Source organism: Lampetra planeri, chromosome 25, assembly GCF_965212315.1.
Source record: "Lampetra planeri chromosome 25, kcLamPlan1.2.h2, whole genome shotgun sequence".
NCBI lineage: Eukaryota > Metazoa > Chordata > Hyperoartia > Petromyzontiformes > Petromyzontidae > Lampetra > Lampetra planeri.
In genome coordinates this window covers 6327774-6436428 of record NC_136131.1, presented here as the reverse complement: position 1 = coordinate 6436428, position 108655 = coordinate 6327774, and the positions used below count along the sequence as shown (strand labels likewise).

Genomic DNA, 108655 nt, shown 5'->3' with positions numbered 1-108655 from the left:
CCAAGCCATGAGCTGTTCTATCCACCGAGGGATTGAAGGCTTTTCCAATGAGGTCCCTTGTCTCATGATGCCACAGTGTATCCTTGGGTTCGAGGAGCTTGGTGGCCTTCACACCATGGGGTTCATGGACGTGGCTCATGCGAAGGTAGTGGTGGTCGATTTACACACGTGCTCTAGGACCTGAGGTGGAATGTTCCCGGTTAACTTTTGGGGGCCCATTTGGCGATACCGCTGTGGCCCTTGACCAGACCCTGTGTGTAACGGCTGGCTGCATTAGTTGGTGCACACCCTACACGTGCCGGGAACGTGTCGTGAGCAACGTGACCAAAGAACCATAATAAGAGCCGACTAATATTTGTCGAAAACGTATCCCGTAGAGACACCTGGAGCTATTGACTCCCAGGAATGTGTAATGGGCTCGAAATAGACGCACCTAGGGAGACCACACTATTAACTCAACGTAGACTTAACATAGGGTGGTGACCACCGACCTATTGTAACAAACATACCTCATCCCTTGCTAACATGGACTCTCGGAAACCACTAGCGTGACCCAGCCAGGAGGGCTACTGGCTGGAGGCTTGACTCTTCTGCACGATGCATTTTCTTTTTTTCACACGAGCAGCCTCGAACACTGAGGAGGCCGCTTCTATCTGCATTTGTGGGTCTGGGCCCCACCCTGGTCACACATTTGAGAACTCTCTGGAAACTCCACCTAGCCCCCCCCAAGGCGCCCCCGGCCCCCACCTTGATCAGGTCACGTGTCCAGCGGGGTGCAGAGTGCCACGGCCTTACACAACCCCCGTGGCCCTTGCCCACAGCCTCCAGATCCCTGAACCGGCCCTGATGTCATTCCTGCCTCCAGACGGGATGACGTCATGCGTTTGTTGACCCGGGTGGTAGTGATGCTCCCCCGTATAGTGACGTCGCACGGTGCGTGTGTGTACACAGCAGTGACGCTACAAGTCACTACATCACCTCCCTCCCCACGTAATATTTCAGCCGACCCGGCTGTGACAATACCAAAAACCCGTGTGCCCCCAACAACGTCCGTAAATAACCAAGGGTAATAAAACACGTTCCTTCGGAGTGGGCAGGTAGGAACTTGGTTGGACAGCGCATTCGTGCACGACAGACAAATAACCCCTGGTGGGCAGTGTGGAAGCAGCTGTTCCTACCTGTATGTGTCGTGTGTAGGTTAAACGTTGAGTTTTATAAGGGCACCACGGGGTGACGAGCCCCACCCCGCTCCAGCCCCACCCAGCCCCTCCCCACCCAGCCTTTCCCTACCCTCCCCTCCCCACCCTCCCAGCCCCTCCCCACACTCCTCTTTCCACCCAGCCCCACCCCACCCACCCCCAACTGAATCACCTTAAGGCTGGGAATGTTGAAATAAACACGAGGCAAAAAGAGAGCTTTTTTCTTTTCAAGGCTTCCATTTTATGAATGGAGCCACCCTCTCCCAGTTCCATTTTGTGAATGAAACATCGCCCGTCTCCTGATTGCCCCGAGTCGCGGCGGTGTCCCCCCCCTCCCCACTTACCCCCCCCCTCTACCAACCCCAACCCACTGCTCCCATTGGTCGGCGCCCCCGAGCCAATGGGAGGGCTCTGGTGGGGCAGGGCCATGCACGACAGACAGACAGACAAATAATCCCTGGTGGGCAGTGTGGAACTGTTGTTCCTACCTGTATAACGCAAGAACATATGTATAACAGAACACACAACGAACCATGAACTCGGCAACATGAAATTACCAACCACCCCTAAACGCCAACCCTGCGGGTGAACACACAACAAGGATGACACGTGCTCGCAATAATAAAAAACAGCGGAACACCCCGCACGTGTGAAAGTGTTATTTGAAGTGAGTGGTGCGGGAACGAGTCCGCGTGGCCGGACCCCCAGGCGAGGCGGACTGAAGCACGCCGGAGGGCAAGGGGGTAATGTCATCCCAGGTGGGCAGCCGTGGCCCCTCCGACGGGGGTGGCGCGGTTGGTGGAAGTCCATCGCTTGACCGCCGCACCACTTGAAGGGGGGCGTCTGGACGAGCAGCTCCCGACGGCGTGGAGGGGATCATGAGCTTCGATCCTGAGGGCGGGACCACAGAGCCACCCTGAGAGAGCACCCCAACTGGTGCGTCCCCCAGCTCGCCCGGCGCACCAGACACTCGGCCCTCAAGGATTGGGGATGAATGAACGCGCCGGGGCGGAACGAACGGTTTAAGTCGCGACGAGTGAACAAACCAAGTCCGACGACTGAACCTTATTTTGAAACACTGGGGGCGGTCGGCTTCCACAACCTCGACCGGCCCACGCCAGGGTTTGTATAACTTTGGGGACGTGCCGACAGGCACCTGTGGGCAGTGCAGCCAAGCCCTGTCTCCAGGCACTGCTTACCCGACGGCCCCGCAAGCGTTCGTTGGCCCGCTGCCTGGCGGCTGAATGTTCCCTGGAGGGCTCGCACGCCTTCGAGACACGCTGAAGGGTGAACCGCATCAGATCAGAAATGGCCACTTTGGCCTTAGAAGGGCCCACCTTAAGCTGAATGTCAATCGGGGGGTTAGGTTCCCGGACGTACATCAGGAAGAAGGGCGAGTAGCCCGTAGACACATGGGGGGCCATCTTGTAGGCCGCAAGCATCCACGGGTCCCAATCTTTTTGTGAGTTGTCAACCTGGTGACTCAACATTGAAACCAGGGTCCTATTAAGCCTTTCCACCATTCCATCTGTTTGGATGTGGAAGGGCGAGGTGCAAACCTTCTTGGTGCCCAGAAGGTTGCACACCTCCTTGAGCAGGCTGGCCGAAAAATATCTCCCTTGGTCAGTAAGGAGGCGCTCCGGGGCCCCCTTATCCAGCACGTACCCATGCAGGAACGCCTCAGAAATACTGCCAGCCGTCTGATTGGGAAGCGGCCCAGTAACAGGCCACCGCGAGAAATATTCAACCCCTACAAGCAAATATTTGTTCTCCCAGGCCGTAGTGGGGAAAGGACACAATATATCAAGAGCCACAAGCTCATTAATGCGGGACACTGTAATTGACTGCAAGGGTGGGCAGCATTTAACAGGTGGCGACTTCCGGCGTGCACACTACACACAACCCATGATAATATTCGTAACGTCCGCCGCCATGGCAGGCCAAAAATAATCCAGTTTCAGGCCGGCGACCTCTGCAACAAATGGCACTTTTGTGGCTTGAATTTTAGATTAGCCTGTCTCATTTTGAGAAAAACAGCACGCAACCGACCGAGGTGTTCCTCAAACGTTCGTCCGAACACAATTACATCGTCCAAATAAATCAAGCAGGAGTCCTACTGGAGTCCTGCCAAGACCAACTCCATTAACCTCTGGAAGGTAGCTGGGGTGGAGTATAAGCCCATCGGAAGTCTGTTGAATTCAAACAGGCCTTGCGGCGTTCGAAAAGCCGTCTTAGGCCTGGAGGAGTCATCAAGATGCAACTTCCAGAACCCCGAAAGGAGGTCAAGCGTAGAAAAGAATTGGGCCGCTCCCAACGCATCCAACGAGTCATCTATACAGGGCAGGGGGGAGGCGTCTGCCACCGAAACTTTATTGAGTTTTCGGAAGTCAACGCAGAAGCGACGACACGGCACCGCCAGGGAATCGGAAACCAGGACAGGCCCCCGCAATGAAATGCCACCGATGGAAACCTCCGTGACAATCTGTCCCAAAATTCCCAGCGAACTCCCGTTAGCCGCAAAATATGGAATGTGGATGGGAAGTAACAGACGGCAATGGGCCGGCAATATAGAAAAATCACTTCTAAAATAATGGTGGCAGAGGCGCCGGTGTCAATGAGGATGCTCACATCAATTCCCTGAATGGTACCAACGACCGTAGATGACCCGATGGCCGCAGCTATGACTCGACGGGCCAACTGCGACCACTGTGCGCGCCCGAAGGCCCAAATCTCACCCGACGCGGCGGAACCCCCGCGCGGCAAGACTAGACGCGAAGGAGTGACGACCGTACACGGATCAACACGATCGAAAGATGGGTGAGGTGGGAACGAGGGCCGAATGTGTGGTGCACCGCGACTCGCCTGGGGACCCCTGGAAGCTGAAAGCGGGTGAGGAGACGAGGACAGCGGCCCAGGACATCTTCGATGTGACGACCGGCACTCCACAACGACGTGTACCGGCCGCCCGCAGTTGAAGCAGATGCCACGAGTGGAGCCTGATCGGGGAGGTAAACGTGGAGGATAATCGCGCCTCCCTTGGCGCTCGGCAGCACGGAGGCACAAACAGGGGCGGACTCGTCCTCCTCGGACGTCTCGCCCTCTGGTGTAGCACAGGCCACGAGGCCCAAGCGTTTCTTCAACCCGAGGTGGGACTGGATACACCGCGCGATCACGAGGGATGTCGGATCGTCATCCTCGGACGCGGGCAGGGAGACGTTCAGCACCTTAGCCAGCCCCAATAACCGGTCCATCACCAGGGAGTCGACACCCGTCGGCCCAAGTTTCGGGAATGCCGTCTGAGCCAGCGACAAGAAAGTGCTTCTGAAGACAAGGTGCGACTCGGTTTCCCCCGCTGTCGTTCCACGAATCTGTTTCAGAGAGTGGACGGCGGGTCGTAAATGGTGGACATTTCCTTGAAGGCCAACGCCAGTGTGGAGAGCCGTGCAGGCAGAATGCGCAAAATGCCCCCAACGCGTCGTCATCCAGTGTCGTGGGGAGCGCCTTCAATGCTTCGTCGTCAGTCCACCCTGCCAAGGTGCAGCTCGTGGAGAACCGGCGTTTGAACACCTCCCAATCCCCGCCAGCTGCTGTAAATTCTCGCAGGAAGGGGAGTCGGCGATGCAGCGCAGGGACGTCCCTCTGCACGGCTTGCGGGTGAGGGAAAATAGCGGCCTCCTCCCTGCACGTTCCTTTCAAAATGGCTGCCGCGTGGCCCGCCGGCGTGGCAGGAGATTCACGCGGCCGGATCGCAGCCGCGGCATCGGCGTCGCCACGTGGTCCCGGCCCCGGCTCCTCTGTCGACGGCTGGCCAGCGTCGAGCTTGGCGACCAGCTCCGCCACGGCTCCCAGCAACTCTGCGAGGCGGACGCTCGTCGGTCGGCAATCGTCGGCCGCCGGTTGGACCGCACCACGTTGCTCCACCGCCGGTGTCTCATCGGCGGGGCTCTCCGGGGCTTCCATCCTCGGAGCTGTCGGCGATACGAGAACTCTGTCGTCGTCCTCCTCTCCAGGAGTGCCTCGCAGGTTGCCTACGGCGTGTGATCATTGTGCCTCAAGGTATGTCTAACATTAATTTTTGCCACTTCTGGCACCAAATGTAATGGGCTCGAAATAGGCGCACACAACTTCTTGGGAGGCAACACTATTTATTAACTCAACGTAGACTTAACATAGGGTAGTGAACACTGACCTATTCTAACTAACACACCCCATCCCTCACTAACACAGACTCTCGGATACAACTAGTGTGACCCAGCCAGGAGGGATACTGGCTGGTCCGCTGACTGGAGGCTTGACTCTTCTTCACAAGGCGTCTTCACGATGCATCTTCTTTCTTAACACGAGCAGCCTCGAACCCGGTGAGGAGGCCGCTTATATCTGCCTTGGCGTGTCCTGTCCCCACCCCGGTCACGCCTTCCTTCGAGAACTCTCTCGAAGCTGCCCGGCTGTTCACCTGCTTCCACCCCCCACCCCCCCCCAAGGTGCTCCCGGGCCCCCAGTCTCCCACCTTGATCCGGTCACGTGTCCAGCCGGGTTCACTCAGAGTGCCACAGCCTTACTCAACCCCCATGACCCTCACCCACGGCCTCCAGATCCCTGAACCGGTCCTGACGTCATTCCCACCTCCAGACAGGATGACGTCATGTGTGTGTGTGTAGACATGCGTACACCATAGTGACGCTACAAGTCGCTACAAATGTGTAGGGGTGTTACGGAGGGGCTGTATACATAGGATCACACGGGAAACAAACACAGTGGGCGGGGCTTCGTGAGTGCACGGGGAGGTGCTCTCAACGACGTCCGCACAGGGCAGCCTGGGGGGGGCTGGCCCCACCCCTCAGCGGGGGGTTTTGGTATAAAAGGGGATGAGCCGGAGAGCTCGGGGTACAATGTTAAAGCTAAACCAGTGAAGACCGAAGATCGTCTAGCTAGAGCCCTGGACTCCCCTGGGTCGCCGCCCTTGTCAGGGCCGCGCAGGACCGAGCCAGCGGCGTGGTCCCGAGAACCAGAGCTAGTGCTCTGGGACTCCGGGTACCGTAGCCCGACTTACCAGTGTCGGGCCCGACAGCCTCCCCTAGCCCGTTAGTGGAGGACTAAGAGGTAGGTCAGAGATAGCTAGCAGTGTATTCCCAGCTAGCCGGGTGAGGGGGCCGATACCCCCTCCAGTGTTGTATGTCCGCGGTTGTGACAACTGTTGCGGAATAAATACGTGTGCCTCAACCCCGGCGTCCAAGAGTCCTCAACGATATTACAAATGTATAGAGCCCCCACTACAGGCGGTCCTCGACTTACGAACCAGCTTCGTTGAAATGTAAAATAACTTGGTATTGACTTAACGTGAACTCCCACGTACAAACTGAACCGCAGAACTATTTTGTTCAGAGGTGCGATCCTCAGCGAGATGTAATGAATCTGCCTCGCGCAGGCAGTGAGTGCCCTCGTGCACAGTGCATGGGGAGCGGTCGTGTAGAAGTTATCACGCTGCGCTATGGCAGTGATGACCCGATCTATAATAGAGGATTTTTTTCGGTTGGATCTCGTAAATGTATAAACGCGTCGTTAAACCCGCCACCACCCGACAGCCAACTAGTAAGGGTTGTCGCGTAAATAGAACATGCCAATTCGTCACTAGTACAGCACACCGGTGTGATGGATAGCCAAGCGGTCACCACGTCTATGCCGTTCAGGACCGAAACAGGTGCACTTCTCCACAAATCTGGCTATCGCCTGATGAAACTATTTCTAATTACTGGCGAAACGTCGTACTCGGATTGTAAATGTTATGGCTTGGCTCTCTAACACACCAGTGAGCTTTACTAATGACGATTTGGCATGTTCTGATTACGTGACAACCCTTACTAGTTGGCTGTGTCGGGTGGTGGTGGAATTAACGACATATTTACGCGATCAAACCTAAAAAAACTATACCTACTAAAATCACCAAGGAATGTCTGTCAACGCTCGTGACGTCACTTTACATCGACCAACCCCCCTCATTAATATAAATGAGCAGGTTACGTGCTCCACATGGACCCCCCTCCCTCATTAATAATCATGAGCAGGTGACGTCCTCCAAATAGACACCCCCCCCCCTTATTATTACCTACTATGATAAGCCAAAAATGTCTGCGTTCAACGCTCGTGACGTCACTCCACGTCGACCAGCACCCCTCAATAATCATCATGAGCAGGTGACGTCACTCAACATCGAACAGCCCCCTCAATAATCATTATAAGGTGACCTCCTCCAAATGGAGACCCCCCATTCATAATAATTAGCAGCTGACGTCACTCCACATGGGGGGCCGAGGCGCCTCCTCCCCCCTCCTCAGCGTCAACTTACAAGCCTCACTACAAAGTCAAAACCCTCACGTCACGCGATCTCCGTAACGCTCTTGAGACATAGAAGCAAACAGAGGGTGCAATGAGATCAGCTCCCGTGTAAGGCGCTAGCTGCATGCATCGTGAGAGGCGACGAGGCTGGGAGACGTTCAAACAGCAGTGGATTGATCAATATCCGATGATGATTATGACGACACCAACACACGCCGTCACCCCCACCCACCAATGCGAGATTCCCATCGAGAAGTCACTTCGCCGCTTCCTCTCTGGAGGGGGTGGGGGAGGGGGGCGGAGGTGGAGATGGGTGGTTGGTGGAGGTGGGCATGGGTAGGGGGGTGGTGGAGGTGGGGATGATTTCTGACCCATCAGCGTTGCCGAGTGAATGAACCCCACCTGAGCACGTGCCTCCCGCGCCACTCATTGAGGCGCTCGACTCGTTGGTCGCGCCATTAGGCACCACGACGCACGCACCGGGATGGTCGCGCGCCCCAATGCGCCACTCACTCCTTGCGCTCATTGGCCGCGAGTTTATTGGGCACGTGGCTCCAATCATCACCCCCCCCCCCCCCAAAAGCCCGCACCTCGCTGGGTATAAAGCAGAGATATGGCGAGGAGGTGGGAAGGACGCAGGTTCACTTTTTACAAGCCTCATCGCTAGCAACACTACGAAAAGATGCCGTCATCGGCGAGTTTCATGCTGGTGGTCGCGGTGCTGATGGCGCTGGGAGGCTGTGAGTTCTCGCGCCGCTGCCAGGCACCCAGGGATCGATTTGGGTCGATGGGGGCTCGAAGCTACGATGGCGTTAGGGACCCATTTTGGTTATTTTCCTTCCTCCTCTTTTGCTGTTTAACACCAACCGACTCCATTACCGTTCTACAGTGGCAACTTGGGTTCATTTTTGTGCCATTCCTCCTACCAACAACGAATGCGGTAGTGCTGGTTCGCGATTCCATATGCTTCCATATACCCCCACCCTCGCCCACCCCACTCCGATCCCAGGGACCACAAGGGGCTGCGTGGACGCCGCGACGATTCGTGGTGACCCAGGAGCGTGGCGGCAGGCGGCCGATTCCGGAGAGATCTCTAAACTGAACCTGGCTGTGAGTAACGCATCGTGTGACAAACGATTCGGAAACCTCGGTGTGGAATTCTGTGGTGCATCTGCCGGTCGCCTTGGTCTGTTAAACAAGTAAACCCGTAAAAACAAAGTTTTTCACTATAAATCCTTTATATGCGTGGCAGCGAACTTAATATAAAGGATTTAAAAATATATTCGCCTGTGGAGGACGCGGGGATCGATCCCGCGACCTTTGGTATGGGAAGCAAGGGCGCTACCAACTGCGCTACTCCGCCACGGCCTGTGGAGTGGTTACGCTCTGGGATCTTACACTCTGACGTTCAGCCAAAGCCATTAATGCGTTCTATTTGAATATGTAAAATAATTTTCTTGCCTAAAAAGTGTAAAATTTTGGGAATTTTTTTCACGAAAATTAATTGTCACACACGAGTCTGTGTGGAAAATGTCAGCTCGATTGGATCACGGGAAGTGGGTTAAAAAACGAGCGAAAGCTTTGCACGGTCCCAAGCAAGCGAACTTAATATAAAGGATTTAAAAATATATTCGCCTGTGGAGGACGCGGGGATCGATCCCGCGAACTTTGGCATGGGAAGCGAGGGCGCTACCAACTGCGCTACTCCGCCACGGCCTGTGGAGGGGTTACGCTCTGGGCTCCTACACTGACGTTCAGTCAAAGCCATGAATGAGTTCTATTTGAATAAATTTGTTTTGCCTAAAAAGTGTAAAACATTTTTAATTTTTTTTCACGAACATTAATTGTCTCGCACAACGAGTCTGTGCAAAATGTCAGCTCGATTGGATCACGGGAAGTGGGTTAAAAAACGACCGAAAGATTGGCATGGTCGCAAGCACGCAAGCGAACTTAATATAAAGGATTTAAAAACAGTCTTGTTGTGAGTGCAAACGAAGCTCTCCGCCACGACCGGTGGCCTCCATGTGCATCTGGTATGGCACGGGTGGGTGCAGCTAAATTATTAGGGAATGGCAGTGTTGTGGGAAGCTGCGTCTTGACTCCTGATGACCCGCGTCCTGTCCCCTGACCCTATGCCAGGTCCGGCACCACGTTCAAAACGAAGCTGCCGACTTGCTAACTGGAGACGAAACTGTGACATCCACGGCGCCAGCCACGGAGGAGCCCAAGACGCTGGAGCCGGCCACGGAGGAGCCCAAGACGCTGGAGCCGGCCACGGAGGAGCCCAAGACGCTGGAGCCGGCCACGGAGGAGCCCAAGACGCTGGAGCCGGCCACGGAGGAGCCCAAGACGCTGGAGCCGGCCACGGAGGAGCCCAAGACGCTGGAGCCGGCCACGGAGGAGCCCAAGACGCTGGAGCCGGCCACGGAGGAGCCCAAGACGCTGGAGCCGGCCACGGAGGAGCCCAAGACGCTGGAGCCGGCCACGGAGGAGCCCAAGACGCTGGAGCCGGCCACGGAGGAGCCCAAGACGCTGGAGCCGGCCACGGAGGAGCCCAAGACGCTGGAGCCGGCCACGGAGGAGCCCAAGACGCTGGAGCCGGCCACGGAGGAGCCCAAGACGCTGGAGCCGGCCACGGAGGAGCCCAAGACGCTGGAGCCGGCCACGGAGGAGCCCAAGACGCTGGAGCCGGCCACGGAGGAGCCCAAGACGCTGGAGCCGGCCACGGAGGAGCCCAAGACGCTGGAGCCGGCCACGGAGGAGCCCAAGACGCTGGAGCCGGCCACGGAGGAGCCCAAGACGCTGGAGCCGGCCACGGAGGAGCCCAAGACGCTGGAGCCGGCCACGGAGGAGCCCAAGACGCTGGAGCCGGCCACGGAGGAGCCCAAGACGCTGGAGCCGGCCACGGAGGAGCCCAAGACGCTGGAGCCGGCCACGGAGGAGCCCAAGACGCTGGAGCCGGCCACGGAGGAGCCCAAGACGCTGGAGCCGGCCACGGAGGAGCCCAAGTAACGCCATTGCAGCTTTTCTGACGCCGGCGGCTGTTGGAGGCTCCTTCTCCGGGTCGCACGTGGGGCCAAATATCCCTTTTGGAGCCGCTTTAGCCGGTCGTTAATTCTGACGCTCTGGGCATCCCTAATCCCGCTCCTTTGTCCCAATTGCTCAATAAAGATGATCTTGACTTGATGCTGCGTCCCGGTTCGTGGTTTAACTTGCGTGAGTTGCACCACCCCCGCCCTCCAACGTGAAAGGTTATTTTGTGAACCGCAAAGCGGTTGCCAAGCCATGAGCTGTTTTATCCACCGAGGGATTGGAGGCTTTTTCAATGAGGTCCTTTGTCTCATGATGCCACAGTATCCTTGGGTTCGAGGAGCTTGGTGGCCTTCACACCATGGGGTTCATGGACGTTGCTCATGCGAAGGTGGACGATTGACGCACGTGCTCTAGGAGCATGGGTGGAATCTTCCCGTTTGACTTGTGGGGGGAGGCAATTGGCGATACCGCTGTGGCTCTTGACCAGACACTGCGCGTGTAACGGCCTGAGCGCGAGCACGGCTGGCTGCATCAGTCGGTGCAGAGCCTCCACGTGTGGGGGACGTCCATTGCGCAACGTGACTAATGAACCCCAGCAAGAGCCGACTGAAATTCGTTGCAAACTTAACCCCTGTATAGACACCTGGAGCTATTCATGACTCCTAGCAATGTATAGAGGCCCCCTCTACAGGCGATCCTCTACTTACTAACCAGCTTCGTTGAAATGTTAAACAAATTGGTATTGACTCAACGCAAAAACTCGCACTTGCCACGTAAAAATTTGCTTTAAAGGCGCGATCCTCTGCGAGATGTAATCCGTCTGCCTCGCGCAGGGAGTGAGTGCCATCGTGCTGAGTAGCGGTCGTGTCGAGGTTTTTCACGCTGCGGTATGGAAGCGATGACTATAAGAGGTTTTCGTTTGGATCTCGTAAATATAGACCTGTCGTTAAACCCGACACAGCCAACTTTTAAGGGTTGTCTAAATACAACCTGCCATTTCGTCACAAGTACAGCACACCGGTGTGATGGATAGCCAAGTGGTCACCACGTCTACGCCGTTCAGGACCGAAACAGGTGGACTTCTCCACAAATCGGGCTATCACCTGATGAAGCTATTTCTAATTACTGGCAAAACGTCATACTTTGATTGTAAATGTTGCGGCTTGGCTCTCCAACACACCGGTGTGCTGTACTAGTGAAGTATCGGAAATGACGGCAGGAAACTTCGTGACGGGTAACACACTTTTTATTAAATCTTGACTTGTCACAATACAACGTGTGGGGTCTCTATTCTTCCGACGGCACACTTTACTTAACTCGTGTAGACTCTCTGCCTCTGGCTACACTCTTCACTTATCTCGTGTAGACTCTAGGCCTCTGGCTACACACTCCACTCGTCTCGTGTAGACTCTGGCTACACACATCACTCGTCTCGTGTAGACCCTATGCCTCTGGCTACACACTCCACTCGTCTCGTGTAGACTCTAGCTCTCTGGCTACACACTCCGCATGCTGACACTGCATGCTCACCCTACACTCCGCCTCTGGGTTACACAGAGTCCGGGTCCTCACAGGACAGCGGGACTGGGTACCGCAGGGCCCTGTCTCTTCCTCTCCGTCTTCAGTCTTTGCTGGTTACACTCTCCCCGTGCGCCTGTGCGCATCACCTTATATAGTCCCTCCTCCCGGGAGACGGAGCGGATGCGGACCTCGATGTGAGCATCGCTCCTTAGTGAACCAATCACGACGCGCTATCTCTACGATCCGCTTTCCCCCAACGCGTGTTTCCACTCATCACCCAATCACGCCGCGCTGCCACCCGATCACTCCCACACCAGCGCGTCACCGGCACCCAGCCAATCAGCACCACACAACCCACGATCCCGCGCTGACCCCTGATCCCTCACCGTCAGCACGCGTCACCACACACACACATCCAATCCCGACGCGCTGGCACCTGATCGCTACCCCAGCGCGTATCGCCACTACATCACCCCCCCCCCCACATAGCTCGCAGCCGTCCCGGCTGCTAACCAACAACCTCACATAACGTTAACACAACAAAACCCCCACCCCCCCCCCCCAGTGTGCCCCGTAACACAACAACAACACAACAGCAACCTATGTACAATTTGACAATTAACACAAGAAAAGTCAACAATAACACACAACACCTTATAAAAAGCTATATACAGCCCGACGAACAACATAATAAAAGTGATTTCCAGAAAATGAACGCGCCCGGCGTCCCCGTGACTACCGCAGCGACGAGGTGCTCCAACTTCCTCGACTCCTCACATGGTAGGTCATAAAAGTAGCGCGACTTGGCGCGAGTCCATGTGGCCGGTCCGTCATATGGGACGGGACGCTGACGACCGTCCGGCGGTTCCGGTTGCTCTAGACGGCGCGGGTCGGGCCTGAAAGGACCGGCCCCGCCGCGAAGATCCGGCCGCCGGTGGTCGGCAGCTGTCAGTTCCGAGAGACCTGGGAGGAGATCAGGCGGAAGCATGTGAGGATCAGGCAAGGACATTTTCCCCTTTGGGTCGTCGGTCACGTCACATGCTCGGCCCTCACGACACAAGGGGAGGCCATATGGAGGCGAGAACGGTTTCAGTCGGGAGGGGTGGACGTACCACCGTCGCTTTCCCCATTTTATCTGAACGCACTGGGGGCGTGCAACACGCACGACCTCCACGGGTCCCCGCCATGGCTTCAACAATTTAGGCGACGTAGCCAAAGGCGCCTGAGGGCAATGCAGCCAGGCCCTGTCACCCGGTCTCCAGTCGTGCACGGACACCTTTCGTGCACGCAACCGCTCGTTAGCAATTTGGCGAGCCCGCGAATTAAGCCGTGCGGCCTCCCTTGCCTCTGTCAGCTTATGAATATTAAATTTAATATGTTCTGCCAATTTAGAATTAGGTCGTGGTGCGGACAGGCCAAGCTGCGTTTCCATTGGCGGGTCGGCTTCCCGACCGTACATCAGATAGAATGGGGAAAACCCCGTGGCTGCATGGGGGGCCATTCTATACGCGGCGAGGACCCCCGGGACCTGCAGGTCCCAATCAACATGTGCCTCACACACCGGCTGGCACAGCATACAAGTCAAGGTCTTGTGGAGTCTCTCCACCATCCCGTCCGTCTGCGGGTGGTACGGGGAAGTACGCACCTTCTTAGTGCCCAACAGATCGCACACCTCTTGCAGCAATTTACTTGAAAAAATTTTCCCTTGGTCGGTCAGCAGGCGTTCGGGAGCCCCCTTGTCCAGGACGTAGCCCTGGACAAAGGCGTCCGTCACAGCCGCCGCCGACCGGTTGGCGAGTGGCCACGCCATAGGCCACCGGGTAAAATATTCGACCCCCACCAACAGGTACTTATTACCCCTAGGCGTGACTGGAAAGGGCCCCAGAATATCGAGCGCAACAAGCTCGTTAGTGCGCGAGACTTGAATGGATTGCAGCGGTGGATTAGCTGCCACGGGCGGTGGTTTCCGCCTGGCGCACTCAACGCATCCCTTCAGAATATTTACCACGTCGCCCCCCATTCCCGGCCAATAATAATCACGCTGAAGCAGGGCAAGCGTTTTGTTTACCCCCAAATGCAAGAGGCGTTCGTGTGCGGCCAAAACAACTTTCCCCCTTACAGCAGAAGGCACCACCAGTGCATGCCGCCGGGACAAACTGTCCCATCTCATCAACATGCCCTGTTTAAGTACATAGGAGCCAGTTCGCTCCTGGTCCTCGTTAGGACCTCCCACCCTGCGGCGCAACGCTAGCAGGGAGCTGTCCGCCATTTGGAGGCGGCCCCACTCACTCAGCGACAGTGAGAGCAGCGAGTCCCGATCCTGAGAGGTAGCGGGAACATCCCCGATTGGTGTGTCCGCGGTCGCAACCAATGCCCCAACCGGCGGTTTACAGCGCGCCGATCCCGATAGACACGCACATTTCTGACAAGGCAACAATCGCGACAGGGCATCGGCATTTGTGTGTCGCAACCCCTTACGGTATGTGGTCGTGAACTGATAGTCTTGGAGGACTTCCAACCACCGTGACAATTGGCCCGAGGGCTGGGCGACCCTCAATGAATACTGTAGCGCCGCGTGATCCGTCCGGACCGTAAAGTGACGACCATAGAGATACGGTCTGAACTGTTGTACGAAAAATACAATGGCGAGCAGTTCACGACGGGTGACGCAGTAGCGCTGCTCTGCCGGAGACAACACCCTGCTACCATAAGCGACCACCCTTTCGACTCCCCCAACGACCTGGGATAGTACCCCCCCAATGCCCGTGTTGCTAGCATCCGTATCTAGCAAGAAGGGACTCGCAAAATCCGGATAACGCAAGGGTGGGGCACCCACCAAGGCGTCCCGGAGGGAGCAGAACGCGGCCTCCTCCTCCGGTCCCCATCGGAACTTCACACCTTTCGCCGTTAGAGCGTGCAAGAGTTTTGCAATAGTGGCGAAGTGCTCAACGAATCGGCGGTAATACGAAGCAAAACCGATGAAACTGCGCACGTCTGCAACTGACGTGGGTGTCGCCATGAACTGACACAGTCCGTCTTCGCGGGATCGGTAGAGATCCCCGAAGAGTCGACAATGTGACCCAAGTATCTAACGGACTTACGAAAAAGGTGGCATTTGGCCGGTTTAAATTTCAATTTAGCCGATCGCATTCGCAAGAACACCCCTCTCAATCGCTGGAGGTGTTCCTCAAATGTTCTACTGAAAACAATGACATCGTCAAGGTAAATCAAGCACGTCTCCCATTGCAAGCCCGACAAAACCAACTCCATAAGACGCTGAAACGTCGCTGGAGAGGAGTGAAGTCCCATGGGTAACCGGTTAAACTGGAACAGGCCCCCTGGAGTCCGAAATGCTGTCTTAGGTTTAGACTCTTCGTCGAGTGGCAACTGCCAGAATCCCGATAATAAATCAAGAGTCGAAAAATATCGCGCACCAGACAATGCATCGAGGGACTCGTCCATCCTGGGGAGCAGATACGCGTCAGCCACAGAGATCTTATTCAGGCGACAAAAATCTACGCAAAATCGCAAGGACCCGTCTTGCTTCTTAACCAGCACAATAGGTGCTCCCCAAGGACTGGAGGAAGGCGAAATAATGTCGGCTTCAAGCATATCGTTAACGGCCGACTGAACATGTACCTTCTCAGCAGGACTCAGTCGGAAGGGATTTAGCCTGACCGGCGCCGCATCGCCCGTGTCAATGTGGTGGCGCAACAAATCCGTACACCCAATGTCATATTTATGTTTACTGAACACATCAGAGAATTCCATTAGTAACTCGCGCAGCGCACCCAACTGCACACCTGACAAATCGTCCGAGCCCGCGCACAGCGAATGGACCCATTCAAGGTCCTCCCTTGGTTCAATGTTTTGCGTGGGGCTCGGATCAACGTGCGCAACCAGCCGCTCCTCCGCAGGAACCCGCGCCGCGTGAGCCAGCACGGTACCCTGCTGAATGACGGCTGGCCGCGACCCAGCGTTTAAAACCATCACAAACGGATCCTTGTCCGCCCGAACCAAAGTGTGAGCCACCGACAAATCGACCCCCCCGACAGCCCTGTTAGAAGGACCCAAAAGCATGCCTTGTTCCAAAGTCCCCTCCACCCATGGTTTCCGCAACCGGAGGGGAATTAGCATCTGTGAACCCGGGGGCACGTGCACGGTCCGCGTCGCCAACGCTTGTATCGTGGCGCACGCCGTCCGAATCTCAGTAGGGTTCGTCAAAAATGAAATACGGCGACCCGATGGTAGTTCAATGCAACGCTGATCGATTAGAATTTTAATGGGCATCTTAGCCAAAAAATCAGTGCCCAATAGACAAGGAACCGCCAAAGAAGACGAAACGAAAACGGGTCCCGACAATTTGATATCTCCAATGCAAATGGATGCCCTAATCTGACCGATAATGCCCAACGATCCCCCATTTGCGGCGAAAAATGGCACATCCACTGGGAGCAGCGGACGGCATTGGACGGGGAGAATGTTATAAATGAGGTCCGATATAATAGTCGCCGACGCCCCCGTGTCCACCAATACCCTGACCTCGACCCCATCAATAGAACCCGCGACGACGGATGAACCCGCTGAAGCAGCCACAATTCTGTGCCCCAACTCCGACCATTTAATGTCTCCCCGGTCCCGGCCGAAACCCCCTCGCCGAACCGAATCCCCGAACCTTAACCGGTCCTCCTCCGTCGCCCCGCGACGGCCCATGCATGTCGAGTGTGTGGGCCGAGCGTGTGAGGTGCCGCGACTTGCCGGGGTTTGTAGAGATGCCTTGGGGCCTTGGTCGTCGTCCAGCCGAGATCCCATGGCGCGCTGACGGGGAGCGCGGCAACCGGACGCCACGTGGCCCCGGAGGCCGCAGTTATAGCACGTGATGAGGGTCGTCGGTGATCTCGGTTGCTCCAGCTTGCGGGCCGATCGCAGAGGCGACCGACCCCCCGACCTCCAGTCCCCTGGTCGTTCCGCGGCGAACGCCTCCTCTCGCGGACTGACGACTTGGGGTTCGGTGATCACCGGACCCGGAGCTGAGGCCACGGCAGCGTTGCAGATGATCCCCTGTTTGCGTTGAAGGACCTCGTGCGCTTGTATACTCGTAGCGACCCGTAAGGAAGAAATGTCAATCTCGTCGGCCGTGTTGATGGGGACCCCCAGGTCCTGCGCCAACTTAAGCAGCTGCTCCAAAACCATCGCATCCTGGCCCTCCTCGTCCATCCGAGGGAATGCAGCATCGGCGAGAGCCAGCAACGCCGTGCGATAGGCGAGCGCGGTCTCCGTGTCCGCCTTCCGCCTCGCATAAAAATGATGGCGGCACGCCGAGGGAGGTCCGTAGACCTTGGCCATGAGACCCAGCGCTGCCTTCAGCGTGGAGCGGTCCGACCTCCGAGCAGACATGAAGGCCGCGAGCGCGTTGTCGTCCAACATGGCAGGCAGTGCCCGCAGCGCCGTAGCATCGGACCAGGCAGACATCTCCTGATGCGCCAAAAACCTGCGCTGAAATTGGCCCCAGTCCCCGCCTTCCGCCTTGAAGGCTGACAATGCGGGGAGGCGCTGTTGAAAAATGAAGTCGTCCTCCGCGTCGTGGTTCCTTCCCGCCGCTCCATCGGTGTGTAAGATGGCGGCCCCAATGGCGGATGACTGATGGCGGTCCGCAGCGCGCGTTGATGACGTAAGAGGGCGCGCTTGGAGAACCGCCGCCACGTGGCGGTCGCCGTTCCCGCCAAAAGTCGACGCCGATGAAATGGCGGGAATCGCCAAGTCATTTTGGCGGGAATCTGCGGGGCGACCCTGTAGAATGTCCGCCGCCGTCTCCGCTCCCGCTGACGAGCTGATTTCCGCCAGGATGGACGCGGCGGCGAGCAGCAGCTCCGCCAGACGAGAGTGCGCCTCACGGAGCACGGCCTCGGTCCCCTGTCGCTCCTCCGGCGCCGTCGGCGGATCTTGCAGCGTGGGCCATTCTTCGTCCTCACCCCCCGACGGCAGCTGGCCCGGGTCGTCAAGGTTGTCCTCGCGGTCAATCCCGTGGGTCCGATTGGTCTTCCTTGTATCCATGCTTGGAAGACAGTTTCACTTCTGACGCCAGTTGAAGTATCGGAAATGACGGCAGGAAACTTCTTGACGGGTAACACACTTTTTATTAAATCTTGACTTGTCACAATACAACGTGTGGTCTCTATTCTTCCGACGGCACACTTTACTTAACTCGTGTAGACTCTCTGCCTCTGGCTACACTCGTTACTTAACTCGTGTAGGCTCTCTGCCTCTGGCTACACTCTTCACTTATCTCGTGTAGACTCTAGGCCTCTGGCTACACACATCACTCGTCTCGTGTAGACCCTATGCCTCTGGCTACACACTCCACTCGTCTCGTGTAGACTCTAGCTCTCTGGCTACACACATCACTCGTCTCGTGTAGACCCTATGCCTCTGGCTACACACTCCACTCGTCTCGTGTAGACTCTAGCTCTCTGGCTACACACTCCGCATGCTGACACTGCATGCTCACCCTACACTCCGCCTCTGGGTTACACAGAGTCCGGGTCCTCACAGGACAGCGGGACTGGGTACCGCAGGGCCCTGTCTCTTCCTCTCCGTCTTCAGTCTTCGCTGGTTACACACTCCCCGTGCGCCTGTGCGCATCACCTTATATAGTCCCTCCTCCCGGGAGACGGAGCGGATGCGGACCTCGATGTGAGCATCGCTCCTTAGTGAACCAATCACGACGCGCTATCTCTACGATCCGCTTTCCCCCAGCGCGTGTTTCCACTCATCACCCAATCACGCCGCGCTGCCACCCGATCACTCCCACACCAGCGCGTCACCGGCACCCAGCCAATCAGCACCACACAACCCACGATCCCGCGCTGACCCCTGATCCCTCACCGTCAGCGCGCGTCACCACACACACATCCAATCCCGACGCGCTGGCACCTGATCGCTATCCCAGCGCGTATCGCCACTACACTAGTAACGAATTGGCATGTTCTGCTTACGTGACAACCCATACTAGTCTGTTGGGTGGTTGCGGGCTTAACAACATCTACGCGATCTAACCCAAAAACCTATTCTACCTACTATAATCACCCAGGAATGTCTGAACGCTCGTGACGTCACTCCACATCGAGCAGCCCCTGCACTATGAATGAGACATTTTGTCATCCTTGCTCTCCAAATCGCAATAAAGTTTCTTGGGTACAAATTTGACTCGACTTATGAAATTACAAGTAACATTCACAATAAGGAAAGTTGCAGGCTTCGTTAACTAGGCCTCGTAGTTATCGTAACATTTTAACAGCATTATAAAGGCATTTACATCACTATACCGGTCATTCTAACATAACAGCATTGCCAATATTATAAGAACATAAACGAACTTACAGACAACGCTTCTTAAAGTCCCACAATGGACAATTGCGGCTGGCTTTACTGGGACGCGATGTGTGCCGCCATCTTGAATTATGTGTGTAATGGCCGACGCCCGCGTGGTTGAGCGGGAATCTTAAATCGCAACTTCCTGGTCACGTGACCAAACTTAGCATCAAAAACAGGAAATTCCTGTGTACATACGCCCCACATCTGCCGTGAGGCAAGACACCTGCCGTGAGGCAGAACACTTTCGGTAAAGTCACGTAGATAGGTGTAATAAAAACTTCGACAATAGACTGTCTTATTTATTTATTTATTTATCGCCGCTAGACAGCTCCGCGTTATTCCACACTATCTCCATCGCTACGCGTTGCGCGGCGTGAGTTGGTATCCTCCGCACTCGCTCACTCTCCCGCTCCCGCTCCCACGCACCGCTGGCAGACGGCGCGCAGGGAGACCGTCTCCGGACCGCCACGTGGCCGATGGCGTCCCAGAGGCGCGAGACGTGGTCCCGCTTCCAGACTTCCCACACTGACCCAGAGTCCCTTCCGGATTCCCCTTATCACCCCCTCCCGCGTCACCAAGCCCCACTACTAGCCACGCCCCCTTACGAATCTTCTAGATGGTACCCCACTAGCACCCTCCGGCTCTGCCCTTGAACTCTAGCCCAGATACTCCCTGTCACCCGATTGGCTTAGAGGCTGAATCGACGAAGTCTATCCCACCGTTCGGCGACCGTCAGCATATGCAACACAAGCGGTCGTCTTTGAAAGGCAAACTATTGACAGTATAACGGTTTGAAATGGGCATAGCCCAAATGTCAGCAACCAATGTTAATGTTAAGGCAGCCAACCTGACGGTGGTTGGTTTTACACCAAACAAAGGGCTGCCATGTGACAATTAGCATGTTTATGAGAGATTAGCATGTTAATAGAAATCGTAAAGCACGCAACCGAGGGGTAGTTGGCGCGCGAAGTGGCTGTGTTGGTCTGAATCCTGTGAACGCGCAAGTTTGAAATGGGCGTAAAGAACAACTAACATCGAAAATTGGTGGGATGGGAACATCAAAGCCAATTACGACTTAAACTGGTTGGTAACGTTCTTTCAATGATTGATCAGTTTGTACCCATATTCTCGGTTGAAATTGTGTCTGTGTCTATATATATGTGTAATAAATGATGCTGACAACACACAGCTTGGTCTCCGTCCCTCTTTTATTCCTTGTTATGCCGCTCACACTCTGCTGGTCCCAATAGTGGACCGGCTGTTCCTCTTGCGCGCCCCGCGCGCCCTTCCCGTCAATCGCCCTCCTCCCTGCTCCCGCATACCGTTGGCTGACGGATTGCTTGGAGTCGTCTCCAGCCACATGGCTGATGGTGCAGAAGACCTCCCACGACCCAATGTGGTCCCACTCCGTGACTACGCCAACTGCCCCGAGCCTCTTACGGATCCCCCTTATATTCCCCTCACACGTCATCCTGTCTCCAACTTCCACCACGCCCTTTCCGAACCTTCCAGATTACGCCGTTCACTTAGCGCCCCCCCCCCCCTGTTCCGCCCTTACGCTCCGCCCCTGATCTTCTGGACCGGAGGTGGTCGATGGACCTTCCCATATGCCCACATTACTGGGCCCCACTCCCAATACGCCGGGCCGTCTGATTGGCCCAGAGCTGAGCGACAAAACCTCGCTTACAAATCTTTGTTGATAGCCAGTGGGCTTGCAAAGTACCTTTATCAAGGTGAAATCAATTTTGTGTGAGCCCACCGCATTAAAACAATGATCAGCCACAGCTGAGGTATTGGTCCAACCGTGTTTCTTCTTCTTCTTTAGTGCTGCCTAACGGCGTGTGCGACTTCACGATGATATTGGTCCCGGTCTAGCACGGCGTGTAGAGTTTGTGCTGTTGTTAATTGTAGCCATGTTTTGATGTTACTGAGCCATGTCGTTTTTGGCCGTCCTGGTCGTTTTTTCCCTTCGATTTTTCCTTCCAGGATTAGCTTTAATAGCTGGTATTTGTGATCGTTTCGGGCAATGTGGCCTAGGTAGTAACACTTCCTGCTAATGATGGTCTTCAGCAGTTGCCTGTCAGTGCCCATATCTTGCAGAACTTGTGTATTGGTGGTTTTGGCTGTCCATGGGATTTTCAGCATTCTTCGATACAGCCACATCTCGAAAGCTTCGAGCCTTTTTGTTGCTGTTATTGTCAGTGTCCACGTCTCAACTCCGTACAGCAAAATTGACCAGATGTAGCATTTCAGTGTGCGCAGTTTCCGTGATGTACTCAAGTTGCGGTCTGCAAGGAGTGTTTTCCATTTAATAAATGCTTGCCTTGCTTGTTCAATTCTGCTCTTGATTTCGACTTCATGGTTCAACTGATCGTCAATGATTACACCAAGGTATTTAAATCGGTGTACTTGTTCCAATTTTTCGCTACCAAGCTTGATTGTTATTTCGCTTGTAGTTCGGCTGACCTTCATAACCTTTGTTTTCTTTTTATTAATTCGTAAGCCCCATATTTGACTCTCTGTGGCAACCTCGTCCAAGATTTGTTGTAGGTCTTGTTCCGAATCGGCCAGCAGTGCAGTGTCGTCGGCATACCTGATGTTGTTGATGTATTGTCCATTGACTTTAATACCAATGTTTTTATCTGCTAGTGTTCGATCAAAAATCTGCTCCGAGTAGATGTTGAAAAGACTGGGTGAAAGTGGGCAGCCTTGTCGTACACCTTTTTGTATTGGTGTTGGGTCTGTCAATTCGTTGTCATATCGGAGTTGGGCTGTTTGCTTCCAATAAAGAGCAATGATGAAGTTGATGTCTTTTTTATCTAGTCCCAGTTGTTTTAATAGAGCTGCTAGTCGGTCGTGGTCTACTGAGTCAAAGGCTTTCTCGTAATCTATGAAGCAGATGTACACTTCTTTCTGATGTTCGTAGCATCGCTGTAGTAGTATCTGTAGACAGAAGATTGCTTCTCTTGTGCCTAGTCCTTTGCAGAAGCCAAACTGTGTGTTCTTCAATGCATTTTCGCATGTGGAGCGTATGCGCTGTTGGATCACCTTCAGGAAGACTTTCAGCACGTGGCTCATCAAGCTTATCAGTCTGTAGTCCTCGCATTTCCGGCTTGTTGCTTTCTTTGGTATGGCCACAAAGATGGATTGTAGCCAGTCGGATGGAATTTGATTGCCATTGTATATTTGATTGTACCAATTAGTCAGTTGTCGTATGTTGTTACTGTCTAATAGTTTGAGCAATTCTACATGGATTGTGTCGGGCCCGCACGCTTTGCCTGACTTAGCTGTTTTGATTGCATGTTCTACTTCTGATGTTAAAATGTGTAGAGCGTCTTTCGACATCTGTTGGTCTTTTTCTGCAGGTGTTCTCATGGCGCCATAGAGCTTGTGTATATAGTTTGTCCAGGTGTCCATTTTTTCTTGTTTATTTAGGATTGGTTGGTTGTTGTCCGCATACAAGGTAGCTGTTGGGGCTGGTCTGTAGATGTTACCAGCTTCTTTGAGCTTCTTGTGCAGAGTAAAATTGTCATGTTTTTTAATTAGTTCTTCAATCTCGGCGCATTGTTCTTCCATCCACTTTTCTTTTGCCTGTCGGATTGCTTCTCTGATCTTCTGTTGCATTTGTTTGTACTTCTCCAAGTTGTTGTTTTTGTACATTCTTCGTTGGCTCATTAGATCGAGAATACAATGTGTCATCCATCGTTGTTTCTTTTTCGGTGGCTGATGTCCCAGCATGACTTCTGTTGTTTCTGTGATGCATTGTTTGAACGAGCGCCAGTACTCCTGAACATCTGCTGTTTCTGTTGTTATTGAGCGGATGCTATCGTTGAGATGTTGCTGTACTTGTCTTTTATCGGCGCTGTTCTTCAGTTTCTCCAGGTCTGCTCGTCTCGTCTTTGTACATTGTATTGATCGCAATTTGAGTCTTATTGTAGCTGTTACTGGGTTATGATCTGACGATATATCGGCTCCAGGGTAGGTTTTTGCTGTAATCACACTGGACTTAAACCTGATGTTAATTAGGATATAATCGATTTGGTTCCTGACGATGTTGTTGTCGGAGTCTTGCGGCGAGGTCCACGTGTACAGTCGTCGAGGTGGTAATTGGAACCACGTGTTAGCAATACTGAAACGTTCTTCTTGGCAGAATTGAACCAGTCTGTCGCCTCGTTCATTCCTTGTTCCTAGTCCGTGTTCTCCGACAATGTTCTGCATTCGACCGTGGCCAACCTTGGCATTGAAATCGCCGAGGATTATAGTGATGTCTTGCTTCTTCAGCGGCTTCAGCGTGTTGGTTAGTTGCTCATAGAACGATTCGATTTCATGATCTTGTTTATCTGCTGTTGGAGCATAAACCTGTAGAATGTTCACGTTGACTTTGTTGCCTGCTAATTGTAGTAGTGCTATTCGTTCTGATACTGGGGTAAAGTTGTTGACTTTATTCGCTAATTTCTTGTGTACTATAAAGGCGACACCGTATGTTTGTTTGGTGTTTTCTTCTCCTCCGGAGCAGAAGATGTGGTGTTCGCTCGATATAAACTTTTTTGTTCCAGGCCATTTAGTTTCGCTTAGACCGATTATGTTGATTTTAAGTCGATCCATTTCTTGTATGACATTGGCTAGTTTCCCTGCTTGAAGTAAACTTCTAACGTTCCAAGTTGCTACTTTGAAAGGGTTCTTTGACACAAGCTCGGAGATTCTTAGCACCCCTGTCCTATTTAAAGGACGCCGATACTCAGGGCCTTTGTTGATTTTGCTTGTCATCATTGAAGTTTTCAAGGGAGCAATAACCGTGTTTCAGATCTGCCTTATGTTCACGAACACAGTCCGAGACATGTCGCTTAGTTTCCCCAATGTAACTCCTGCCACAGACACAACTTAGTTTGTAGATGCTGGGATATTGCATGGGATCACACCCTTCACAGATGGGATCAGATCACGAATTTTATGTACTGTGTTAAATCGAACCTGGATCTTGTGTTTGCTCATGATTTTGGAAATATTTTTAGTGACCCCTACTATGTATGGCAAGTTGATGGTTTTGATTGGGTCCTCAGATGGTTATTTCCCAACGGTTGGGGTGATAGCTTTACGGATTGTGTAGTCTGAATATCCATTCATCTTGAGAGTCTGGTGTGGATGCCTGGATGGCATCTGGCTCATAGTTTTCCATGAAAATATTAGCTACAACTGGAGATCAGGGAGAACCCATTGGGGTACCTTCAACTTATTTGGAGAAAGTTCCATTCCAGGTGAAGTAAGTGTTGGTGAGGCAGTGTTCCATCATGATCGGTACATCAGCATTCAGTCCTTGTGTAATAAAAGACTCCGTCAGGCACTGCTGGTCTCAAGTTCTTTCTCCGTACCCCACTGGTCTCATCCGCGGACCAGCGTCGTCTCGCGCGCGCCCTGCACACGCTTCCTCCTCAGCTCCTCCACTCTTCCTCACACCCCGCTGGTCCTGACAAGGGACCAGCGTCTCCTCTCGCGTGCCGCGCACGCTCCTCCGTTAGCTCCGATCAGTGTCTCCTCTCGCGTGCCGCGCACGCTCCTCTCGCATGCCGCGCACGCTCTTCCGTCAGCTCCTCCTCGCACGCGCCCCCGCACGCGCTCTCCTGTCAGTCGCTCCACTCCTCCCCGCTCTGCACACCGCTGGCCGACAGTGTGCCGAAGCCCCATCAGCCACGTGGCTGATGGCGCGGCGGCCACCCAACGTGGTCCCGCTTCTTCACTCCAACAACTGACCCCGATCTCTTCCGGGCTCCCACTTATATCTTCTTTCCCACGTGACCCTGACTCCTCCCCTTCCGGATCGTCAGATCCGGCCTTCCCATACTGCCCTGCAGACCAGGCTCCACCCCCCAATACCCCGGGCCGTGTGATTGGGCCAGAGCCGAGCAACAACCCCATTTACGCTCGCAATACATGACCACCCCCCTGATGAAAAAGCCAGCCGTCCCGGCTGCAATAGGATAAAATAATGCGAGCGACAGCATCACAATCCGGAATCACCAGACACAACGGAGAGTACAATGACAACACAATTAACGAAAGGGAAGGGATTAGGATCCGGTACGGAACACCGGCCCGTCCTCGGTGCAACAAGCAAGAAAGAATTAAGGAATGGAAGGCAATGCACAACAACGGTAACCTACATGCAAGAACGGCAGACTCGCATAAATCAGGAATGTGGTGTCTTAGAGCGTGTCCGTGTTGCTGGTCCATCCGCCTGGTTACCCCGATGGGCGCCAACACGCCAGCATTGCGCACAACACGCAATGCACGCACACAAGAGTCAAGGAATGAGATCCATAACCGCATCCCCACGGCTCGACGTGTATCCTTATAATGGCAGCGGCACACGCGAAGCGCCCCCACCGAGGTTTCCTGCGTTCAAAATGGCGGCGGTACGCACGCCCTCGCGTGCTCAAAATAGCGGCCCCATGCGCCGAGCGCATCCCCGCGATTTCCCACGCTAGCCAAAATGGCGGCCCAACGTGCGACCAATTCGGCAGTTTTTCTCGTGCGTGCACCCCAGCTGCCCCTTGCTGGGGGTCACAACACACATCCCCTGTCACGTTTAAACAACCCCCAACGATACAACGCATCGCCGCTGCTCACAGCAGTTGTATCGGGGAAATTTTTAACCCATAGTTGACCAAGACACATTGCTCATACACACCAACTCGCAATGCAACCCCTGGTCGCACGCAATCAACGGAAAGAGCGACGCCACTTGGCGGAAATTTACGGCCCCATCACCCTTGACGGCAGAGCCACCAACAACGCCCTCATCCCTCAACACTCGCAATTTCCTATGAACACACATGCAATCTCGCGTGCACGAACACCCATACAACCAAAATGTAGGGTCCCCCAACGAATTGACAAATTTCCGAACAGGTACGCACAACTAAAAACAATCCCGAACCCAATGGTCAGAACAATGCACCGCACTCCGTATCCGTACAGAAAGACAGTCTATACAGTACGTGCAGTCAGGATATCGCGATTACAAGCAGCAAAGTTCCACACAGGTCCCACATTATTCACAATCGCAAGCAGAACTGCAGGCAGACAACACATCGTTAACCCTGTCGTACCTTGCAGCAAAAAAAAATCATAAAAATAAACACGTCGCACACGGCAACCCACGGGATGTAAATGGCGACTCGACGCAACCGAATAAAAAATTAACTTCGCCATCGAGATAACATCCCCATGCCGCAACGCATAAACACTATTTGACACAGAGCAACCACAAGCAGACAGCGCGTCCATCCTCAACACACACACACAGCCCGAACTGCGCTCCGCGATCTCAAGCCATAACAACCAATCGCACCCCGGCACACGCAAGATGGGTGAGGTGTGTGCTAGGGCCATGTGCATATCGTCACGACTCGCCCGGGGCTGCAGCGAGCAGAGGACGGCAGGGTGGTGACTTGATACGCCTCGAAGAAATCGGACGGTGAGGGCGGCGTCCTCCCTTGACTGCTCTGGTGTCTCGCACACGAGCCAGGACGGGGGTGCTCCCGCCCAGGCAGCAGCAGCAACGGCGGCTTCCCCCGTGGCTACGGCCTCTCTCGTTGAAGGTGGTGAAGCAGCGTCGGCGTCCTCTCCTTGCGGCTCCTTCCCGCAAAACAGCTGCTTAGCAGCAGGATGCACACCACGTGGCGCCTCCGAAATGCCAGCGCACGGCCGCCTCTCCACCGCGATGTTCAAGATGGCGGCGTCCTGCCACGTGGTCGCTGGAGGACGTGTGCCGGTGGCTGTCTCTTCGTCGTCAGAAGATGTGACAAGTGGGTTACGCTTTTTCAAGTTCTCGGCCATCTTCCTCGAAGTTATTTTGCCTTGAAAAAGTCCACTTCTGACTCCAGTGTAATAAAAGACTCCGTCAGGCACTGCTGGTCTCCGTTGGTCTTTAATTCAAGTTCTTTCTCCGTTCCCCGCTAGTCTCCTCCACGGACCAGCGTCGTCTCGCGCGCGCCCCGCACACGCTTCCTCCTCAGCTCCTCCACTCTTCCTCACACCCCGCTGGTCCTGACAAGGGACCAGCGTCTCCTATCACGTGCCGCGCACGCTCCTCTCGCGTGCCACGCATGCTCCTCCGTTAGCTCCGACCAGCGTCTCCTCTCGCGTGCTGCGCACGCTCCTCTCGCGTGCCGTGCACGCTCTTCCGTCAGCTCCTCCTCGCGTGCGCCCCGCACACGCTCTCCCGTCAGTCGCTCCACTCCTCCCCGCTCCGCACACCGCTGGCCGACGGTGTGCCGAAGCCCCTTCAGCCAAGTGGCTGATGGCGCGGCGGCCACCCAACGTGGTCCCGCTTCTTCACTCCAACAACTGACCACGATCTCTTCCGGGCTTCCACTTATATCTTCTTTCCCACCTGACCCTGACTCCTCCCCTTCCGGATCGTCAGATCCGGCCTTCCCATACTGCCCTGCAGACCAGGCTCCGCCCCCCAATACCCCGGGCCGTGTGATTGGGCCAGAGTCCAGCAACAACCCCATTTACGCTCGTATTACACTTGTTTGACCAAATCTTCAATGACTGCAATGGTGTCAGGCACAGGAACTTTGGTTCTTTTGGTAAAGTCACATAGAATAAATAGAATAAACACGACGTTTCGATCGCAATAAAAGTGTTCGAAACGTCGTGGTAATTTTTTTATTTGCATGTATTATATTATTATTTATGCATTTTATTATTTTTATTTTACGTGACTTTACCTGCGAGCAAACCACCTGGAGATAGTGAGATGTCCTTAATTAACGATAAGTACAGCTGAAGTGGTCTTACCAGTAAATGGTTGTAAGGTCTCAGACATAAATCGGGCCAGTTTGTAGGTGGGTGAGTCAATGGCGGAGATGATAGGACGAAGGGGTGTACCCTGTTTATGGATCTTTGGTAAGCCATACAATCTGGGTGGTCGAGCATCAGAGGGTTTTAAGGAAACCCGCTTGGTTGGTTCGATTAAAAATGTCGAATCGGTGATGATGTTGTTGGTTTTCGTAGCGAGGCTGTTCGTGGGATCTCTTTTACTTTTAGTATAACTACCATCATTAAGTAGGGCCTGAATTTTGTTATTTTATGTGGTTTTGTCCATGATGACTGTGGCATTGCCCTTGTCGGCTGAGAGGATGACGATATCATCTCTTTTTTTTATTAAGAAAGCTCAAAGCGCTCATCCATACTGATGTTTATCATAGGTGACTTAGAGTTTTTTAGGATTGTAGCGATTTCCGATCTTGCCACGTCTGTAATGATGTATCCCAAACCTTTGAGGGCTATGTAAACCTGGGCAATGATGTCATCAACTGGGATGTGTTTAGGGGTGACTGCGAAATTCAATCCTTTGTTGTGGCTTGGCTCTCCAACACACCGGTGTGCTGTACTCGTGACGAATTTGCATGTTCTGTTTACGTGACAACCCTTACTGGTTGTCTGTGTCTGGTGGTGGCGGGATTAACGACATATTTATGCGATCTAACCCAAAAAAACTATACCTAGTAAAATCACCAAGGAATGTCTGTCCTTAACGCGCATGACGTCACTCCACATCGACCAGCCCCTCTCATTAATAATCATTAACAGGTTACGTCCTCCTCATGGACCCCCTCCTCATTAATAATCATGAGCAGGTGACGTCACTCCACATGGAGCATCCCCCCCTGACTAATAATCATGAGCAGGTCACGTCACTCCACATCGAACAGCCCCCTCATTAATAATCATTAACAGGTTACGTCCTCCTCATGGACCCCCTCCTCATTAATAATCATGAGCAGGTGACGTCACTCCACATGGAGCACCCCCCCCCCCTCACTAATAATCATGAGCAGGTCACGTCACTCCACATCGAACAGCCCCCTCATTAATAATCATTATAAGGTAACGTCCTCCAAATGGACACCCCCCGCCATTCATAATAATAAACGGCTGACGTCACTCCACATGGGGGGCCGAGGCGCTTCCTCCCCCCTCCTCAGCGTCAACTTACAACCCTCACTACAAAGGCAGAACCCTCACGTCACGCGATCTCCGTAACGCTGTTGAGATATAGAAGCAAACAGAGGGTCCAATGAGATCAGCTCCCGTGTAAGGCGCGAGCTGCATGCATCGTGAGAGGCGACGAGGCTGGGAGACGTTCCACCAGCAGTGGATTGATCAATATCTGATGATGATTATGACGACACCAACACACGCCGTCCCCCCCACCCACCAATGCGAGATTCCCATCGAGAAGTCACTTCGCCGCTTCCTCTCTGGAGGGGGTGGGGGAGGTGGGGCGGAGGTGGAGATGGGTGGTTGGTGGAGGTGGGCATGGGTAGGGGGGTGGTGTAGGTGGGGATGGTTTCTGATCCATCAGCGTTGCCGAGTGAATGAGCCCCACCTGAGCAAGTGCCTGCCGCGCCACTCATTGAGGCGCTCGACTCGTTGGTCGCGCCATTAAGCACCACGACGCACGCACCGGGATGGTCGCGCGCCCCAATGCGCCATTGACTCCTCGCGCTCATTGGCCGCGAGTTTATTGGGCACGTGGCTCCAATCATCACCCCCGCCCCACCAAAAGCCCGCACCTCGCTGGGTATAAAGCAGAGATGTGGCGAGGAGGTGTGAGGGACACAGATTCGCTTTTTCCAGCCTCATCGCTAGCAACACTACGAAAAGATGCAGTCATCGGCGAGTCTCATGCTGGTGGGCGCGGTGCTGATGGCGCTGGGAGGCTGTGAGTACTCGCGCTGCTGCCAGGCACCCAGGGATCGATTTGGATCGAAGGGGGCTCGAAGCTACGATGGTTTTAGAGACCCATTTTGGTTATTTTACTTCCTCCCCTTTTACTGTTCACCACCAACCGTCCCCGATGCCGACTCCATTACCATTTTTCTACAGTGGCTACTTGCGTGCATTTTTGTGCCATTTCTCCTACCAACAACGAATGCGGTCGTACTAGTTCGCGAATCCATGGGCTTTGATTTACCATCGCCAATTCCCACCCCGATCCCAGGGACCACGAGGGGCTGCGTGGACGCCGCGACGATTCGTGGTGACCCAGGAGCGTGGCGGCAGGTGGCCCAGTCCGGGGAGATCTCGAAACTGAACCTGGCTGTGAGTAACGCATCGTGTGACAAACGATTCGGAAAGCTCGGTGGAATTCTGTGGTGCGTCTGCCGGTCGCCTTGGTCTGTTAAAAACTACAATCTTGTTATGAGTGTAAGCGAATCTCTCTGCCAGGACTGGCCGAAATGTGCATCTGACATGCCACGGGTGAGTGCAGCTAAATTAGTAGGGAATGGCAGTGTTGTGGGAAGCTGCGTCTTGACTCATGATGACCCGCGTACTGTCCCCTGACCCTATGCCAGGTCCGGCACCACGTTCAAAACGAAGCTGCCCACTTGCTAACTGGAGACGAAACTGCGACATCCGCGGCGCCGGCCACGGAGGAGCCCAAGACGCTGGAGCCGGCCACGGAGGAGCCCAAGACGCTGGAGCCGGCCACGGAGGAGCCCAAGACGCTGGAGCCGGCCACGGAGGAGCCCAAGACGCTGGAGCCGGCCACGGAGGAGCCCAAGACGCTGGAGCCGGCCACGGAGGAGCCCAAGACGCTGGAGCCGGCCACGGAGGAGCCCAAGACGCTGGAGCCGGCCACGGAGGAGCCCAAGACGCTGGAGCCGGCCACGGAGGAGCCCAAGACGCTGGAGCCGGCCACGGAGGAGCCCAAGACGCTGGAGCCGGCCACGGAGGAGCCCAAGACGCTGGAGCCGGCCACGGAGGAGCCCAAGACGCTGGAGCCGGCCACGGAGGAGCCCAAGACGCTGGAGCCGGCCACGGAGGAGCCCAAGACGCTGGAGCCGGCCACGGAGGAGCCCAAGACGCTGGAGCCGGCCACGGAGGAGCCCAAGACGCTGGAGCCGGCCACGGAGGAGCCCAAGACGCTGGAGCCGGCCACGGAGGAGCCCAAGACGCTGGAGCCGGCCACGGAGGAGCCCAAGACGCTGGAGCCGGCCACGGAGGAGCCCAAGACGCTGGAGCCGGCCACGGAGGAGCCCAAGACGCTGGAGCCGGCCACGGAGGAGCCCAAGACGCTGGAGCCGGCCACGGAGGAGCCCAAGTAACGCCATTGCAGCTTTTCTGACGCCGGAGGCTGTTGGAGGCTCCTCCTCCGGGTCGCACGTGGGGCCAAATATCCCTTTTGGAGCCGCTTTAGCCGGTCGTTAATTCTGACGCTCTGGGCATCCCTAATCCCGCTCCTTTGTCCCAATTGCTCAATAAAGATGATCTTGACTTGATGCTGCGTCCCGATTCGTGGTTTAACTTGCGTGAGTTGCACCGCCCTCCAACGTGAAAGGTTATTTTGTGAACCGCAAAGCGGTTGCCAAGCCATGAGCTGTTTTATCCACTGAGGGATTGGAGGCTTTTTCAATGAGGTCCTTTGTCTCATGATGCCACAGTATCCTTGGGTTCGAGGAGCTTGGTGGCCTTCACACCATGGGGTTCATGGACGTTGCTCATGCGAAGGTGGACGATTGACGCACGTGCTCTAGGAGCATGGGTGGAATCTTCCCGTTTGACTTGTGGGGGGAGGCAATTGGCGATACCGCTGTGGCTCTTGACCAGACACTGCGCGTGTAACGGCCTGAGCGCGAGCACTGCTGGCTGCATCAGTCGGTGCAGAGCCTCCACGTGTGGGGGACGTCCATTGCGCAACGTGACTAATGAACCCCAGCAAGAGCCGACTGAAATTCGTCGCAAACTTACCCCCCGTATAGACACCTGGAGCTATTCATGACTCCTAGCAATGTATAGAGGCCCACTCTACAGGCGATCCTCTACTTACTAACCAGCTTCGTTGAAATGTTAAACAAATTGGTATTGACTCAACGCAAAAACTCGCACTTGCCACGTAAAAAAATGCTTTAAAGGCGCGATCCTCTGCGAGATGTAATGAGTCTGCCTCGCGCAGGGAGTGCGTGCCATCGTGCTGAGTAGCGGTCGTGTCGAGGTTTTTCACGCTGCGGTACGGAAGCTGACTATAAGAGGTTTTCGTTTGGATCTCGTAAATATAGACCTGTCGTTAAACCCGATACGGCCAACTTTTAAGGGTTGTCTAAATACAACCTGCGATTTCGTCACTAGTACAGCACACCGGTGTGATGGATAGCCAAGTGGTCACCACGTCTATGCCGTTCAGGACCGAAACAGGTGGACTTCTCCACAAATCGGGCTATCGCCTGATGAAGCTATTGCTAATTACTGGCGAAACGTCGTACTTTGATTGTAAATGTTGCGGCTTGGCTCTCCAACACACCGGTGTGCTGTACTAGTAACGAATTGGCATGTTCTGTTTACGTGACAACCCATACTAGTCTGTTGGGTGGTTGCGGGCTTAACAACATCTACGCGATCTAACTCAAAAACCTATTCTACCTACTATAATCACCCAGGAATGTCTGAACGCTCGTGACGTCACTCCACATCGAGCAGCCCCTGCACTATGAATGAGACATTTTGTCATCCTTGCTCTCCAGATCGCAATAAAGTTTCTTGGGTACAAGTTTGACTCGACTTATGAAATTACAAGTAACATTCACAATAAGGAAAGTTGCAGGCTTCGTTAACTAGGCCTCGTAGTTATCGTAACATTTTAACAGCATTATAAAGGCATTTACATCACTATACCGGTCATTCTAACATAACAGCATTGCCAATATTATAAGAACATAAACGAACTTACAGACAATGCTTCTTAAAGTCCCACAATGGACAATTGCGGCTGGCTTCACTGGGACGCGATGTGTGCCGCCATCTTGAATTATGTGTGTAATGGCCGACGCCCGCGTGGTTGAGCGGGAATCTTAAATCGCAACTTCCTGGTCACGTGACCAAACTTAGCATCAAAAACAGGAAATTCCTGTGTACATACGCCCCACATCTGCCGTGAGGCAAGACACCTGCCGTGAGGCAGAACACTTTCGGTAAAGTCACGTAGATAGGTGTAATAAAAACTTCGACGACAATAGACTGTCGTATTTATTTATTTATTTGCTTATTTATTTATTTATCGCCGCTAGACAGCTCCGCGTTATTCCACACTATCTCCATCGCTACGCGTTGCGCGGCGTGAGTTGGTATCCTCCGCACTCGCTCACTCTCCCGCTCCCGCTCCCACGCACCGCTGGCAGACGGCGCGCAGGGAGACCGTCTCCGGACCGCCACGTGGCCGATGGCGTCCCGGAGGCGCGAGACGTGGTCCCACTTCCAGACTTCCCACACTGACCCAGAGTCCCTTCCAGCTTCCCCTTATCACCCCCTCCTGCGTCACCAAGCCCCACTACTAGCCACGCCCCCTTACGAATCTTCTAGATGGTACCCCACTAGCACCCTCCGGCTCTGCCCTTGAACTCTAGCCCAGATACTCCCTGTCACCCGATTGGCTTAGAGGCTGAATCGACGAAGTCTATCCCACCGTTCGGCGACCGTCAGCATATGCAACACAAGCGGTCGTCTTCGAAAGGCAAACTATTGACAGTATAACGGTTTGAAATGGGCATAGCCCAAATGTCAGCAACCAATGTTAATGTTAAGGCAGCCAACCTGACGGTGGCTGCCATGTGACAATTAGCATGTTGAAACACGTAATCAGCCAGGCTATGCGTTAATTGTGTGTTAACCGACTCTCTGTGTTGTATTACATCACATTTCGATATTTTGCTAGGTTATTTAATTTTCGTGTGCCTGTCTCCTAATTCTCAATTTTGCGTGCCCGTTTTTAATTTTGCCTGCCCGTTCCACATTGTCATCTTACTTGCAACAGCAGTACGTTGCCGTACACTCATTGATATGCTAATTCTCTCTGCCCCCTCCCTCTCTCCGTCCCCGCCCCCCCCTCTCTATATTTAAGGGACCGTCACAGAAACGACCCCTCTCTTTGTGCCGATTTGTGTCCTCTCTCTGTGTGCCGTTGTGATGTCTGTCTGCTTGTATGTCTGTCTATAGTTTTCTAGTTAGATTTTTGTTGCTATTTCTTTTATACCTGATGATGATTGCTTGTGTTGCAATCGAAACGTCGTAATATGTTATTTTAATTTATTATTTTATTTTTAGACGTGACTTAACCGAAAAGAACCAAAGAATAATTCCTGCAGTCACGAAAGCTCCAAAATTAAGATTGAACCACTTCTACGGGGAAGTTTTAAGCTTATCCTTTTTCTTTCTGGCTATTTGTTCTCTCTACCTGTGTCCTCTCTTTGGAATTTTCACACTTAAAATTCTAACTTAGCAAATTTTGAAACACGTAATCAACCAGGCTATGCGTTAATTGTGTGTTAACCGACTCTCTGTGTTGTATTACATCACATTTCGATATTTTGCTAGGTTATTTAATTTTCGTGTGCCTGTCTCCTAATTTTCTATTTTGCGTGCCCGTTTTCAATTTTGCGTGCCCGTTCCACATTGTCATCTTACTTGCAACAGCAGTACGTTGCCGTACACTCATTGATATGCTAATTCTCTCTGCCCCCTCCCTCTCTCCGTCCCCGCCCCCCCCCCCCTCTCTATATTTAAGGGACCGTCACAGAAACGACCCCTCTCTTTGTGCCGATTTGTGTCCTCTCTCTGTGTGCCGTTGTGATGTCTGTCTGCTTGTATGTCTGTCTATAGTTTTCTAGTTAGATTTTTGTTGCTATTTCTTTTATACCTGATGATGATTGCTTGTGTTGCAATCGAAACGTCGTAATATGTTATTTTAATTTATTATTTTATTTTTAGACGTGACTTAACCGAAAAGAACCAAAGAATAATTCCTGCAGTCACGAAAGCTCCTAAATTAAGATTGAACCACTTCTACGGGGAAGTTTTAAGCTTATCCTTTTTCTTTCTGGCTATTTGTTCTCTCTACCTGTGTCCTCTCTTTGGAATTTTCACACTTAAAATTCTAACTTAGCAAATTTTGAAACACGTAATCAACCAGGCTATGCGTTAATTGTGTGTTAACCGACTCTCTGTGTTGTATTACATCACATTTCGATATTTTGCTAGGTTATTTAATTTTCGTGTGCCTGTCTCCTAATTTTCAATTTTGCGTGCCCGTTTTCAATTTTGCGTGCCCGTTCCACATTGTCATCTTACTTGCAACAGCAGTACGTTGCCGTACACTCATTGATATGCTAATTCTCTCTGCCCCCTCCCTCTCTCCGTCCCCGCCCCCCCTCTCTATATTTAAGGGACCGTCACAGAAACGACCCCTCTCTTTGTGCCGATTTGTGTCCTCTCTCTGTGTGCCGTTGTGATGTCTGTCTGCTTGTATGTCTGTCTATAGTTTTCTAGTTAGATTTTTGTTGCCATTTCTTTTATACCTGATGATGATTGCTTGTGTTGCAATCGAAACGTCGTAATATGTTATTTTAATTTATTATTTTATTTTTAGACGTGACTTAACAGAAAAGAACCAAAGAATAATTCCTGCAGTCACGAAAGCTCCTAAATTAAGAATTAGCATGTTTATGAGAGATTAGCATGTTAATAGAAATCGTAAAGCACGCAACCGAGGGGTAGTTGGCGCGCGAAGTGGCTGTGTTGGTCTGAAACATGTGAACGCGCAAGTTTGAAATGGGCGTAAAGAACAACTAACATCGGAAATTGGTGGGATGGGAACATCAAAGCCAATTACGACTTAAACTGGTTGGTAACGTTCTTTCAATGATTGATCAGTTTGTACCCATATTCTCGGTTGAAATTGTGTCTGTGTCTATATATATGTGTAATAAATGATGCTGACAACACACAGCTTGGTCTCCGTCCCTCTTTTATTCCTTGTTATGCCGCTCACACTCTGCTGGTCCCGATAGTGGACCGGCTGTTCCTCTTGCGCGCCCCGCGCGCCCTTCCCGTCAATCGCCCTCCTCCCTGCTCCCGCACACCGTTGGCTGACGGATTGCTTGGAGTCGTCTCCAGCCACATGGCTGATGGTGCAGAAGACCTCCCACGACCCAATGTGGTCCCACTCCGTGACTACGCCAACTGCCCCTCACACGTCATCCTGTCTCCAACTTACACCACGCCCTTTCCGAACCTTCCAGATTACGCCGTTCACTTAGCGCCCCCCCCCGGTTCCGCCCTTACGCTCCGCCCCTGATCTTCTGGACCGGAGGTGGTCGATGGACCTTCCCATATGCCCACATTACTGGGCCCCACTCCCAATACGCCGGGCCGTCTGATTGGCCCAGAGCTGAGCGACAAAACCTCGCTTACAAATCTTTGTTGATAGCCAGTGGGCTTGCAAAGTACCTTTATCAAGGTGAAATCAATTTTGTGTGAGCCGACCGCATTAAAACAATGATCAGCCACAGCTGAGGTATTGGTCCGACCGTGTTTCAGATCTGCCTTATGTTCACGAACACAGTCCGAGACATGTCGCTTAGTTTCCCCAATGTAACTCCTGCCACAGACACAACTTAGTTTGTAGATGCTGGGGTATTGCATGGGATCACACCCTTCACAGATGGGATCAGATCACGAATTTTATGTACTGTGTTAAATCGAACCTGGATCTTGTGTTTGCTCATGATTTTGGAAATATTTTTAGTGACCCCTACTATGTATGGCAACTTGATGGTTATGAACGGGTCCTCAGATGGTTATTTCCCAACGGTTGGGGTGATAGCTTTACGGATTGTGTAGTCTGAATATCCATTCATCGTGAGAGCCTGGTGTGGATGCCTGGATGGCATCTGGCTCATAGTTTTCCATGAAAATATTAGCTACAACTGGAGATCAGGGAGAACCCATTGGGGTACCTTCAACTTGTTTGGAGAAAGTTCCATTCCAGGTGAAGTAAGTGTGGTGAGGCAGTGTCCCACCATGAATGGTACATCAGCGTTCAGTCCTTGTGTAATAAAAGACTCCGTCAGGCACTGCTGGTCTCAAGTTCTTTCTCCGTACCCCACTGGTCTCCTCCGCGGACCAGCGTCGTCTCGCGCGCGCCCCGCACGCGCTTCCTCCTCAGCTCCTCCACTCTTCCTCACACCCCGCTGGTCCTGACAAGGGACCAGCGTCTCCTCTCGCGTGCCGCGCACGCTCCTCCGTTAGCTCCGACCAGTGTCTCTTCTCGCGTGCCGCGCACGCTCCTCTCGCATGCCGCGCACGCTCTTCCGTCAGCTCCTCCTAGCACGCGCCCCGCACGCGCTCTCCCGTCAGTCGCTCCACTCCTCCCCGCTCCGCACACCGCTGGCCGACAGTGTGCCGAAGCCCCATCAGCCACGTGGCTGATGGCGCGGCGGCCACCCAATGTGGTCCCGCTTCTTCACTCCAACAACTGACCCCGATCTCTTCCGGGCTCCCACTTATATCTTCTTTCCCACGTGACCCTGACTCCTCCCCTTCCGGATCGTCAGATCCGGCCTTCCCATACTGCCCTGCAAACCAGGCTCCACCCCCCAATACCCCGGGCCGTGTGATTGGGCCAGAGCCCAGCAACAACCCCATTTACGCTCGCAATACATGACCCCCACCCCTGATGAAAAAGCCAGCCGTCCCGGCTGCAATAGGATAAAATAATGCGAGCGACAGCATCACAATCAGGAATCACCAGACACAACGGAGAGTACAATGACAACACAATTAACGAAAGGGAAGGGATTAGGATCCGGTACGGAACACCGGCCCGTCCTCGGTGCAACAAGCAAGAAAGAATTAAGGAATGGAAGGCAATGCACAACAACGGTAACCGACACGCAAGAATGGCAGACTCGCATAAATCAGGAATGCGGTGTCTTAGAGCGTGTCCGTGTTGCTGGTCCATCCGCCTGGCTCAAGTCTAACTTCAGAGAACAACTGGTAGAGTAGGAGTGACGAACAGGCGCTCCACTCCCCCTTCAAGTCCACATCCGGTTAGCACAACCGGTGACACCCAGCGTGGCAGGCACCGAAGATCTGTGACGAGAAGGAGAACCCAACCCCCTGAGGCATAGCACCACGAACGTACATCCGCATGTCGTACACGAAAGCCACCCGGCCCCAGGGTAGTGGAGATGAACGTAATCCGCCCGGCGTGAGGAGAAACCCAATAAATACACAAAAATCGACGCGATGGATGCCCCAGTATCTAAATTTTAGCAAAAAAATATTATTTACACGTGACAACAAAAATTTTCCTGCATCTTGCCCATCAGCAGTCCTCCCTTGAGGACCAGCACAGACATCTCACGTACTCCTCCCCCTTAGTCAGACACGGGCCACTATGCTGCTGTTACCCCGATGGGCGCCAACACGCCAGCATTGCGCACAACACGCAATGCACGCACACAAGAGTCAAGGGATGAGATCCATAACCGCATCCCCACGGCTCGACGTGTATCCTTATAATGGCGGCGGCACACGCGAAGCGCCCCCACCGAGGTTTCCTGCGCTCAAAATGGCAGCGGTACGCACGCCCTCGCGTGCTCAAAATGGCGGCCCCATGCGCCGAGCGCATCCCCGCGATTTCCCACGCTAGCCAAAATGGCGGCCCAACGTGCGACCAATTCGGCAGTTTTTCTCGTGCGTGCACCCCAGCTGTCCCTTGCTGGGGGTCACAACACACATCCCCTGTCACGTTTAAACAACCCCCAACGATACAACGCATCGCCGCTGCTCACAGCAGTCGTATCGGGGAAATTTTTAACCCATAGTTGACCAAGACACATTGCTCATACACACCAACTCGCAGTGCAACCCCTGGTCGCACGCAATCAACGGAAAGAGCGACGCCACTTGGCGGCAATTTACGGCCCCATCACCCTTGACGGCAGAGCCACCAACAACGCCCTCATCCCTCAACACTCGCAATTTCCTATGAACGCACATGCAATCTCGTGTGCACGAACACCCATACAACCAAAATGTAGGGTCCCCCAACGAATTGACAAATTTCCGAACAGGTACGCACAACTAATAACAATCCCGAACCCAATGGTCAGAACAATGCACCGCACTCCGTATCCGTACAGAAAGACAGTCTATACAGTACGTGCAGTCAGGATATCGCGATTACAAGCAGCAAAGTTCCACACAGGTCCCACATTATACACAATCGCAAGCAGAACTGCAGGCAGACAACACACCGTTAACCCTGTCGTACCTTGCAGCAAAAAAAAATCATAAAAATAAACACGTCGCACACGGCAACCCACGGGATGTTAATGGCGACTCGACGCAACCGAATTAAAAATTAACTTCGCCATCGAGATAACATCCCCATGCCGCAACGCATAAACACTATTTGACACAGAGCAACCACAAGCAGACAGCGCGTCCATCCTCAACACACACACACAGCCCGAACTGCGCTCCGCAATCTCAAGCCATAACAACCAATCACACCCCGGCACACGCAAGATGGGTGAGGTGTGTGCTAGGGCCGTGCGCATATCGTCACGACTCGCTCGGGGCTGCAGCGAGCAGAGGACGGCAGGGTGGTGACTTGAGATGCCTCGAAGAACTCGGACGGTGAGCGCGGCGTCCTCCCTTGACTGCTCTGGTGTCTCGCACACGAGCCAGGACGGGGTGCTCCCGCCCAGGCAGCAGCAGCAACGGCGGCTTCCCCCGTGGCTACGGCCTCTCTCGTTGAAGGTGGTGAAGCGTCGGCGTCCTCTCCTTGCGGCTCCTTCCCACAAAACAGCTGCTTAGCAGCAGGATGCACACCACGTGGCGCCTCCGAAATGCCAGCGCACGGCCGCCTCTCCACCGCGATGTTCAAGATGGCGGCGTCCTGCCACGTGGTCGCTGGAGGACGTGTGCCGGTGGCTGTCTCTTCGTCGTCAGAAGATGTAACAAGTGGGTTACGCTTTTTCAAGTTCTCGGCCATCTTCCTCGAAGTTATTTTGCCTTGAAAAAGTCCACTTCTGACTCCAGTGTAATAAAAGACTCCGTCAGGCACTGCTGGTCTCCGTTGGTCTTTAATTCAAGTTCTTTCTCCGTTCCCCGCTATTCTCCTCCACGGACCAGCGTCGTCTCGCGCGCGCCCCGCACGCGCTTCCTCCTCAGCTCCTCCACTCTTCCTCACACCCCGCTGGTCCTGACAAGGGACCAGCGTCTCCTATCACGTGCCGCGCATGCTCCTCTCGCGTGCCACGCATGCTCCTCCGTTAGCTCCGACCAGCGTCTCCTCTCGCCTGCCGCGCACGCTCCTCTCGCGTGCCGTGCACGCTCTTCCGTCAGCTCCTCCTCGCGTGCGCCTCGCACACGCTCTCCCGTCAGTCGCTCCACTCCTCCCTGCTCCGCACACCGCTGGCCGACGGTGTGCCGAAGCCCCTTCAGCCAAGTGGCTGATGGCGCGGCGGCCACCCAACGTGGTCCCGCTTCTTCACTCCAACAACTGACCACGATCTCTTCCGGGCTTCCACTTATATCTTCTTTCCCACCTGACCCTGACTCCTCCCCTTCCGGATTGTCAGATCCGGCCTTCCCATACTGCCCTGCAGACCAGGCTCCGCCCCCCAATACCCTGGGCCGTGTGATTGGGCCAGAGTCCAGCAACAACCCCATTTATGCTCGTACTACACTTGTTTGACCAAATCTTCAATGACTGCAATGGTGTCAGGCACAGGAACTTTGGTTCTTTTGGTAAAGTCACGTAGAATAAATAGAATAAACACGACGTTTCGATCGCAATAAAAGTGGTCGAAACGTCGTGGTAATTTTTTTATTTGCATGTATTATTTTATTATTTATGCATTTCATTATTTTTATTTTACGTGACTTTACCTACGAGCAAACCACCTGGAGATAGTGAGATGTCCTTAATTAACGATAAGTACAGCTGAAGTGGTCTTACCAGTAAATGGTTGTAAGGTCTCAGACAGAAATCGGGCCAGTTTGTAGGTGGGTAAGTCAATGGCGGAGATGATAGGATGAAGGGGTGTACCCTGTTTATGGATCTTTGGTAAGCCATACAATCTGGGTGGTCGAGCATCAGAGGGTTTTAAGGAAACCCGCTTGGTTGGTTCGATTAAAAATGTCGAATCGGTGATGATGTTGTTGGTTTTCGTAGCGAGGCTGTTCGTGGGATCTCTTTTAATTTTAGTATAACTACCATCATTAAGTAGGGCCTGAATTTTGTTATTTTATGTGGTTTTGTCCATGATGACTGTGGCATTGCCCTTGTCGGCTGAGAGGATGACGATATCATCTCTTTTTTTTATTAAGAAAGCTCAAAGCGCTCATCAATACTGATGTTTATCATAGGTGACTTAGAGTTTTTTAGGATTGTAGCGATTTCCGATCTTGCCACGTCTGTAATGATGTATCCCAAACCTTTGAGGGCTATGTCAACCTGGGCAATGATGTCATCAACTGGGATGTGTTTAGGGGTGACTGCGAAATTCAATCCTTTGTTGTGGCTTGGCTCTCCAACACACCGGTGTGCTGTACTCGTGACGAATTTGCATGTTCTGTTTACGTGACAACCCTTACTGGTTGTCTGTGTCTGGTGGTGGCGGGATTAACGACATATTTATGCGATCTATCCCAAAAAAAACTATACCTAGTAAAATCACCAAGGAATGTCTGTCCTTAACGCGCATGACGTCACTCCACATCGACCAGCCCCTCTCATTAATAATCATGAACAGGTTACGTCCTCCTCATGGACCCCCTCCTCATTAATAATCATGAGCAGGTGACGTCACTCCACATGGAGCACCCCACCCTCACTAATAATCATGAGCAGGTCACGTCACTCCACATCGAACAGCCCCCTCATTAATAATTATTATAAGGTAACGTCCTCCAAATGGACACCCCCCGCCATTCATAATAATAAGCGGCTGACGTCACTCCACATGGGGGGCCGAGGCGCTTCCTCCCCCCTCCTCAGCGTCAACTTACAACCCTCACTACAAAGGCAGAACCCTCACGTCACGCGATCTCCGTAACGCTGTTGAGATATAGAAGCAAACAGAGGGTCCAATGAGATCAGCTCCCGTGTAAGGCGCGAGCTGCATGCATCGTGAGAGGCGACGAGGCTGGGAGACGTTCCACCAGCAGTGGATTGATCAATATCCGATGATGATTATGACGACACCAACACACGCCGTCCCCCCCACCCACCAATGCGAGATTCCCATCGAGAAGTCACTTCGCCGCTTCCTCTCTGGAGGGGGTGGGGGAGGTGGGGCGGAGGTGGAGATGGGTGGTTGGTGGAGGTGGGCATGGGTAGGGGGGTGGTGTAGGTGGGGATGGTTTCTGATCCATCAGCGTTGCCGAGTGAATGAGCCCCACCTGAGCAAGTGCCTGCCGCGCCACTCATTGAGGCGCTCGACTCGTTGGTCGCGCCATTAAGCACCACGACGCACGCACCGGGATGGTCGCGCGCCCCAATGCGCCATTCACTCCTCGCGCTCATTGGCCGCGAGTTTATTGGGCACGTGGCTCCAATCATCACCCCCCCAAAAGCCCGCACCTCGCTGGGTATAAAGCAGAGATGTGGCGAGGAGGTGTGAGGGACACAGATTCGCTTTTTCCAGCCTCATCGCTAGCAACACTACGAAAAGATGCAGTCATCGGCGAGTCTCATGCTGGTGGGCGCGGTGCTGATGGCGCTGGGAGGCTGTGAGTACTCGCGCTGCTGCCAGGCACCCAGGGATCGATTTGGATCGAAGGGGGCTCGAAGCTACGATGGTTTTAGAGACCCATTTTGGTTATTTTACTTCCTCCCCTTTTACTGTTCACCACCAACCGTCCCCGATGCCGACTCCATTACCATTGTTCTACAGTGGCTACTTGCGTGCATTTTTGTGCCATTTCTCCTACCAACAACGAATGCGGTCGTACTAGTTCGCGAATCCATGGGCTTTGATTTACCATCGCCAATTCCCACCCCGATCCCAGGGACCACGAGGGGCTGCGTGGACGCCGCGACGATTCGTGGTGACCCAGGAGCGTGGCGGCAGGTGGCCCAGTCCGGGGAGATCTCGAAACTGAACCTGGCTGTGAGTAACGCATCGTGTAACAAACGATTCGGAAAGCTCGGTGGAATTCTGTGGTGCATCTGCCGGTCGCCTTGGTCTGTTAAAAACTACAATCTTGTTATGAGTGTAAGCGAATCTCTCTGCCAGGACTGGCCGAAATGTGCATCTGACATGCCACGGGTGAGTGCAGCTAAATTAGTAGGGAATGGCAGTGTTGTGGGAAGCTGCGTCTTGACTCATGATGACCCGCGTACTGTCCCCTGACCCTATGCCAGGTCCGGCACCACGTTCAAAACGAAGCTGCCCACTTGCTAACTGGAGACGAAACTGCGACATCCGCGGCGCCGGCCACGGAGGAGCCCAAGACGCTGGAGCCGGCCACGGAGGAGCCCAAGACGCTGGAGCCGGCCACGGAGGAGCCCAAGACGCTGGAGCCGGCCACGGAGGAGCCCAAGACGCTGGAGCCGGCCACGGAGGAGCCCAAGACGCTGGAGCCGGCCACGGAGGAGCCCAAGACGCTGGAGCCGGCCACGGAGGAGCCCAAGACGCTGGAGCCGGCCACGGAGGAGCCCAAGACGCTGGAGCCGGCCACGGAGGAGCCCAAGACGCTGGAGCCGGCCACGGAGGAGCCCAAGACGCTGGAGCCGGCCACGGAGGAGCCCAAGACGCTGGAGCCGGCCACGGAGGAGCCCAAGACGCTGGAGCCGGCCACGGAGGAGCCCAAGACGCTGGAGCCGGCCACGGAGGAGCCCAAGACGCTGGAGCCGGCCACGGAGGAGCCCAAGACGCTGGAGCCGGCCACGGAGGAGCCCAAGACGCTGGAGCCGGCCACGGAGGAGCCCAAGACGCTGGAGCCGGCCACGGAGGAGCCCAAGACGCTGGAGCCGGCCACGGAGGAGCCCAAGACGCTGGAGCCGGCCACGGAGGAGCCCAAGACGCTGGAGCCGGCCACGGAGGAGCCCAAGACGCTGGAGCCGGCCACGGAGGAGCCCAAGACGCTGGAGCCGGCCACGGAGGAGCCCAAGTAACGCCATTGCAGCTTTTCTGACGCCGGAGGCTGTTGGAGGCTCCTCCTCCGGGTCGCACGTGGGGCCAAATATCCCTTTTGGAGCCGCTTTAGCCGGTCGTTAATTCTGACGCTCTGGGCATCCCTAATCCCGCTCCTTTGTCCCAATTGCTCAATAAAGATGATCTTGACTTGATGCTGCGTCCCGGTTCGTGGTTTAACTTGCGTGAGTTGCACCACCCCCGCCCTCCAACGTGAAAGGTTATTTTGTGAACCGCAAAGCGGTTGCCAAGCCATGAGCTGTTTTATCCACCGAGGGATTGGAGGCTTTTTCAATGAGGTCCTTTGTCTCATGATGCCACAGTATCCTTGGGTTCGAGGAGCTTGGTGGCCTTCACACCATGGGGTTCATGGACGTTGCTCATGCGAAGGTGGACGATTGACGCACGTGTTCTAGGAGCATGGGTGGAATCTTCCCGTTTGACTTGTGGGGGGAGGCAATTGGCGATACCGCTGTGGCTCTTGACCAGACACTGCGCGTGTAACGGCCTGAGCGCGAGCACGGCTGGCTGCATCAGTCGGTGCAGAGCCTCCACGTGTGGGGGACGTCCATTGCGCAACGTGACTAATGAACCCCAGCAAGAGCCGACTGAAATTCGTCGCAAACTTACCCCCCGTATAGACACCTGGAGCTATTCATGACTCCTAGCAATGTATAGAGGCCCCCTCTACAGGCGATCCTCTACTTACTAACCAGCTTCGTTGAAATGTTAAACAAATTGGTATTGACTCAACGCAAAAACTCGCACTTGCCACGTAAAAAATTGCTTTAAAGGCGCGATCCTCTGCGAGATGTAATGAGTCTGCCTCGCGCAGGGAGTGAGTGCCATCGTGCTGAGTAGCGGTCGTGTCGAGGTTTTTCACGCTGCGGTACGGAAGCGATGACTATTAGAGGTTTTCGTTTGGATCTCGTAAATATAGACCTGTCGTTAAACCCGACACGGCCAACTTTTAAGGGTTGTCTAAATACAACCTGCGATTTCGTCACTAGTACAGCACACCGGTGTGATGGATAGCCAAGTGGTCACCACGTCTATGCCGTTCAGGACCGAAACAGGTGGACTTCTCCACAAATCGGGCTATCGCCTGATGAAGCTATTTATAATTACTGGCAAAACGTCGTACTTTGATTGTAAATGTTGCGGCTTGGCTCTCCAACACACCGGTGTGCTGTACTAGTAACGAATTGGCATGTTCTGTTTACGTGACAACCCATACTAGTCTGTTGGGTGGTTGCGGGCTTAACAACATCTACGCGATCTAACTCAAAAACCTATTCTACCTACTATAATCACCCAGGAATGTCTGAACGCTCGTGACGTCACTCCACATCGAGCAGCCCCTGCACTATGAATGAGACATTTTGTCATCCTTGCTCTCCAGATCGCAATAAAGTTTCTTGGGTACAAGTTTGACTCGACTTATGAAATTACAAGTAACATTCACAATAAGGAAAGTTGCAGGCTTCGTTAACTAGGCCTCGTAGTTATCGTAACATTTTAACAGCATTATAAAGGCATTTACATCACTATACCGGTCATTCTAACATAACAGCATTGCCAATATTATAAGAACATAAACGAACTTACAGACAATGCTTCTTAAAGTCCCACAATGGTCAATTGCGGCTGGCTTCACTGGGACGCGATGTGTGCCGCCATCTTGAATTATGTGTGTAATGGCCGACGCCCGCGTGGTTGAGCGGGAATCTTAAATCGCAACTTCCTGGTCACGTGACCAAACTTGGCATCAAAAACAGGAAATTCCTGTGTACATACGCCCCACATCTGCCGTGAGGCAAGACACCTGCCGTGAGGCAGAACACTTTCGGTAAAGTCACGTAGATAGGTGTAATAAAAACTTCGACGACAATAGACTGTCGTATTTATTTATTTATTTATCGCCGCTAGACAGCTCCGCGTTATTCCACACTATCTCCATCGCTACGCGTTGCGCGGCGTGAGTTGGTATCCTCCACACTCGCTCACTCTCCCGCTCCCGCTCCCACGCACCGCTGGCAGACGGCGCGCAGGGAGACCGTCTCCGGACCGCCATGTGGCCGATGGCGTTCCCGAGGCGCGAGACGTGGTCCCGCTTCCAGACTTCCCACACTGACCCAGAGTCCCTTCCGGCTTCCCCTTATCACCCCCTCCCGCGTCACCAAGCCCCACTACTAGCCACGCCCCCTTACGAATCTTCTAGATGGTACCCCACTAGCACCCTCCGGCTCTGCCCTTGAACTCTAGCCCAGATACTCCCTGTCACCCGATTGGCTTAGAGGCTGAATCGACGAAGTCTATCCCACCGTTCGGCGACCGTCAGCATATGCAACACAAGCGGTCGTCTTCGAAAGGCAAACTATTGACAGTATAACGGTTTGAAATGGGCATAGCCCAAATGTCAACAACCAATGTTAATGTTAAGGCAGCCAACCTGACGGTGGTTGGTTTTACACCAAACAAAGGGCTGCCATGTGACAATTAGCATGTTTATGAGAGATTAGCATGTTAATAGAAATCGTAAAGCACGCAACCGAGGGGTAGTTGGCGCGCGAAGTGGCTGTGTTGGTCTGAATCCTGTGAACGCGCAAGTTTGAAATGGGCGTAAAGAACAACTAACATCGAAAATTGGTGGGATGGGAACATCAAAGCCAATTACGACTTAAACTGGTTGGTAACGTTCTTTCAATGATTGATCAGTTTGTACCCATATTCTCGGTTGAAATTGTGTCTGTGTCTATATATATGTGTAATAAATGATGCTGACAACACACAGCTTGGTCTCCGTCCCTCTTTTATTCCTTGTTATGCCGCTCACACTCTGCTGGTCCCGATAGTGGACCGGCTGTTCCTCTTGCGCGCCCCGCGCGCCCTTCCCGTCAATCGCCCTCCTCCCTGCTCCCGCACACCGTTGGCTGACGGATTGCTTGGAGTCGTCTCCAGCCACATGGCTGATGGTGCAGAAGACTTCCCACGACCCAATGTGGTCCCACTCCGTGACTACGCCAACTGCCCCTCACACGTCATCCTGTCTCCAACTTACACCACGCCCTTTCCGAACCTTCCAGATTACGCCGTTCACTTAGCGCCCCCCCCCGGTTCCGCCCTTACGCTCCGCCCCTGATCTTCTGGACCGGAGGTGGTCGATGGACCTTCCCATATGCCCACATTACTGGGCCCCACTCCCAATACGCCGGGCCGTCTGATTGGCCCAGAGCTGAGCGACAAAACCTCGCTTACAAATCTTTGTTGATAGCCAGTGGGCTTGCAAAGTACCTTTATCAAGGTGAAATCAATTTTGTGTGAGCCGACCGCATTAAAACAATGATCAGCCACAGCTGAGGTATTGGTCCGACCGTGTTTCAGATCTGCCTTATGTTCACGAACACAGTCCGAGACATGTCGCTTAGTTTCCCCAATGTAACTCCTGCCACAGACACAACTTAGTTTGTAGATGCTGGGGTATTGCATGGGATCACACCCTTCACAGATGGGATCAGATCACGAATTTTATGTACTGTGTTAAATCGAACCTGGATCTTGTGTTTGCTCATGATTTTGGAAATATTTTTAGTGACCCCTACTATGTATGGCAACTTGATGGTTATGAACGGGTCCTCAGATGGTTATTTCCCAACGGTTGGGGTGATAGCTTTACGGATTGTGTAGTCTGAATATCCATTCATCTTGAGAGCCTGGTGTGGATGCCTGGATGGCATCTGGCTCATAGTTTTCCATGAAAATATTAGCTACAACTGGAGATCAGGGAGAACCCATTGGGGTACCTTCAACTTGTTTGGAGAAAGTTCCATTCCAGGTGAAGTAAGTGTGGTGAGGCAGTGTCCCACCATGAATGGTACATCAGCGTTCAGTCCTTGTGTAATAAAAGACTCCGTCAGGCACTGCTGGTCTCAAGTTCTTTCTCCGTACCCCACTGGTCTCCTCCGCGGACCAGCGTCGTCTCGCGCGCGCCCCGCACGCGCTTCCTCCTCAGCTCCTCCACTCTTCCTCACACCCCGCTGGTCCTGACAAGGGACCAGCGTCTCCTCTCGCGTGCCGCGCACGCTCCTCCGTTAGCTCCGACCAGTGTCTCTTCTCGCGTGCCGCGCACGCTCCTCTCGCATGCCGCGCACGCTCTTCCGTCAGCTCCTCCTAGCACGCGCCCCGCACGCGCTCTCCCGTCAGTCGCTCCACTCCTCCCCGCTCCGCACACCGCTGGCCGACAGTGTGCCGAAGCCCCATCAGCCACGTGGCTGATGGCGCGGCGGCCACCCAACGTGGTCCCGCTTCTTCACTCCAACAACTGACCCCGATCTCTTCCGGGCTCCCACTTATATCTTCTTTCCCACGTGACCCTGACTCCTCCCCTTCCGGATCGTCAGATCCGGCCTTCCCATACTGCCCTGCAAACCAGGCTCCACCCCCCAATACCCCGGGCCGTGTGATTGGGCCAGAGCCCAGCAACAACCCCATTTACGCTCGCAATACATGACCCCCACCCCTGATGAAAAAGCCAGCCGTCCCGGCTGCAATAGGATAAAATAATGCGAGCGACAGCATCACAATCAGGAATCACCAGACACAACGGAGAGTACAATGACAACACAATTAACGAAAGGGAAGGGATTAGGATCCGGTACGGAACACCGGCCCGTCCTCGGTGCAACAAGCAAGAAAGAATTAAGGAATGGAAGGCAATGCACAACAACGGTAACCGACACGCAAGAATGGCAGACTCGCATAAATCAGGAATGCGGTGTCTTAGAGCGTGTCCGTGTTGCTGGTCCATCCGCCTGGCTCAAGTCTAACTTCAGAGAACAACTGGTAGAGTAGGAGTGACGAACAGGCGCTCCACTCCCCCTTCAAGTCCACATCCGGTTAGCACAACCGGTGACACCCAGCGTGGCAGGCACCGAAGATCTGTGACGAGAAGGAGAACCCAACCCCCTGAGGCATAGCACCACGAACGTACATCCGCATGTCGTACACGAAAGCCACCCGGCCCCAGGGTAGTGGAGATGAACGTAATCCGCCCGGCGTGAGGAGAAACCCAATAAATACACAAAAATCGACGCGATGGATGCCCCAGTATCTAAATTTTAGCAAAAAAATATTATTTACACGTGACAACAAAAATTTTCCTGCATCTTGCCCATCAGCAGTCCTCCCTTGAGGACCAGCACAGACATCTCACGTACTCCTCCCCCTTAGTCAGACACGGGCCACTATGCTGCTGTTACCCCGATGGGCGCCAACACGCCAGCATTGCGCACAACACGCAATGCACGCACACAAGAGTCAAGGGATGAGATCCATAACCGCATCCCCACGGCTCGACGTGTATCCTTATAATGGCGGCGGCACACGCGAAGCGCCCCCACCGAGGTTTCCTGCGCTCAAAATGGCAGCGGTACGCACGCCCTCGCGTGCTCAAAATGGCGGCCCCATGCGCCGAGCGCATCCCCGCGATTTCCCACGCTAGCCAAAATGGCGGCCCAACGTGCGACCAATTCGGCAGTTTTTCTCGTGCGTGCACCCCAGCTGTCCCTTGCTGGGGGTCACAACACACATCCCCTGTCACGTTTAAACAACCCCCAACGATACAACGCATCGCCGCTGCTCACAGCAGTCGTATCGGGGAAATTTTTAACCCATAGTTGACCAAGACACATTGCTCATACACACCAACTCGCAGTGCAACCCCTGGTCGCACGCAATCAACGGAAAGAGCGACGCCACTTGGCGGCAATTTACGGCCCCATCACCCTTGACGGCAGAGCCACCAACAACGCCCTCATCCCTCAACACTCGCAATTTCCTATGAACGCACATGCAATCTCGTGTGCACGAACACCCATACAACCAAAATGTAGGGTCCCCCAACGAATTGACAAATTTCCGAACAGGTACGCACAACTAATAACAATCCCGAACCCAATGGTCAGAACAATGCACCGCACTCCGTATCCGTACAGAAAGACAGTCTATACAGTACGTGCAGTCAGGATATCGCGATTACAAGCAGCAAAGTTCCACACAGGTCCCACATTATACACAATCGCAAGCAGAACTGCAGGCAGACAACACACCGTTAACCCTGTCGTACCTTGCAGCAAAAAAAAATCATAAAAATAAACACGTCGCACACGGCAACCCACGGGATGTTAATGGCGACTCGACGCAACCGAATTAAAAATTAACTTCGCCATCGAGATAACATCCCCATGCCGCAACGCATAAACACTATTTGACACAGAGCAACCACAAGCAGACAGCGCGTCCATCCTCAACACACACACACAGCCCGAACTGCGCTCCGCAATCTCAAGCCATAACAACCAATCACACCCCGGCACACGCAAGATGGGTGAGGTGTGTGCTAGGGCCGTGCGCATATCGTCACGACTCGCTCGGGGCTGCAGCGAGCAGAGGACGGCAGGGTGGTGACTTGAGATGCCTCGAAGAACTCGGACGGTGAGCGCGGCGTCCTCCCTTGACTGCTCTGGTGTCTCGCACACGAGCCAGGACGGGGTGCTCCCGCCCAGGCAGCAGCAGCAACGGCGGCTTCCCCCGTGGCTACGGCCTCTCTCGTTGAAGGTGGTGAAGCGTCGGCGTCCTCTCCTTGCGGCTCCTTCCCACAAAACAGCTGCTTAGCAGCAGGATGCACACCACGTGGCGCCTCCGAAATGCCAGCGCACGGCCGCCTCTCCACCGCGATGTTCAAGATGGCGGCGTCCTGCCACGTGGTCGCTGGAGGACGTGTGCCGGTGGCTGTCTCTTCGTCGTCAGAAGATGTAACAAGTGGGTTACGCTTTTTCAAGTTCTCGGCCATCTTCCTCGAAGTTATTTTGCCTTGAAAAAGTCCACTTCTGACTCCAGTGTAATAAAAGACTCCGTCAGGCACTGCTGGTCTCCGTTGGTCTTTAATTCAAGTTCTTTCTCCGTTCCCCGCTATTCTCCTCCACGGACCAGCGTCGTCTCGCGCGCGCCCCGCACGCGCTTCCTCCTCAGCTCCTCCACTCTTCCTCACACCCCGCTGGTCCTGACAAGGGACCAGCGTCTCCTATCACGTGCCGCGCATGCTCCTCTCGCGTGCCACGCATGCTCCTCCGTTAGCTCCGACCAGCGTCTCCTCTCGCCTGCCGCGCACGCTCCTCTCGCGTGCCGTGCACGCTCTTCCGTCAGCTCCTCCTCGCGTGCGCCTCGCACACGCTCTCCCGTCAGTCGCTCCACTCCTCCCTGCTCCGCACACCGCTGGCCGACGGTGTGCCGAAGCCCCTTCAGCCAAGTGGCTGATGGCGCGGCGGCCACCCAACGTGGTCCCGCTTCTTCACTCCAACAACTGACCACGATCTCTTCCGGGCTTCCACTTATATCTTCTTTCCCACCTGACCCTGACTCCTCCCCTTCCGGATTGTCAGATCCGGCCTTCCCATACTGCCCTGCAGACCAGGCTCCGCCCCCCAATACCCTGGGCCGTGTGATTGGGCCAGAGTCCAGCAACAACCCCATTTATGCTCGTACTACACTTGTTTGACCAAATCTTCAATGACTGCAATGGTGTCAGGCACAGGAACTTTGGTTCTTTTGGTAAAGTCACGTAGAATAAATAGAATAAACACGACGTTTCGATCGCAATAAAAGTGGTCGAAACGTCGTGGTAATTTTTTTATTTGCATGTATTATTTTATTATTTATGCATTTCATTATTTTTATTTTACGTGACTTTACCTACGAGCAAACCACCTGGAGATAGTGAGATGTCCTTAATTAACGATAAGTACAGCTGAAGTGGTCTTACCAGTAAATGGTTGTAAGGTCTCAGACAGAAATCGGGCCAGTTTGTAGGTGGGTAAGTCAATGGCGGAGATGATAGGATGAAGGGGTGTACCCTGTTTATGGATCTTTGGTAAGCCATACAATCTGGGTGGTCGAGCATCAGAGGGTTTTAAGGAAACCCGCTTGGTTGGTTCGATTAAAAATGTCGAATCGGTGATGATGTTGTTGGTTTTCGTAGCGAGGCTGTTCGTGGGATCTCTTTTAATTTTAGTATAACTACCATCATTAAGTAGGGCCTGAATTTTGTTATTTTATGTGGTTTTGTCCATGATGACTGTGGCATTGCCCTTGTCGGCTGAGAGGATGACGATATCATCTCTTTTTTTTATTAAGAAAGCTCAAAGCGCTCATCAATACTGATGTTTATCATAGGTGACTTAGAGTTTTTTAGGATTGTAGCGATTTCCGATCTTGCCACGTCTGTAATGATGTATCCCAAACCTTTGAGGGCTATGTCAACCTGGGCAATGATGTCATCAACTGGGATGTGTTTAGGGGTGACTGCGAAATTCAATCCTTTGTTGTGGCTTGGCTCTCCAACACACCGGTGTGCTGTACTCGTGACGAATTTGCATGTTCTGTTTACGTGACAACCCTTACTGGTTGTCTGTGTCTGGTGGTGGCGGGATTAACGACATATTTATGCGATCTATCCCAAAAAAAACTATACCTAGTAAAATCACCAAGGAATGTCTGTCCTTAACGCGCATGACGTCACTCCACATCGACCAGCCCCTCTCATTAATAATCATGAACAGGTTACGTCCTCCTCATGGACCCCCTCCTCATTAATAATCATGAGCAGGTGACGTCACTCCACATGGAGCACCCCACCCTCACTAATAATCATGAGCAGGTCACGTCACTCCACATCGAACAGCCCCCTCATTAATAATTATTATAAGGTAACGTCCTCCAAATGGACACCCCCCGCCATTCATAATAATAAGCGGCTGACGTCACTCCACATGGGGGGCCGAGGCGCTTCCTCCCCCCTCCTCAGCGTCAACTTACAACCCTCACTACAAAGGCAGAACCCTCACGTCACGCGATCTCCGTAACGCTGTTGAGATATAGAAGCAAACAGAGGGTCCAATGAGATCAGCTCCCGTGTAAGGCGCGAGCTGCATGCATCGTGAGAGGCGACGAGGCTGGGAGACGTTCCACCAGCAGTGGATTGATCAATATCCGATGATGATTATGACGACACCAACACACGCCGTCCCCCCCACCCACCAATGCGAGATTCCCATCGAGAAGTCACTTCGCCGCTTCCTCTCTGGAGGGGGTGGGGGAGGTGGGGCGGAGGTGGAGATGGGTGGTTGGTGGAGGTGGGCATGGGTAGGGGGGTGGTGTAGGTGGGGATGGTTTCTGATCCATCAGCGTTGCCGAGTGAATGAGCCCCACCTGAGCAAGTGCCTGCCGCGCCACTCATTGAGGCGCTCGACTCGTTGGTCGCGCCATTAAGCACCACGACGCACGCACCGGGATGGTCGCGCGCCCCAATGCGCCATTCACTCCTCGCGCTCATTGGCCGCGAGTTTATTGGGCACGTGGCTCCAATCATCACCCCCCCAAAAGCCCGCACCTCGCTGGGTATAAAGCAGAGATGTGGCGAGGAGGTGTGAGGGACACAGATTCGCTTTTTCCAGCCTCATCGCTAGCAACACTACGAAAAGATGCAGTCATCGGCGAGTCTCATGCTGGTGGGCGCGGTGCTGATGGCGCTGGGAGGCTGTGAGTACTCGCGCTGCTGCCAGGCACCCAGGGATCGATTTGGATCGAAGGGGGCTCGAAGCTACGATGGTTTTAGAGACCCAATTTGGTTATTTTACTTCCTCCCCTTTTATTGTTCACCACCAACCGTCCCCGATGCCGACTCCATTACCATTGTTCTACAGTGGCTACTTGCGTGCATTTTTGTGCCATTTCTCCTACCAACAACGAATGCGATCGTACTAGTTCGCGAATCCATGGGCTTTGATTTACCATCGCCCATTCCCACCCCGATCCCAGGGACCACGAGGGGCTGCGTGGACGCCGCGACGATTCGTGGTGACCCAGGAGCGTGGCGGCAGGCGGCCCAGTCCGGGGAGATCTCTGAACTGAACCTGGCTGTGAGTAACGCATCGTGTGACAAACGATTCGGAAAGTTCGGTGGAATTCTGTGGTGCATCTGCCGGTCGCCTTGGTCTGTTAAAAACTACAATCTTGTTATGAGTGTAAGCGAATCTCTCTGCCAGGACTGGCCGAAATGTGCATCTGACATGCCACGGGTGAGTGCAGCTAAATTAGTAGGGAATGGCAGTGTTGTGGGAAGCTGCGTCTTGACTCCTGATGACCCGCGTCCTGTCCCCTGACGCTATGCCAGGTCCGGCACCACGTTCAAAGCGAAGCGGCCGACTTGCTAACTGGAGACGAAACTGCGACATCCGCGGCGCCAACCACGGAGGAGCCCAAGACGCTGGAGCCGGCCACGGAGGAGCCCAAGACGCTGGAGCCGGCCACGGAGGAGCCCAAGACGCTGGAGCCGGCCACGGAGGAGCCCAAGACGCTGGAGCCGGCCACGGAGGAGCCCAAGACGCTGGAGCCGGCCACGGAGGAGCCCAAGACGCTGGAGCCGGCCACGGAGGAGCCCAAGACGCTGGAGCCGGCCACGGAGGAGCCCAAGACGCTGGAGCCGGCCACGGAGGAGCCCAAGACGCTGGAGCCGGCCACGGAGGAGCCCAAGACGCTGGAGCCGGCCACGGAGGAGCCCAAGACGCTGGAGCCGGCCACGGAGGAGCCCAAGACGCTGGAGCCGGCCACGGAGGAGCCCAAGACGCTGGAGCCGGCCACGGAGGAGCCCAAGACGCTGGAGCCGGCCACGGAGGAGCCCAAGACGCTGGAGCCGGCCACGGAGGAGCCCAAGACGCTGGAGCCGGCCACGGAGGAGCCCAAGACGCTGGAGCCGGCCACGGAGGAGCCCAAGACGCTGGAGCCGGCCACGGAGGAGCCCAAGACGCTGGAGCCGGCCACGGAGGAGCCCAAGACGCTGGAGCCGGCCACGGAGGAGCCCAAGACGCTGGAGCCGGCCACGGAGGAGCCCAAGTAACGCCATTGCAGCTTTTCTGACGCCGGAGGCTGTTGGAGGCTCCTCCTCCGGGTCGCACGTGGGGCCAAATATCCCTTTTGGAGCCGCTTTAGCCGGTCGTTAATTCTGACGATCTGGGCATCCCTAATCCCGCTCCTTTGTCCCAATTGCTCAATAAAGATGATCTTGACTTGATGCTGCGTCCCGATTCGTGGTTTAACTTGCGTGAGTTGCACCGCCCTCCAACGTGAAAGGTTATTTTGTGAACCGCAAAGCGGTTGCCAAGCCATGAGCTGTTTTATCCACTGAGGGATTGGAGGCTTTTTCAATGAGGTCCTTTGTCTCATGATGCCACAGTATCCTTGGGTTCGAGGAGCTTGGTGGCCTTCACACCATGGGGTTCATGGACGTTGCTCATGCGAAGGTGGACGATTGACGCACGTGCTCTAGGAGCATGGGTGGAATCTTCCCGTTTGACTTGTGGGGGGAGGCAATTGGCGATACCGCTGTGGCTCTTGACCAGACACTGCGCGTGTAACGGCCTGAGCGCGAGCACTGCTGGCTGCATCAGTCGGTGCAGAGCCTCCACGTGTGGGGGACGTCCATTGCGCAACGTGACTAATGAACCCCAGCAAGAGCCGACTGAAATTCGTCGCAAACTTACCCCCCGTATAGACACCTGGAGCTATTCATGACTCCTAGCAATGTATAGAGGCCCACTCTACAGGCGATCCTCTACTTACTAACCAGCTTCGTTGAAATGTTAAACAAATTGGTATTGACTCAACGCAAAAACTCGCACTTGCCACGTAAAAAAATGCTTTAAAGGCGCGATCCTCTGCGAGATGTAATGAGTCTGCCTCGCGCAGGGAGTGCGTGCCATCGTGCTGAGTAGCGGTCGTGTCGAGGTTTTTCACGCTGCGGTACGGAAGCCGACTATAAGAGGTTTTCGTTTGGATCTCGTAAATATAGACCTGTCGTTAAACCCGATACGGCCAACTTTTAAGGGTTGTCTAAATACAACCTGCGATTTCGTCACTAGTACAGCACACCGGTGTGATGGATAGCCAAGTGGTCCCCACGTCTATGCCGTTCAGGACCGAAACAGGTGGACTTCTCCACAAATCGGGCTATCGCCTGATGAAGCTATTGCTAATTACTGGCGAAACGTCGTACTTTGATTGTAAATGTTGCGGCTTGGCTCTCCAACACACCGGTGTGCTGTACTAGTAACGAATTGGCATGTTCTGTTTACGTGACAACCCATACTAGTCTGTTGGGTGGTTGCGGGCTTAACAACATCTACGCGATCTAACTCAAAAACCTATTCTACCTACTATAATCACCCAGGAATGTCTGAACGCTCGTGACGTCACTCCACATCGAGCAGCCCCTGCACTATGAATGAGACATTTTGTCATCCTTGCTCTCCAGATCGCAATAAAGTTTCTTGGGTACAAGTTTGACTCGACTTATGAAATTACAAGTAACATTCACAATAAGGAAAGTTGCAGGCTTCGTTAACTAGGCCTCGTAGTTATCGTAACATTTTAACAGCATTATAAAGGCATTTACATCACTATACCGGTCATTCTAACATAACAGCATTGCCAATATTATAAGAACATAAACGAACTTACAGACAATGCTTCTTAAAGTCCCACAATGGACAATTGCGGCTGGCTTCACTGGGACGCGATGTGTGCCGCCATCTTGAATTATGTGTGTAATGGCCGACGCCCGCGTGGTTGAGCGGGAATCTTAAATCGCAACTTCCTGGTCACGTGACCAAACTTAGCATCAAAAACAGGAAATTCCTGTGTACATACGCCCCACATCTGCCGTGAGGCAAGACACCTGCCGTGAGGCAGAACACTTTCGGTAAAGTCACGTAGATAGGTGTAATAAAAACTTCGACGACAATAGACTGTCGTATTTATTTATTTATTTGCTTATTTATTTATTTATCGCCGCTAGACAGCTCCGCGTTATTCCACACTATCTCCATCGCTACGCGTTGCGCGGCGTGAGTTGGTATCCTCCGCACTCGCTCACTCTCCCGCTCCCGCTCCCACGCACCGCTGGCAGACGGCGCGCAGGGAGACCGTCTCCGGACCGCCACGTGGCCGATGGCGTCCCGGAGGCGCGAGACGTGGTCCCACTTCCAGACTTCCCACACTGACCCAGAGTCCCTTCCAGCTTCCCCTTATCACCCCCTCCTGCGTCACCAAGCCCCACTACTAGCCACGCCCCCTTACGAATCTTCTAGATGGTACCCCACTAGCACCCTCCGGCTCTGCCCTTGAACTCTAGCCCAGATACTCCCTGTCACCCGATTGGCTTAGAGGCTGAATCGACGAAGTCTATCCCACCATTCGGCGACCGTCAGCATATGCAACACAAGCGGTCGTCTTCGAAAGGCAAACTATTGACAGTATAACGGTTTGAAATGGGCATAGCCCAAATGTCAGCAACCAATGTTAATGTTAAGGCAGCCAACCTGACGGTGGCTGCCATGTGACAATTAGCATGTTGAAACACGTAATCAGCCAGGCTATGCGTTAATTGTGTGTTAACCGACTCTCTGTGTTGTATTACATCACATTTCGATATTTTGCTAGGTTATTTAATTTTCGTGTGCCTGTCTCCTAATTCTCAATTTTGCGTGCCCGTTTTTAATTTTGCGTGCCCGTTCCACATTGTCATCTTACTTGCAACAGCAGTACGTTGCCGTACACTCATTGATATGCTAATTCTCTCTGCCCCCTCCCTCTCTCCGTCCCCGCCCCCCCCCCTCTCTATATTTAAGGGACCGTCACAGAAACGACCCCTCTCTTTGTGCCGATTTGTGTCCTCTCTCTGTGTGCCGTTGTGATGTCTGTCTGCTTGTATGTCTGTCTATAGTTTTCTAGTTAGATTTTTGTTGCTATTTCTTTTATACCTGATGATGATTGCTTGTGTTGCAATCGAAACGTCGTAATATGTTATTTTAATTTATTATTTTATTTTTAGACGTGACTTAACCGAAAAGAACCAAAGAATAATTCCTGCAGTCACGAAAGCTCCAAAATTAAGATTGAACCACTTCTACGGGGAAGTTTTAAGCTTATCCTTTTTCTTTCTGGCTATTTGTTCTCTCTACCTGTGTCCTCTCTTTGGAATTTTCACACTTAAAATTCTAACTTAGCAAATTTTGAAACACGTAATCAACCAGGCTATGCGTTAATTGTGTGTTAACCGACTCTCTGTGTTGTATTACATCACATTTCGATATTTTGCTAGGTTATTTAATTTTCGTGTGCCTGTCTCCTAATTTTCTATTTTGCGTGCCCGTTTTCAATTTTGCGTGCCCGTTCCACATTGTCATCTTACTTGCAACAGCAGTACGTTGCCGTACACTCATTGATATGCTAATTCTCTCTGCCCCCTCCCTCTCTCCGTCCCCGCCCCCCCCCCCCTCTCTATATTTAAGGGACCGTCACAGAAACGACCCCTCTCTTTGTGCCGATTTGTGTCCTCTCTCTGTGTGCCGTTGTGATGTCTGTCTGCTTGTATGTCTGTCTATAGTTTTCTAGTTAGATTTTTGTTGCTATTTCTTTTATACCTGATGATGATTGCTTGTGTTGCAATCGAAACGTCGTAATATGTTATTTTAATTTATTATTTTATTTTTAGACGTGACTTAACCGAAAAGAACCAAAGAATAATTCCTGCAGTCACGAAAGCTCCTAAATTAAGATTGAACCACTTCTACGGGGAAGTTTTAAGCTTATCCTTTTTCTTTCTGGCTATTTGTTCTCTCTACCTGTGTCCTCTCTTTGGAATTTTCACACTTAAAATTCTAACTTAGCAAATTTTGAAACACGTAATCAACCAGGCTATGCGTTAATTGTGTGTTAACCGACTCTCTGTGTTGTATTACATCACATTTCGATATTTTGCTAGGTTATTTAATTTTCGTGTGCCTGTCTCCTAATTTTCAATTTTGCGTGCCCGTTTTCAATTTTGCGTGCCCGTTCCACATTGTCATCTTACTTGCAACAGCAGTACGTTGCCGTACACTCATTGATATGCTAATTCTCTCTGCCCCCTCCCTCTCTCCGTCCCCGCCCCCCCTCTCTATATTTAAGGGACCGTCACAGAAACGACCCCTCTCTTTGTGCCGATTTGTGTCCTCTCTCTGTGTGCCGTTGTGATGTCTGTCTGCTTGTATGTCTGTCTATAGTTTTCTAGTTAGATTTTTGTTGCCATTTCTTTTATACCTGATGATGATTGCTTGTGTTGCAATCGAAACGTCGTAATATGTTATTTTAATTTATTATTTTATTTTTAGACGTGACTTAACAGAAAAGAACCAAAGAATAATTCCTGCAGTCACGAAAGCTCCTAAATTAAGAATTAGCATGTTTATGAGAGATTAGCATGTTAATAGAAATCGTAAAGCACGCAACCGAGGGGTAGTTGGCGCGCGAAGTGGCTGTGTTGGTCTGAAACATGTGAACGCGCAAGTTTGAAATGGGCGTAAAGAACAACTAACATCGGAAATTGGTGGGATGGGAACATCAAAGCCAATTACGACTTAAACTGGTTGGTAACGTTCTTTCAATGATTGATCAGTTTGTACCCATATTCTCGGTTGAAATTGTGTCTGTGTCTATATATATGTGTAATAAATGATGCTGACAACACACAGCTTGGTCTCCGTCCCTCTTTTATTCCTTGTTATGCCGCTCACACTCTGCTGGTCCCGATAGTGGACCGGCTGTTCCTCTTGCGCGCCCCGCGCGCCCTTCCCATCAATCGCCCTCCTCCCTGCTCCCGCACACCGTTGGCTGACGGATTGCTTGGAGTCGTCTCCAGCCACATGGCTGATGGTGCAGAAGACCTCCCACGACCCAATGTGGTCCCACTCCGTGACTACGCCAACTGCCCCTCACACGTCATCCTGTCTCCAACTTACACCACGCCCTTTCCGAACCTTCCAGATTACGCCGTTCACTTAGCGCCCCCCCCCCCCGGTTCCGCCCTTACGCTCCGCCCCTGATCTTCTGGACCGGAGGTGGTCGATGGACCTTCCCATATGCCCACATTACTGGGCCCCACTCCCAATACGCCGGGCCGTCTGATTGGCCCAGAGCTGAGCGACAAAACCTCGCTTACAAATCTTTGTTGATAGCCAGTGGGCTTGCAAAGTACCTTTATCAAGGTGAAATCAATTTTGTGTGAGCCGACCGCATTAAAACAATGATCAGCCACAGCTGAGGTATTGGTCCGACCGTGTTTCAGATCTGCCTTATGTTCACGAACACAGTCCGAGACATGTCGCTTAGTTTCCCCAATGTAACTCCTACCACAGACACAACTTAGTTTGTAGATGCTGGGGTATTGCATGGGATCACACCCTTCACAGATGGGATCAGATCACGAATTTTATGTACTGTGTTAAATCGAACCTGCATCTTGTGTTTGCTCATGATTTTGGAAATATTTTTAGTGACCCCTACTATGTATGGCAACTTGATGGTTATGAACGGGTCCTCAGATGGTTATTTCCCAACGGTTGGGGTGATAGCTTTACGGATTGTGTAGTCTGAATATCCATTCATCTTGAGAGCCTGGTGTGGATGCCTGGATGGCATCTGGCTCATAGTTTTCCATGAAAATATTAGCTACACCTGGAGATCAGGGAGAACCCATTGGGGTACCTTCAACTTGTTTGGAGAAAGTTCCATTCCAGGTGAAGTAAGTGTGGTGAGGCAGTGTTCCACCATGAATGGTACATCAGCATTCAGTCCTTGTGTAATAAAAGACTCCGTCAGGCACTGCTGGTCTCAAGTTCTTTCTCCGTACCCCACTGGTCTCCTCCGCGGACCAGCGTCGTCTCGCGCGCGCCCCGCACGCGCTTCCTCCTCAGCTCCTCCACTCTTCCTCACACCCCGCTGGTCCTGACAAGGGACCAGCGTCTCCTCTCGCGTGCCGCGCACGCTCCTCCGTTAGCTCCGACCAGTGTCTCTTCTCGCGTGCCGCGCACGCTCCTCTCGCATGCCGCGCACGCTCTTCCGTCAGCTCCTCCTAGCACGCGCCCGCACGCGCTCTCCCGTCAGTCGCTCCACTCCTCCCCGCTCCGCACACCACTGGCCGACAGTGTGCCGAAGCCCCATCAGCCACGTGGCTGATGGCGCGGCGGCCACCCAACGTGGTCCCGCTTCTTCACTCCAACAACTGACCCCGATCTCTTCCGGGCTCCCACTTATATCTTCTTTCCCACGTGACCCTGACTCCTCCCCTTCCGGATCGTCAGATCCGGCCTTCCCATACTGCCCTGCAAACCAGGCTCCACCCCCCAATACCCCGGGCCGTGTGATTGGGCCAGAGCCCGCAAACAACCCCATTTACGCTCGCAATACATGACCCCCCCCCCTGATGAAAAAGCCAGCCGTCCCGGCTGCAATAGGATAAAATAATGCGAGCGACAGCATCACAATCAGGAATCACCAGACACAACGGAGAGTACAATGACAACACAATTAACGAAAGGGAAGGGATTAGGATCCGGTACGGAACACCGGCCCGTCCTCGGTGCAACAAGCAAGAAAGAATTAAGGAATGGAAGGCAATGCACAACAACGGTAACCGACACGCAAGAACGGCAGACTCGCATAAATCAGGAATGCGGTGTCTTAGAGCGTGTCCGTGTTGCTGGTCCATCCGCCTGGCTCAAGTCTAACTTCAGAGAACAACTGGTAGAGTAGGAGTGACGAACAGGCGCTCCACTCCCCCTTCAAGTCCACATCTGGTTAGCACAACCGGTGACACCCAGCGTGGCAGGCACCGAAGATCTGTGACGAGAAGGAGAACCCAACCCCCTGAGGCATAGCACCACGAACGCACATCCGCATGTCGTACACGAAAGCCACCCGGCCCCAGGGTAGTGGAGATGAACGTAATCCGCCCGGCGTGAAGAGAAACCCAATAAATACACAAAAATCGACGCGATGGATGCCCCAGTATCTACATTTTAGCAAAAAAATATTATTTACACGTGACAACAAAAATTTTCCTGCTCTTGCCCATCAGCAGTCCTCCCTTGAGGACCAGCACAGACATCTCACGTACTCCTCCCCCTTAGTCAGACACGGGCCACTATGCTGCTGTTACCCCGATGGGCGCCAACACGCCAGCATTGCGCACAACACGCAATGCACGCACACAAGAGTCAAGGGATGAGATCCATAACCGCATCCCCACGGCTCGACGTGTATCCTTATAATGGCGGCGGCACACGCGAAGCGCCCCGACCGAGGTTTCCTGCGCTCAAAATGGCAGCGGTACGCACGCCCTCGCGTGCTCAAAATGGCGGCCCCATGCGCCGAGCGCATCCCCGCGATTTCCCACGCTAGCCAAAATGGCGGCCCAACGTGCGACCAATTCGGCAGTTTTTCTCGTGCGTGCACCCCAGCTGCCCCTTGCTGGGGGTCACAACACACATCCCCTGTCACGTTTAAACAACCCCCAACGATACAACGCATCGCCGCTGCTCACAGCAGTCGTATCGGGGAAATTTTTAACCCATAGTTGACCAAGACACATTGCTCATACACACCAACTCGCAATACAACCCCTGGTCGCACGCAATCAACGGAAAGAGCGACGCCACTTGGCGGCAATTTACGGCCCCATCACCCTTGACGGCAGAGCCACCAACAACGCCCTCATCCCTCAACACTCGCAATTTCCTATGAACGCACATGCAATCTCGTGTGCACGAACACCCATACAACCAAAATGTAGGGTCCCCCAACGAATTGACAAATTTCCGAACAGGTACGCACAACTAATAACAATCCCGAACCCAATGGTCAGAACAATGCACCGCACTCCGTATCCGTACAGAAAGACAGTCTATACAGTACGTGCAGTCAGGATATCGCGATTACAAGCAGCAAAGTTCCACACAGGTCCCACATTATACACAATCGCAAGCAGAACTGCAGGCAGACAACACACCGTTAACCCTGTCGTACCTTGCAGCAAAAAAAAATCATAAAAATAAACACGTCGCACACGGCAACCCACGGGATGTTAATGGCGACTCGACGCAACCGAATTAAAAATTAACTTCGCCATCGAGATAACATCCCCATGCCGCAACGCATAAACACTATTTGACACAGAGCAACCACAAGCAGACAGCGCGTCCATCCTCAACACACACACACAGCCCGAACTGCGCTCCGCAATCTCAAGCCATAACAACCAATCGCACCCCGGCACACGCAAGATGGGTGAGGTGTGTGCTAGGGCCGTGCGCATATCGTCACGACTCGCTCGGGGCTGCAGCGAGCAGAGGACGGCAGGGTGGTGACTTGAGATGCCTCGAAGAACTCGGACGGTGAGCGCGGCGTCCTCCCTTGACTGCTCTGGTGTCTCGCACACGAGCCAGGACAGGGCTGCTCCCGCCCAGGCAGCAGCAGCAACGGCGGCTTCCCCCGTGGCTACGGCCTCTCTCGTTGAAGGTGGTGAAGCAGCGTCGGCGTCCTCTCCTTGCGGCTCCTTCCCACAAAACAGCTGCTTAGCAGCAGGATGCACACCACGTGGCGCCTCCGAAATGCCAGCGCACGGCCGCCTCTCCACCGCGATGTTCAAGATGGCGGCGTCCTGCCACGTGGTCGCTGGAGGACGTGTGCCGGTGGCTGTCTCTTCGTCGTCAGAAGATGTAACAAGTGGGTTACGCTTTTTCAAGTTCTCGGCCATCTTCCTCGAAGTTATTTTGCCTTGAAAAAGTCCACTTCTGACTCCAGTGTAATAAAAGACTCCGTCAGGCACTGCTGGTCTCCGTTGGTCTTTAATTCAAGTTCTTTCTCCGTTCCCCGCTATTCTCCTCCACGGACCAGCGTCGTCTCGCGCGCGCCCCGCACGCGCTTCCTCCTCAGCTCCTCCACTCTTCCTCACACCCCGCTGGTCCTGACAAGGGACCAGCGTCTCCTATCACGTGCCGCGCATGCTCCTCTCGCGTGCCACGCATGCTCCTCCGTTAGCTCCGACCAGCGTCTCCTATCGCGTGCCGCGCACGCTCCTCTCGCGTGCCGTGCACGCTCTTCCGTCAGCTCCTCCTCACGTGCGCCTCGCACACGCTCTCCCGTCAGTCGCTCCACTCCTCCCCGCTCCGCACACCGCTGGCCGACGGTGTGCCGAAGCCCCTTCAGCCAAGTGGCTGATGGCGCGGCGGCCACCCAACGTGGTCCCGCTTCTTCACTCCAACAACTGACCACGATCTCTTCCGGGCTTCCACTTATATCTTCTTTCCCACCTGACCCTGACTCCTCCCCTTCCGGATTGTCAGATCCGGCCTTCCCATACTGCCCTGCAGACCAGGCTCCGCCCCCCAATACCCTGGGCCGTGTGATTGGGCCAGAGTCCAGCAACAACCCCATTTATGCTCGTACTACACTTGTTTGACCAAATCTTCAATGACTGCAATGGTGTCAGGCACAGGAACTTTGGTTCTTTTGGTAAAGTCACGTAGAATAAATAGAATAAACACGACGTTTCGATCGCAATAAAAGTGGTCGAAACGTCGTGGTAATTTTTTTATTTGCATGTATTATTTTATTATTTATGCATTTCATTATTTTTATTTTACGTGACTTTACCTACGAGCAAACCACCTGGAGATAGTGAGATGTCCTTAATTAACGATAAGTACAGCTGAAGTGGTCTTACCAGTAAATGGTTGTAAGGTCTCAGACAGAAATCGGGCCAGTTTGTAGGTGGGTAAGTCAATGGCGGAGATGATAGGACGAAGGGGTGTACCCTGTTTATGGATCTTTGGTAAGCCATACAATCTTGGTGTTCGAGCATCAGAGGGTTTTAAGGAAACCCGCTTGGTTGGTTCGATTAAAAATGTCGAATCGGTGATGATGTTGTTGGTTTTCGTAGCGAGGCTGTTCGTGGGATCTCTTTTAATTTTAGTATAACTACCATCATTAAGTAGGGCCTGAATTTTGTTATTTTATGTGGTTTTGTCCATGATGACTGTGGCATTGCCCTTGTCGGCTGAGAGGATGACGATATCATCTCTTTTTTTTATTAAGAAAGCTCAAAGCGCTCATCAATACTGATGTTTATCATAGGTGACTTAGAGTTTTTTAGGATTGTAGCGATTTCCGATCTTGCCACGTCTGTAATGATGTATCCCAAACCTTTGAGGGCTATGTCAACCTGGGCAATGATGTCATCAACTGGGATGTGTTTAGGGGTGACTGCGAAATTCAATCCTTTGTTGTGGCTTGGCTCTCCAACACACCGGTGTGCTGTACTCGTGACGAATTTGCATGTTCTGTTTACGTGACAACCCTTACTGGTTGTCTGTGTCTGGTGGTGGCGGGATTAACGACATATTTATGCGATCTATCCCAAAAAAAACTATACCTAGTAAAATCACCAAGGAATGTCTGTCCTTAACGCGCATGACGTCACTCCACATCGACCAGCCCCTCTCATTAATAATCATGAACAGGTTACGTCCTCCTCATGGACCCCCTCCTCATTAATAATCATGAGCAGGTGACGTCACTCCACATGGAGCACCCCACCCTCACTAATAATCATGAGCAGGTCACGTCACTCCACATCGAACAGCCCCCTCATTAATAATTATTATAAGGTAACGTCCTCCAAATGGACACACCCCGCCATTCATAATAATAAGCGGCTGACGTCACTCCACATGGGGGGCCGAGGCGCTTCCTCCCCCCTCCTCAGCGTCAACTTACAACCCTCACTACAAAGGCAGAACCCTCACGTCATAGCGATCTCCGTAACGCTGTTGAGATATAGAAGCAAACAGAGGGTCCAATGAGATCAGCTCCCGTGTAAGGCGCGAGCTGCATGCATCGTGAGAGGCGACGAGGCTGGGAGACGTTCCACCAGCAGTGGATTGATCAATATCCGATGATGATTATGACGACACCAACACACGCCGTCCCCCCCACCCACCAATGCGAGATTCCCATCGAGAAGTCACTTCGCCGCTTCCTCTCTGGAGGGGGTGGGGGAGGTGGGGCGGAGGTGGAGATGGGTGGTTGGTGGAGGTGGGCATGGGTAGGGGGGTGGTGTAGGTGGGGATGGTTTCTGATCCATCAGCGTTGCCGAGTGAATGAGCCCCACCTGAGCAAGTGCCTGCCGCGCCACTCATTGAGGCGCTCGACTCGTTGGTCGCGCCATTAAGCACCACGACGCACGCACCGGGATGGTCGCGCGCCCCAATGCGCCATTGACTCCTCGCGCTCATTGGCCGCGAGTTTATTGGGCACGTGGCTCCAATCATCACCCCCCCAAAAGCCCGCACCTCGCTGGGTATAAAGCAGAGATGTGGCGAGGAGGTGTGAGGGACACAGATTCGCTTTTTCCAGCCTCATCGCTAGCAACACTACGAAAAGATGCAGTCATCGGCGAGTCTCATGCTGGTGGGCGCGGTGCTGATGGCGCTGGGAGGCTGTGAGTACTCGCGCTGCTGCCAGGCACCCAGGGATCGATTTGGATCGAAGGGGGCTCGAAGCTACGATGGTTTTAGAGACCCATTTTGGTTATTTTACTTCCTCCCCTTTTACTGTTCACCACCAACCGTCCCCGATGCCGACTCCATTACCATTGTTCTACAGTGGCTACTTGCGTGCATTTTTGTGCCATTTCTCCTACCAACAACGAATGCGGTCGTACTAGTTCGCGAATCCATGGGCTTTGATTTACCATCGCCAATTCCCACCCCGATCCCAGGGACCACGAGGGGCTGCGTGGACGCCGCGACGATTCGTGGTGACCCAGGAGCGTGGCGGCAGGTGGCCCAGTCCGGGGAGATCTCGAAACTGAACCTGGCTGTGAGTAACGCATCGTGTGACAAACGATTCGGAAAGCTCGGTGGAATTCTGTGGTGCATCTGCCGGTCGCCTTGGTCTGTTAAAAACTACAATCTTGTTATGAGTGTAAGCGAATCTCTCTGCCAGGACTGGCCGAAATGTGCATCTGACATGCCACGGGTGAGTGCAGCTAAATTGGTAGGGAATGGCAGTGTTGTGGGAAGCTGCGTCTTGACTCATGATGACCCGCGTACTGTCCCCTGACCCTATGCCAGGTCCGGCACCACGTTCAAAATGAAGCTGCCCACTTGCTAACTGGAGACGAAACTGCGACATCCGCGGCGCCGGCCACGGAGGAGCCCAAGACGCTGGAGCCGGCCACGGAGGAGCCCAAGACGCTGGAGCCGGCCACGGAGGAGCCCAAGACGCTGGAGCCGGCCACGGAGGAGCCCAAGACGCTGGAGCCGGCCACGGAGGAGCCCAAGACGCTGGAGCCGGCCACGGAGGAGCCCAAGACGCTGGAGCCGGCCACGGAGGAGCCCAAGACGCTGGAGCCGGCCACGGAGGAGCCCAAGACGCTGGAGCCGGCCACGGAGGAGCCCAAGACGCTGGAGCCGGCCACGGAGGAGCCCAAGACGCTGGAGCCGGCCACGGAGGAGCCCAAGACGCTGGAGCCGGCCACGGAGGAGCCCAAGACGCTGGAGCCGGCCACGGAGGAGCCCAAGACGCTGGAGCCGGCCACGGAGGAGCCCAAGACGCTGGAGCCGGCCACGGAGGAGCCCAAGACGCTGGAGCCGGCCACGGAGGAGCCCAAGACGCTGGAGCCGGCCACGGAGGAGCCCAAGACGCTGGAGCCGGCCACGGAGGAGCCCAAGTAACGCCATTGCAGCTTTTCTGACGCCGGAGGCTGTTGGAGGCTCCTCCTCCGGGTCGCACGTGGGGCCAAATATCCCTTTTGGAGCCGCTTTAGCCGGTCGTTAATTCTGACGCTCTGGGCATCCCTAATCCCGCTCCTTTGTCCCAATTGCTCAATAAAGATGATCTTGACTTGATGCTGCGTCCCGATTCGTGGTTTAACTTGCGTGAGTTGCACCGCCCTCCAACGTGAAAGGTTATTTTGTGAACCGCAAAGCGGTTGCCAAGCCATGAGCTGTTTTATCCACTGAGGGATTGGAGGCTTTTTCAATGAGGTCCTTTGTCTCATGATGCCACAGTATCCTTGGGTTCGAGGAGCTTGGTGGCCTTCACACCATGGGGTTCATGGACGTTGCTCATGCGAAGGTGGACGATTGACGCACGTGCTCTAGGAGCATGGGTGGAATCTTCCCGTTTGACTTGTGGGGGGAGGCAATTGGCGATACCGCTGTGGCTCTTGACCAGACACTGCGCGTGTAACGGCCTGAGCGCGAGCACTGCTGGCTGCATCAGTCGGTGCAGAGCCTCCACGTGTGGGGGACGTCCATTGCGCAACGTGACTAATGAACCCCAGCAAGAGCCGACTGAAATTCGTCGCAAACTTACCCCCCGTATAGACACCTGGAGCTATTCATGACTCCTAGCAATGTATAGAGGCCCACTCTACAGGCGATCCTCTACTTACTAACCAGCTTCGTTGAAATGTTAAACAAATTGGTATTGACTCAACGCAAAAACTCGCACTTGCCACGTAAAAAAATGCTTTAAAGGCGCGATCCTCTGCGAGATGTAATGAGTCTGCCTCGCGCAGGGAGTGCGTGCCATCGTGCTGAGTAGCGGTCGTGTCGAGGTTTTTCACGCTGCGGTACGGAAGCGATGACTATACGAGGTTTTCGTTTGGATCTCGTAAATATAGACCTGTCGTTAAACCCGACAGCCAACTTTTAAGGGTTGTATGTAAATACAACCTGCCATTTCGTCACTAGTACAGCACACCGGTGTGATGGATAGCCAAGTGGTCACCACGTCTACGCCGTTCAGGACCGAAACAGGTGGACTTCTCCACAAATCGGGCTATCGCCTGATGAAGCTATTTCTAATTACTGGCAAAACGTCGTACTTTGATTGTCAATGTTGTGGCTTGGCTCTCCAACACACCGGTGTGCTGTACTAGTAACGAATTGGCATGTTCTGTTTACGTGACAACCCATACTAGTCTGTTGGGTGGTTGCGGGCTTAACAACATCTACGCGATCTAACTCAAAAACCTATTCTACCTACTATAATCACCCAGGAATGTCTGAACGCTCGTGACGTCACTTCACATCGAGCAGCCCCTGCACTATGAATGAGACATTTTGTCATCCTTGCACTCCAGATCGCAATAAAGTTTCTTGGGTACAAGTTTGACTCGACTTATGAAATTACAAGTAACATTCACAATAAGGGAAGTTGCAGGCTTCGTTAACTAGGCCTCGTAGTTATCGTAACATTTTAACAGCATTATAAAGGCATTTACATCACTATACCGGTCATTCTAACATAACAGCATTGCCAATATTATAAGAACATTAACGAACTTACAGACAATGCTTCTTAAAGTCCCACAATGGACAATTGCGGCTGGCTTCACTGGGACGCGATGTGTGCCGCCATCTTGAATTATGTGTGTAATTGCCGATGCCCACGTGGTTGAGCGGGAATCTTAAATCGCAACTTCCTGGTCACGTGACCAAACTTAGCATCAAAAACAGGAAATTCCTGTGTACATACGCCCCACATCTGCCGTGAGGCAAGACACCTGCCGTGAGGCAGAACACTTTCGGTAAAGTCACGTAGATAGGTGTAATAAAAACTTCGACGACAATAGACTGTCGTATTTATTTATTTATTTGCTTATTTATTTATTTATCGCCGCTAGACAGCTCCGCGTTATTCCACACTATCTCCATCGCTACGCGTTGCGCGGCGTGAGTTGGTATCCTCCGCACTCGCTCACTCTCCCGCTCCCGCTCCCACGCACCGCTGGCAGACGGCGCGCAGGGAGACCGTCTCCGGACCGCCACGTGGCCGATGGCGTCCCGGAGGCGCGAGACGTGGTCCCGCTTCCAGACTTCCCACACTGACCCAGAGTCCCTTCCGGCTTCCCCTTATCACCCCCTCCCGCGTCACCAAGCCCCACTACTAGCCATGCCCCCTTACGAATCTTCTAGATGGTACCCCACTAGCACCCTCCGGCTCTGCCCTTGAACTCTAGCCCAGATACTCCCTGTCACCCGATTGGCTTAGAGGCTGAATCGACGAAGTCTATCCCACCGTTCGGCGACCGTCAGCATATGCAACACAAGCGGTCGTCTTCGAAAGGCAAACTATTAACAGTATAACGGTTTGAAATGGGCATAGCCCAAATGTCAGCAACCAATGTTAATGTTAAGGCAGCCAACCTGACGGTGGTTGGTTTTACACCAAACAAAGGGCTGCCATGTGACAATTAGCATGTTTATGAGAGATTAGCATGTTAATAGAAATCGTAAAGCACGCAACCGAGGGGTAGTTGGCGCGCGAAGTGGCTGTGTTGGTCTGAATCCTGTGAACGCGCAAGTTTGAAATGGGCGTAAAGAACAACTAACATCGAAAATTGGTGGGATGGGAACATCAAAGCCAATTACGACTTAAACTGGTTGGTAACGTTCTTTCAATGATTGATCAGTTTGTACCCATATTCTCGGTTGAAATTGTGTCTGTGTCTATATATATGTGTAATGAATGATGCTGACAACACACAGCTTGGTCTCCGTCCCTCTTTTATTCCTTGTTATGCCGCTCACACTCTGCTGGTCCCGATAGTGGACCGGCTGTTCCTCTTGCGCGCCCCGCGCGCCCTTCCCGTCAATCGCCCTCCTCCCTGCTCCCGCATACCGTTGGCTGACGGATTGCTTGGAGTCGTCTCCAGCCACATGGCTGATGGTGCAGAAGACCTCCCACGACCCAATGTGGTCCCACTCCGTGACTACGCCAACTGCCCCGAGCCTCTTACGGATCCCCCTTATATTCCCCTCACACGTCATCCTGTCTCCAACTTCCACCACGCCCTTTCCGAACCTTCCAGATTACGCCGTTCACTTAGCGCCCCCCCCCCCCCGGTTCCGCCCTTACGCTCCGCCCCTGATCTTCTGGACCGGAGGTGGTCGATGGACCTTCCCATATGCCCACATTACTGGGCCCCACTCCCAATACGCCGGGCCGTCTGATTGGCCCAGAGCTGAGCGACAAAACCTCGCTTACAAATCTTTGTTGATAGCCAGTGGGCTTGCAAAGTACCTTTATCAAGGTGAAATCAATTTTGTGTGAGCCCACCGCATTAAAACAATGATCAGCCACAGCTGAGGTATTGGTCCAACCGTGTTTCTTCTTCTTCTTTAGTGCTGCCTAACGGCGTGTGCGACTTCACGATGATATTGGTCCCGGTCTAGCACGGCGTGTAGAGTTTGTGCTGTTGTTAATTGTAGCCATGTTTTGATGTTACTGAGCCATGTCGTTTTTGGCCGTCCTGGTCGTTTTTTCCCTTCGATTTTTCCTTCCAGGATTAGCTTTAATAGCTGGTATTTGTGGTCGTTTCGGGCAATGTGGCCTAGGTAGTAACACTTCCTGCTAATGATGGTCTTCAGCAGTTGCCTGTCAGTGCCCATATCTTGCAGAACTTGTGTATTGGTGGTTTTGGCTGTCCATGGGATTTTCAGCATTCTTCGATACAGCCACATCTCGAAAGCTTCGAGCCTTTTTGTTGCTGTTATTGTCAGTGTCCACGTCTCAACTCCGTACAGCAAAATTGACCAGATGTAGCATTTCAGTGTGCGCAGTTTCAGTGATGTACTCAAGTTGCGGTCTGCAAGGAGTGTTTTCCATTTAATAAATGCTTGCCTTGCTTGTTCAATTCTGCTCTTGATTTCGACTTCATGGTTCAACTGATCGTCAATGATTACACCAAGGTATTTAAATCGGTGTACTTGTTCCAATTTTTCGCTACCAAGCTTGATTGTTATATCGCTTGTAGTTCGGCTGACCTTCATAACCTTTGTTTTCTTTTTATTAATTCGTAAGCCCCATATTTGACTCTCTGTGGCAACCTCGTCCAAGATTTGTTGTAGGTCTTGTTCCGAATCGGCCAGCAGTGCAGTGTCGTCGGCATACCTGATGTTGTTGATGTATTGTCCATTGACTTTAATACCAATGTTTTTATCTGCTAGTGTTCGATCAAAAATCTGCTCCGAGTAGATGTTGAAAAGACTGGGTGAAAGTGGGCAGCCTTGTCGTACACCTTTTTGTATTGGTGTTGGGTCTGTCAATTCGTTGTCATATCGGAGTTGGGCTGTTTGCTTCCAATAAAGAGCAATGATGAAGTTGATGTCTTTTTTATCTAGTCCCAGTTGTTTTAATAGAGCTGCTAGTCGGTCGTGGTCTACTGAGTCAAAGGCTTTCTCGTAATCTATGAAGCAGATGTACACTTCTTTCTGATGTTCGTAGCATCGCTGTAGTAGTATCTGTAGACAGAAGATTGCTTCTCTTGTGCCTAGTCCTTTGCAGAAGCCAAACTGTGTGTTCTTCAATGCATTTTCGCATGTGGAGCGTATGCGCTGTTGGATCACCTTCAGGAAGACTTTCAGCACGTGGCTCATCAAACTTATCAGTCTGTAGTCCTCGCATTTCCGGCTTGTTGCTTTCTTTGGTATGGCCACAAAGATGGATTGTAGCCAGTCGGATGGAATTTGATTGCCATTGTATATTTGATTGTACCAATTAGTCAGTTGTCGTATGTTGTTACTGTCTAATAGTTTGAGCAATTCTACATGGATTGTGTCGGGCCCGCACGCTTTGCCTGACTTAGCTGTTTTGATTGCATGTTCTACTTCTGATGTTAAAATGTGTAGAGCGTCTTTCGACATCTGTTGGTCTTTTTCTGCAGGTGTTCTCATGGCGCCATAGAGCTTGTGTATATAGTTTGTCCAGGTGTCCATTTTTTCTTGTTTATTTAGGATTGGTTGGTTGTTGTCCGCATACAAGGTAGCTGTTGGGGCTGGTCTGTAGATGTTACCAGCTTCTTTGAGCTTCTTGTGCAGAGTAAAATTGTCATGTTTTTTAATTAGTTCTTCAATCTCGGCGCATTGTTCTTCCATCCACTTTTCTTTTGCCTGTCGGATTGCTTCTCTGATCTTCTGTTGCATTTGTTTGTACTTCTCCAAGTTGTTGTTTTTGTACATTCTTCGTTGGCTCATTAGATCGAGAATACAATGTGTCATCCATCGTTGTTTCTTTTTCGGTGGCTGATGTCCCAGCATGACTTCTGTTGTTTCTGTGATGCATTGTTTGAACGAGCGCCAGTACTCCTGAACATCTGCTGTTTCTGTTGTTATTGAGCGGATGCTATCGTTGAGATGTTGCTGTACTTGTCTTTTATCGGCGCTGTTCTTCAGTTTCTCCAGGTCTGCTCGTCTCGTCTTTGTACATTGTATTGATCGCAATTTGAGTCTTATTGTAGCTGTTACTGGGTTATGATCTGACGATATATCGGCTCCAGGGTAGGTTTTTGCTGTAATCACACTGGACTTAAACCTGATGTTAATTAGGATATAATCGATTTGGTTCCTGACGATGTTGTTGTCGGAGTCTTGCGGCGAGGTCCACGTGTACAGTCGTCGAGGTGATAATTGGAACCACGTGTTAGCAATACTGAAACGTTCTTCTTGGCAGAATTGAACCAGTCTGTCGCCTCGTTCATTCCTTGTTCCTAGTCCGTGTTCTCCGACAATGTTCTGCATTCGACCGTGGCCAACCTTGGCATTGAAATCGCCGAGGATTATAGTGATGTCTTGCTTCTTCAGCGGCTTCAGCGTGTTGGTTAGTTGCTCATAGAACGATTCGATTTCATGATCTTGTTTATCTGCTGTTGGAGCATAAACCTGTAGAATGTTCACGTTGACTTTGTTGCCTGCTAATTGTAGTAGTGCTATTCGTTCTGATACTGGGGTAAAGTTGTTGACTTTATTCGCTAATTTCTTGTGTACTATAAAGGCGACACCGTATGTTTGTTTGGTGTTTTCTTCTCCTCCGGAGCAGAAGATGTGGTGTTCGCTCGATATAAACTTTTTTGTTCCAGGCCATTTAGTTTCGCTTAGACCGATTATGTTGATTTTAAGTCGATCCATTTCTTGTATGACATTGGCTAGTTTCCCTGCTTGAAGTAAACTTCTAACGTTCCAAGTTGCTACTTTGAAAGGGTTCTTTGACACAAGCTCGGAGATTCTTAGCACCCCTGTCCTATTTAAAGGACGCCGATACTCAGGGCCTTTGTTGATTTTGCTTGTCATCATTGAAGTTTTCAAGGGAGCAATAACCGTGTTTCAGATCTGCCTTATGTTCACGAACACAGTCCGAGACATGTCGCTTAGTTTCCCCAATGTAACTCCTGCCACAGACACAACTTAGTTTGTAGATGCTGGGATATTGCATGGGATCACACCCTTCACAGATGGGATCAGATCACGAATTTTATGTACTGTGTTAAATCGAACCTGGATCTTGTGTTTGCTCATGATTTTGGAAATATTTTTAGTGACCCCTACTATGTATGGCAAGTTGATGGTTTTGATTGGGTCCTCAGATGGTTATTTCCCAACGGTTGGGGTGATAGCTTTACGGATTGTGTAGTCTGAATATCCATTCATCTTGAGAGTCTGGTGTGGATGCCTGGATGGCATCTGGCTCATAGTTTTCCATGAAAATATTAGCTACAACTGGAGATCAGGGAGAACCCATTGGGGTACCTTCAACTTATTTGGAGAAAGTTCCATTCCAGGTGAAGTAAGTGTTGGTGAGGCAGTGTTCCATCATGATCGGTACATCAGCATTCAGTCCTTGTGTAATAAAAGACTCCGTCAGGCACTGCTGGTCTCAAGTTCTTTCTCCGTACCCCACTGGTCTCATCCGCGGACCAGCGTCGTCTCGCGCGCGCCCTGCACACGCTTCCTCCTCAGCTCCTCCACTCTTCCTCACACCCCGCTGGTCCTGACAAGGGACCAGCGTCTCCTCTCGCGTGCCGCGCACGCTCCTCCGTTAGCTCCGATCAGTGTCTCCTCTCGCGTGCCGCGCACGCTCCTCTCGCATGCCGCGCACGCTCTTCCGTCAGCTCCTCCTCGCACGCGCCCCCGCACGCGCTCTCCTGTCAGTCGCTCCACTCCTCCCCGCTCTGCACACCGCTGGCCGACAGTGTGCCGAAGCCCCATCAGCCACGTGGCTGATGGCGCGGCGGCCACCCAACGTGGTCCCGCTTCTTCACTCCAACAACTGACCCCGATCTCTTCCGGGCTCCCACTTATATCTTCTTTCCCACGTGACCCTGACTCCTCCCCTTCCGGATCGTCAGATCCGGCCTTCCCATACTGCCCTGCAGACCAGGCTCCACCCCCCAATACCCCGGGCCGTGTGATTGGGCCAGAGCCGAGCAACAACCCCATTTACGCTCGCAATACATGACCACCCCCCTGATGAAAAAGCCAGCCGTCCCGGCTGCAATAGGATAAAATAATGCGAGCGACAGCATCACAATCCGGAATCACCAGACACAACGGAGAGTACAATGACAACACAATTAACGAAAGGGAAGGGATTAGGATCCGGTACGGAACACCGGCCCGTCCTCGGTGCAACAAGCAAGAAAGAATTAAGGAATGGAAGGCAATGCACAACAACGGTAACCTACATGCAAGAACGGCAGACTCGCATAAATCAGGAATGTGGTGTCTTAGAGCGTGTCCGTGTTGCTGGTCCATCCGCCTGGTTACCCCGATGGGCGCCAACACGCCAGCATTGCGCACAACACGCAATGCACGCACACAAGAGTCAAGGAATGAGATCCATAACCGCATCCCCACGGCTCGACGTGTATCCTTATAATGGCAGCGGCACACGCGAAGCGCCCCCACCGAGGTTTCCTGCGTTCAAAATGGCGGCGGTACGCACGCCCTCGCGTGCTCAAAATAGCGGCCCCATGCGCCGAGCGCATCCCCGCGATTTCCCACGCTAGCCAAAATGGCGGCCCAACGTGCGACCAATTCGGCAGTTTTTCTCGTGCGTGCACCCCAGCTGCCCCTTGCTGGGGGTCACAACACACATCCCCTGTCACGTTTAAACAACCCCCAACGATACAACGCATCGCCGCTGCTCACAGCAGTTGTATCGGGGAAATTTTTAACCCATAGTTGACCAAGACACATTGCTCATACACACCAACTCGCAATGCAACCCCTGGTCGCACGCAATCAACGGAAAGAGCGACGCCACTTGGCGGAAATTTACGGCCCCATCACCCTTGACGGCAGAGCCACCAACAACGCCCTCATCCCTCAACACTCGCAATTTCCTATGAACACACATGCAATCTCGCGTGCACGAACACCCATACAACCAAAATGTAGGGTCCCCCAACGAATTGACAAATTTCCGAACAGGTACGCACAACTAAAAACAATCCCGAACCCAATGGTCAGAACAATGCACCGCACTCCGTATCCGTACAGAAAGACAGTCTATACAGTACGTGCAGTCAGGATATCGCGATTACAAGCAGCAAAGTTCCACACAGGTCCCACATTATTCACAATCGCAAGCAGAACTGCAGGCAGACAACACATCGTTAACCCTGTCGTACCTTGCAGCAAAAAAAAATCATAAAAATAAACACGTCGCACACGGCAACCCACGGGATGTAAATGGCGACTCGACGCAACCGAATAAAAAATTAACTTCGCCATCGAGATAACATCCCCATGCCGCAACGCATAAACACTATTTGACACAGAGCAACCACAAGCAGACAGCGCGTCCATCCTCAACACACACACACAGCCCGAACTGCGCTCCGCGATCTCAAGCCATAACAACCAATCGCACCCCGGCACACGCAAGATGGGTGAGGTGTGTGCTAGGGCCATGTGCATATCGTCACGACTCGCCCGGGGCTGCAGCGAGCAGAGGACGGCAGGGTGGTGACTTGATACGCCTCGAAGAAATCGGACGGTGAGGGCGGCGTCCTCCCTTGACTGCTCTGGTGTCTCGCACACGAGCCAGGACGGGGGTGCTCCCGCCCAGGCAGCAGCAGCAACGGCGGCTTCCCCCGTGGCTACGGCCTCTCTCGTTGAAGGTGGTGAAGCAGCGTCGGCGTCCTCTCCTTGCGGCTCCTTCCCGCAAAACAGCTGCTTAGCAGCAGGATGCACACCACGTGGCGCCTCCGAAATGCCAGCGCACGGCCGCCTCTCCACCGCGATGTTCAAGATGGCGGCGTCCTGCCACGTGGTCGCTGGAGGACGTGTGCCGGTGGCTGTATCTTCGTCGTCAGAAGATGTGACAAGTGGGTTACGCTTTTTCAAGTTCTCGGCCATCTTCCTCGAAGTTATTTTGCCTTGAAAAAGTCCACTTCTGACTCCAGTGTAATAAAAGACTCCGTCAGGCACTGCTGGTCTCCGTTGGTCTTTAATTCAAGTTCTTTCTCCGTTCCCCGCTAGTCTCCTCCACGGACCAGCGTCGTCTCGCGCGCGCCCCGCACACGCTTCCTCCTCAGCTCCTCCACTCTTCCTCACACCCCGCTGGTCCTGACAAGGGACCAGCGTCTCCTATCACGTGCCGCGCACGCTCCTCTCGCGTGCCACGCATGCTCCTCCGTTAGCTCCGACCAGCGTCTCCTCTCGCGTGCCGCGCACGCTCCTCTCGCGTGCCGTGCACGCTCTTCCGTCAGCTCCTCCTCGCGTGCGCCCCGCACACGCTCTCCCGTCAGTCGCTCCACTCCTCCCCGCTCCGCACACCGCTGGCCGACGGTGTGCCGAAGCCCCTTCAGCCAAGTGGCTGATGGCGCGGCGGCCACCCAACGTGGTCCCGCTTCTTCACTCCAACAACTGACCACGATCTCTTCCGGGCTTCCACTTATATCTTCTTTCCCACCTGACCCTGACTCCTCCCCTTCCGGATCGTCAGATCCGGCCTTCCCATACTGCCCTGCAGACCAGGCTCCGCCCCCCAATACCCCGGGCCGTGTGATTGGGCCAGAGTCCAGCAACAACCCCATTTACGCTCGTATTACACTTGTTTGACCAAATCTTCAATGACTGCAATGGTGTCAGGCACAGGAACTTTGGTTCTTTTGGTAAAGTCACATAGAATAAATAGAATAAACACGACGTTTCGATCGCAATAAAAGTGTTCGAAACGTCGTGGTAATTTTTTTATTTGCATGTATTATATTATTATTTATGCATTTTATTATTTTTATTTTACGTGACTTTACCTGCGAGCAAACCACCTGGAGATAGTGAGATGTCCTTAATTAACGATAAGTACAGCTGAAGTGGTCTTACCAGTAAATGGTTGTAAGGTCTCAGACATAAATCGGGCCAGTTTGTAGGTGGGTGAGTCAATGGCGGAGATGATAGGACGAAGGGGTGTACCCTGTTTATGGATCTTTGGTAAGCCATACAATCTGGGTGGTCGAGCATCAGAGGGTTTTAAGGAAACCCGCTTGGTTGGTTCGATTAAAAATGTCGAATCGGTGATGATGTTGTTGGTTTTCGTAGCGAGGCTGTTCGTGGGATCTCTTTTACTTTTAGTATAACTACCATCATTAAGTAGGGCCTGAATTTTGTTATTTTATGTGGTTTTGTCCATGATGACTGTGGCATTGCCCTTGTCGGCTGAGAGGATGACGATATCATCTCTTTTTTTTATTAAGAAAGCTCAAAGCGCTCATCCATACTGATGTTTATCATAGGTGACTTAGAGTTTTTTAGGATTGTAGCGATTTCCGATCTTGCCACGTCTGTAATGATGTATCCCAAACCTTTGAGGGCTATGTAAACCTGGGCAATGATGTCATCAACTGGGATGTGTTTAGGGGTGACTGCGAAATTCAATCCTTTGTTGTGGCTTGGCTCTCCAACACACCGGTGTGCTGTACTCGTGACGAATTTGCATGTTCTGTTTACGTGACAACCCTTACTGGTTGTCTGTGTCTGGTGGTGGCGGGATTAACGACATATTTATGCGATCTAACCCAAAAAAACTATACCTAGTAAAATCACCAAGGAATGTCTGTCCTTAACGCGCATGACGTCACTCCACATCGACCAGCCCCTCTCATTAATAATCATTAACAGGTTACGTCCTCCTCATGGACCCCCTCCTCATTAATAATCATGAGCAGGTGACGTCACTCCACATGGAGCATCCCCCCCTGACTAATAATCATGAGCAGGTCACGTCACTCCACATCGAACAGCCCCCTCATTAATAATCATTAACAGGTTACGTCCTCCTCATGGACCCCCTCCTCATTAATAATCATGAGCAGGTGACGTCACTCCACATGGAGCACCCCCCCCCCCTCACTAATAATCATGAGCAGGTCACGTCACTCCACATCGAACAGCCCCCTCATTAATAATCATTATAAGGTAACGTCCTCCAAATGGACACCCCCCGCCATTCATAATAATAAACGGCTGACGTCACTCCACATGGGGGGCCGAGGCGCTTCCTCCCCCCTCCTCAGCGTCAACTTACAACCCTCACTACAAAGGCAGAACCCTCACGTCACGCGATCTCCGTAACGCTGTTGAGATATAGAAGCAAACAGAGGGTCCAATGAGATCAGCTCCCGTGTAAGGCGCGAGCTGCATGCATCGTGAGAGGCGACGAGGCTGGGAGACGTTCCACCAGCAGTGGATTGATCAATATCTGATGATGATTATGACGACACCAACACACGCCGTCCCCCCCACCCACCAATGCGAGATTCCCATCGAGAAGTCACTTCGCCGCTTCCTCTCTGGAGGGGGTGGGGGAGGTGGGGCGGAGGTGGAGATGGGTGGTTGGTGGAGGTGGGCATGGGTAGGGGGGTGGTGTAGGTGGGGATGGTTTCTGATCCATCAGCGTTGCCGAGTGAATGAGCCCCACCTGAGCAAGTGCCTGCCGCGCCACTCATTGAGGCGCTCGACTCGTTGGTCGCGCCATTAAGCACCACGACGCACGCACCGGGATGGTCGCGCGCCCCAATGCGCCATTGACTCCTCGCGCTCATTGGCCGCGAGTTTATTGGGCACGTGGCTCCAATCATCACCCCCGCCCCACCAAAAGCCCGCACCTCGCTGGGTATAAAGCAGAGATGTGGCGAGGAGGTGTGAGGGACACAGATTCGCTTTTTCCAGCCTCATCGCTAGCAACACTACGAAAAGATGCAGTCATCGGCGAGTCTCATGCTGGTGGGCGCGGTGCTGATGGCGCTGGGAGGCTGTGAGTACTCGCGCTGCTGCCAGGCACCCAGGGATCGATTTGGATCGAAGGGGGCTCGAAGCTACGATGGTTTTAGAGACCCATTTTGGTTATTTTACTTCCTCCCCTTTTACTGTTCACCACCAACCGTCCCCGATGCCGACTCCATTACCATTGTTCTACAGTGGCTACTTGCGTGCATTTTTGTGCCATTTCTCCTACCAACAACGAATGCGGTCGTACTAGTTCGCGAATCCATGGGCTTTGATTTACCATCGCCAATTCCCACCCCGATCCCAGGGACCACGAGGGGCTGCGTGGACGCCGCGACGATTCGTGGTGACCCAGGAGCGTGGCGGCAGGTGGCCCAGTCCGGGGAGATCTCGAAACTGAACCTGGCTGTGAGTAACGCATCGTGTGACAAACGATTCGGAAAGCTCGGTGGAATTCTGTGGTGCATCTGCCGGTCGCCTTGGTCTGTTAAAAACTACAATCTTGTTATGAGTGTAAGCGAATCTCTCTGCCAGGACTGGCCGAAATGTGCATCTGACATGCCACGGGTGAGTGCAGCTAAATTAGTAGGGAATGGCAGTGTTGTGGGAAGCTGCGTCTTGACTCATGATGACCCGCGTACTGTCCCCTGACCCTATGCCAGGTCCGGCACCACGTTCAAAACGAAGCTGCCCACTTGCTAACTGGAGACGAAACTGCGACATCCGCGGCGCCGGCCACGGAGGAGCCCAAGACGCTGGAGCCGGCCACGGAGGAGCCCAAGACGCTGGAGCCGGCCACGGAGGAGCCCAAGACGCTGGAGCCGGCCACGGAGGAGCCCAAGACGCTGGAGCCGGCCACGGAGGAGCCCAAGACGCTGGAGCCGGCCACGGAGGAGCCCAAGACGCTGGAGCCGGCCACGGAGGAGCCCAAGACGCTGGAGCCGGCCACGGAGGAGCCCAAGACGCTGGAGCCGGCCACGGAGGAGCCCAAGACGCTGGAGCCGGCCACGGAGGAGCCCAAGACGCTGGAGCCGGCCACGGAGGAGCCCAAGACGCTGGAGCCGGCCACGGAGGAGCCCAAGACGCTGGAGCCGGCCACGGAGGAGCCCAAGACGCTGGAGCCGGCCACGGAGGAGCCCAAGACGCTGGAGCCGGCCACGGAGGAGCCCAAGACGCTGGAGCCGGCCACGGAGGAGCCCAAGACGCTGGAGCCGGCCACGGAGGAGCCCAAGACGCTGGAGCCGGCCACGGAGGAGCCCAAGTAACGCCATTGCAGCTTTTCTGACGCCGGAGGCTGTTGGAGGCTCCTCCTCCGGGTCGCACGTGGGGCCAAATATCCCTTTTGGAGCCGCTTTAGCCGGTCGTTAATTCTGACGCTCTGGGCATCCCTAATCCCGCTCCTTTGTCCCAATTGCTCAATAAAGATGATCTTGACTTGATGCTGCGTCCCGATTCGTGGTTTAACTTGCGTGAGTTGCACCGCCCTCCAACGTGAAAGGTTATTTTGTGAACCGCAAAGCGGTTGCCAAGCCATGAGCTGTTTTATCCACTGAGGGATTGGAGGCTTTTTCAATGAGGTCCTTTGTCTCATGATGCCACAGTATCCTTGGGTTCGAGGAGCTTGGTGGCCTTCACACCATGGGGTTCATGGACGTTGCTCATGCGAAGGTGGACGATTGACGCACGTGCTCTAGGAGCATGGGTGGAATCTTCCCGTTTGACTTGTGGGGGGAGGCAATTGGCGATACCGCTGTGGCTCTTGACCAGACACTGCGCGTGTAACGGCCTGAGCGCGAGCACTGCTGGCTGCATCAGTCGGTGCAGAGCCTCCACGTGTGGGGGACGTCCATTGCGCAACGTGACTAATGAACCCCAGCAAGAGCCGACTGAAATTCGTCGCAAACTTACCCCCCGTATAGACACCTGGAGCTATTCATGACTCCTAGCAATGTATAGAGGCCCACTCTACAGGCGATCCTCTACTTACTAACCAGCTTCGTTGAAATGTTAAACAAATTGGTATTGACTCAACGCAAAAACTCGCACTTGCCACGTAAAAAAATGCTTTAAAGGCGCGATCCTCTGCGAGATGTAATGAGTCTGCCTCGCGCAGGGAGTGCGTGCCATCGTGCTGAGTAGCGGTCGTGTCGAGGTTTTTCACGCTGCGGTACGGAAGCTGACTATAAGAGGTTTTCGTTTGGATCTCGTAAATATAGACCTGTCGTTAAACCCGATACGGCCAACTTTTAAGGGTTGTCTAAATACAACCTGCGATTTCGTCACTAGTACAGCACACCGGTGTGATGGATAGCCAAGTGGTCACCACGTCTATGCCGTTCAGGACCGAAACAGGTGGACTTCTCCACAAATCGGGCTATCGCCTGATGAAGCTATTGCTAATTACTGGCGAAACGTCGTACTTTGATTGTAAATGTTGCGGCTTGGCTCTCCAACACACCGGTGTGCTGTACTAGTAACGAATTGGCATGTTCTGTTTACGTGACAACCCATACTAGTCTGTTGGGTGGTTGCGGGCTTAACAACATCTACGCGATCTAACTCAAAAACCTATTCTACCTACTATAATCACCCAGGAATGTCTGAACGCTCGTGACGTCACTCCACATCGAGCAGCCCCTGCACTATGAATGAGACATTTTGTCATCCTTGCTCTCCAGATCGCAATAAAGTTTCTTGGGTACAAGTTTGACTCGACTTATGAAATTACAAGTAACATTCACAATAAGGAAAGTTGCAGGCTTCGTTAACTAGGCCTCGTAGTTATCGTAACATTTTAACAGCATTATAAAGGCATTTACATCACTATACCGGTCATTCTAACATAACAGCATTGCCAATATTATAAGAACATAAACGAACTTACAGACAATGCTTCTTAAAGTCCCACAATGGGCAATTGCGGCTGGCTTCACTGGGACGCGATGTGTGCCGCCATCTTGAATTATGTGTGTAATGGCCGACGCCCGCGTGGTTGAGCGGGAATCTTAAATCGCAACTTCCTGGTCACGTGACCAAACTTAGCATCAAAAACAGGAAATTCCTGTGTACATACGCCCCACATCTGCCGTGAGGCAAGACACCTGCCGTGAGGCAAGACACCTGCCGTGAGGCAGAACACTTTCGGTAAAGTCACGTAGATAGGTGTAATAAAAACTTCGACGACAATAGACTGTCGTATTTATTTATTTATTTGCTTATTTATTTATTTATCGCCGCTAGACAGCTCCGCGTTATTCCACACTATCTCCATCGCTACGCGTTGCGCGGCGTGAGTTGGTATCCTCCGCACTCGCTCACTCTCCCGCTCCCGCTCCCACGCACCGCTGGCAGACGGCGCGCAGGGAGACCGTCTCCGGACCGCCACGTGGCCGATGGCGTCCCGGAGGCGCGAGACGTGGTCCCACTTCCAGACTTCCCACACTGACCCAGAGTCCCTTCCAGCTTCCCCTTATCACCCCCTCCTGCGTCACCAAGCCCCACTACTAGCCACGCCCCCTTACGAATCTTCTAGATGGTACCCCACTAGCACCCTCCGGCTCTGCCCTTGAACTCTAGCCCAGATACTCCCTGTCACCCGATTGGCTTAGAGGCTGAATCGACGAAGTCTATCCCACCGTTCGGCGACCGTCAGCATATGCAACACAAGCGGTCGTCTTCGAAAGGCAAACTATTGACAGTATAACGGTTTGAAATGGGCATAGCCCAAATGTCAGCAACCAATGTTAATGTTAAGGCAGCCAACCTGACGGTGGCTGCCATGTGACAATTAGCATGTTGAAACACGTAATCAGCCAGGCTATGCGTTAATTGTGTGTTAACCGACTCTCTGTGTTGTATTACATCACATTTCGATATTTTGCTAGGTTATTTAATTTTCGTGTGCCTGTCTCCTAATTCTCAATTTTGCGTGCCCGTTTTTAATTTTGCGTGCCCGTTCCACATTGTCATCTTACTTGCAACAGCAGTACGTTGCCGTACACTCATTGATATGCTAATTCTCTCTGCCCCCTCCCTCTCTCCGTCCCCGCCCCCCCCTCTCTATATTTAAGGGACCGTCACAGAAACGACCCCTCTCTTTGTGCCGATTTGTGTCCTCTCTCTGTGTGCCGTTGTGATGTCTGTCTGCTTGTATGTCTGTCTATAGTTTTCTAGTTAGATTTTTGTTGCTATTTCTTTTATACCTGATGATGATTGCTTGTGTTGCAATCGAAACGTCGTAATATGTTATTTTAATTTATTATTTTATTTTTAGACGTGACTTAACCGAAAAGAACCAAAGAATAATTCCTGCAGTCACGAAAGCTCCAAAATTAAGATTGAACCACTTCTACGGGGAAGTTTTAAGCTTATCCTTTTTCTTTCTGGCTATTTGTTCTCTCTACCTGTGTCCTCTCTTTGGAATTTTCACACTTAAAATTCTAACTTAGCAAATTTTGAAACACGTAATCAACCAGGCTATGCGTTAATTGTGTGTTAACCGACTCTCTGTGTTGTATTACATCACATTTCGATATTTTGCTAGGTTATTTAATTTTCGTGTGCCTGTCTCCTAATTTTCTATTTTGCGTGCCCGTTTTCAATTTTGCGTGCCCGTTCCACATTGTCATCTTACTTGCAACAGCAGTACGTTGCCGTACACTCATTGATATGCTAATTCTCTCTGCCCCCTCCCTCTCTCCGTCCCCGCCCCCCCCCCCTCTCTATATTTAAGGGACCGTCACAGAAACGACCCCTCTCTTTGTGCCGATTTGTGTCCTCTCTCTGTGTGCCGTTGTGATGTCTGTCTGCTTGTATGTCTGTCTATAGTTTTCTAGTTAGATTTTTGTTGCTATTTCTTTTATACCTGATGATGATTGCTTGTGTTGCAATCGAAACGTCGTAATATGTTATTTTAATTTATTATTTTATTTTTAGACGTGACTTAACCGAAAAGAACCAAAGAATAATTCCTGCAGTCACGAAAGCTCCTAAATTAAGATTGAACCACTTCTACGGGGAAGTTTTAAGCTTATCCTTTTTCTTTCTGGCTATTTGTTCTCTCTACCTGTGTCCTCTCTTTGGAATTTTCACACTTAAAATTCTAACTTAGCAAATTTTGAAACACGTAATCAACCAGGCTATGCGTTAATTGTGTGTTAACCGACTCTCTGTGTTGTATTACATCACATTTCGATATTTTGCTAGGTTATTTAATTTTCGTGTGCCTGTCTCCTAATTTTCAATTTTGCGTGCCCGTTTTCAATTTTGCGTGCCCGTTCCACATTGTCATCTTACTTGCAACAGCAGTACGTTGCCGTACACTCATTGATATGCTAATTCTCTCTGCCCCCTCCCTCTCTCCGTCCCCGCCCCCCCTCTCTATATTTAAGGGACCGTCACAGAAACGACCCCTCTCTTTGTGCCGATTTGTGTCCTCTCTCTGTGTGCCGTTGTGATGTCTGTCTGCTTGTATGTCTGTCTATAGTTTTCTAGTTAGATTTTTGTTGCCATTTCTTTTATACCTGATGATGATTGCTTGTGTTGCAATCGAAACGTCGTAATATGTTATTTTAATTTATTATTTTATTTTTAGACGTGACTTAACAGAAAAGAACCAAAGAATAATTCCTGCAGTCACGAAAGCTCCTAAATTAAGAATTAGCATGTTTATGAGAGATTAGCATGTTAATAGAAATCGTAAAGCACGCAACCGAGGGGTAGTTGGCGCGCGAAGTGGCTGTGTTGGTCTGAAACATGTGAACGCGCAAGTTTGAAATGGGCGTAAAGAACAACTAACATCGGAAATTGGTGGGATGGGAACATCAAAGCCAATTACGACTTAAACTGGTTGGTAACGTTCTTTCAATGATTGATCAGTTTGTACCCATATTCTCGGTTGAAATTGTGTCTGTGTCTATATATATGTGTAATAAATGATGCTGACAACACACAGCTTGGTCTCCGTCCCTCTTTTATTCCTTGTTATGCCGCTCACACTCTGCTGGTCCCGATAGTGGACCGGCTGTTCCTCTTGCGCGCCCCGCGCGCCCTTCCCGTCAATCGCCCTCCTCCCTGCTCCCGCACACCGTTGGCTGACGGATTGCTTGGAGTCGTCTCCAGCCACATGGCTGATGGTGCAGAAGACCTCCCACGACCCAATGTGGTCCCACTCCGTGACTACGCCAACTGCCCCTCACACGTCATCCTGTCTCCAACTTACACCACGCCCTTTCCGAACCTTCCAGATTACGCCGTTCACTTAGCGCCCCCCCCCGGTTCCGCCCTTACGCTCCGCCCCTGATCTTCTGGACCGGAGGTGGTCGATGGACCTTCCCATATGCCCACATTACTGGGCCCCACTCCCAATACGCCGGGCCGTCTGATTGGCCCAGAGCTGAGCGACAAAACCTCGCTTACAAATCTTTGTTGATAGCCAGTGGGCTTGCAAAGTACCTTTATCAAGGTGAAATCAATTTTGTGTGAGCCGACCGCATTAAAACAATGATCAGCCACAGCTGAGGTATTGGTCCGACCGTGTTTCAGATCTGCCTTATGTTCACGAACACAGTCCGAGACATGTCGCTTAGTTTCCCCAATGTAACTCCTGCCACAGACACAACTTAGTTTGTAGATGCTGGGGTATTGCATGGGATCACACCCTTCACAGATGGGATCAGATCACGAATTTTATGTACTGTGTTAAATCGAACCTGGATCTTGTGTTTGCTCATGATTTTGGAAATATTTTTAGTGACCCCTACTATGTATGGCAACTTGATGGTTATGAACGGGTCCTCAGATGGTTATTTCCCAACGGTTGGGGTGATAGCTTTACGGATTGTGTAGTCTGAATATCCATTCATCTTGAGAGCCTGGTGTGGATGCCTGGATGGCATCTGGCTCATAGTTTTCCATGAAAATATTAGCTACAACTGGAGATCAGGGAGAACCCATTGGGGTACCTTCAACTTGTTTGGAGAAAGTTCCATTCCAGGTGAAGTAAGTGTGGTGAGGCAGTGTCCCACCATGAATGGTACATCAGCGTTCAGTCCTTGTGTAATAAAAGACTCCGTCAGGCACTGCTGGTCTCAAGTTCTTTCTCCGTACCCCACTGGTCTCCTCCGCGGACCAGCGTCGTCTCGCGCGCGCCCCGCACGCGCTTCCTCCTCAGCTCCTCCACTCTTCCTCACACCCCGCTGGTCCTGACAAGGGACCAGCGTCTCCTCTCGCGTGCCGCGCACGCTCCTCCGTTAGCTCCGACCAGTGTCTCTTCTCGCGTGCCGCGCACGCTCCTCTCGCATGCCGCGCACGCTCTTCCGTCAGCTCCTCCTAGCACGCGCCCCGCACGCGCTCTCCCGTCAGTCGCTCCACTCCTCCCCGCTCCGCACACCGCTGGCCGACAGTGTGCCGAAGCCCCATCAGCCACGTGGCTGATGGCGCGGCGGCCACCCAATGTGGTCCCGCTTCTTCACTCCAACAACTGACCCCGATCTCTTCCGGGCTCCCACTTATATCTTCTTTCCCACGTGACCCTGACTCCTCCCCTTCCGGATCGTCAGATCCGGCCTTCCCATACTGCCCTGCAAACCAGGCTCCACCCCCCAATACCCCGGGCCGTGTGATTGGGCCAGAGCCCAGCAACAACCCCATTTACGCTCGCAATACATGACCCCCACCCCTGATGAAAAAGCCAGCCGTCCCGGCTGCAATAGGATAAAATAATGCGAGCGACAGCATCACAATCAGGAATCACCAGACACAACGGAGAGTACAATGACAACACAATTAACGAAAGGGAAGGGATTAGGATCCGGTACGGAACACCGGCCCGTCCTCGGTGCAACAAGCAAGAAAGAATTAAGGAATGGAAGGCAATGCACAACAACGGTAACCGACACGCAAGAATGGCAGACTCGCATAAATCAGGAATGCGGTGTCTTAGAGCGTGTCCGTGTTGCTGGTCCATCCGCCTGGCTCAAGTCTAACTTCAGAGAACAACTGGTAGAGTAGGAGTGACGAACAGGCGCTCCACTCCCCCTTCAAGTCCACATCCGGTTAGCACAACCGGTGACACCCAGCGTGGCAGGCACCGAAGATCTGTGACGAGAAGGAGAACCCAACCCCCTGAGGCATAGCACCACGAACGTACATCCGCATGTCGTACACGAAAGCCACCCGGCCCCAGGGTAGTGGAGATGAACGTAATCCGCCCGGCGTGAGGAGAAACCCAATAAATACACAAAAATCGACGCGATGGATGCCCCAGTATCTAAATTTTAGCAAAAAAATATTATTTACACGTGACAACAAAAATTTTCCTGCATCTTGCCCATCAGCAGTCCTCCCTTGAGGACCAGCACAGACATCTCACGTACTCCTCCCCCTTAGTCAGACACGGGCCACTATGCTGCTGTTACCCCGATGGGCGCCAACACGCCAGCATTGCGCACAACACGCAATGCACGCACACAAGAGTCAAGGGATGAGATCCATAACCGCATCCCCACGGCTCGACGTGTATCCTTATAATGGCGGCGGCACACGCGAAGCGCCCCCACCGAGGTTTCCTGCGCTCAAAATGGCAGCGGTACGCACGCCCTCGCGTGCTCAAAATGGCGGCCCCATGCGCCGAGCGCATCCCCGCGATTTCCCACGCTAGCCAAAATGGCGGCCCAACGTGCGACCAATTCGGCAGTTTTTCTCGTGCGTGCACCCCAGCTGTCCCTTGCTGGGGGTCACAACACACATCCCCTGTCACGTTTAAACAACCCCCAACGATACAACGCATCGCCGCTGCTCACAGCAGTCGTATCGGGGAAATTTTTAACCCATAGTTGACCAAGACACATTGCTCATACACACCAACTCGCAGTGCAACCCCTGGTCGCACGCAATCAACGGAAAGAGCGACGCCACTTGGCGGCAATTTACGGCCCCATCACCCTTGACGGCAGAGCCACCAACAACGCCCTCATCCCTCAACACTCGCAATTTCCTATGAACGCACATGCAATCTCGTGTGCACGAACACCCATACAACCAAAATGTAGGGTCCCCCAACGAATTGACAAATTTCCGAACAGGTACGCACAACTAATAACAATCCCGAACCCAATGGTCAGAACAATGCACCGCACTCCGTATCCGTACAGAAAGACAGTCTATACAGTACGTGCAGTCAGGATATCGCGATTACAAGCAGCAAAGTTCCACACAGGTCCCACATTATACACAATCGCAAGCAGAACTGCAGGCAGACAACACACCGTTAACCCTGTCGTACCTTGCAGCAAAAAAAAATCATAAAAATAAACACGTCGCACACGGCAACCCACGGGATGTTAATGGCGACTCGACGCAACCGAATTAAAAATTAACTTCGCCATCGAGATAACATCCCCATGCCGCAACGCATAAACACTATTTGACACAGAGCAACCACAAGCAGACAGCGCGTCCATCCTCAACACACACACACAGCCCGAACTGCGCTCCGCAATCTCAAGCCATAACAACCAATCACACCCCGGCACACGCAAGATGGGTGAGGTGTGTGCTAGGGCCGTGCGCATATCGTCACGACTCGCTCGGGGCTGCAGCGAGCAGAGGACGGCAGGGTGGTGACTTGAGATGCCTCGAAGAACTCGGACGGTGAGCGCGGCGTCCTCCCTTGACTGCTCTGGTGTCTCGCACACGAGCCAGGACGGGGTGCTCCCGCCCAGGCAGCAGCAGCAACGGCGGCTTCCCCCGTGGCTACGGCCTCTCTCGTTGAAGGTGGTGAAGCGTCGGCGTCCTCTCCTTGCGGCTCCTTCCCACAAAACAGCTGCTTAGCAGCAGGATGCACACCACGTGGCGCCTCCGAAATGCCAGCGCACGGCCGCCTCTCCACCGCGATGTTCAAGATGGCGGCGTCCTGCCACGTGGTCGCTGGAGGACGTGTGCCGGTGGCTGTCTCTTCGTCGTCAGAAGATGTAACAAGTGGGTTACGCTTTTTCAAGTTCTCGGCCATCTTCCTCGAAGTTATTTTGCCTTGAAAAAGTCCACTTCTGACTCCAGTGTAATAAAAGACTCCGTCAGGCACTGCTGGTCTCCGTTGGTCTTTAATTCAAGTTCTTTCTCCGTTCCCCGCTATTCTCCTCCACGGACCAGCGTCGTCTCGCGCGCGCCCCGCACGCGCTTCCTCCTCAGCTCCTCCACTCTTCCTCACACCCCGCTGGTCCTGACAAGGGACCAGCGTCTCCTATCACGTGCCGCGCATGCTCCTCTCGCGTGCCACGCATGCTCCTCCGTTAGCTCCGACCAGCGTCTCCTCTCGCCTGCCGCGCACGCTCCTCTCGCGTGCCGTGCACGCTCTTCCGTCAGCTCCTCCTCGCGTGCGCCTCGCACACGCTCTCCCGTCAGTCGCTCCACTCCTCCCTGCTCCGCACACCGCTGGCCGACGGTGTGCCGAAGCCCCTTCAGCCAAGTGGCTGATGGCGCGGCGGCCACCCAACGTGGTCCCGCTTCTTCACTCCAACAACTGACCACGATCTCTTCCGGGCTTCCACTTATATCTTCTTTCCCACCTGACCCTGACTCCTCCCCTTCCGGATTGTCAGATCCGGCCTTCCCATACTGCCCTGCAGACCAGGCTCCGCCCCCCAATACCCTGGGCCGTGTGATTGGGCCAGAGTCCAGCAACAACCCCATTTATGCTCGTACTACACTTGTTTGACCAAATCTTCAATGACTGCAATGGTGTCAGGCACAGGAACTTTGGTTCTTTTGGTAAAGTCACGTAGAATAAATAGAATAAACACGACGTTTCGATCGCAATAAAAGTGGTCGAAACGTCGTGGTAATTTTTTTATTTGCATGTATTATTTTATTATTTATGCATTTCATTATTTTTATTTTACGTGACTTTACCTACGAGCAAACCACCTGGAGATAGTGAGATGTCCTTAATTAACGATAAGTACAGCTGAAGTGGTCTTACCAGTAAATGGTTGTAAGGTCTCAGACAGAAATCGGGCCAGTTTGTAGGTGGGTAAGTCAATGGCGGAGATGATAGGATGAAGGGGTGTACCCTGTTTATGGATCTTTGGTAAGCCATACAATCTGGGTGGTCGAGCATCAGAGGGTTTTAAGGAAACCCGCTTGGTTGGTTCGATTAAAAATGTCGAATCGGTGATGATGTTGTTGGTTTTCGTAGCGAGGCTGTTCGTGGGATCTCTTTTAATTTTAGTATAACTACCATCATTAAGTAGGGCCTGAATTTTGTTATTTTATGTGGTTTTGTCCATGATGACTGTGGCATTGCCCTTGTCGGCTGAGAGGATGACGATATCATCTCTTTTTTTTATTAAGAAAGCTCAAAGCGCTCATCAATACTGATGTTTATCATAGGTGACTTAGAGTTTTTTAGGATTGTAGCGATTTCCGATCTTGCCACGTCTGTAATGATGTATCCCAAACCTTTGAGGGCTATGTCAACCTGGGCAATGATGTCATCAACTGGGATGTGTTTAGGGGTGACTGCGAAATTCAATCCTTTGTTGTGGCTTGGCTCTCCAACACACCGGTGTGCTGTACTCGTGACGAATTTGCATGTTCTGTTTACGTGACAACCCTTACTGGTTGTCTGTGTCTGGTGGTGGCGGGATTAACGACATATTTATGCGATCTATCCCAAAAAAAACTATACCTAGTAAAATCACCAAGGAATGTCTGTCCTTAACGCGCATGACGTCACTCCACATCGACCAGCCCCTCTCATTAATAATCATGAACAGGTTACGTCCTCCTCATGGACCCCCTCCTCATTAATAATCATGAGCAGGTGACGTCACTCCACATGGAGCACCCCACCCTCACTAATAATCATGAGCAGGTCACGTCACTCCACATCGAACAGCCCCCTCATTAATAATTATTATAAGGTAACGTCCTCCAAATGGACACCCCCCGCCATTCATAATAATAAGCGGCTGACGTCACTCCACATGGGGGGCCGAGGCGCTTCCTCCCCCCTCCTCAGCGTCAACTTACAACCCTCACTACAAAGGCAGAACCCTCACGTCACGCGATCTCCGTAACGCTGTTGAGATATAGAAGCAAACAGAGGGTCCAATGAGATCAGCTCCCGTGTAAGGCGCGAGCTGCATGCATCGTGAGAGGCGACGAGGCTGGGAGACGTTCCACCAGCAGTGGATTGATCAATATCCGATGATGATTATGACGACACCAACACACGCCGTCCCCCCCACCCACCAATGCGAGATTCCCATCGAGAAGTCACTTCGCCGCTTCCTCTCTGGAGGGGGTGGGGGAGGTGGGGCGGAGGTGGAGATGGGTGGTTGGTGGAGGTGGGCATGGGTAGGGGGGTGGTGTAGGTGGGGATGGTTTCTGATCCATCAGCGTTGCCGAGTGAATGAGCCCCACCTGAGCAAGTGCCTGCCGCGCCACTCATTGAGGCGCTCGACTCGTTGGTCGCGCCATTAAGCACCACGACGCACGCACCGGGATGGTCGCGCGCCCCAATGCGCCATTCACTCCTCGCGCTCATTGGCCGCGAGTTTATTGGGCACGTGGCTCCAATCATCACCCCCCCAAAAGCCCGCACCTCGCTGGGTATAAAGCAGAGATGTGGCGAGGAGGTGTGAGGGACACAGATTCGCTTTTTCCAGCCTCATCGCTAGCAACACTACGAAAAGATGCAGTCATCGGCGAGTCTCATGCTGGTGGGCGCGGTGCTGATGGCGCTGGGAGGCTGTGAGTACTCGCGCTGCTGCCAGGCACCCAGGGATCGATTTGGATCGAAGGGGGCTCGAAGCTACGATGGTTTTAGAGACCCAATTTGGTTATTTTACTTCCTCCCCTTTTATTGTTCACCACCAACCGTCCCCGATGCCGACTCCATTACCATTGTTCTACAGTGGCTACTTGCGTGCATTTTTGTGCCATTTCTCCTACCAACAACGAATGCGATCGTACTAGTTCGCGAATCCATGGGCTTTGATTTACCATCGCCCATTCCCACCCCGATCCCAGGGACCACGAGGGGCTGCGTGGACGCCGCGACGATTCGTGGTGACCCAGGAGCGTGGCGGCAGGCGGCCCAGTCCGGGGAGATCTCTGAACTGAACCTGGCTGTGAGTAACGCATCGTGTGACAAACGATTCGGAAAGTTCGGTGGAATTCTGTGGTGCATCTGCCGGTCGCCTTGGTCTGTTAAAAACTACAATCTTGTTATGAGTGTAAGCGAATCTCTCTGCCAGGACTGGCCGAAATGTGCATCTGACATGCCACGGGTGAGTGCAGCTAAATTAGTAGGGAATGGCAGTGTTGTGGGAAGCTGCGTCTTGACTCCTGATGACCCGCGTCCTGTCCCCTGACGCTATGCCAGGTCCGGCACCACGTTCAAAGCGAAGCGGCCGACTTGCTAACTGGAGACGAAACTGCGACATCCGCGGCGCCAACCACGGAGGAGCCCAAGACGCTGGAGCCGGCCACGGAGGAGCCCAAGACGCTGGAGCCGGCCACGGAGGAGCCCAAGACGCTGGAGCCGGCCACGGAGGAGCCCAAGACGCTGGAGCCGGCCACGGAGGAGCCCAAGACGCTGGAGCCGGCCACGGAGGAGCCCAAGACGCTGGAGCCGGCCACGGAGGAGCCCAAGACGCTGGAGCCGGCCACGGAGGAGCCCAAGACGCTGGAGCCGGCCACGGAGGAGCCCAAGACGCTGGAGCCGGCCACGGAGGAGCCCAAGACGCTGGAGCCGGCCACGGAGGAGCCCAAGACGCTGGAGCCGGCCACGGAGGAGCCCAAGACGCTGGAGCCGGCCACGGAGGAGCCCAAGACGCTGGAGCCGGCCACGGAGGAGCCCAAGACGCTGGAGCCGGCCACGGAGGAGCCCAAGACGCTGGAGCCGGCCACGGAGGAGCCCAAGACGCTGGAGCCGGCCACGGAGGAGCCCAAGACGCTGGAGCCGGCCACGGAGGAGCCCAAGACGCTGGAGCCGGCCACGGAGGAGCCCAAGACGCTGGAGCCGGCCACGGAGGAGCCCAAGACGCTGGAGCCGGCCACGGAGGAGCCCAAGACGCTGGAGCCGGCCACGGAGGAGCCCAAGACGCTGGAGCCGGCCACGGAGGAGCCCAAGACGCTGGAGCCGGCCACGGAGGAGCCCAAGACGCTGGAGCCGGCCACGGAGGAGCCCAAGACGCTGGAGCCGGCCACGGAGGAGCCCAAGACGCTGGAGCCGGCCACGGAGGAGCCCAAGACGCTGGAGCCGGCCACGGAGGAGCCCAAGACGCTGGAGCCGGCCACGGAGGAGCCCAAGTAACGCCATTGCAGCTTTTCTGACGCCGGAGGCTGTTGGAGGCTCCTCCTCCGGGTCGCACGTGGGGCCAAATATCCCTTTTGGAGCCGCTTTAGCCGGTCGTTAATTCTGACGCTCTGGGCATCCCTAATCCCGCTCCTTTGTCCCAATTGCTCAATAAAGATGATCTTGACTTGATGCTGCGTCCCGATTCGTGGTTTAACTTGCGTGAGTTGCACCGCCCTCCAACGTGAAAGGTTATTTTGTGAACCGCAAAGCGGTTGCCAAGCCATGAGCTGTTTTATCCACTGAGGGATTGGAGGCTTTTTCAATGAGGTCCTTTGTCTCATGATGCCACAGTATCCTTGGGTTCGAGGAGCTTGGTGGCCTTCACACCATGGGGTTCATGGACGTTGCTCATGCGAAGGTGGACGATTGACGCACGTGCTCTAGGAGCATGGGTGGAATCTTCCCGTTTGACTTGTGGGGGGAGGCAATTGGCGATACCGCTGTGGCTCTTGACCAGACACTGCGCGTGTAACGGCCTGAGCGCGAGCACTGCTGGCTGCATCAGTCGGTGCAGAGCCTCCACGTGTGGGGGACGTCCATTGCGCAACGTGACTAATGAACCCCAGCAAGAGCCGACTGAAATTCGTCGCAAACTTACCCCCCGTATAGACACCTGGAGCTATTCATGACTCCTAGCAATGTATAGAGGCCCACTCTACAGGCGATCCTCTACTTACTAACCAGCTTCGTTGAAATGTTAAACAAATTGGTATTGACTCAACGCAAAAACTCGCACTTGCCACGTAAAAAAATGCTTTAAAGGCGCGATCCTCTGCGAGATGTAATGAGTCTGCCTCGCGCAGGGAGTGCGTGCCATCGTGCTGAGTAGCGGTCGTGTCGAGGTTTTTCACGCTGCGGTACGGAAGCCGACTATAAGAGGTTTTCGTTTGGATCTCGTAAATATAGACCTGTCGTTAAACCCGATACGGCCAACTTTTAAGGGTTGTCTAAATACAACCTGCGATTTCGTCACTAGTACAGCACACCGGTGTGATGGATAGCCAAGTGGTCACCACGTCTATGCCGTTCAGGACCGAAACAGGTGGACTTCTCCACAAATCGGGCTATCGCCTGATGAAGCTATTGCTAATTACTGGCGAAACGTCGTACTTTGATTGTAAATGTTGCGGCTTGGCTCTCCAACACACCGGTGTGCTGTACTAGTAACGAATTGGCATGTTCTGTTTACGTGACAACCCATACTAGTCTGTTGGGTGGTTGCGGGCTTAACAACATCTACGCGATCTAACTCAAAAACCTATTCTACCTACTATAATCACCCAGGAATGTCTGAACGCTCGTGACGTCACTCCACATCGAGCAGCCCCTGCACTATGAATGAGACATTTTGTCATCCTTGCTCTCCAGATCGCAATAAAGTTTCTTGGGTACAAGTTTGACTCGACTTATGAAATTACAAGTAACATTCACAATAAGGAAAGTTGCAGGCTTCGTTAACTAGGCCTCGTAGTTATCGTAACATTTTAACAGCATTATAAAGGCATTTACATCACTATACCGGTCATTCTAACATAACAGCATTGCCAATATTATAAGAACATAAACGAACTTACAGACAATGCTTCTTAAAGTCCCACAATGGACAATTGCGGCTGGCTTCACTGGGACGCGATGTGTGCCGCCATCTTGAATTATGTGTGTAATGGCCGACGCCCGCGTGGTTGAGCGGGAATCTTAAATCGCAACTTCCTGGTCACGTGACCAAACTTAGCATCAAAAACAGGAAATTCCTGTGTACATACGCCCCACATCTGCCGTGAGGCAAGACACCTGCCGTGAGGCAGAACACTTTCGGTAAAGTCACGTAGATAGGTGTAATAAAAACTTCGACGACAATAGACTGTCGTATTTATTTATTTATTTGCTTATTTATTTATTTATCGCCGCTAGACAGCTCCGCGTTATTCCACACTATCTCCATCGCTACGCGTTGCGCGGCGTGAGTTGGTATCCTCCGCACTCGCTCACTCTCCCGCTCCCGCTCCCACGCACCGCTGGCAGACGGCGCGCAGGGAGACCGTCTCCGGACCGCCACGTGGCCGATGGCGTCCCGGAGGCGCGAGACGTGGTCCCACTTCCAGACTTCCCACACTGACCCAGAGTCCCTTCCAGCTTCCCCTTATCACCCCCTCCTGCGTCACCAAGCCCCACTACTAGCCACGCCCCCTTACGAATCTTCTAGATGGTATTTTATTAGCACCCTCCGGCTCTGCCCTTGAACTCTAGCCCAGATACTCCCTGTCACCCGATTGGCTTAGAGGCTGAATCGACGAAGTCTATCCCACCATTCGGCGACCGTCAGCATATGCAACACAAGCGGTCGTCTTCGAAAGGCAAACTATTGACAGTATAACGGTTTGAAATGGGCATAGCCCAAATGTCAGCAACCAATGTTAATGTTAAGGCAGCCAACCTGACGGTGGCTGCCATGTGACAATTAGCATGTTGAAACACGTAATCAGCCAGGCTATGCGTTAATTGTGTGTTAACCGACTCTCTGTGTTGTATTACATCACATTTCGATATTTTGCTAGGTTATTTAATTTTCGTGTGCCTGTCTCCTAATTCTCAATTTTGCGTGCCCGTTTTTAATTTTGCGTGCCCGTTCCACATTGTCATCTTACTTGCAACAGCAGTACGTTGCCGTACACTCATTGATATGCTAATTCTCTCTGCCCCCTCCCTCTCTCCGTCCCCGCCCCCCCCCTCTCTATATTTAAGGGACCGTCACAGAAACGACCCCTCTCTTTGTGCCGATTTGTGTCCTCTCTCTGTGTGCCGTTGTGATGTCTGTCTGCTTGTATGTCTGTCTATAGTTTTCTAGTTAGATTTTTGTTGCTATTTCTTTTATACCTGATGATGATTGCTTGTGTTGCAATCGAAACGTCGTAATATGTTATTTTAATTTATTATTTTATTTTTAGACGTGACTTAACCGAAAAGAACCAAAGAATAATTCCTGCAGTCACGAAAGCTCCAAAATTAAGATTGAACCACTTCTACGGGGAAGTTTTAAGCTTATCCTTTTTCTTTCTGGCTATTTGTTCTCTCTACCTGTGTCCTCTCTTTGGAATTTTCACACTTAAAATTCTAACTTAGCAAATTTTGAAACACGTAATCAACCAGGCTATGCGTTAATTGTGTGTTAACCGACTCTCTGTGTTGTATTACATCACATTTCGATATTTTGCTAGGTTATTTAATTTTCGTGTGCCTGTCTCCTAATTTTCTATTTTGCGTGCCCGTTTTCAATTTTGCGTGCCCGTTCCACATTGTCATCTTACTTGCAACAGCAGTACGTTGCCGTACACTCATTGATATGCTAATTCTCTCTGCCCCCTCCCTCTCTCCGTCCCCGCCCCCCCCCCCCCTCTCTATATTTAAGGGACCGTCACAGAAACGACCCCTCTCTTTGTGCCGATTTGTGTCCTCTCTCTGTGTGCCGTTGTGATGTCTGTCTGCTTGTATGTCTGTCTATAGTTTTCTAGTTAGATTTTTGTTGCTATTTCTTTTATACCTGATGATGATTGCTTGTGTTGCAATCGAAACGTCGTAATATGTTATTTTAATTTATTATTTTATTTTTAGACGTGACTTAACCGAAAAGAACCAAAGAATAATTCCTGCAGTCACGAAAGCTCCTAAATTAAGATTGAACCACTTCTACGGGGAAGTTTTAAGCTTATCCTTTTTCTTTCTGGCTATTTGTTCTCTCTACCTGTGTCCTCTCTTTGGAATTTTCACACTTAAAATTCTAACTTAGCAAATTTTGAAACACGTAATCAACCAGGCTATGCGTTAATTGTGTGTTAACCGACTCTCTGTGTTGTATTACATCACATTTCGATATTTTGCTAGGTTATTTAATTTTCGTGTGCCTGTCTCCTAATTTTCAATTTTGCGTGCCCGTTTTCAATTTTGCGTGCCCGTTCCACATTGTCATCTTACTTGCAACAGCAGTACGTTGCCGTACACTCATTGATATGCTAATTCTCTCTGCCCCCTCCCTCTCTCCGTCCCCGCCCCCCCTCTCTATATTTAAGGGACCGTCACAGAAACGACCCCTCTCTTTGTGCCGATTTGTGTCCTCTCTCTGTGTGCCGTTGTGATGTCTGTCTGCTTGTATGTCTGTCTATAGTTTTCTAGTTAGATTTTTGTTGCCATTTCTTTTATACCTGATGATGATTGCTTGTGTTGCAATCGAAACGTCGTAATATGTTATTTTAATTTATTATTTTATTTTTAGACGTGACTTAACAGAAAAGAACCAAAGAATAATTCCTGCAGTCACGAAAGCTCCTAAATTAAGAATTAGCATGTTTATGAGAGATTAGCATGTTAATAGAAATCGTAAAGCACGCAACCGAGGGGTAGTTGGCGCGCGAAGTGGCTGTGTTGGTCTGAAACATGTGAACGCGCAAGTTTGAAATGGGCGTAAAGAACAACTAACATCGGAAATTGGTGGGATGGGAACATCAAAGCCAATTACGACTTAAACTGGTTGGTAACGTTCTTTCAATGATTGATCAGTTTGTACCCATATTCTCGGTTGAAATTGTGTCTGTGTCTATATATATGTGTAATAAATGATGCTGACAACACACAGCTTGGTCTCCGTCCCTCTTTTATTCCTTGTTATGCCGCTCACACTCTGCTGGTCCCGATAGTGGACCGGCTGTTCCTCTTGCGCGCCCCGCGCGCCCTTCCCATCAATCGCCCTCCTCCCTGCTCCCGCACACCGTTGGCTGACGGATTGCTTGGAGTCGTCTCCAGCCACATGGCTGATGGTGCAGAAGACCTCCCACGACCCAATGTGGTCCCACTCCGTGACTACGCCAACTGCCCCTCACACGTCATCCTGTCTCCAACTTACACCACGCCCTTTCCGAACCTTCCAGATTACGCCGTTCACTTAGCGCCCCCCCCCCCCGGTTCCGCCCTTACGCTCCGCCCCTGATCTTCTGGACCGGAGGTGGTCGATGGACCTTCCCATATGCCCACATTACTGGGCCCCACTCCCAATACGCCGGGCCGTCTGATTGGCCCAGAGCTGAGCGACAAAACCTCGCTTACAAATCTTTGTTGATAGCCAGTGGGCTTGCAAAGTACCTTTATCAAGGTGAAATCAATTTTGTGTGAGCCGACCGCATTAAAACAATGATCAGCCACAGCTGAGGTATTGGTCCGACCGTGTTTCAGATCTGCCTTATGTTCACGAACACAGTCCGAGACATGTCGCTTAGTTTCCCCAATGTAACTCCTACCACAGACACAACTTAGTTTGTAGATGCTGGGGTATTGCATGGGATCACACCCTTCACAGATGGGATCAGATCACGAATTTTATGTACTGTGTTAAATCGAACCTGCATCTTGTGTTTGCTCATGATTTTGGAAATATTTTTAGTGACCCCTACTATGTATGGCAACTTGATGGTTATGAACGGGTCCTCAGATGGTTATTTCCCAACGGTTGGGGTGATAGCTTTACGGATTGTGTAGTCTGAATATCCATTCATCTTGAGAGCCTGGTGTGGATGCCTGGATGGCATCTGGCTCATAGTTTTCCATGAAAATATTAGCTACACCTGGAGATCAGGGAGAACCCATTGGGGTACCTTCAACTTGTTTGGAGAAAGTTCCATTCCAGGTGAAGTAAGTGTGGTGAGGCAGTGTTCCACCATGAATGGTACATCAGCATTCAGTCCTTGTGTAATAAAAGACTCCGTCAGGCACTGCTGGTCTCAAGTTCTTTCTCCGTACCCCACTGGTCTCCTCCGCGGACCAGCGTCGTCTCGCGCGCGCCCCGCACGCGCTTCCTCCTCAGCTCCTCCACTCTTCCTCACACCCCGCTGGTCCTGACAAGGGACCAGCGTCTCCTCTCGCGTGCCGCGCACGCTCCTCCGTTAGCTCCGACCAGTGTCTCTTCTCGCGTGCCGCGCACGCTCCTCTCGCATGCCGCGCACGCTCTTCCGTCAGCTCCTCCTAGCACGCGCCCGCACGCGCTCTCCCGTCAGTCGCTCCACTCCTCCCCGCTCCGCACACCACTGGCCGACAGTGTGCCGAAGCCCCATCAGCCACGTGGCTGATGGCGCGGCGGCCACCCAACGTGGTCCCGCTTCTTCACTCCAACAACTGACCCCGATCTCTTCCGGGCTCCCACTTATATCTTCTTTCCCACGTGACCCTGACTCCTCCCCTTCCGGATCGTCAGATCCGGCCTTCCCATACTGCCCTGCAAACCAGGCTCCACCCCCCAATACCCCGGGCCGTGTGATTGGGCCAGAGCCCGCAAACAACCCCATTTACGCTCGCAATACATGACCCCCCCCCCCTGATGAAAAAGCCAGCCGTCCCGGCTGCAATAGGATAAAATAATGCGAGCGACAGCATCACAATCAGGAATCACCAGACACAACGGAGAGTACAATGACAACACAATTAACGAAAGGGAAGGGATTAGGATCCGGTACGGAACACCGGCCCGTCCTCGGTGCAACAAGCAAGAAAGAATTAAGGAATGGAAGGCAATGCACAACAACGGTAACCGACACGCAAGAACGGCAGACTCGCATAAATCAGGAATGCGGTGTCTTAGAGCGTGTCCGTGTTGCTGGTCCATCCGCCTGGCTCAAGTCTAACTTCAGAGAACAACTGGTAGAGTAGGAGTGACGAACAGGCGCTCCACTCCCCCTTCAAGTCCACATCTGGTTAGCACAACCGGTGACACCCAGCGTGGCAGGCACCGAAGATCTGTGACGAGAAGGAGAACCCAACCCCCTGAGGCATAGCACCACGAACGCACATCCGCATGTCGTACACGAAAGCCACCCGGCCCCAGGGTAGTGGAGATGAACGTAATCCGCCCGGCGTGAAGAGAAACCCAATAAATACACAAAAATCGACGCGATGGATGCCCCAGTATCTACATTTTAGCAAAAAAATATTATTTACACGTGACAACAAAAATTTTCCTGCTCTTGCCCATCAGCAGTCCTCCCTTGAGGACCAGCACAGACATCTCACGTACTCCTCCCCCTTAGTCAGACACGGGCCACTATGCTGCTGTTACCCCGATGGGCGCCAACACGCCAGCATTGCGCACAACACGCAATGCACGCACACAAGAGTCAAGGGATGAGATCCATAACCGCATCCCCACGGCTCGACGTGTATCCTTATAATGGCGGCGGCACACGCGAAGCGCCCCGACCGAGGTTTCCTGCGCTCAAAATGGCAGCGGTACGCACGCCCTCGCGTGCTCAAAATGGCGGCCCCATGCGCCGAGCGCATCCCCGCGATTTCCCACGCTAGCCAAAATGGCGGCCCAACGTGCGACCAATTCGGCAGTTTTTCTCGTGCGTGCACCCCAGCTGCCCCTTGCTGGGGGTCACAACACACATCCCCTGTCACGTTTAAACAACCCCCAACGATACAACGCATCGCCGCTGCTCACAGCAGTCGTATCGGGGAAATTTTTAACCCATAGTTGACCAAGACACATTGCTCATACACACCAACTCGCAATACAACCCCTGGTCGCACGCAATCAACGGAAAGAGCGACGCCAATTGGCGGCAATTTACGGCCCCATCACCCTTGACGGCAGAGCCACCAACAACGCCCTCATCCCTCAACACTCGCAATTTCCTATGAACGCACATGCAATCTCGTGTGCACGAACACCCATACAACCAAAATGTAGGGTCCCCCAACGAATTGACAAATTTCCGAACAGGTACGCACAACTAATAACAATCCCGAACCCAATGGTCAGAACAATGCACCGCACTCCGTATCCGTACAGAAAGACAGTCTATACAGTACGTGCAGTCAGGATATCGCGATTACAAGCAGCAAAGTTCCACACAGGTCCCACATTATACACAATCGCAAGCAGAACTGCAGGCAGACAACACACCGTTAACCCTGTCGTACCTTGCAGCAAAAAAAAATCATAAAAATAAACACGTCGCACACGGCAACCCACGGGATGTTAATGGCGACTCGACGCAACCGAATTAAAAATTAACTTCGCCATCGAGATAACATCCCCATGCCGCAACGCATAAACACTATTTGACACAGAGCAACCACAAGCAGACAGCGCGTCCATCCTCAACACACACACACAGCCCGAACTGCGCTCCGCAATCTCAAGCCATAACAACCAATCGCACCCCGGCACACGCAAGATGGGTGAGGTGTGTGCTAGGGCCGTGCGCATATCGTCACGACTCGCTCGGGGCTGCAGCGAGCAGAGGACGGCAGGGTGGTGACTTGAGATGCCTCGAAGAACTCGGACGGTGAGCGCGGCGTCCTCCCTTGACTGCTCTGGTGTCTCGCACACGAGCCAGGACGGGGCTGCTCCCGCCCAGGCAGCAGCAGCAACGGCGGCTTCCCCCGTGGCTACGGCCTCTCTCGTTGAAGGTGGTGAAGCAGCGTCGGCGTCCTCTCCTTGCGGCTCCTTCCCACAAAACAGCTGCTTAGCAGCAGGATGCACACCACGTGGCGCCTCCGAAATGCCAGCGCACGGCCGCCTCTCCACCGCGATGTTCAAGATGGCGGCGTCCTGCCACGTGGTCGCTGGAGGACGTGTGCCGGTGGCTGTCTCTTCGTCGTCAGAAGATGTAACAAGTGGGTTACGCTTTTTCAAGTTCTCGGCCATCTTCCTCGAAGTTATTTTGCCTTGAAAAAGTCCACTTCTGACTCCAGTGTAATAAAAGACTCCGTCAGGCACTGCTGGTCTCCGTTGGTCTTTAATTCAAGTTCTTTCTCCGTTCCCCGCTATTCTCCTCCACGGACCAGCGTCGTCTCGCGCGCGCCCCGCACGCGCTTCCTCCTCAGCTCCTCCACTCTTCCTCACACCCCGCTGGTCCTGACAAGGGACCAGCGTCTCCTATCACGTGCCGCGCATGCTCCTCTCGCGTGCCACGCATGCTCCTCCGTTAGCTCCGACCAGCGTCTCCTATCGCGTGCCGCGCACGCTCCTCTCGCGTGCCGTGCACGCTCTTCCGTCAGCTCCTCCTCACGTGCGCCTCGCACACGCTCTCCCGTCAGTCGCTCCACTCCTCCCCGCTCCGCACACCGCTGGCCGACGGTGTGCCGAAGCCCCTTCAGCCAAGTGGCTGATGGCGCGGCGGCCACCCAACGTGGTCCCGCTTCTTCACTCCAACAACTGACCACGATCTCTTCCGGGCTTCCACTTATATCTTCTTTCCCACCTGACCCTGACTCCTCCCCTTCCGGATTGTCAGATCCGGCCTTCCCATACTGCCCTGCAGACCAGGCTCCGCCCCCCAATACCCTGGGCCGTGTGATTGGGCCAGAGTCCAGCAACAACCCCATTTATGCTCGTACTACACTTGTTTGACCAAATCTTCAATGACTGCAATGGTGTCAGGCACAGGAACTTTGGTTCTTTTGGTAAAGTCACGTAGAATAAATAGAATAAACACGACGTTTCGATCGCAATAAAAGTGGTCGAAACGTCGTGGTAATTTTTTTATTTGCATGTATTATTTTATTATTTATGCATTTCATTATTTTTATTTTACGTGACTTTACCTACGAGCAAACCACCTGGAGATAGTGAGATGTCCTTAATTAACGATAAGTACAGCTGAAGTGGTCTTACCAGTAAATGGTTGTAAGGTCTCAGACAGAAATCGGGCCAGTTTGTAGGTGGGTAAGTCAATGGCGGAGATGATAGGACGAAGGGGTGTACCCTGTTTATGGATCTTTGGTAAGCCATACAATCTGGGTGGTCGAGCATCAGAGGGTTTTAAGGAAACCCGCTTGGTTGGTTCGATTAAAAATGTCGAATCGGTGATGATGTTGTTGGTTTTCGTAGCGAGGCTGTTCGTGGGATCTCTTTTAATTTTAGTATAACTACCATCATTAAGTAGGGCCTGAATTTTGTTATTTTATGTGGTTTTGTCCATGATGACTGTGGCATTGCCCTTGTCGGCTGAGAGGATGACGATATCATCTCTTTTTTTTATTAAGAAAGCTCAAAGCGCTCATCAATACTGATGTTTATCATAGGTGACTTAGAGTTTTTTAGGATTGTAGCGATTTCCGATCTTGCCACGTCTGTAATGATGTATCCCAAACCTTTGAGGGCTATGTCAACCTGGGCAATGATGTCATCAACTGGGATGTGTTTAGGGGTGACTGCGAAATTCAATCCTTTGTTGTGGCTTGGCTCTCCAACACACCGGTGTGCTGTACTCGTGACGAATTTGCATGTTCTGTTTACGTGACAACCCTTACTGGTTGTCTGTGTCTGGTGGTGGCGGGATTAACGACATATTTATGCGATCTATCCCAAAAAAAACTATACCTAGTAAAATCACCAAGGAATGTCTGTCCTTAACGCGCATGACGTCACTCCACATCGACCAGCCCCTCTCATTAATAATCATGAACAGGTTACGTCCTCCTCATGGACCCCCTCCTCATTAATAATCATGAGCAGGTGACGTCACTCCACATGGAGCACCCCACCCTCACTAATAATCATGAGCAGGTCACGTCACTCCACATCGAACAGCCCCCTCATTAATAATTATTATAAGGTAACGTCCTCCAAATGGACACCCCCCGCCATTCATAATAATAAGCGGCTGACGTCACTCCACATGGGGGGCCGAGGCGCTTCCTCCCCCCTCCTCAGCGTCAACTTACAACCCTCACTACAAAGGCAGAACCCTCACGTCACGCGATCTCCGTAACGCTGTTGAGATATAGAAGCAAACAGAGGGTCCAATGAGATCAGCTCCCGTGTAAGGCGCGAGCTGCATGCATCGTGAGAGGCGACGAGGCTGGGAGACGTTCCACCAGCAGTGGATTGATCAATATCCGATGATGATTATGACGACACCAACACACGCCGTCCCCCCCACCCACCAATGCGAGATTCCCATCGAGAAGTCACTTCGCCGCTTCCTCTCTGGAGGGGGTGGGGGAGGTGGGGCGGAGGTGGAGATGGGTGGTTGGTGGAGGTGGGCATGGGTAGGGGGGTGGTGTAGGTGGGGATGGTTTCTGATCCATCAGCGTTGCCGAGTGAATGAGCCCCACCTGAGCAAGTGCCTGCCGCGCCACTCATTGAGGCGCTCGACTCGTTGGTCGCGCCATTAAGCACCACGACGCACGCACCGGGATGGTCGCGCGCCCCAATGCGCCATTCACTCCTCGCGCTCATTGGCCGCGAGTTTATTGGGCACGTGGCTCCAATCATCACCCCCCCAAAAGCCCGCACCTCGCTGGGTATAAAGCAGAGATGTGGCGAGGAGGTGTGAGGGACACAGATTCGCTTTTTCCAGCCTCATCGCTAGCAACACTACGAAAAGATGCAGTCATCGGCGAGTCTCATGCTGGTGGGCGCGGTGCTGATGGCGCTGGGAGGCTGTGAGTACTCGCGCTGCTGCCAGGCACCCAGGGATCGATTTGGATCGAAGGGGGCTCGAAGCTACGATGGTTTTAGAGACCCAATTTGGTTATTTTACTTCCTCCCCTTTTATTGTTCACCACCAACCGTCCCCGATGCCGACTCCATTACCATTGTTCTACAGTGGCTACTTGCGTGCATTTTTGTGCCATTTCTCCTACCAACAACGAATGCGATCGTACTAGTTCGCGAATCCATGGGCTTTGATTTACCATCGCCCATTCCCACCCCGATCCCAGGGACCACGAGGGGCTGCGTGGACGCCGCGACGATTCGTGGTGACCCAGGAGCGTGGCGGCAGGCGGCCCAGTCCGGGGAGATCTCTGAACTGAACCTGGCTGTGAGTAACGCATCGTGTGACAAACGATTCGGAAAGTTCGGTGGAATTCTGTGGTGCATCTGCCGGTCGCCTTGGTCTGTTAAAAACTACAATCTTGTTATGAGTGTAAGCGAATCTCTCTGCCAGGACTGGCCGAAATGTGCATCTGACATGCCACGGGTGAGTGCAGCTAAATTAGTAGGGAATGGCAGTGTTGTGGGAAGCTGCGTCTTGACTCCTGATGACCCGCGTCCTGTCCCCTGACGCTATGCCAGGTCCGGCACCACGTTCAAAGCGAAGCGGCCGACTTGCTAACTGGAGACGAAACTGCGACATCCGCGGCGCCAACCACGGAGGAGCCCAAGACGCTGGAGCCGGCCACGGAGGAGCCCAAGACGCTGGAGCCGGCCACGGAGGAGCCCAAGACGCTGGAGCCGGCCACGGAGGAGCCCAAGACGCTGGAGCCGGCCACGGAGGAGCCCAAGACGCTGGAGCCGGCCACGGAGGAGCCCAAGACGCTGGAGCCGGCCACGGAGGAGCCCAAGACGCTGGAGCCGGCCACGGAGGAGCCCAAGACGCTGGAGCCGGCCACGGAGGAGCCCAAGACGCTGGAGCCGGCCACGGAGGAGCCCAAGACGCTGGAGCCGGCCACGGAGGAGCCCAAGACGCTGGAGCCGGCCACGGAGGAGCCCAAGACGCTGGAGCCGGCCACGGAGGAGCCCAAGACGCTGGAGCCGGCCACGGAGGAGCCCAAGACGCTGGAGCCGGCCACGGAGGAGCCCAAGACGCTGGAGCCGGCCACGGAGGAGCCCAAGACGCTGGAGCCGGCCACGGAGGAGCCCAAGACGCTGGAGCCGGCCACGGAGGAGCCCAAGACGCTGGAGCCGGCCACGGAGGAGCCCAAGACGCTGGAGCCGGCCACGGAGGAGCCCAAGACGCTGGAGCCGGCCACGGAGGAGCCCAAGACGCTGGAGCCGGCCACGGAGGAGCCCAAGACGCTGGAGCCGGCCACGGAGGAGCCCAAGACGCTGGAGCCGGCCACGGAGGAGCCCAAGACGCTGGAGCCGGCCACGGAGGAGCCCAAGACGCTGGAGCCGGCCACGGAGGAGCCCAAGACGCTGGAGCCGGCCACGGAGGAGCCCAAGACGCTGGAGCCGGCCACGGAGGAGCCCAAGACGCTGGAGCCGGCCACGGAGGAGCCCAAGTAACGCCATTGCAGCTTTTCTGACGCCGGAGGCTGTTGGAGGCTCCTCCTCCGGGTCGCACGTGGGGCCAAATATCCCTTTTGGAGCCGCTTTAGCCGGTCGTTAATTCTGACGCTCTGGGCATCCCTAATCCCGCTCCTTTGTCCCAATTGCTCAATAAAGATGATCTTGACTTGATGCTGCGTCCCGATTCGTGGTTTAACTTGCGTGAGTTGCACCGCCCTCCAACGTGAAAGGTTATTTTGTGAACCGCAAAGCGGTTGCCAAGCCATGAGCTGTTTTATCCACTGAGGGATTGGAGGCTTTTTCAATGAGGTCCTTTGTCTCATGATGCCACAGTATCCTTGGGTTCGAGGAGCTTGGTGGCCTTCACACCATGGGGTTCATGGACGTTGCTCATGCGAAGGTGGACGATTGACGCACGTGCTCTAGGAGCATGGGTGGAATCTTCCCGTTTGACTTGTGGGGGGAGGCAATTGGCGATACCGCTGTGGCTCTTGACCAGACACTGCGCGTGTAACGGCCTGAGCGCGAGCACTGCTGGCTGCATCAGTCGGTGCAGAGCCTCCACGTGTGGGGGACGTCCATTGCGCAACGTGACTAATGAACCCCAGCAAGAGCCGACTGAAATTCGTCGCAAACTTACCCCCCGTATAGACACCTGGAGCTATTCATGACTCCTAGCAATGTATAGAGGCCCACTCTACAGGCGATCCTCTACTTACTAACCAGCTTCGTTGAAATGTTAAACAAATTGGTATTGACTCAACGCAAAAACTCGCACTTGCCACGTAAAAAAATGCTTTAAAGGCGCGATCCTCTGCGAG

At 52.9% G+C, this 108655-nt stretch overlaps 7 protein-coding genes across 7 annotated transcripts; all 7 read left to right on the top strand.

Annotated features, from left to right (window-relative positions):
• Positions 1 to 8152: 8152 nt before the first annotated feature.
• On the top strand, positions 8153 to 10718 carry LOC144727317 (uncharacterized). Its single transcript, XM_078606055.1, has 3 exons — positions 8153 to 8272; positions 8542 to 8642; positions 9672 to 10718. Exons 1-3 carry the CDS (start codon positions 8215 to 8217, stop codon positions 10542 to 10544), a joined length of 1032 nt encoding a protein of 343 aa, XP_078462181.1. The 5' UTR covers positions 8153 to 8214; the 3' UTR covers positions 10545 to 10718.
• A 19318-nt stretch (positions 10719 to 30036) lies between these two features.
• LOC144727316 (uncharacterized) lies at positions 30037 to 31756 on the top strand. Its single transcript, XM_078606054.1, has 3 exons — positions 30037 to 30195; positions 30475 to 30575; positions 30830 to 31756. Exons 1-3 carry the CDS (start codon positions 30138 to 30140, stop codon positions 31580 to 31582), a joined length of 912 nt encoding a protein of 303 aa, XP_078462180.1. The 5' UTR covers positions 30037 to 30137; the 3' UTR covers positions 31583 to 31756.
• Positions 31757 to 42893: 11137 nt separating this feature from the next.
• On the top strand, positions 42894 to 44613 carry LOC144727315 (uncharacterized). The gene is made up of 3 exons (XM_078606053.1): positions 42894 to 43052; positions 43332 to 43432; positions 43687 to 44613. Exons 1-3 carry the CDS (start codon positions 42995 to 42997, stop codon positions 44437 to 44439), a joined length of 912 nt encoding a protein of 303 aa, XP_078462179.1. The 5' UTR covers positions 42894 to 42994; the 3' UTR covers positions 44440 to 44613.
• A 9280-nt stretch (positions 44614 to 53893) lies between these two features.
• LOC144727507 (uncharacterized) lies at positions 53894 to 57570 on the top strand. The gene is made up of 4 exons (XM_078606382.1): positions 53894 to 54052; positions 54332 to 54432; positions 54687 to 54949; positions 57477 to 57570. Exons 1-4 carry the CDS (start codon positions 53995 to 53997, stop codon positions 57568 to 57570), a joined length of 516 nt encoding a protein of 171 aa, XP_078462508.1. The 5' UTR covers positions 53894 to 53994.
• Positions 57571 to 66728: 9158 nt separating this feature from the next.
• LOC144727505 (uncharacterized) lies at positions 66729 to 82146 on the top strand. Its single transcript, XM_078606381.1, has 7 exons — positions 66729 to 66887; positions 67167 to 67267; positions 67522 to 68121; positions 80422 to 80494; positions 80774 to 80874; positions 81129 to 81440; positions 82135 to 82146. Exons 1-7 carry the CDS (start codon positions 66830 to 66832, stop codon positions 82144 to 82146), a joined length of 1257 nt encoding a protein of 418 aa, XP_078462507.1. The 5' UTR covers positions 66729 to 66829.
• A 10914-nt stretch (positions 82147 to 93060) lies between these two features.
• LOC144727314 (uncharacterized) lies at positions 93061 to 94960 on the top strand. Its single transcript, XM_078606052.1, has 3 exons — positions 93061 to 93219; positions 93499 to 93599; positions 93854 to 94960. The coding sequence occupies exons 1-3, from the start codon at positions 93162 to 93164 to the stop codon at positions 94784 to 94786; spliced, it is 1092 nt and encodes a 363-aa protein (XP_078462178.1). The 5' UTR covers positions 93061 to 93161; the 3' UTR covers positions 94787 to 94960.
• Positions 94961 to 106105: 11145 nt separating this feature from the next.
• On the top strand, positions 106106 to 108005 carry LOC144727313 (uncharacterized). Its single transcript, XM_078606051.1, has 3 exons — positions 106106 to 106264; positions 106544 to 106644; positions 106899 to 108005. The coding sequence occupies exons 1-3, from the start codon at positions 106207 to 106209 to the stop codon at positions 107829 to 107831; spliced, it is 1092 nt and encodes a 363-aa protein (XP_078462177.1). The 5' UTR covers positions 106106 to 106206; the 3' UTR covers positions 107832 to 108005.
• Positions 108006 to 108655: the final 650 nt, after the last annotated feature.

Bases quoted from the DNA above. Each gene is read 5' to 3' on its own strand.
- LOC144727315 (XM_078606053.1), top strand. From the start codon at position 42,995: ATGCAGTCATCGGCGAGTCTCATGCTGGTGGGCGCGGTGCTGATGGCG. The intron at 43,053-43,331 runs GTGAGTACTCGC...CCCCGATCCCAG, and splicing joins GCTGATGGCGCTGGGAGGCT to GGACCACGAGGGGCTGCGTG. The intron at 43,433-43,686 runs GTGAGTAACGCA...ACCCTATGCCAG, and splicing joins TCTCGAAACTGAACCTGGCT to GTCCGGCACCACGTTCAAAA.
- LOC144727507 (XM_078606382.1), top strand. From the start codon at position 53,995: ATGCAGTCATCGGCGAGTCTCATGCTGGTGGGCGCGGTGCTGATGGCG. The intron at 54,053-54,331 runs GTGAGTACTCGC...CCCCGATCCCAG, and splicing joins GCTGATGGCGCTGGGAGGCT to GGACCACGAGGGGCTGCGTG. The intron at 54,950-57,476 runs GCCCAAGACGCT...CACCGCTGGCAG, and splicing joins CTGGAGCCGGCCACGGAGGA to ACGGCGCGCAGGGAGACCGT.
- LOC144727316 (XM_078606054.1), top strand. From the start codon at position 30,138: ATGCAGTCATCGGCGAGTCTCATGCTGGTGGGCGCGGTGCTGATGGCG. The intron at 30,196-30,474 runs GTGAGTACTCGC...CCCCGATCCCAG, and splicing joins GCTGATGGCGCTGGGAGGCT to GGACCACGAGGGGCTGCGTG. The intron at 30,576-30,829 runs GTGAGTAACGCA...ACCCTATGCCAG, and splicing joins TCTCGAAACTGAACCTGGCT to GTCCGGCACCACGTTCAAAA.
- LOC144727317 (XM_078606055.1), top strand. From the start codon at position 8,215: ATGCCGTCATCGGCGAGTTTCATGCTGGTGGTCGCGGTGCTGATGGCG. The intron at 8,273-8,541 runs GTGAGTTCTCGC...CTCCGATCCCAG, and splicing joins GCTGATGGCGCTGGGAGGCT to GGACCACAAGGGGCTGCGTG. The intron at 8,643-9,671 runs GTGAGTAACGCA...ACCCTATGCCAG, and splicing joins TCTCTAAACTGAACCTGGCT to GTCCGGCACCACGTTCAAAA.
- LOC144727313 (XM_078606051.1), top strand. From the start codon at position 106,207: ATGCAGTCATCGGCGAGTCTCATGCTGGTGGGCGCGGTGCTGATGGCG. The intron at 106,265-106,543 runs GTGAGTACTCGC...CCCCGATCCCAG, and splicing joins GCTGATGGCGCTGGGAGGCT to GGACCACGAGGGGCTGCGTG. The intron at 106,645-106,898 runs GTGAGTAACGCA...ACGCTATGCCAG, and splicing joins TCTCTGAACTGAACCTGGCT to GTCCGGCACCACGTTCAAAG.
- LOC144727314 (XM_078606052.1), top strand. From the start codon at position 93,162: ATGCAGTCATCGGCGAGTCTCATGCTGGTGGGCGCGGTGCTGATGGCG. The intron at 93,220-93,498 runs GTGAGTACTCGC...CCCCGATCCCAG, and splicing joins GCTGATGGCGCTGGGAGGCT to GGACCACGAGGGGCTGCGTG. The intron at 93,600-93,853 runs GTGAGTAACGCA...ACGCTATGCCAG, and splicing joins TCTCTGAACTGAACCTGGCT to GTCCGGCACCACGTTCAAAG.
- LOC144727505 (XM_078606381.1), top strand. From the start codon at position 66,830: ATGCAGTCATCGGCGAGTCTCATGCTGGTGGGCGCGGTGCTGATGGCG. The intron at 66,888-67,166 runs GTGAGTACTCGC...CCCCGATCCCAG, and splicing joins GCTGATGGCGCTGGGAGGCT to GGACCACGAGGGGCTGCGTG. The intron at 68,122-80,421 runs TAACGCCATTGC...CCTCATCGCTAG, and splicing joins CGGCCACGGAGGAGCCCAAG to CAACACTACGAAAAGATGCA.